Source organism: Eleutherodactylus coqui, chromosome 4 (assembly GCF_035609145.1).
Source record: "Eleutherodactylus coqui strain aEleCoq1 chromosome 4, aEleCoq1.hap1, whole genome shotgun sequence".
NCBI classification, from domain to species: Eukaryota; Metazoa; Chordata; class Amphibia; order Anura; family Eleutherodactylidae; genus Eleutherodactylus; species Eleutherodactylus coqui.
Genome location: NC_089840.1, coordinates 256424076 through 256568254, shown reverse-complemented (window position 1 = coordinate 256568254; position 144179 = coordinate 256424076). Strand labels below are relative to the sequence as shown.

Sequence of the window (144179 nt, the reverse complement as noted above, 5' to 3'; positions counted from 1 at the left end):
ATCCTCAACTACATTCAATTTGCCCACTTTCTACATGTACTATACCACTTGTTTTTACATAGAGTGGTATAGGGCTTAGGATGATGCGGCCCGGTATCACCCTTGGCGCTGGGGAAGATGGCGAGATAGAATACTTTTGTCACAGACGGCTCTACCATCTTCTCCTTCAAGGCCCCAAAGCGTAGTTAAACTAGCCGCTCACAGGTCCCTTAAATAACACCTGTGCAGGGAACCGTTCAATACCTAATTGTCTTCGTAACGCCAGTGCCCCTTTCCAATGTCGAGTATAAATAACAGACCACAGACAAAGCTATAATTTTTTTCAATACCGGAGGCACACAGTTTTTCTTTTTACTTGTAATTAGAGATGAGCGAGCGTACTCGTCCAAGCTTGATGCTCGTTTGAGTATTAGGGTGTTCGAGATTCGAGACGAGTACCACGCGGTGTTGGAGTTACTTTCACTTTCATCTCTGAGACATTTGCGCGCTTTTCTGGCCAATAGAAAGACAGGGAAGGCATTACAACTTCCTCCTGTGACGTTCCAGCCCTATACCACCTCCCTGCAGTGAGTGGATAGGGAGATCAGGTGATACCCGAGTGTTAAAATCTGCCCCGCCCGCGGCTCGCCACAGATGCATGCTGACATAGATCAGGGAAAGTGCTGGTGATGCTGCTGCTGCTATAGGGAGAGTGTTAGGAGTTATTGTAGTCTTCAAGAACCCCAACGGTCCTTCTTAGGGCCGCATCTGACCGTGTGCAGTACTGTTGAGGCTGCTGTGAGCAGTGTTGCACAATTTTTTTTTTTGTATATCGGGCATGCAGACCATTGCGTCCTCAGTCTGCAGTAATTTTACAGAGTATAGGGGCAGTACTGGTGAGGCAGGGACAGTGGGAAAGGTGAAAGAGATATACTGTCTATATAGTCAGTGGGCTTTTTCAAAACAATTGGGGAACAATACAATATTTGGGCTGCCTGTGACCGTCTTCAGTGTACTGCGTGTCTGCTGGGGGTAGTAGTCCTAATTAATACGCACCTACATCTCACTACAGGCGTGCGCAACATTGTTTCCTGGCTCTGCTGTGCCTGTTACATCACCGCCATCATAGCGCCAGAGGGAAACAGTATACATAATATACGCTGCATACAGTGTCTGTCTGGTGTTTCAGCTCACCATTTAAAAAAATTGAAGCAAAATACTTAAAGGGGTTGTCCCGCGCCGAAACGGGGTTTTTTTTTTTTTCAACCCCCCCCCCCCGTTCGGCGCGAGACAACCCCGATGCAGGGAAGTAAAGAAAGTTTACCGGAGCGCTTACCTTAATCCCCGCGCTCCGGTGACTTCAATACTTACCGCTGAAGATGGCCGCCGGGATCCTCTGTCTTCGTGGACCGCAGCTCTTCTGTGCGGTCCACTGCCGATTCCAGCCTCCTGATTGGCTGGAATCGGCACGTGACGGGGCGGAGCTACACGGAGCCGCTCTCTGGCACGAGCGGCTCCATAGAAGACTGCTGAAGACCCGGACTGCGCAAGCGCGGCTAATTTGGCCATCGGAGGCCAAAAATTAGTCGGCACCATGGAGACGAGGACGCTAGCAACGGAGCAGGTAAGTAAAAAACTTTTTATAACTTCTGTATGGCTCATAATTAATGCACAATGTATATTACAAAGTGCATTATTATGGCCATACAGAAGTGTATAGACCCACTTGCTGCCTCGGGACAACCCCTTTAAGGCGTACCACTGCCCTTTGGCCACTTGACTGCTTCTGCACTGTGAATTCCACTAGCTCAGTCATACGCACCTACGTCTCACTACAGGCGTGCGCAAAATTGTTTCCTGGCTCTGCTGTGCGTTCCGTAAGCGAAGTCAGCCTCCAACCACAGGCCAACAAGCGGCACATTTAACCCCTTAGTGACCACCCTATAGTGTTTTTACGTCCTGCAGCTGCAGGACGTGTATGGAGGTAGGTAGCGGCGCTATCTCCCTCCATACAGTGCGGGCGTCAGCTGTTTATTACAGCTAACACCCGCGGGCAATAGCCGCGCTTGGCCGTTCGGCCGATCTCGGCTATTAACCCTTTAAATGCCACTGTCAATTCTGACAGCGGCATTTAAAACCCCCGAACGCTGTTCGGGGGTCCTGCACGGCCCCCCGCGGTGAGATTGGGGGATCCGTGCAGGTGTCATGGCAGCCGGGGGCCTAATGAATGGCCCCAGGGCTGCCTTAGCAGACTGCCTATCAAGCTATCCACACAGGGTGGCTTGATAGACTGCCTGTAAAAAAGCAGTATGACGTAATGCTATAGCATTACCTCATACTGCAGGAGCGATCAAAGCATCGCATGTTAAAGTCCCCCAGGGGGACTTCAAAGTAAAGTTAAAAGAAGATCAATAAAGTTTTTTAAATTGTAAAAAAAAAAAAGTTATAAAAGTTTAAATCACCCCCCTTTTGCCATATCAATTACTAAAAAATCTAAATCATAAAATAAAAATATGTATTTGGTATCGCCGCATCCGTAAAAGTCTGATCTATCAAACTAGTGCATTATTTTTCCTGCACGGTGAACGTTGTCCAAAAAAAAAAAAGAAAGAATGCCAGAAATACACTTTTTTAGTTACCCTGTCTTCCAGAAAAAATGCAATAAAAAGCGATCAAAAAGTTGTATGTATTCCAAATTGATACTATCGGAAACTACAGGACATCCCGCAAAAATTGAGCCCTCGCACAACTACATCGACAGAAAAATAAAAAAGTTATCGCGCGCATAAAATGAACGCAGAAAATAATTGAAAAAAATTAAATATCTTAAAAAAAAATACAAGTACCACAGCAAAAAAAAAACTATATAAGTTTGGTATCGTAGTAATCGTACTGACTAGAGATGAGCGAACACCAAAATGTTCGGGTGTTCGTTATTCGTAACGAACTTCCCGTGATGCTCGAGGGTTCGTTTCGAACAACGAACCCCATTGAAGTCAATGGGCGACCAGAACATTTTTGTATTTCGCCGATGCTCGCTAAGGTTTTCATGTGTGAAAATCTGGGCAATTCAGGAAAGTGATGGGAATGACACAGTGACGGATAGGGCAGGCGAGGGGCTACATGTTGGGCTGCATCCTAAGTTCACAGGTCCCACTATTAAGCCACAATAGCTGCAAGAGTGGGCCCCCCCCCCTCCCAACAACTTTTACTTCTGAAAAGCGCTCATTAGCATGGCATACCTTTGCTAAGCACCACACTACCTCCAACAAAGCACAATCACTGCCTGCATGACACTCCACTGACACTTCTCCTGGGTTACATGCTGACCAACCGCCCCCCCTCCCCCCCACAGCGCACACCAAAGTGTCCCTGGGCAGCCTTCAGCTGCCCTCATGCCACACCACGCTCATGTCTATTTAGAATTGCGTCTGCCATGACGAGGGACCGCAGGCACACACTGCAGAGGTTGGCACGGCTAGGCAGCGACCCTCTTTAAAAGTGGCGGAGCGATAGCCCACAATGCTGTACAGAAGCAATGAGAAATAGAATCCTGTGCCACCGCCATCAGGAGCTGCACACGTGGGCATAGCAATGGGGAACCTATGTGCCACACACTATTCATTCTGTCAAGGTGTCTGCATGCCCCAGTCAGACCGGGCTTTTTAATTCATAGACACAGGCAGGTACAACTCCCTATTGTGAAGTCCCTGTCGACCCACAGCATGGGTGGCTCCCTGGAACCCACCGGTGGTACACAGAAATATCCCATTGCATTGCCCAACACAGCTGAGGTAGTAATGTCGTGCTTAATGCAGGTGGGCTTCGGCCCACACTGCATGCCCCAGTCTGACTGGGGTTCTTTATAAGTGTACAGATGTAGTAAAAACTCCGTGTGCACCTACAGCATGGGTGGGTGCCAGGAAGCCACCGGCGGTACATAGAAATATCCCATTGCATTGCCCAACACAGCTGAGGTAGTAATGTTGTGCTTAACCCTTTCCAATCCAATTTGTATATGGTTTTCCTAGGGGGCTTACTCTTTTTCTGCCGTTATACAACGGCGCTATATGCTGGCTAAAGCCAGTACTACATGAGCTGACACGTAGGATAGGCTCCGACAGCAGAGAGGCTGGCAATATACAGTAAGAGAACCCCGACGGACGTCTACCAACAACGGAGCTGTACAGCCTTAAACCCTAATGTCTTCACAGGTCACACAGTGGACTGGAAAGGGTTAATGCAGGTGGGTTTCGGCCCACACTGCATGCCCCAGTCAGACTGGGTTTCTTTATAAGTGGAAACAGATGCATTTATAATTCCCTGTGGACCCACTGCCTGGGTGGGTGCCAGGAAGCCACCGGCGGTACATAGAAATATCCCATTGCATTGCCCAACACAGCTGAGGTAGTAATGTCGTGCGTAATACAGGTGGGCTTCGGCCCACACTGCATGCCCCAGTCTGACTGGGGTTCTTTAGAAGTGTACAGATGTATTAAAAACTCCGTGTGCACCTACAGCATGGGTGGCTCCCTGGAACCCACCGGCGGTACACAAAAATATCCCATTGCATTGCCCAACACAGCTGAGGTTACGTCAGCTGTAATGCAGGTGGGCTAAAAATTAATTTGATTACACTGTAGGCGAGGGCCCACAAAAATTGCTGTATCAACAGTACTAATGTACATCCCAAAAATTGGCCATGGCCAGCCAAGAGGGCAGGTGAAACCCATTAATCGCTTTGGTTAATGTGGCTTAAGTGGTAACTAGGCCTGGAGGCAGCCCAGTGTAACGAAAAATTGGTTCAAGTTAAAGTTCCAATGCTTTTAAGCGCATTGAAACTTTTAAAAATTGTTCTGAAAAATTATTTGACTGAGCCTTGTGGCCCTAAGAAAAATTGCCCGTTCAGCGTGATTACGTGAGGTTTCAGGAGGAGGAGCAGGAGGAGGAGGAGGAGGAATATTAGACACAGATTGATGAAGCAGAAATGTCCCCGTTTTGGATGGTGAGAGAGAACGTAGCTTCCATCCGCGGGTGCAGCCTACGTATTGCTTACGTATCGCTGCTGTCCGCTGGTGGAGAACAGAAGTCTGGGGAAATCCAGCCTTTGTTCATCTTGATGAGTGTTAGCCTGTCGGCACTGTCGGTTGACAAGCGGCTACGCTTATCTGTGATGATTCCCCCAGCCGCACTAAACACCCTTTCCGACAAGACGCTAGCCGCAGGACAAGCAAGCACCTCCAGGGCATGCAGCGCGAGTTCAGGCCACGTGTCCAGCTTCGACACCCAGTAGTTGTAGGGGGCAGAGGCGTCACCAAGGATGGTCGTGCGATCCGCTACGTACTCCCTCACCATCCTTTTACACTGCTCCCGCCGACTCAGCCGTGACTGGGGAGCGGTGACACAGTCTTGGTGGGGAGCCATAAAGCTGGCCAGGCCCTTAAAGACTGTTGCACTGCCTGGGATGTACATGCTGCTCGATCTACGCACATCCCCTGCTACCTTGCCCTCGGTACTGCGCCTTCTGCCACTAGCGCTGTCGGCTGGGAATTTTACCATCAGCTTGTCCGCAAGGGTCCTGTGGTATAGCAACACTCTCGAACCCCTTTCCTCTTCGGGAATCAGAGTGGGCAGGTTCTCCTTATACCGTGGATCGAGCAGTGTGTACACCCAGTAATCCGTCGTGGCCAGAATGCGTGCAACGCGAGGGTCACGAGAAAGGCATCCTAACATGAAGTCAGCCATGTGTGCCAGGGTACCAGTACGCAACACATGGCTGTCCTCACTAGGAAGATCACTTTCAGGATCCTCCTCCTCCTCCTCCTCCTCCTCAGGCCATACACGCTGAAAGGATGACAGGCAATCAGCCGGTGTACCGTCAGCAGCGGCCCAAGCTGTCTCTTCCCCCTCCTCCTCATCCTCCTCATGCTCCTCCTCCTCCTCCTGTACGCGCTGAGAAATAGACAGGAGGGTGCCCTGACTATCCAGCGGCATACTGTCTTCCCCCGCCCCCGTTTCCGAGCGCAAAGCAGCTGCCTTTATGGTTTGCAGGGAATTTCTCAAGATGCATAGCAGAGGAATGGTGACGCTAATGATTGTAGCATCGCCGCTCACCACCTGGGTAGACTCCTCAAAATTACCAAGGACATGGCAGATGTCTGCCAACCAGGCCCACTCTTCTGAAAGGAATTGAGGAGGCTGACTCCCACTGTGCCGCCCATGTTGGAGTTGGTATTCGACTATAGCTCTCCGTTGTTCATAGAGCCTGGCCAACATGTGGAGCGTAGAGTTCCACCGTGTGGGCACGTCGCACAGCAGTCGGTGCACTGGCAGCTTAAAGTGATGTTGCAGGGTGCGCAGGGTGGCAGCGTCCGTGTGGGACTTGCGGAAATGTGCGCAGAGCCGGCGCGCCTTTACGAGCAGGTCTGACAAGCGTGGGTAGCTTTTCAGAAAGCGCTGAACCACCAAATTAAAGACGTGGGCCAGGCATGGCACGTGCGTGAGGCTGCCGAGCTGCAGAGCCGCCACCAGGTTACGGCCGTTGTCACACACGACCATGCCCGGTTGGAGGCTCAGCGGCGCAAGCCAGCGGTCGGTCTGCTGTGTCAGACCCTGCAGCAGTTCGTGGGCCGTGTGCCTCTTATCGCCTAAGCTGAGTAGTTTCAGCACGGCCTGCTGACGCTTGCCCACCGCTGTGCTGCCACACCGCGCGACACCGACTGCTGGCGACATGCTGCTGCTAACACATCTTGATTGTGAGACAGAGGAGGAGGAGGAGGAGGAGGGTGCTTTAGTGGAGGAAGCATACACCTCCGCAGATACCAGCACCGAGCTGGGGCCCGCAATTCTGGGGGTGGGTAGGACGTGAGCGGTCCCAGGCTCTGACTCTGTCCCAGCCTCCACTAAATTCACCCAATGTGCCGTCAGGGAGATGTAGTGGCCCTGCCCGCCTGTGCTTGTCCACGTGTCCGTAGTTAAGTGGACCGTGGCAGTAACCGCGTTGGTGAGGGCGCGCACAATGTTGCGGGAGACGTGGTCGTGCAGGGCTGGGACGGCACATCGGGAAAAGTAGTGGCGACTGGGAACTGAGTAGCGCGGGGCCGCCGCCTCCATGATACTTTTGAAGGACTCCGTTTCCACAACCCTATACGGCAGCATCTCAAGGCTGATGAATTTTGCGATGCGGACGGTTAACGTTTGAGCGTGCGGGTGCGTGGCGGCGTACTTGCGCTTGCGCTCGAACACTTGCGCAAGCGACGGCTGAACGGTGCGCTGAACTACACTGCTGGATGGGGCCGAGGACAGCGGAGATGAGGGTGTGGGTGCAGGCCATGAGGCGGTAGTGCCTGTGTCCTGAGAGGGGGGTTGCATCTCAGTGGCAGGTTGGGGCACAGGGGGAGAGGCAGGGGTGCAAACCGGAGGCGGTGAACGGCCTTTGTCCCACCTTGCGGGGTGCTTGGCCATCATATGTCTGCGCATGGTGGTGGTGGTGAGGCTGTTGGTGTTGGCTCCCCGGCTGAGCTTTGCGCGACAAAGGTTGCACACCACTGTTCGTCGGTCGTCAGGCGTCTCTGTGAAAAACTGCCAGACCTTAGAGCACCTCGGCCTCCGCAGGGTGGCATGGCGCGAGGGGGCGCTTTGGGAAACACTTGGTGGATTATTCGGTCTGGCCCTGCCTCTACCCCTGGCCACTGCACTGCCTCTTGCAACCTGCCCTGCTGATGCCCTTGACTCCCCCTCTGAAGACCTGTCCTCCTGAGTAAGCGTTGCACACCAGGTGGGGTCAGTCACCTCATCGTCCTGCTGCTCTTCCTCCGAATCCTCTGTGCGCTGCTCCCTGGGACTTACTGCCCTTACTACTACCTCACTGCAAGACAACTGTGTCTGATCGTCATCGTCCTCCTCACCCACAGAAAGTTGTTGAGACAGTTGGCGGAAGTCCCCAGCCTCTTCCCCCGGACCCCGGGAACTTTCGAATGGTTGGGCATCAGTGACGATAAACTCCTCTGGTGGGAGAGGAACCGCTGCTGCCCAATCTAAGCAGGGGCCCGAGAACAGTTCCTGGGAGTGCTCCCGCTCCTGAGCAGGTGTTATTGTAGTGGAGTGAGGAGGCTGGGAGGAAGGAGGAGCAGCAGACAGAGGATTCGGATTGGCAGCAGTGGACGGCGCAGAACTGCGGGTAGACGATAGGTTGCTCGAAGCACTTTCTGCCATCCAGGACAGGACCTGCTCACACTGCTCATTTTCTAATAACCGTCTCCCGCGTGGACCCATTAATTGGGCGATGAATGTGGGGACGCCAGAAACGTGCCTCTCTCCTAATCGCGCAGCAGTCGGCTGCGACACACCTGGATCAGGAGCTTGGCCTGTGCCCACACCCTGACTTGGCCCTCCGCGTCCTCGGCCGCGTCCACGTCCTCTAGGCCTACCCCTACCCCTCAGCATGCTGTATTACCAGTGATTTGATTTCACAGGCAGGAAATAAATTGGCGCAAGACTGCAGGCCAAATATAATTTTTGCCCTTTTTGGAAAACGAAAGGCCCCACTGCCTCTAGTGAATGAATTATCTAAGTTTAATAACTGTGCTGTGTCCCTGCTTATGTGTCACAGAACGTGAGGGTAGCAGAGTTATTATAACTCTGGCAGAGCAGGTATTTTTTTTCCCAATTAAGGAAAGCAAATGGCGAAGCCAGCAGTAAAGCGTAGCTGGGTGCGTATGATTTAGCACTGTTCTTCACGCAGCTCACACGTCTCCACCGCCCGTAAGGACGGACAGAGGCTGGACAAATAGATTTGTTTTCAGTTTTTTCCCACCAAAAGGCAGCACTGCGTATATTCTATGAACATGAGAAGTTTAATAACTGTGCTGTGTCCCTGCTTATGTGTCACAGAACGTGAGGGTAGCAGAGTTATTATAACTCTGGCAGAGCAGGTATTTTTTTTCCCAATTAAGGAAAGCAAATGGCGAAGCCAGCAGTAAAGCGTAGCTGGGTGCGTATGATTTAGCACTGTTCTTCACGCAGCTCACACGTCTCCACCGCCCGTAAGGACGGACAGAGGCTGGACAAATAGATTTGTTTTCAGTTTTTTCCCACCAAAAGGCAGCACTGCGTATATTCTATGAACATGAGAAGTTTAATAACTGTGCTGTGTCCCTGCTTATGTGTCACAGAACGTGAGGGTAGCAGAGTTATTATAACTCTGGCAGAGCAGGTATTTTTTTTCCCAATTAAGGAAAGCAAATGGCGAAGCCAGCAGTAAAGCGTAGCTGGGTGCGTATGATTTAGCACTGTTCTTCACGCAGCTCACACGTGTCCACAGGCGTTAGGACGGACAGAGGCTGGACAAATAGATTTGTTTTCAGTTTTTTCCCACCAAAAGGCAGCACTGCGTATATTCTATGAATAATAACTGTGTTGTGGCCCTGCCTATACAATTCTTTCCCTGCAGTATCAATGGAGGGTGGAATGCTCTGCAGAGGCGATTTTGAGAAGCCCAAAAAAAATGCAGCACAGCTAACAGCAGCCTGGACAGTACTGCACACGGATAAATATGGCCCTAGAAAGGACCGTTGAGGTTCTTGAAGGCTACACTCACTCCTAACACTCTCCCTGCCTATGCAGCACTACTGTCCCTAATGCCAGGTGCAACGGTCTGCAGAGGCGATTTTGAGAAAGAAAAAAATCCCACTGCTAACAGCAGCCAACACACAGCTATCAGTGGCCCTAATAAGGACCTTTGGGGGGTCTTGAAGCCTACACTAACTACCAATTCTTTCCCTACAGCAGCTCCGGTATAAACAGCACTGTCCCTCATCTAACTCACACCGCATCTGAGGCGAACCGCGGGAGGGGCCGACTTTTATATTAGGCGAACACCTGATCTCGCCAGCCACTCACAGCAGGGGGGTGGTATAGGGCTTAAACGTTGCAGGGGGAAGTTGTAATGCCTTCCCTGTCTTTCAATTGGCCAGAAAAGCGCGCTAACGTCTCAGGGAAGGAAGTGAAAGTAACCAGAACACCGCATGGTGTTCGTTACGAATAACGAACATCCCGAACACCCTAATATTCGCACGAATATCAAGCTCGGACGAACGCGTTCGCTCATCTCTAGTACTGACCCATAGAATAAAAATATCAGGTCGTTTGTGTTGCAGTTTGTGCGCCGTAGATGGTGGAATGTTGTTTTTTTTTCCATTTCTCTCCGCTAAGAATTTTTAAAAAGTTTTTCAGTACATTATATGGTACAATACATAGTGCCATTGAAAAATACAACTCGTCCCGCAAAAAACAAGCCCTCATAGAGCGACGTCGATGGATAAATAAAGGAGCTACGATTTTTTTAAAGGGAGTAGGAAAAAACAAAAATGGAAAAAAGCAAAAAAGCCTGGTCACTAAGGGGTTAATTACTGCGTTCTGTTTCTGCTCTACTCGTAATACACCATGCTGAGGGGTAGGGGTAGGCCTGCTGCAACGGGAATGTTACTGTGGCCTGTCTTGACTGCTACTACTACTGAAATGGAACTAATACTGTGCTCCCCCTATACTGCTGCTTCGGAATTGTTACTGGGGCCTGTCTTGACTGCTACTATTACTGAAATGGAACTAAGACTGTGCTCCCCCTATACTGATGCTAATGATATGTTACTGGGGCCTGTCCCTAATGCTACCGCTGAAATGTTACTAATTCTGGGCTCTGCCTATACCGCTGCTAATGCTATGTCACTGGGGTGTGGAAACGGAGGCTTCCCAAAGACATGATGGTGGCAAGGCCATTTGCCACCAACTCGGTTACTGTTAAGGTGCATATAACCACAGACACGTGGAGAGGACACGTAGTGCCTCAAAAACATCCCCCTCCTCCAACAATGAAAACATTCTTGGCAAATACCTTTGCATTGGTCCGTCTGGTGGCAGTCCAAGAATTTCACCTTTACCGACACAACAAGAGAGCCCCCCCACCATGGCCCACTTAATCCTGGCCACATTCCGAAAACCAACTAAATAAAACCGCGCTACTAGGTCCGCAGTCGCCACCACATTCCCACCAACGCGGTTACTGTTAAGGTGCATATTACCAGTCTGACTGGGGCATGCACTGTGGGCCGAAGCACACCTGTATGGTATGTGACGTTAGCTCTGCTGAGCAGGGCACTGCAATGGAATTTATTTATGTACCGCCGGTGGGTTCCAGGGAGCCACCCATGCTGTTGGTCCACAGGGACTTCACAATGGGGATTTGTACCTGCCAGTGTCTATGTATTAAAAACCCCGGTCAGACTGGGGCATGCAGTGTGGGCCGAAGCCCACCTGCATTTCATCGGACGTTACCTCAGCTGTGCTGGGCAATGCAATGGGATATATTTATGTACCCCCGGTGGCTTCCTGGGACCCACCCATGCTGTCAGTCCACACGGAGTTGTAACTGCATGTGTGCACTTCTAAAGAACCCCAGTCTGACTGGGGCATGCAGTGTGGGCCGAAGCCCGCCTGCATTAAACCTGACGTTACCTCCGCTGTGCTGGGCACTGCAATGGAATATATTTATGTACCGCCGGTGGGTTCCAGGGAGCCACCCATGCTGTGGGTCCACAGGGACTTCACAATAGGGAGTTGTACCTGCCTGTGTCTACTTGTAAAAAACCCCAGTGTGACTGGGGCATGCAGTGTGGGCCGAAGCCCACCTGCATTTAATCTGATGATAGCTCTGCTGTCCAGGGCACTGCAATGGGATACATTTATGTACAGCCGGTGGGTTCCAGGGAGCTGTACCTGCCTGTGACTATTTATAAAAAACCCCGGTCTGACTGGGGCATGCAGACACCTTGACAGAATGAACAGTGTGTGGCACATAGGTTCCCCATTGCTATGCCCACGTGTGCAGCTCCTGATGGAGGTGGCACAGGATTGGATTTCTCATTGCTTCTGTACAGCATTGTGGGCTATCGCCCCGCACCTTTTAAAGAGGGTCGCTGCATGGCCGTGCCAACCCTCTGCAGTGTGTGCCTCCGGTTCCTCCTCATGGGAGACACACTTATAAATAGACATGAGGGTGGTGTGGCTATGAGGCCAGCGTATGGCATGAGGGCAGCTGAAGGCTGCGCAGGGACACTTTGGTGTGTGCTGTAGACACTGGGTCGTGCGGGGGGGGGGGTTGGGCATGTTACCCAGGAGAAGTGGCAGCGGAGTGTCATGCAGGCAATGATTGTGCTTTGTTGGAGGTAGTGTGGTGCTTAGCTAAGGTATGCCTTGCTAATGAGGGTTTTTCAGAAGTAAAAATTGTTGGGAGGGAGGGGGCACTCTTGCCGCTATTGTGGCTTAATAGTGGGACCTGGGAACTTGAGTTGCAGCCCAACATGTAGCCCCTCGCCTGCCCTATCCGTTGCTGTGTCGTTCCCATCACTTTCTAGAATTTCCCAGATTTTCACAAATGAAAACCTTAGCGAGCATCGGCGATATACAAAAATGCTCGGGTCGCCCATTGACTTCAATGGGGTTCGTTACTCGAAACGAACCCTCGAGCATCGCGGAAAGTTTGTCTCGAGTAACGAGCACCCGAGCATTTTGGTGCTCGCTCATCTCTACTTGTAATCCAAATGGTGCAGTTCCACTACAGGGTTTCGACAGGCTTAAGCAAAAGTATGCAAACACTTGTTCTTAAATCCTTCCCTCCACAAGTTTGTATCTAGAAGTCACTCTCTCTACTTTGATGCATCTGCAGTCTAAGTTTTCTAACGGACCTTTGTTGGAGTCCTCCCATTGCAAAACTAGGCACATATCTCAGTACAGTTCCTCTCGTAAATAACTCCATACTCCCCAACTCCAGTCAAAAAGTTTCTCTCACATGCACTCATTAGTGAAGCAGACGTATGGAGGAACCATGTGCATGCCTCTGCCAACTCCAGGAAAACAGGATCTGCCCCTCGATCTCTCCCAAAGAAAGGCTTTCTATTGCTGCGGGAGAGCGCCTGGGACACCGCTCAGATAAACTCCAAGACTCCTGTCTCTTCACACAGCTCATTTTCTCCTTCGCATCTTCACTCTCAAACCACCTCCTTTCACGTCTTTCTCCCGACTACCACTCCACTGTCTAACTCCTCCCCCTATCACCTGACTCACTCTATATCACAGGTACACACAGGAAGTTAGGAAGGACAATACACATAACCAGACTAGACTGATACAACACCAGACATTAACCCTTTCGCGACCTGTCTGGGTCAATACACATCACACTACACAATCCACAACTTTTAACAGTGACATGAGATGAACATAAATACACCACAGGAACAAATACCCTCTCACTCTGGACCACTACAATGAGTTCTAATGTAATATCCCTGGATGTCTAGTATATCACACTAGTTGTGGACCCACTGTGTCACTGACTAATTTGACTTTGAGCAGCTCTAAGAGGCTCCTGATCTTCACTCTTAAACCCCTTTTTGAGGGGTCTGGTCTTCACTGCAGGGAAACTCCTGGACACTACCTCAAGAGTAGTCTTAATACAGCGACAGCTGACTCGGGTAGGTCACAAGGTACTGCAGTGTGATACCAAAGGATCAGGCTACAATCGAGTCAAATAACAAACCAAGGTCAAGACAGGGAGATTGCATGCAATACAGAAAATGAGGCAGGAGGTTAGGGAAGAACAACAGGCAAAAGTCGGGACAATCAGAGTTTAGCAAATGTAGATATTTAGGCTGAGGGTCAAAATCAGCATGTAGAGAGAATACAGAACAACTTTGCTTCAAACACTAGGAACCTTTTAGCTCAGGCACCTTCTAGTGTGGAATGGTGTCTTCAATAACCTGGGAAGGGTTGGGATAGGCCGGAGATAGGAAAGCTGGGTGCATATGCTAGCACTTTAAGAGGTAGGTTGAGCACACATGGGCAGTCTACTGGTACGGCCAGTGGCAGAAGGAATGAGGCAATGCAAGCAGCACAGCAGAAGAGAAGCTAGAGGTGAGAGGGACCGGTAACAAGGGAAGTGAGAAGAGGCGCTGTTGGTTGTGACCAGTGGCCATCACACTTAGCCGTTAATACCTATTCTCTCTGGTGGTCTTGGGTAATAAAGGTTATGTGTTAATATTCTGTAGGTCTAGGAAAACTCATCTATGCTTGCTCTTGAGAAGCGACTGCAGTGCATTATCCTCACTAAAATAGCTTTGTTCTATCTTCATATATCAGACATCGAAACTCGCATTCCAGGTTATCAGGGAAAACATTACAATGTTATTTTTATCATCCATTAGTCACAAACTTGAAATTATTCACAAGCTTTTATAAGCAGATGGAAGAACAGGTAAAGCCAACAACGACTTACAGATGTGTGCCGTACCTCCTGTGTACAAGCGCTTTCTGCTTAACCACAGTCATATGGAATTTATTGGTTTGCTATGGTTCTCTGTTGCTACAATTGTTTGTGTATCTTGTTGGCCGGTATACACTTATATCCTAATGAGGCAGTTTCTATAGATCTGTAAGTAATTAATCCCAGTAGAATCGCAACATCAGAAAGCACCGATTATACACAGTCTAACATGACCTGAGCAATCCAGCTTAGTGTACTGGTATTACAGACAAAGGTCCCATTTAAATGAATGGCCTGCAATACCAAGCCTGGCCACTGCAGTGAGAATGGAGCTGTTTGCTTCCTGCATAAATCAACTCAGTGCACGCAGCAGCTGGCCAACAGCTGATCCAGGAGTCTTGGGTGGCATAACTCCACTGATCTACTATTAATGGCATATTCTAAGGATAGGCCATCAATGGTTTACAACCAGACACCCCCTCTGATTCAACTCCTGCTTTCCTATATATAGAGGGTCATATTTACTTATTCTGTCTAATCTATAGACAGTATAAATGTACACTGAGCAGTCTGAAAATGTTCCAAATTTATCACAGTGGTTCATGCTGTATCGTAAATTTGGTGTATCCTTAAAGTAACTCTCCAGTCATGGCAACCCGGGATGGTTGCACCTCTTCTCTGGCTACTCAACACACACTCTAGATTATTAGTGCATTGGTAGTCTAAGACACTACATGCTGCTTTGATTGGCCAACGCTGTTCATATGAGCACCGCGGGTCAATCAGAGCAGCATGTAGTGTCTTAGATTAATGGTACCTCCTAGAGCACAGTGTACATTAGGTAGTCAGAGATGTTGTGCAACTATCTTGGACCAGAAGGTCACTTTAAACGCTAGTGTACATCTCCTATTGGTTGGTGCAGTTTTGATGCACAGTGTCACATTTTAAGCAAAGCCCCTTCCTGCTAAATCAACACCATTTCAGCACTCCGATGCCATGTCATGTGACTCATGATGTCACCAAATCGTCTGTCTCCGGTGATGTCACCTAAACAAGCAACATGGGCTTTGAATGTAGTCTGTTTATGGATTACGTCCCATTTCTGGGCCTACTACAGGCTGCAACAGTCACATGGGAAAAAAAACCATGTGGCTGCTGCAGCCAATGTGAGCAGAGACTACCGGGAGGACTGGCATAGCAGCAGGGGAGCAGCGAGTCAGCAGAGGTGAGTATTTACTTTTTTTTAGTATTTCATTCCATTCCCTTACCCCACTCCTAGAAATATTTTTACTTGTTGGAGAACCCCTTTAAGGCTCATTTAGATGGTCTGATTATATCAGGCCTAAATGTTCAATTCCCCAGTAATTCGCCCATCTGAATATGCAAATGATCAGCTGATGAGTAAACATTGATTATCAGCTGTATGTGCTTGTTATGTTGATCGGTGCTCCTTACAGCAGGCTGATTCTCAGCGCTTGTAAACGTGCACTAAGGCTATGTTCACAGGGCCATAACATAGTTCCCCTTTTTAGAAGACCTGAACTACCTACATTTTTATTGTACGTTCTGTTGTGATCTAAGTTTTGGCTCAATAGAATGGAACAAATCTAAGAGCCATGGCCATAGTCGGCCTTAACTATGATTGATTCAGGGGGTCACACATGGCACAGGCCACCAGCTTGTAGGGGGACACCAGCATACAGTATATAGGCTGGGAGCAATCGCACCCCTGTGGTTTGGCCAGCGAGATGATTTTCTTATGTGTGACAGCGTCTTGTGGAGCTACATGAATTGTCCTTCTGGCTCTGACTCATCCCCTCTGATGTTCTGAGGCACCATTATTAGCCTATCAAAGCCCCAACAACACAACTGCTTAGTTCTGCTGTTGTATTTATGTTGTGAGCCTGGTTCTGGTGCTGTTTTTATGCTGTGAACCTGGCTCTGGTGCTGTATTTATGTTGTGAGCCTGGCTCTGGTGCTGTATTTATGTTGTGAGCCTGGCTCTGGTGGTCTATTTACGTTGTGAGCGTGCGTCTAGAGCAGTATTTATGTTTTGAGCTTCTAGTATTTAGGTTCCAGTATTGTACATATGTTCTGAGAATGGTTTGTTATATATTTATATGATGAACTTGGTACTGGTGCTGTATTTATGTTATGAGTTTGGTTCTGGACCTGAATTTATGTTATGAGTTTGGTTCTGGTCCTGAATTAATGTTAAGAGTTTGGTTCTGATCCTGAATTTATGTTATGAGTTTGGTTCTGGTACTGCATTTATCTTTTGAACTTTCTTCTGGTGCTGTATTTTTGTTGTTAATTTGGTTCTGGTGCTGTATTTATGTTATAAGCTTGGTTCTGTTGCACTTATGTTATGAGCTTGGTTCCGCTATTGTATCTATGTTGTGAATTTGGTTTTGGTGCTGTATTTATGTTAAACTTTTGGTTCTGGTGTGGTATTTATGTACTGAGCTTTGTTCTTGTGCTGTATTTATGCTGTGAATTTGGTTCTAGTGCTGTATTTATGTACTGAGCTTGCTTCTGGTGTGGTATTTATGTACTGAGCTTTGTTCTTGTGCTTTATTTATGTTGTGAATTTGGTTCTAGTGCTGTATTTATGTTATGAGCTTGGTTCTGTTATTGTACCTATGTTGTGAATTTGGTTCTGGTGCTGTATTTATGTTATGAACTTTGTTCTGGTACAGTATTTATTCTCTGAGCTGTTCTGGTGTGGGTATGTTGCTATTTTGCTGCTTTCCGCATAAGCAGCATACAGGTAGACTGTGTTATCCTCATGACGAGGGGGTGGCAAAAGTTCTGTCCAGGGTGCCATTTAATCTAATGCCAGCATAGACTGTGGTCATAATATGGTTGTTAAGATATGATATTATCACTGTGCCAAACTCCACCCCCTGTGTAGTGTGGAAAAGGTGGATCTAGGCATTGGGACAACATATCAGCCTTATGATAGGAATTCTTGGATGAAGAGCAAACAAAACATATCAATATACTTTAACCATAAATTCAATTTACAATGGAAATAACCTTACAGCAAACTTTTCAAGTTTTACAATTATACTCATTCCGCGATTTTCCATTCGGACCTGGCAACACAGCTCTGAGGACAGATGTGGCCGACTTTGCCCTCTATCATAGCGTAAAACTATCAGAAAGATATTTTAAGTTCTAACAGTTTGCTAAATATGTTGCTTAATTGTAATAAAAGCTAATAGCGCCCATATTGTACAACTTAGGCCTTAGAGGTATTCTGAACTGATCACGTTATAGGGGGAATAAATGGTTCCAATCTGTGTCTTAATAAGACATTTCTTGTTTTTTGGCACACCTACCCCATTTCCAGGAATACAGTAAACCCAACGGCTGCAGCTGACGGAACAGCAGGATGCACCGCTCTCCCCTGCTCCACCACTTACTGATAATGCAAAACATTACTATGTGACCTCTTTCCAAAATCGCTATAGATTTTATGAATGGCTGAGCATTGTTCAGTGATAAGATGAAGCAACATCACACACACAACACACGTAGTCCCGAAAAGAAGCACAGTTGACCAAAATAGCTATTGTTCAAAATACATTATTAGGTATTCAGGTATTACACAGTACCTGTTTAAAAAATTGAATGACACCTGAGAGCTGCCCCTGATTGGCCCCTGCACTGAGCCAATCAGAGGCAGCACTCACTCACCCATTCATGAATTCATGAATGGGTGAGTGAGAGCTGCTTCTGATTGGTGAGGGCTGTGACCAATCAGAGGCAGCCCATTCAGCAGGCGGGGATTTAAAATCCCCGCCTGCTGAATACTACTCAGAGCTGTTCAGGAGAACTGCCGGCCGGCCGCGGCTGAACTCCGTCTGCGGGGACAAGGTGAGTATATATATTTTTTTTATTTTTACAAATTTTTGGATGATTTTCAGGGAAGGGCTTATATTTTTAAGCCCTTCCCGAAAATTCATCCTGCGCTCGCCGGCAGCCCATTGCTTTCAATGGAGCCGTCTGTATTGCCGGCTCCATTGAATTCAATGGGCAAACATCATTCTTCTCTGCCACAGCTGTTACAGCTGTGGCAGAGGAGAATGATTTGTGTAGTATATGTTCTCAATGGGGTCGGCGCTGCTGCCACCGGCCCCATTGAGCGCATATAGAGAATACAAGGAATCGCAGATCGCCTATCTTGTCCTATAATTTATCGGACAAGCGCATAAAAAGCGCCCATGTGTCCGATACCATTACAAAGCAATGGTTCTATAAAATCGCAGATCGCATGCGCAAATCGCGCGAAAAATCACCCGTCTGACCAAGGCCTCAATGTGTAGGGTGTTTCAAAAATGTGGAAACACCTATGTAGAATAAAAATGGTTTGGCAGACAACAATCCAATTTTGCATACAAGCTACAATGGAAAGTGGGGAACCTGTTAGGCCGTGTCACCAAATTTACGGCCATTTTGAATCTTGCCATCTTGGATACAACTGTAATTGTAATAATGGGAAAGTAGTGGTGTGATATATCGAACTGGCAGAGAATTTAACCAGAAAAATAGTGGTATCCTTCATTTTAACATAACTTTTTTTATGCTCATATTGACACACTGATTTTTCTTCATCACAATCAATGTGAATGATGGCGTTAGCTCACGCAAAACATGTTGAGATCATCCTCCATCAGGTGTTGCAGCATCTGCATTTTCTAAGGATGCCATGTATGCGTAGACCAAATTTGCTATATGGAGGCACGGTTAACCTCAAATTCCTGAGGACAGAACAGTGGTTGCTGATGCTTCATCAGTAATGTTTTTTGGTCGACCAGATTTTGGTTGATCAGCCAAAGAACCTGTTCCTCGGAATTTGGAAAGAAGTTTGGTAACTGCACTGTGGATAATGAAAGGTCTGGTTGGGGTGTCATTGATTAAAACCTGCCGCAATTACATGTGCTTCGTTCAATTGACATAAGGATGATCTCAACATATTCTGCTTGAGATAACGTCATCATTCACATTCTCTATAATAAAGAAACATCTTAACATGAGACTGAATAAAGGTATGTTAACACAAAGCACACTGTTGTTTTTAGGGTGAAATTCTCTACCAGTTTGATACGTTACACACCTACCTTCCCATTGGAAAAATTAGAGTTGAATCCAAGGTGGGAGAATTCAAAATGGCCGTCATGTTGGTGACATGGCTTTACAGGTTTCCCCTTTCTCTTAAAGCTTTTATACAAAATTGGATTACCAGCTGCCAAACTGTTTTCATTCTTTATGGGTGTTTCTGCACTTTTGAGACACCTAGTATATTAGATTAGTATGGTAAGAAGTGATGGGTCTAACCTGCACCATTGGGTCTTTTCCCATTACTTACTTAGAGAATTAAATGTATAAAATGTATTAATTTTCTTTGTGTGTTCTTCCTAGTATGATGCTCTTACTTTGATTTTCACAAATCCCATTATATTCTGTACAACACTCTGAGCCAATCAAATGTCTCTGTGCCTTTATCCCTCTTCTCCTTTCACAGCATGCATAGAAAGACAGAGCGAGAGAAGCTGCAGCTGCATCCTCATCTACTCCTTCCTTCTTGTGTGCAATTTACTAATGCAGATGAGTTTTATGGGGATTGGTGAGCTTTTGGAATATATGAAATAGCCTGCAGGGTAAAAGAAGATACCACTTACCTCTAGTTGCAGTCAAAATGATTCACCCCCCCCCCCATTACAAATTAGGTTTATTTGCCAAATTTACCAACTTTCATCTGTGTGCAAAAAAACAATCAAACAAGAACAATTTAAATAGCTCAACACAACTAATATAACAAGCAGTTCATCCAAATTCAAGACTAGATGACACTTTTAATGACTAATGTTTGAAAATAATTCACCCCTATCCCGGTAAAACCTGCAGATAAAGGGTGGGGATATTGTGATTGGCCCACAAAAATGTATGAGGAAGAGATACTTTGTCAACTTCGTGACAGTAACCATTATAGAAAGGTGACATTTAATCCATTGGTGAAGTTTAAATTGGAATTAAGTTCAATTGTAAAGGAGGCTTTGGAGAGCGGAGGGATCAATAAAAAGAAAGATGATTCTTTGATTCCAGATAACCCGGCAATTTTTCCTTCTATTTACTGCCAAAAATCCATAAAAATGCATCCAATCCACCAGGATGGCCAATTGTCTCGGGAATAGCCTAGGTGAAGCATGGGGTAAGTTAGCTGACCATGTGTCATGTCCATTAGTGGAGACACTACCTTCCTACTTAAGGGACGCGGCTGATATCCATAATAAGATGGATGGGATTCAACTCCAGCCAGATATGATTCTAGTCATGTGTGATGTTGAGTTGATCCATAGTTCGATTCAACATGAGAAAGGGATTGAGGCTGTGCGGTTCTTTCTGTGTATATCTGGCTTGGACAAGGACCTTTGTGATAAAATTTTGAAAAAAACTGGAGTTTATATTCTTAATTCTTTTAATTTTTTTCTGAGACCCTCTACCTACAACTCCAGGTTACAGCTATGGGGGACCCTTATGCTAATTTATTCCTGGGGCTGTGGGAGGGGCAAACTTTCTTTTCTGGTACAGTTCATTGATAGGGTTAAGATGTAGAGTCGGTTTATTGACACCATTATTATACTTTAACAAAGGTCGAACATTAAATTCGATTATTCAGTGTGGTAGATCTAATATTGATATACGGACATTCAGTTTCAGGTAGACACTTGTGACTTTGTCCAGACAGATCTACACAGAAAGAGCACAACAGTCAATTCAGTCCTTCGGGGACGTTCTTCCCATCCAAAATATACCAATTGGTCAGTTCTTTCGAGCTAGAAGAATTTGCTCTTGGGATGTTCTGTTTGAAAAACAAGTGATGGATCTGAAACAGAGATTTGAGGATTGTGGATATTCTAAAGGCTTGATTTATCAAGGGTAAATCAAGGCAAAAAACATGAAACGTGAGGATTTGTTGGTGTCTAGGAGGAAGAAAAATGGCTATCTGAAGAGGTGAGGCTCATCACACAATATAATTCGATTGTTCCCATCAAGAGAAACCAAGTAATCTTGTAGATATGATGCCTTTCAATAACAGAAATACATGATTTTGTTGCGAGCTTTTGAACCTATAAAGTCTTCCTTAGGCATCCTGAGAGGTTTGAAAGCTCGCCATAACATCATGTATTTTTGTTAGCCATTAAAAGGTATCATATCTACTAGAGATGAGCGAGTGTACTCGCTAAGGCAAACTACTCGAGCGAGTAGTGACTTATGCGAGTACCTGCCCGCTCATCTCAAAAGATTTGGGTGCCGGCGGGAGAGCGTTGAGTTGTGGGAGTGAGCAGGGGGGAGTAGGGGGAAGAGAGGGAGAGAGAGATCCCCCCCCCGTTCCTCCCTGCTCTCCCCGCCACTCCCCACCCCCCGCCGGCACCTGAATCTTTTGAGACGAGCGGGCAGGTACTCGCATAAGGCACTACTTGCTTGAGTAGTTTGCCTTAGTGAGTATGCTCGCTCATCTCTAATATCTACAAGATTACTTGGTTTCCCTTGCTGGGAACAATCCCATTTTGCTCTACTGGCTAACACCGTACCAAACTTTTTTCATTATACAATATAATTCAAGATGGGGTGGGGGTATGACAACAAAAAAAAAGCCCCTGAGGAAATATTGGGACATCCTGTTGATGGATAGGTGTTTGTCCAAACATATATTGTCTGTCTCAATGTTAACATATAAATGAATTGGCCCCTGGCTATTACCCAAGTCCATCACCGGGTAAAGCTTTTGGAAATTTAGGGTCCAAATTGGAATGTAAACCATGAGGAGGTTGTGTAGCCTGTAATAATATTGACATGGTTTCCACCTTTTACGATTCGGGTCATAGGAGAAAATTTAAATATATCCATATGATTAATTGTAGTACTACAGTGTTACATATTTTGCTATATGCCCTTGCGATTTGATTTATGTGGGCATGATTACCTGTTAGATGAGGCGTAGGGTCGGGGAACATGTCCTTGAGATAAGAACAGCGACGAATGAGGAGGATGTTTCCAAACCACAAACAATGTCAATACAGTTAAAGGAACATTATCGTTGTGGTTTTTCACTATTTAGAGTCAAAGGGACTGATAGAATTATGGGTAATTCCAAAAGTGGAGATTAGAAAAGGCTGTTAGCACAAAAAGAGTCATGGTGGATTTATACTCTGAATATGGGTATTGCCCCCTTCTTCCCCCAGGACTTAATATAAATGTATAGTTTACCCCTTACTTATAAGTCTCCAGTGAAAGTTATGGTGGTATGTGGACTTATCATTTTTGTTCCTGTCATTTATTCATACAGTTTTTTGGATAAGATTTTTTAGCATGTTTTTTTCTCCGTTTTTTGTGCCTTTTCATTTCAAGTGTTATATAAAAAAGTTTGGGAGTTTTTCCGTTTTTACTCATTTGGAACAGTCACTTACGGATCTTATGCAGTGTGGCGCTTTTTAGTCCAATTTTAAAGGACCTTAGTGACGGAGCTTTTTTTGTTTTTTTCCATTTTTGTTTTTTCCTCCCCCCCTTTTAAAAAATCGTAACTCCTTTATTTATCCATCGGCGTCGCTATATGAAGGCTTGTCTTTTGCGGGACGAGTTGTATTTTCTAGTGGTACTATTTAATGTATCATATAATGTACTGAAAAACCTTTAAAAAATTTTAAGTGGAGAGAAATTGGAAAAAAAAATGAAATTCCGCCATCTTTCGGTGTGTCTTGTTTCTATGGCGCACAAACTGCAAAAAAAATATGATTACTTTATTCTATGGGTCAGTACGATTACTACGATACCAAACTTATGTAGTTTTTTTTTGCTGTAGTACTTGTATTTTTTTTCATTATTTTCTGCCACCATCTTCTGCGCGCGATAGCTTTTTTATTGTTCCGTCAACATAGTTGTGCGAGGGCTCATTTTTTTTGAGACGTCCTGTCATTTGTGTTGGTACAATTTTGGAATACATACGACTTTTTGATAACTTTTTATTGCATTTTTTCTTAGAGACAGGGTGACCAGAAAAGTGCATTTCTGGCGTTCTTTATTTTTTTTCTGACAACGTTCATTGTGCGTGGTAAAAAATGCCTCACTTTGATAGATCGGACTTTTGCGAATGCAGCGATACCAAATAAGTATTTTCTTTTATGAATTATTATAAATATGGCAAACAGTGTGTGTGTGTGTGTGTGGGGGGGGGGGGGGGTGAAAGCTTTATTACTTTTTTTTTATAATAATAATAAGTAAAACTTTATTGATCTTATTTTTACCATTGTTTTTAGTCCCCAGAGAAGACAACAACTTGTGATGTGTTGATCGCTCCTGCATACTGCGATCGGGCAGGCATTCTATCAAGCCACCCCACAGGGATGGCTTAATAGACATTCTGCCATGACAGCCCTGGGGTCTTTCAGAAGGCCGCCGGCTGCCATGACACCTGCATGGCTCTCTGCGATGCCATTGCGGGGGGCTGTACAGGACGATGTTCAGGGGATTTAAATGCCTCTATCAGAATTGACGCCGGCATTTAAAGGGTTAACAGCTCTGATCAGCCATGCGGCTGATCGGAGCTGTTGCCACTGGGTGTCAGCTGTAAGAAACAGCCGGTGCCCACATTTTGTGAAGGGAGAACGCCGCGCGATCTCTCTTCATACATAGACTGCCGATACAGGCCATCAAAAGATGTATCGGCGGTCAGTAAGGGGTTATTATATGCATTCTATATACTTTGGCGTACTGAATTATATATTTTTATATGGTATTGATAATATGGGATATGTGATACAATGGATGCGATTGGAAAACCATAATATGAAACTTGGGAGGAACTGTTTTAATTTGTGAACGGACTGTGATTGTTCTCAGTAAGGTCTCAGTCACACGGGCGCATCATTGGGGACACGTTACCTTATATAAAAGTGATTTGTACATGCATTCTTGATGTTATGTCCCTAGATGTGAAGTTTGTGGCTAATGTCTAGATGGACTGATGTATACTATGCTTTATGTAGAGAAGGACAACCACTTTGCATGACTGTTTCATCATTTTAATATGTTTTTAATGGATATCTTTGTGAATTTTCAATAAAGATAACATTTTTTGGGATATTTTGGGGCTCTACATCCATATTTATCAGGAGTCTTCTATTGGTATTGTGAAAGGAGCATTGATTTATATATATATAAGCCTGGCTGTAAGGGTTATCCAACAGTAAACAAGTTATCTTTATTTTAAGAGCCATTGAAAAGCTATTGAAAGGGCAAGAAAAAGTTCTGCTCCACAGTTTAATGCAGTCAGTTAAACTTTGCTACATCTGTACAACAGCTGTCAGGACAGTGTCCAAGAGCCCATGACCAAGCCAAGGCCCCTTCCTCAGTTATAGAAAATAAAAGCAATGAAAGAATAAAAGAAATGCAAGTGAAAAGTTCTCCTCAAATGAATTTTATTAACCCCAGTTACATGTGGCTAAAATGGTTGGTAAGGGGTCTATTGGACTATTAGACTATTAAAATGGCCTTAAAGGCACATAATTCCACATCAGTCACTTCCCCTGTTAGTAGATAGAAGAGGAGAAGTACATGAGAAGTGTCTTATGAAATACTTTTTACATTTTGAGAAGGGGGGGGGGGGGGCAAATGGATGGGATGTGTATATCTTGTATGTCCGAACGCTGGAAAAACGTAATGCATTTCTATGTGGTTTTCCTTAAGCGACACTTCTGAATGTTGTTCCTAGAGCTACTAATACGGAAAACCTCAACTGTGGAACTGTACAGTATGCAAAAATTACCCCATCACATTCTATTTTCCATTTCTTTTTTTGAGTCGGGGGTGGGGTTTATACAAAGATGGTACATATATAGAATACTTATGGTATCAAATTGCTGCACTTTCTGTTTTTTTAGGGCTCTCTGGTTTGGAGAAACCACAGTGATGAGTTGACCTCAGATGACTTGAAATCACAGTACTGTCAGCAAAATAGGTGGGCCCTTGAAGAAGAGCCATTCTTCCTAGTATTGAGAGCTCTCGGTTCTAGTTAATAGAGGAAAGTTTCAAGGAGGCACATATGGACATGGATTGTCGAAACCAGACAACCCCTTTAAGAGTAAGGACTGGATGCCATGGAGAGGAGAAATAAAATTTGAAAACGCTTACAAGTTTATCCTATACAGTTAAAGGGGTTGTCCCGCGCCGAAACGTTTTTTGTTTTTTTTTCAATAGCCCCCCCGTTCGGCGCGAGACAAACCCAATGCATGTGTTAAAAAAAAAACCCGTTTAGTACTTACCAGAATCCCCGCGCTGCGGCGACTTCTTCCTTACCTTAGCAAGATGGCCGCCGGGATCTTCACCCACGATGCACCGCGGGTCTTCTCCCATGGTGCACCGTGGGCTCTGTGCGGTCCATTGCCGATTCCAGCCTCCTGATTGGCTGGAATCGGCACACGTGACGGGGCGGATCTACGAGGACCAGCTCTCCGGCACGAGCGGCCCCATTCACCAGGGAGAAGACCAGACTGCGCAAGCGCGTCTAATCGGGCGATTAGACGCTGAAATTAGACGGCACCATGGAGACGAGGACGCTAGCAACGGAGCAGGTAAGTGAATAACTTCTGTATGGCTCATAATTAATGCATGATGTACATTACAAAGTGCATTAATATGGCCATACAGAAGTGTATAGCACCACTTTCTTTCGCGGGACAACCCCTTTAAAAATTACAATGCAACCTGTCACTCTGCCACCAAAATGTATCTTTCTATGTCTATCAGAAGGTTTGTGTTATGGCTGTTGTCCACGGTTGCTGGCTCTTTCTCTCACCTCACTATTCCTGCAGCTATTGGCAGCCTCTTGGTTCCTGTCTTCTTTGTGACAGACTATCCCTCTGGCTGCTGCTCATAGGATGCATGTATGCTTGGCCCCCTTCCAAACAGGCCAGAGCATGGACTTAACTTTCCTGTCCCCAGCCTATCCCTGTCATTCCTAGAATATTTTAGGTACCTCCCCCCATTGGAAGATGCCTGAGCAATAGTAGTTCTATGAAAGTATATCTGTATTCTGCTTGATTCTAGGTTTTATCCCTCTGACCGATCACCCAGCTTTTTGGAACTCTGCCTGTCCTGACCTCAGCTTGTTATACTGAAAACACTCTACCTGAACACCCTCTGCCTGTTTACCATATTAATTGAACTCCACGGGTCCTAGTCTCATTACTCTGACTATGTCTTTGCCTTTTCCTTTTGATTCTATGCTCTGATGCCTTTGACCTGGCTAAGTCAGCGTCAATGCACTGAGACTACTGTTGGGGCAACTACCTGAAGGTTCCCTGCAGTAAAGACCAGATCCCTCCAAAAGGGGTTAAATGGAATCTGTTAGCTACTCCAAGCCCTCTAAGCTCAAAGTAGCTGACCTGCTGAGTCCGGGGATGTAAGTTTCATACTTACCTCCTCATCGTTATCCCAGTGTCAGCACTGAAAGCCGCGACTGCAGTGCATTGAGGAGCGCAGTTAGTCTTCCTATACTAAGCTTAGAATGAGAGAACTGCTTAGTACACTGCTCAATGCATTTAGAAGCAGCGTTCAGCACTGACACTGGGGCAACGGCAGGGAAAGTAAGTGTAACGGTGGTTTCACACCAGCGATATAGCCGCAAGAAAATCGCGGCAAAATTGTGACTTTTTTCCCGCCATTTTTGAGCAGAAGCGCTGCTTTTTGTCACATTGCTGCCAGTTGCCCATTTTCTCGCACATGATTTTGCCGCGATTGTTTAGCGCAAAGGTCAAAAGGACTTTCTAATGTTAAAAACGCATCGCATTGGACGAAAATTGCATGTTCGTGCTTTGCGATGCTATAAAAAGGAGGCTCCATAGGGAAACATGGGTGATAAAAAAAAAAACGCAAAGCGCAGAAAGATAGAAAATCATTCAAAAACATTGTTTTCGTAATTCTGCGTTATTACTCACTTTTTCATTGCGTGAGAATCGCGCAATTTTATTGCCCGTGTGAAACCAACCTAAATCTTACATTCCCGGATCAGCAGGTCAGCTGCTTTAAGCCTATAAGCTTAGCTCATAGGTCTCAAAGTAGCTGAAAGAGTCTCTGTACAGGGTGAACCCCAGGGAACCCCTTAAGAACAGCCCTTAGGAGTAGCTCAAAGCCAAAGCAGCCAGTTACACAGTGGGTTCACTTCCGGCTGTGTTACGGTTTGATAATCTTGAGTCTGTTACCGTGTTTCCCCGAAAATAAGACAGTGTCTTATATTAATTTTTGTTCGAAAAGGTTTAACTTTTTTACATGTATAGCTGCCTGGACACTATTTAAATTGACTTTTTTAATTAACTGTTAGCAGGGCTTAATTTTGGAGTAGGGCTTATATTTCAAGCATCCTCAAAAAGCCTGAAAAATCATTTTGCATCCTCAAAAATTCTGGAAAACCATACTATGTCTTATTTTCAGGGTATGTCTTATTTTTAGGGAAACAGGGTAGTTCCCATGTAAAAAAGTTGCACTGTAAAGAAATTTTTACAGTTTATCAATCATGTTTGTTAATAATAAAGTGTTCTGCGCACAAGAATGCTGAAGACCGCGGTTGGCTCGTTGGCTCAGGGAGGAAGCAGAGGAAATAACCAAGCGTATTGTAGGACTGGCTGCATCTTTCTACCCCTGGATCGTTGCTGGATATCAGGGTCATTTTCCAGTTACACAGATCCTGATAAATTCCCGGATCTTCTCTCTATGATACAATCTGCTATTGTAATTAGATGTGTAATTTGGGATACAAGTTCTATAAATGGCTTCCTGCATTATTTTTTCTCACTAAAAGTAATCCTTGAGAATTGTAACATGAGACAAAGTAAAATAAAAAATACAACTTTGACCTGAAAGGCCAAAAATATTTCCGTGGGTGTATCCTGTGATGATTCTAAACTCCCTTAAGTGAGTGTTAGAATCAGGTCAATAGAAGTATACATGAGCATTAGCAATATTACCACTGGGAGTTTATAGAAAACTCCTCAAAAAGTGCATCATCTAGTCAAATAGATCTGGATACGTTGGGGGCAGAAAGGTAGCAGATGAGGTCTAACACTGATAAATGTAAGGTTCTGCAGACGGGCAGTGAAATACATGTCACCATTACACACCAAATGGGAAACTACTGGGCAAAACTGAGACGGAAAAGGACTTGGGTATTTTAGTTAACTGTAAACCAGTGTCAGGCAGCTGCTGCCAAAGCAAATAGGATCATGGGGTGCATCTGAAGAGATATTGGGGCACAGGAGGAAAACATTGCTCTTCCACTTTACAAAAACACACATGGAATATTGGAGTATTAGGTACTCAAGAAGGACATACCAGAGCTTGTGCGGGTACAAAGGCGGGCAGCTAAAGTAATAAATGGAATGGCCGGACTACAATACCCAGAGAGGTTATCAAGATTGGGGTTATTTAGTTTAAAAAAAAGACAGCTGAGGGGCGACCTAATAACCATGTATAAATATATTGGAGGACAATACAGAGATCTCCCCCATCATCTGTTTATACTCAGATTGTGACTGTAACAAGGGGGCGCCCTCTGCGTCTAGAGGAAGGAGGTTTCTACATAGAAGGGGGTTCTTTACTGTAAGAGCAGTGAGACTCTGGAACTCTCTTCCTGAGGATGTGGTGATGGTGAACGCAATAAAAGAGTAGAAGGGGAGCCTAGATGCCTTTCTTGAGCGTTACAATATTACATGTTATAGTTACTGATTACTTTATAAGGGTCGGTGATCCGGGGATTATTCTGGTTGCCAGATTGGAGTTGGGAAAAATTTATTTTCCCTTAAATGGAGAAAATTGGCTTCTACCTTACAGTTTTTTTTTCTTTCTCTGGATCAACATTGGGGGAGTAATAGGCCAGATTGAATGTACATATGTCTTTTTTCGACCTAACATATTACGTTACTTTGTTAAAGAAGGAAACAAGAGCAATGGTGTGCTAGGACGGAGGGATTAGGCAGGAGGAGACCTTCAGGGCAACACATTTCAGTGCCGAAGCGGCGCCTTCATCTGCCCTTTATTGACAGGCAACATTACAACCAAGCTTAAAACAGACTGAGGAAGTACAGCAGATGACATCACAGGATCATTTGATCATGTCACATGACTACTGTGCCCTTTTAAATATATCACATGATCACATTCATATAATCAAGAGAAGAAAATGTCAATAACAAGATAGGCAGACACTTTCAGTGTCTTGTTATTAAAATTTTGTTTTCTTGATTTTATAAATGAGACCATATGAAGTGTACAGAGGTCAAACCAGCGCTCCTGCGGGCATATGATACAGTAAGTAAATACTCAAATGGACTTACCCGGTACTAAGTGAGGCCCCACGTAGGTCAGCCACCCCACTAGTACCTCCTGGTCCAAGGTGGCCTTAAATATGGGAAATTCTTCCTCCAAATCCTTTAGTTGGAGAGCCGCTCGGATCTTTGGGTCAACCCAGCATGGGGGACCCAAAATGACACCAGCAACAATGGAAAGAAAAAGTAACCCCAGTGCTCACTGGGGAAGAATATTCCTAATTGGAAGTTTCATCAGTACAGCTTCCAGATGTACTGATGAAACTTCCAATTAGGAATATTCTTCCCCAGTGAGCGCTGGGGTTACTTTTTCTTTCCATGTTATAAATGAGACCATGTGATATATTCAAATGACATGATCACATGGCCCTGTGATGTCATCTGCTCTTTTTTCCTGGTCTATTTAAGCTTGGTTGTAATACTTGTCAATAAAGGCCAGATGAAGGAATTGGTTTGGCACTGAAACGCGTTTCCTGCAAGGTGTGCTTCTACCGGCTTCCTCTATCCTAGCACACCATTGCCCTTGTCTCCTCCTTCTATAACCTTGGGATAGGACATCATCGTGTGCGTCTGTCACTAGAGAAGCCTGACAATCAGCTGTCCGTTGGACCAGTGCATATTCTGGCTCATGGAGAACCCCATTCTATGATGTTCATATGCCCTAATACGATATATATATATATACACAGTGATTTTGGTCTTTAAGTGTTGAGCCCCTTTAAATCCTGAAGATTGTTTGCCTGGCTGCTATACTAGACTCAATGGACAACCATGTAAAGGTCGCTTTGCATGGGACAACTATTGTCTGAATAGTTACTGAAAATAGTTGTTAAAGCAAGTTGCAAATGACTGTTATTTGTGTGCTTTTACATAGAGTGATTGTTGTTTACTTGTTCATATTCACAAGAGCACACCTTTCAAAGTTATTGGCTAGTTGTTGAAAGATGATTGTCTGTTTACACCAGATGCTAATTAATCAACCAGCAACTATTTTTAGGTGACCTAAACAAGCAACTAATGACTGGTAAATTAATTCTCGCCCATCACCAGGTTGGTGGCCGTCTTTACATGGAACAATTCTTGCTTACGTTTGCTCTATTGAGCGACTATTAGGACGATAGGTGTCCCATATAAAGTCACCCAAAGATGTAGTCGCTACACGTTTCCTAGATGAGAGTCATTTTCTGCAGAGGTGCTTGACTCTGAAGGGGGTTGTGAACAGGGGAACCCCTCTATGTTATTTGTGCACTGTAATAGGGGAAATTACAGTGGGGAAATCCATTCAAGTGGTGCCAAAAAAGTCTGTCTGCTGCTTTTCTCATTACTCTGCTAAATCTATAGCAAAATTTGCACCAGGTCAAGCAAGCAGGCAAACAGTAGCCATCATTTCTCATCAACAGATGGAAATTTGCCACTGACTAGAGAAGAGCAAACTTTTCAAAAGTTCAGTTCAGCTGGTTCGGTGAATTTTGTCAAAAAGTTTGGTTCCGTTGAAATAAATTCAAACTGACCCAAGTGTTCATAAAACCCCTAAAACAGGAAGAGCAGGAGAGGGAGGAGTAGAAGAAGAAAAGGATGGAAATTTGCCACTGACTAGAGAAGAGCAAACTTTTCAAAAGTTCAGTTCAGCTGGTTCGGTGAATTTTGTCAAAAAGTTTGGTCCAGTCCAAATTAATTGAAACCGACCCAAGCATTCATAAAACCTCCTAAAACAGGAAGAGCAGGAAAGGGAGAAGTAGAAGAAGAAAATGATGGAAATTTGCCACTGACTAGAGAAGAGCAAACTTTTCAAAAGTTCAGTTCAGCCGGTTCGGTGAATTTTGTCAAAGAGTTTGGTTCCATCCAAATTAATTGAAACCGACCCAAGTGTTCATAAAACCCCCTAAAACAGGAAGAGCAGGAGAGGGAGGAGTAGAAGAAGGAACTAGAATAAGAGGAGGACTAGCAAGAGCAAGAGGTTGTTCAATGGATGTGGCTCAATGGTTAGCAATGCTGCCTTACAGTATTCGGGGTGCTTGATTCAAATCTCACCAAGAAGGAGAACAAGAAACATAAAGAAAACATACAAACACCAAACAGGTCTTTTCCTCATTCAGATTTGAACCTATGACTCCATCACTGTAAGACACCAGTACTAACCTCTCTTAGAAAGTGTTCAATATTTGTTTTAGGGGGTTTTATAAAATTAGTTCTGCTTCAGCAGAAATTAATCGCCTGAGGTTTGGGTTCTTGCCAGACTAAATTTTTTAGCAAAGTTCGACCCAAATTTGGGTTCTACAGGTTTGGCTCACTTATCTCTACCATTCACATGTATTTTTTTTCTTGTTTTATGGGAGATGTAGGATAAAAAGTATCCAGACAAATCTAATATTCCTGCTTTTCAAAGCTGAGAACAAAAATATTAACATGTATTAAAGGGGATTCGGAACAAGTCTTCTTATGGAGAGAGTTTAATTCTGTTTTGAAGTCAGCATTAGCGCGTCTCAGAGGTTTAAGGTTTGCATAGGGGATAAACTACAATCATGAATTTGGCGCGTTGCTTAGCAACAGATTTTTTTTTTTACTCCTTCTTGGAAATGTTACAAGTATTCAACTGGAGAAAATAATATTGCTTCAATGGATGGATTTTATAGGATCATGAACAGCTGGGACGTGCTCGTATTATTTAAACTTAAGTAACAGCATCAAATCCAACGCCAGCGTGTTTTATCACAACGTATATAAATGTAATAAAATTCTGGAGAAAAGGCATTCCAGCTATCAAAGGAAATACACTTTTTGTTTTGACTTTATTTTTATAATTTGATTCCGTATATTTTATGGTGAGAGTATTACATTTAATGCGGCTATATCATTTAAAAGTTTATTGTCTTATTTCACTTTAAACGTGTGCATTAAGAGTGCAATTTCCGTTCTTCTATAAAGAAACAGTTACCATATATACGTCTAGATTGTTTCATGCTTTGGAGTCTTTTAAAAAGTTTCAAAAAGTGGGAAAAAAGAAGAAAAAAAGGGCCTTATGTGAAATATATAAAGGCCTTAAAGGGGTTGTCTGGGGTTCTCTTGTCTGGGAGGCCATCAATGTTTGATTGGTGAGGCCACAATAAAGGTATGTTTACTTGGGGCAACTATTGTCTGAATTATCACTGGAAGCAGCGATTTCAGGTGATAATCATCCCGTGTACATGTAGAAGCCAACAGGGCATTGAGTGAGAAATCGCTCACCTGTCGAAGTCACTTGGCTTATATAAGAACTAAAAACCAATTGATTGTCGAGCTGTATAAAGAAGAGCCACTCAATCTTTGAGCAACTGCTATTTACTGTCAATGGAGGCGGGTGGGCTGGAACAATCTTCAGCCACTCTGCCTCCATTCACTTGAATGAATATCACTCCTGTATAAAACACAGGAGCAATAGTCGGCTTAGTCCGTGGGGTGGCTGTCAGATAATGGTGATCACGTGACTAGGGTCACTGCCTCTGGTCACTGCTCCAGGCTCTTGGCTACCTTTGGTAGTCAGGAGCATGGAGATTTTAAATTTCTCAGGCCCTCCATGACTTCTGCGCATGTATTTGCCATTTTGCCGGCGGCGCATGTGCAGAAGCTGGGGAAAGTCCGTGGAGGATAATCCGATCGGAAGACAAATCTGGAGGCCTCTGGTAAAAAGTTTCACCTCTATCAAATTGTGAGGGGAGATGAAACTTAAACTTTTAAAACTTTTTAAAACTTTTATGTGATGACTTTTACCTATTTTTAAATAATGGCGATCACATGACCAGGGACTGCACACAGCGGTCCCCGATGACAGCTCCAGGCTCTCGGCTACCTCCGGAGGCTTTAACTCACTTCATTCTACAGGGCCCTGTAGAATAAAGCCCAGACACCCAGGACGTGAAAACACATATGGGTGGTCACTAAGTGGTTAAAGGGCTCTTTGAGTATTTTGTATTGATGCCTGATTCTTAAGACAGGTTATCAGTGGGGGGGTCTAACTCCTGGCACCTCTGCGAATCTGCTTATTGAAGGGGATGCTGTGTTCCTGTCTTGTTTAACAGGCACAGCTCTGTAGATTTCGTAGGGACTGTGCCTGGTACTGTAATTCTTGGAGTTTAATCCCATTAGCTGCATGTACTGGTCACCAGTAGAACTGAACTGGCTTTTTAGCCTCTGAAATCAAAAAATGATGATTCCATTTATTGACAGAAAGCAAATATCTTAAAAATGTTGACTTCTAGAAGAGAAAAGTATAGTAGAAAGTTGCAGAACTTAGCTTTATAGAAAACTGGAAAACTCCTGTAAGACTAACTGGAGTATTTATCACTCGTGGCGTGCCAGAATTGTGGCAGGAAAAACTTGTAAATGTTAGTGCATGCCTGTTTTACGCAACAATTTGTGACCTTTTTGCCTTTTCACACTGCACTTGTCAATTTTACTGAAAGTGGTGCAGGGCTAATTGAGAGGGTGTGGCCTACGGTAGCCCAACAATTTTACTATCATTTACTGAATTTGGCATAAACCATAGCACCTTTGGCTGTCGAGTGCCCTGAGGCCAAGCATGTGCCTACTGTTACGGTATACTACCCCTGATACGCCAATCCGGTTGCCCTAGATCTCACCCACAACCCCTGTCCCTGCCTTCTTGCCTCCACTCCAGGCTAACCCCAGGCAGCAACTGGGCAGTGGTCCCTACTCTCACTATGGACCGAAAAAGGAACGCTGGCGTACCTGGATGGAAAGGGTAGAATACTGACAGAAAAGGCAGATATAAAAACCTAGCGGATAATAGCAAAGTATAGCAGACAAGATGACAGAGGCAGGAGACCAACAGAGGCAGACTAGCTAGCACACTGAGGGAAACCAATAACTGGCAATGATTGCAAGTCTCTGCCCAACCTTTAAACAGAAGCCTCCGCCCAGAGGAGGAGAGAGGGAGACAGCCAATTCCCAACAGAACACAACAAAAGGGAGCTTGTGCACGGCAGCTGCACTCACAGGTGCGCACGCCACCAGCACCACGCTGGCCAGACACCTACGCCCCCGACAGCCGGACAACAAGCCGGGGGGACACGCCCCAACCGCGGGACCCCGCACACCGCCGCCCCAGGAGGACCAGCAACCGTCGCATGGTAACACCTACTTTATTACTAGATTAGGTGCATATTAATTCAGCACAATTTATGTCAATAAGGGCTCGGTGAGACGAGTGATTTTTTTTTTAGCGCATGAATAGCCGCGCTTAAAAAGTGTCTCTATTAGAACCAATGCTTTCCAATGAAAGTGTTCACATGTATGTTTTTTAGAAGCGCTAAAGAAAATCGCATCTGCAAAAGATAGGGCATGAGAGTGCTAATACACCGGTTCACGTGATTTTTCTACACGCGATGTTTGAGGCTATTCATGCGCTAAAAAAACGCTCGTCTGACCAAGGCCTAAAGGAAACAGCTGTCTTGATAAATTTCCCCTTAAGTCACAGATCAAGGATTTGAAGTGAAATCAGGGATAAAATCGGCATCAAATTGGAGGTGAATCTGCCTCCTATGCAAGTGAATGGGATTTCCACAGCCCCATTCACATGCAGTGAAAAATATTTGCAAGGGTTTTTTCTGCTGCCACCATCCACAAGAATAATAAGGATAATGAGGATATTCATTATTAATGTGGATTCTGCAAGAAAAGTCAATGGAATAGCTGCAGCGAATGGCAATGTGCTAATCCTTCTGCAAATCCGCTCCCATTTACTGCAATGTTAGCCTGGGAATTCTGCTTCGAATCCTCTAGTAAAAATACACATAGGATTCATCATAGGAAAATCCTCAACCTGTGATCTTAAGCCTAAGTGCTGCACATTTATGCAATACATTCCCACAGTAGAGCTATTAAGAGGTAGAGAGCGATATATCAGGAGACTCGGCCAGCGTCTGCAAGTCATCAAGTCCAGTCTATTATATGTTCCAGGGTGTGTGCGCTGACTGTATATCTGCCCTATAATGAACGCATTACACCGCGGCCTCTCTCCACACAACTTTAGCTTTCCTTGATAAAAATGCAATTACATCTTATCATCTGTTGTAGAGGCTACAGATATCATCAAAATCCACTTTTATTTTTCTTAGACAACGATAATGTTGTCGTTTCTTTGATGCAAGACATCAAAAAATGATTCACATAATCTTGTAATGTCAGAAAGAAACAAAAATCTGACTTTGACCGGTTATATTGTCCTGGAACAATCCATCTGCAGTGCAGAAATGAATCATTACTGGTACGGGTAAGTGCACTGTAGCAGGATCAGTTAAAGGGCTGAAGCACAAAGCTGCATTGCGTTTTCTTTGGAGCCCAGGGGCGTAACTAAAGGCTCAGGGGCCCTGATGCAAAAGGTGAGCTGGGTCCCCCCCTCTATCTGTATCTGTACCCGTACCCATACCTAAACCATGCTGCACAGAGGCATAACTTGAAGCTTCTGGGCCCCAATGCAAAACCTGTAACAGGGCCCCCAACTGTAATGCTTTATTCATAGTACTGGGCTCCCTATATGGAGTAGAGAGGCCTTATGGGCCCCCTAAGGCTCCTGGGCCCGGGTGCAACCGCATCCCCTGCACCTACTATAGTTACGCCCCTGTTGGAGCCATAATAGGGTTTCTTCACTCTGTCAAAAAACTGAAGCAGCTAGAACAGTGATGGCGAACCTCTTAGAGACCGAGTGCCCAAACTGCAACCCAAAACCCACTGTGCCAATATGTCAGGGGGCGCGGTTTATCACGACGTATGATTTTACCCCCGTCGTTATAAAAAAAGGACAGGACCGCTTCAAATTAGATAGGGAGAATCGCTCTGTGTTCTTTTTTCTACCTGGATCACTGGAGCACCATTGGTATGGATTTTGACTGGAAATCAAAGCTTGAAGGATACAACATATTTACCTATGACCTGAAGGTTGCAAGTTCAATCCCCGCATGAATCAGGTAGCCGACTCAAGGTTGACTCAGCCTTCCATCCTTCTGAGGTCGGTAAAATGAGAACCTAGCTTGATGGGGGGTAATAAGTAATAATTACCTGAAAGCGCTGCGGAATAAGTTGGCGCTATACAAATACCAAGATTTATTTATTTATTTTTATTTCTAAGAAACAGACCTAATAAAAGGGGAGGAGGTTGTAAGTTGGGAAAGCATCATCTTCACATAGACTCAAGCTTCAGAACATGGTCGTTTTGTGGAAACTGTTTGGGTAGGAAAACAAGACGAGAACAACAGAAAGGACACCATTGTAGGCGTTTACTATAGGCCGCCTGGACAAGCAGAAGATGTTGATGAACTCTTTCTACATCAGATGGCCAAGTTCTCAAAAAAGTACAACAAAGTGATCATGGGAGATTTTACCTATCCAGACATTTGTTGGGAATCTCTCTCAGGCAAAAGTAATGGATCCAACAAATTCTTATCCACTCTTGCTGACAACTTCATCTTCCAAAACGGTAGAAGATAAGGGAATCTGCTATCTTGGATCTAATTCTAACCACTGCACCAATGCACAGAAAAACCGAAACACCAGAGGGCAACTCAATCTGACACAACATTAGCAGTACAGATATATATATACAAAAAGGTTGTTACACGGGAGTATAAGGGTGTACAGGTATATACGACAAGACAGTATTTTAAAATAAACAGGAAGAAAATAAAAGAAAGATGCCAGATGTCGGATGTCCAGCCCAAGGTTCTGATCCGTGCAGAGTCACTGAAGCAATGGGAACAGCCTTACACTGAAATGTATCTCTGAAGATTGACAATCATTCTTTTCGATGTCCACGTTTTAAATGTTTCCCCAGGACACACCTTTTGCTGACCCCTTTGATGTCATTCACGAGGGTTGGGGTGAGGCATGCATCCCATTCGAAAAATCATAATTCCCCTCTTTTTTACATCTCCGCGCATGATCCTCCTATTAGAAATTTGTGCCTGGCATATTTCCAGTCCTGATTTTATGTATTCGGTGATACCAATCATGACATGTAAATTATGCTCAGTTACGTGGATACGCCTTTTAGGGTTGTTCTGGGCCACGTACCCAAATGTGTTTAGGTGCATTTTGTTCAGCTGGCCCATCCGATTCTGAAAATATAATTCATATCAGGCTAAGACTTTCATGCAATGAATAACTCTTATTAAAAGATTTTTCCCTAATCTGAATTTCGGCACCTGCATGTCTGCGAGAAGCCATCTTCTAAGTGAATGATTTTTCTAAAGGCCCATTTAGACACAAGGATTCTCGCTCAAAAGACATCTTTTGAGCGATAATCATTGTGTGCATTTACACGGCAAGATGATCGCTCAAAATTCGCTTAAACAGCGGTTTGAGTGCCAGTTTTGAGCGTTCACTTTTCATAAGTGTCTAAATGAAGGATCACGCTGTATGCAGAAGACAAGCAGGACGGCTATCTTCTGCATACAGCTGTTGTCTTCTTGGAGCTCTCAGCTGGTATACAGCTTAGCGCTCCAAGCGGGGGTATGCAGAACACAGCTGGAGCGCTGTCTTCTGCATACTCCTGCTGGGTTCACAGAGCGCACAGCTGGTATACAGCTGAGAGCTCCGAGCGGGGTATACAGAAGACAGCTGTGACCTTCTCAACATAAAAATTATGTTGAGAAGGTCGAAGTTTTAAATTCCCATTTTGTCTCTGTTTTCTCTCCGAAAGTAGATGCAACATCAACTGATCTTCCCCATGCTATTGGGTGAATAAAAGAATCCAGGCTACCTGGAGCCTGACTTCCATAACGGGAAAGCTCTTTGAACAAATTATTAAACAACATGTATGCAAGTACTTGAATGAGAATGGAGGAATTACCAGAGCCACTCATTACATGTACTGCCTTTCACACCCACCCACTGTCACCTCTGTTTGCAGTGGTGTCATAAACTATGAAACTGTATTGCTACAGAGTGGAACTGGGTTGTCTTCAGTGATGAATACAGATTTTGTTTGGGCACTGACGATAACTGTGTTTGCGTCTGGATACCTAGGGGTGAGAGCGCCTCAATCCTGCCTTTGCTGTGGAGCAGCACATTGCCCCCTGCTGGTGTGATGGTCTAGAGGGCCATTGCATACGACAGTCAGTCACCCCTAATAGCGGTATAAGGGACAATGACAGTGCTGTGTAACATCTGTCTTTCAATGGCAGACAACGAAAGAGTTAGAACTGCTGGTGCTTGTAGGACGATCAGACAATTCTCTCTACTGGTGGTCTGTCAAGGGTGTCTGGAGCCAGGAAGTCTTGTGTGCATGCCCTCACGCATCCACTGGTCCCAATACATCCTAACAGTCTGGTCAGAATGGACTAGGTTGTTGGCAATTTATTGATACAACCATTCAGTTTCTTGCACTTCAATATTGGGTCCCGTCTCAAACTCTGCTAACTCGGCAAAATCTCTTCAATTGTGTCATAGAGGCGTGTCTAGTGGTCAACGAGCTCTACACAAGCAGAAAAGAGGCCACTACACACAAGTAGCCTCTGAGAGCATTTGTAATAGCCAAGGGTAGAACCACTTTTAGAGCTTCAGGTGGCAAGACTTCATCTAATCATTTGCATATCTGCCTGAGATGTAACTCCATGCCGAGTTTGCAGCAAAACAAGAACTTCTTCTAGGTGCTTGATTTTTTTTTTTTTTAGCAAAGATTGTATTTACATGAACTCTCTACTGTACCTCTGTATACTTTTGATTTGCCATTCTGGCTGCCATTGGTACTTTACGATTGCATAGCGTGGTGCCGATGGGTGACAGAAGGAGCCACTCCCCCTGTCATCTGCTTCAGTTGCTACTGATTTTGGCATGTAAGGGGTTGAACTGTCAGGATTTCAGGTTTCTCCTGGCTGTTAGAACAAGAGCCTGGCTGCCAGTAGTCAACCAAGCCACCGCCTTAAAAAGATGTCTGTGCAAGTTTAAAGGGGTTGTCCCGCGAAAGCAAGTGGGGGTATACACTTCTGTATGGCCATATTAATGCACTTTGTAATGTACATTGTGCATTAATTATGAGCCATACAGAAGTTATTCACTTACCTGTTCCGTTGCTAGCGTCCTCGTCTCCATGGTGCTGTCTAATTTTCAGCGTCTAATCGCCCGATTAGACGCGCTTGTGCAGTCCGGTCTTCTTCTTTTCTGAATGGGGCCGTTCATGCCGGAGAGCGGCTCCTTGTAGCTCCGCCCCGTCACGTGCCGATTCCAGCCAATCAGGAGGCTGGAATCGGCAATGGACCGCACAGAAGCCCTGCGGTCCACCGAGGGTGAAGATCCCGGCGGCCATCTTCACCAGGTAAGTAAGAAGTCATCGGAGCGCGGGGATTCTGGTAAGCACTCTCCGGTTTTCTTTTTTAACCCCTGCATCGGGTTGGTCTCGCGTCGAACGGGGGGGCTATTGAAAAAAAAACAACCCGTTTCGGCGCGGGACAACCCCTTTAAGGCCAATTAGTGAGGTCAATAAAAAGACGTATTGCAGTCTGTTATTGGTTAAAAACAGGCATAATTCTGTAATGCAAATCACTACATGCGATCAAGAATATTTCCAGAAATCACTGTGAACACAGTTTTGCGTGCATTCCACAAATTCATGTTAAAGCTGTATAATACAAAGACAAAGCTATATACCAATACAATCCTCAAATGCCAGCGTCTTCTCTGGGCCAAAGCTAATTCAAAACAGACTGAGGCAAAATGGAAAACTGTTCAATGGTCAGATGAATCAAAATGTAAAATTCTTTTTGGAATCCACAAATGTCATGTCCTGTGGAATCAAGAGGAGAGGGACCAGCCAGCTTGTTAACAGCGCACAGTTCAATAGCCTGCATCTCTGATGGTATGGGGTTGCATTGGTGCCCATAGCATGGGCACTTACACATCTTGAGAGGCTCTATCAATACTGAGCAGTATATAGAGGTTTTAGAACAACATATGCTCCCATCAAGATAACTTCTCTTTCAGGGAAGGCTTTGCATATTTCAGCAAGACAATGATAAACCACATACTGCATCCATCACAACAGCATGGCTTCACAGAAGAGGAGTCGGGGGGCTGAACCGGCCGCCGGCAGTCCAGAGCTTTTATCAATAGAAAACATTTGGCGAATTATGAAATGAAAAATACAGCAAAGACAACCCAGAACTGTTGAGCAGCTACAATCCTACATCAGACAAAAACAGGACAACGTTCCTCTCCCAAAACTCCAGCAATTGGTCTCCTCACTTCCCAGAGGTTTACAGACTGTTGTAAAAAGAAGAGGGGATCCTACCCAATGGTAGACACGGCCCTGCCCCAACTTTTTTGAAATGTTTTGCTGACATCAATTGTTAAATGAGTTTTTTTTAATAAAATGGAAAATTGTCTCCCTTTCCCCTTCTGATATGTGTTCTATGTTATATTGTGAATAAAATATGGTTATAGGAGAGTTCCAATTCATGGCATTCTTTTTTTCTTCTCAGTTCCTTGCATTTTACAAAGTGTCCCAAGTTTTTTGGAATTGGCGTTGTACGTTGTAATTTGAATCCGTTAGTAATGACAATTTCTGCATTGTTTTATCGAAACAGGAATACCAGACTTCAAGGAGACATCTGCCAACATGGAACACAAAGATGATCCTAATCAGCAAAACATGAAGGTAAGGCTTAAGAAACATGCTAAATAGTGATGAGCAAACTTTTGAAAAAATTGGTTTGGCCCATTCTCTAGACTTTTGCAAAAAGTTTAGTTCAGTCCAAATTAGTTCAAACTGAACTGGAAGTTCCTCAGAACCAGTTAACCCTTTCCAATCCAATTTGTATCCTGGTTTTCCTAGGGGGCTTACTCTTTTTTGCCATTATAAATTGGCGCTATCTGCTGGCTAAAGCCAGTACTGCATGAGGTGACACGTTGAATAGACTCTGACAGCAGAAAGGCTGGCAATATACAGTAAGAGAACACTGACGGATGTCTTCCAAAATCAGAGGTGTAAAGCCTTAAATCATAATGTCTTTATACGTCAGACAGTGGATTGGAAAGGGTTAAACTTGTGTATATAACTGTCTAAAAGCCATAAAACCTCTGTACATCTCTATGAGTTAGACATTGCTATACGCCAGTGTTCAGGAGTAGTGTTCAGCCAACTGAGCTAGCAGAACCCTGTTTCGGGTAGAACTTTGCTTAAAGCTTGGTGGGTGTTAGTGCCAAACTGAACTTTTAAAGTTTTAAAGTTTGACCTGAAATAGGGCTCTGATTGTGATCCCAGTGATCTTGAGAACATGGTCTGAAGCTTGAATGGAGTGGTGGTCACGCGTGCGCACTTCCGCTCTATTCCTCTCTATAGGACTCCCGGAGGTGGCAGAATAAGTTCTCCATATTTTTTTCACATTTTAGTGGAGTGTTTTGAGTGTTCAGCATTAGTAACCCTGCGTACATTGTTTATGATCGACTTTTTACAGGGCTTTTAATGTCTACTGAAAACAAGTAGCGCCAGTGTCTAGATAATAAATGTAATTGAATTTCCGTAAATGTAAATTTTATTATCAGTTTGCATCACAAGTAAAATATAGATGATGTGAGCATTAATCACATCAGAGCCGTGATATTTACCTTAACATTGCCAAAAGAGAATCATTAGTTTATTTTTTATTAATTAATGCTGTAATGCAGACATTAGTGTGTGCTCTCGAGTCATTTAAAACACGATGGATAATGAAACTACTGTACAATTAACACACAAAATTAATTATCTAAGTGCAAACTCACAAAATCCCAGAGACCTGTCTAATCCCTGGACTCCTTAGAATTCTGTACCCAATCCCCAAATATAATGTCATTCTGTGATAACTACTGGGCTCTACTGTTATGATCATGTGGGCAAACTAGGCACAGGGCCCACAAGATCGTGACCAAGAGAGAACTGGGTATGCACACGGGTTTCAAGCAACTGACCCTGTGCTACAAAGGGGATGACAGTGCCCTACCTAAGCGAGGGCATTGCCCCAATAAGGGCAGCCCAGCGGTCTTTGAATCTGGGCCCTAGCTGATCCTAGGAGCCACGCACCAGAACAGGACACACATTCACATGCCACATGACAGGGACTGAACAACAGGGCACACAGAGCCAGAATATACAGCATACAGCAGCCACAATGCAAACACCAATAGCAGATAGGAAGCTGAATATAAATGCGAGGTGTTAGTTGACATTTTTTACAAAACGTGAAAGCTAGCAGGCCACTTCATGGCTCCTGGTTATACCGCTAGTCCCTACACTAAGCAGGAGTCCAGCAGAACTGGACAGAGTTCACACAGAACGCTGCAGCAGGACACAGAGTGCAGGTCACACAGCAAGCTAACACAAAACTGACAGAATTCAAACGTACAAACAGACATGAACCAGCAAGAAACAGATCACACAGCAAACTTTAACAGACAAGGATTCATGACTGCTCACCCTGAACACCAGACAGAGACTGACCAGGAGCTGGGTTTATATGTGAGCACAGACCCAGGGGATTGGCTAGCAGGAAGTACCACACCTAGCCAGCTCAATCAATTTACCCTGTGAGGGCTGTGCTGCTAGGAAGCTTAGAACTACAGATCCCAGCAGCACATGTAACATCTACTTACTGCATGTAAGTGATATTTAAGGGGACCCATCACTACCATTGGTGGTTGTGATTCTCCTTAGACATTGTAACATATGGTCCTAATATATAAAGCACTTCCTGACCAGGAGCTTTAGTCCTCTTACTTGCCAATCAATCGATCAATACTGTACTCTCAAAAACCACATTCATTTCTTTGTAAGTGTATGGGCAATAGGTGTGAATCTACCCTCTCTGCTGCCTGAGGCAAACTATTGGAAGGTGCCCCCCCCCCACCTCAATCCAGAGGTGCGTCTGCCATGACGCAATTTGGGCCACTCACCTAAGGCAGTGCCTTCGTGCAAAAAATGGAGTTTGGTGTGGTGGCCAGAGCTTACATATAGCAAGTGCCCTGTCAGTGTGAACTGTTTGCAAGCACCCATCCAGGATGAGCTGCATATACAGAGCACTAAGAGTAGCATGCAGGTTGCAATGGCAGCTTGTGGCCTTTTGACGGCTGGCCCTGTATTCCTTCCCAATAGGCTGCTGGTAAAAGTACAATACACTGCAGTACAGAAGTATTGTACAAGCAATCAGAAGATTATATGGTCATGTTCCCTATGGGGATTAAAAGGGTAAAAATAAATTTAACACAGTTTTTATAAAAAAAAAAAAAGCTTTTCCCAGTATAAGCATAAAAAAGCAAACAAACCCCAACATAATTGGTATTAACTAGAGATGAGCGAACGCGTTCGTCCGAGCTTGATATTCGTGCGAATATTAGGGTGTTCGGGATGTTCGTTATTCGTAACGAACACCATGCGGTGTTCTGGTTACTTTCACTTCCTTCCCTGAGACGTTAGCGCGCTTTTCTGGCCAATTGAAAGACAGGGAAGGCATTACAACTTCCCCCTGCAACATTTAAGCCCTATACCACCCCCCTGCTGTGAGTGGCTGGCGAGATCAGGTGTTCGCCTAATATAAAAGTCGGCCCCTCCCGCGGCTCGCCTCAGATGCGGTGTGAGTTAGATGAGGGACAGTGCTGTTTATACCGGAGCTGCTGTAGGGAAAGAATTGGTAGTTAGTGTAGGCTTCAAGACCCCCCAAAGGTCCTTATTAGGGCCACTGATAGCTGTGTGTTGGCTGCTGTTAGCAGTGGCAATTTTTTTTTCCTCAAAATCGCCTCTGCAGACCGTTGCACCTGGCATTAGGGACAGAAGTGCTGCATAGGCAGGGAGAGTGTTAGGAGTGAGTGTAGCCTTCAAGAACCTCAACGGTCCTTTCTAGGGCCATATTTATCCGTGTGCAGTACTGTCCAGGCTGCTGTTAGCTGTGCTGCATTTTTTTTGGGCTTCTCAAAATCGCCTCTGCAGAGCATTCCACCCTCCATTGATACTGCAGGGAAAGAATTGTATAGGCAGGGCCACAACACAGTTATTATTCATAGAATATACGCAGTGCTGCCTGTTGGTGGGAAAAAACTGAAAACAAATCTATTTGTCCAGCCTCTGTCCGTCCTAACGCCTGTGGACACGTGTGAGCTGCGTGAAAAACATTGCTAAATCATACGCAGCCAGCTACGCTTTACTGCTGGCTTCGCCATTTGCTTTCCTTAATTGGGAAAAAAAATACCTGCTCTGCCAGAGTTATAATAACTCTGCTACCCTCACGTTTTGTGACACATAAGCAGGGACACAGCACAGTTATTAAACTTCTCATGTTCATTGAATATACGCAGTGCTGCCTGTTGGTGGGAAAAAACTGAAAACAAATCTATTTGTCCAGCCTCTGTCCGTCCTTACGCCTGTGGAGACGTGTGAGCTGCGTGAAGAACATTGCTAAATCATACGCAGCCAGCTACGCTTTACTGCTGGCTTCGCCATTTGCTTTCCTTAATTGGGAAAAAAATACCTGCTCTGCCAGAGTTATAATAACTCTGCTACCCTCACGTTCTGTGACACATAAGCAGGGACACAGCACAGTTATTAAACTTCTCATGTTCATTGAATATACGCAGTGCTGCCTGTTGGTGGGAAAAAACTGAAAACAAATCTATTTGTCCAGCCTCTGTCCGTCCTTACGCCTGTGGAGACGTGTGAGCTGCGTGAAGAACATTGCTAAATCATACGCACCCAGCTACGCTTTACTGCTGGCTTCGCCATTTGCTTTCCTTAATTGGGAAAAAAATACCTGCTCTGCCAGAGTTATAATAACTCTGCTACCCTCACGTTCTGTGACACATAAGCAGGGACACAGCACAGTTATTAAACTTCTCATGTTCATTGAATATACGCAGTGCTGCCTGTTGGTGGGAAAAAACTGAAAACAAATCTATTTGTCCAGCCTCTGTCCGTCCTTACGGGCTGTGGAGACGTGTGAGCTGCGTGAAAAACATTGCTAAATCATACGCACCCAGCTACGCTTTACTGCTGGCTTCGCCATTTGCTTTCCTTAATTGGGAAAAAAATACCTGCTCTCCAAGAGTTATAATAACTCTGCTACCCTCACGTTCTGTGACACATAAGCAGGGACACAGCACAGTTATTAAACTTAGATAATTCATTCACTAGAGGCAGTGGGGCCTTTCGTTTTCCAAAAAGGGCAAAAATTATATTTGGCCTGCAGTCTTGCGCCAATTTATTTCCTGCCTGTGAAATCAAATCACTGGTAATACAGCATGCTGAGGGGTAGGGGTAGGCCTAGAGGACGTGGACGCGGCCGAGGACGCGGAGGGCCAAGTCAGGGTGTGGGCACAGGCCAAGCTCCTGATCCAGGTGTGTCGCAGCCGACTGCTGCGCGATTAGGAGAGAGGCACGTTTCTGGCGTCCCCACATTCATCGCCCAATTAATGGGTCCACGCGGGAGACGGTTATTAGAAAATGAGCAGTGTGAGCAGGTCCTGTCCTGGATGGCAGAAAGTGCTTCGAGCAACCTATCGTCTACCCGCAGTTCTGCGCCGTCCACTGCTGCCAATCCGAATCCTCTGTCTGCTGCTCCTCCTTCCTCCCAGCCTCCTCACTCCACTACAATAACACCTGCTCAGGAGCGGGAGCACTCCCAGGAACTGTTCTCGGGCCCCTGCTTAGATTGGGCAGCAGCGGTTCCTCTCCCACCAGAGGAGTTTATCGTCACTGATGCCCAACCATTCGAAAGTTCCCGGGGTCCGGGGGAAGAGGCTGGGGACTTCCGCCAACTGTCTCAACAACTTTCTGTGGGTCAGGAGGACGATGACGATCAGACACATTTGTCTTGCAGTGAGGTAGTAGTAAGGGCAGTAAGTCCCAGGGAGCAGCGCACAGAGGATTCGGAGGAAGAGCAGCAGGACGATGAGGTGACTGACCCCACCTGGTGTGCAACGCTTACTCAGGAGGACAGGTCTTCAGAGGGGGAGTCAAGGGCATCAGCAGGGCAGGTTGCAAGAGGCAGTGCGGTGTCCAGGGCCAGGGGTAGAGGCAGGGCCAGACCGAATAATCCACCAAGTGTTTCCCAAAGCGCCCCCTCGCGCCATGCCACCCTGCGGAGGCCGAGGTGCTCTAAGGTCTGGCAGTTTTTCACAGAGACGCCTGACGACCGACGAACAGTGGTGTGCAACCTTTGTCGCGCAAAGCTCAGCCGGGGAGCCAACACCAACAGCCTCACCACCACCACCATGCGCAGACATATGATGGCCAAGCACCCCGCAAGGTGGGACAAAGGCCGTTCACCGCCTCCGGTTTGCACCCCTGCCTCTCCCCCTGTACCCCAACCTGCCACTGAGATGCAACCCCCCTCTCAGGACACAGGCACTACCGCCTCATGGCCTGCACCCACACCCTCATCTCCGCTGTCCTCGGCCCCATCCAGCAGTGTAGTTCAGCGCACCGTTCAGCCGTCGCTTGCGCAAGTGTTCGAGCGCTAGCGCAAGTACGCCGCCACGCACCCGCACGCTCAAACGTTAACCGTCCGCATAGCAAAATTCATCAGCCTTGAGATGCTGCCGTATAGGGTTGTGGAAACTGAGTCCTTCAAAAGTATCATGGAGGCGGCGGCCCCGCGCTACTCAGTTCCCAGTCGCCACTACTTTTCCCGATGTGCCGTCCCAGCCCTGCACGACCACGTCTCCCGCAACATTGTACGCGCCCTCACCAACGCTGTTACTGCCACGGTCCACTTAACTACGGACACGTGGACAAGCACAGGCGGGCAGGGCCACTACATCTCCCTGACGGCACATTGGGTGAATTTAGTGGAGGCTGGGACAGAGTCAGAGCCTGGGACCGCTCACGTCCTACCCACCCCCAGAATTGCAGGCCCCAGCTCGGTGCTGGTATCTGCGGAGGTGTATGCTTCCTCCACTAAAGCACCCTCCTCCTCCTCCTCCTCCTCTGTCTCACAATCAAGATGTGTTAGCAGCAGCATGTCGCCAGCAGTCGGTGTCGCGCGGTGTGGCAGCACAGCGGTGGGCAAGCGTCAGCAGGCCGTGCTGAAACTACTCAGCTTAGGCGATAAGAGGCACACGGCCCACGAACTGCTGCAGGGTCTGACACAGCAGACCGACCGCTGGCTTGCGCCGCTGAGCCTCCAACCGGGCATGGTCGTGTGTGACAACGGGCGTAACCTGGTGGCGGCTCTGCAGCTCGGCAGCCTCACGCACGTGCCATGCCTGGCCCACGTCTTTAATTTGGTGGTTCAGCGCTTTCTGAAAAGCTACCCACGCTTGTCAGACCTGCTCGTAAAGGCGCGCCGGCTCTGCGCACATTTCCGCAAGTCCCACACGGACGCTGCCACCCTGCGCACCCTGCAACATCACTTTAAGCTGCCAGTGCACCGACTGCTGTGCGACGTGCCCACACGGTGGAACTCTACGCTCCACATGTTGGCCAGGCTCTATGAACAACGTAGAGCTATAGTCGAATACCAACTCCAACATGGGCGGCGCAGTGGGAGTCAGCCTCCTCAATTCCTTTCAGAAGAGTGGGCCTGGTTGGCAGACATCTGCCATGTCCTTGGTAATTTTGAGGAGTCTACCCAGGTGGTGAGCGGCGATGCTACAATCATTAGCGTCACCATTCCTCTGCTATGCATCTTGAGAAATTCCCTGCAAACCATAAAGGCAGCTGCTTTGCGCTCGGAAACGGGGGCGGGGGAAGACAGTATGCCGCTGGATAGTCAGGGCACCCTCCTGTCTATTTCTCAGCGCGTACAGGAGGAGGAGGAGGGGCATGAGGAGGATGAGGAGGAGGGGGAAGAGACAGCTTGGGCCGCTGCTGACGGTACACCGGCTGATTGCCTGTCATCCTTTCAGCGTGTATGGCCTGAGGAGGAGGAGGAGGAGGAGGAGGAGGAGGATCCTGATAGTGATCTTCCTAGTGAAGACAGCCATGTGTTGCGTACAGGTACCCTGGCACACATGGCTGACTTCATGTTAGGATGCCTTTCTCGTGACCCTCGCGTTGCACGCATTCTGGCCACGACGGATTACTGGGTGTACACACTGCTCGATCCACGGTATAAGGAGAACCTGCCCACTCTGATTCCCGAAGAGGAAAGGGGTTCGAGAGTGTTGCTATACCACAGGACCCTTGCGGACAAGCTGATGGTAAAATTCCCAGCCGACAGCGCTAGTGGCAGAAGGCGCAGTTCCGAGGGCCATGTTGCAGGGGATGTGCGTAGATCGAGCAGCATGTACATCCCAGGCAGTGCAACAGTCTTTAAGGGCCTGGCCAGCTTTATGGCTCCCCACCAAGACTGTGTCACCGCTCCCCAGTCACGGCTGAGTCGGCGGGAGCACTGCAAAAGGATGGTGAGGGAGTACGTAACGGATCGCACGACCATCCTTGGTGACGCCTCTGCCCCCTACAACTACTGGGTGTCGAAGCTGGACACGTGGCCTGAACTAGCCCTGTATGCCCTTGAGGTGCTTGCTTGTCCTGCGGCTAGCGTCTTGTCGGAAAGGGTGTTTAGTGCGGCTGGGGGAATCATCACAGATAAGCGTAGCCGCTTGTCAACCGACAGTGCCGACAGGCTAACACTCATCAAGATGAACAAAGGCTGGATTTCCCCAGACTTCTGTTCTCCACCAGCGGACAGCAGCGATACGTAAGCAATACGTAGGCTGCACCCGCGGATGGAAGCTACGTTCTCTCTCACCATCCAAAACGGGGACATTTCTGCTTCATCAATCTGTGTCTAATATTCCTCCTCCTCCTCCTGCTCCTCCTCCTGAAACCTGACGTAATCACGCTGAACGGGCAATTTTTCTTAGGGCCACAAGGCTCACTCAAATAATTTTTCAGAACAATTTTTATAAGTTTCAATTAGCTTAAAAGCGTTGGAACTTTAACTTGAACCAATTTTTCGTTACACTGGGCTGCCTCCAGGCCTAGTTACCACTTAAGCCACATTAACCAAAGCGATTCACCTGCCATCTTGGTTGGGCATGGCCAATTTTTACTGAGGTACATTAGTACTGTTGGTACACCAATTTTTGGGGGCCCTCACCTACAGTGTAATCATAGTAATTTCTATGTTCTTCGCCTGCACTCATGGTACAGAAAGGTGTGTGGGGTTGGCCTACACTTTAGCTACATAAATGTCACTTGTGCCTTGGCTATACTAAGGCTACTGAAATGGAACTAAGACTGCGCTCCCGCTATACTGCTGCTTCAGAATTGTTACTGGGGCCTGTCTTGAGTGCTACTATTGCTTACATGGAACGAAGACTGCGCTCCCGCTATACTGCTGCTTCAGAATTGTTACTGGGGCCTGTCTTGAGTGCTACTATTGCTTACATGGAACGAAGACTGCGCTCCCGCTATACTGCTGCTTCAGAATTGTTACTGGGGCCTGTCTTGAGTGCTACTATTGCTTACATGGAACGAAGACTGCGCTCCCGCTATACTGCTGCTTCAGAATTGTTACTGGGGCCTGTCTTGAGTGCTACTATTGCTTACATGGAACGAAGACTGCGCTCCCGCTATACTGCTGCTTCAGAATTGTTACTGGGGCCTGTCTTGAGTGCTACTATTGCTTACATGGAACGAAGACTGCGCTCCCGCTATACTGCTGCTTCAGAATTGTTACTGGGGCCTGTCTTGAGTGCTACTATTGCTTACATGGAACGAAGACTGCGCTCCCGCTATACTGCTGCTTCAGAATTGTTACTGGGGCCTGTCTTGAGTGCTACTATTGCTTACATGGAACGAAGACTGCGCTCCCGCTATACTGCTGCTTCAGAATTGTTACTGGGGCCTGTCTTGAGTGCTACTATTGCTTACATGGAACGGACACGTGGAGAGGACACGTAGTGCCTCAAAAACATCCCCCTCCTCCTCCAACAGGGAAAACATTGTTGGCAAATGCCTTTGCATTGGTTCGTCTGGTGGCAGTCCAAGAATTTCACCTTTACCGACACTACAAGAGAGCCCCCCCACCATCCCCCCGCCACGGCCCACTTAATCCTGGCCACATTCCGAAAACCAACAAAATACAACCGTGGTACTAGGTCCGCAGTCACCACCACATTACCACCAACGCGGTTACTGTTAAGGTGCATATAACCACGGACACGTGGAGAGGACACGTAGTGCCTCAAAAACATCCCCCTCCTCCTCCAACAGGGAAAACATTGATGGCAAATGCCTTTGCATTGGTTCGTCTGGTGGCAGTCCAAGAATTTCACCTTTACCGACACTACAAGAGAGCCCCCCACCATCCCCCCGCCACGGCCCACTTAATCCTGGCCACATTCCGAAAACCAACAAAATACAACCGTGGTACTAGGTCCGCAGTCACCACCACATTACCACCAACGCGGTTACTGTTAAGGTGCATATAACCAGTCTGACTGGGGCATGCAGACACCTTGACAGAATGAATAGTGTGTGGCACATAGGTTCCCCATTGCTATGCCCACGTGTGCAGCTCCTGATGGCGGTGGCACAGGATTGTATTTCTCATTGCTTCTGTACAGCATTGTGGGCGATCGCCCCGCCCCTATTAAAGAGGGTCGCTACCTAGCCGTGCCAACCCTGTGCAGTGTGTGCCTGCGGTCCCTCGTCGTGGCAGACGCACTTCTAAATAGACATGAGGGTGGTGTGGCATAAGGGCAGCTGAAGGCTGCGCAGGGACAGTTTGGTGTGCGCTGTGGGGGGGAGGGGGTGCGGTTGGGCAGCATGTAACTCAGGAGAAGTGTCAGTGGAGTGTCATGCAGGCAGTGATTGTGCTTTGTTGGAGGTAGTGTGGTGCTTAGCAAAGGTATGCCATGCTAATGAGCGCTTTTCAGAAGTAAAAGTTGTTGGGAGGGGGGGGGGGGGGGCCCACTCTTGCCGCTATTGTGGCTTAATAGTGGGACCTGTGAACTTAGGATGCAGCCCAACATGTAGCCCCTCGCCTGCCCTATCCGTCACTGTGTCATTCCCATCACTTTCCTGAATTGCCCAGATTTTCACACATGAAAACCTTAGCGAGCATCGGCGAAATACAAAAATGTTCTGGTCGCCCATTGACTTCAATGGGGTTCGTTGTTCGAAACGAACCCTCGAGCATCACGGGAAGTTCGTTACGAATAACGAACACCCGAACATTTTGGTGTTCGCTCATCTCTAGTATTAACACATCTGTAGAAGTCTGAACTCTTAAAATATCACCTTCTCTACAGTGCACAGTGAATGCCTTGAAAAATGCCCTAAAAAAAGAATAGGAGTGAAAAGTGATCGAAAAGGTATATGTGCACAAAAAAGTACCAAAAAAATTACAGCTCGCTCTGTAAAAAAATGCCTCATCGGGGAAAAAATAAAAAAAGTTATAGGTCTCAGAAAGCGGAGCCAAAGAGCAAAAGGTTCTTTAATTTTTAGAAGTAGTGAATCATTAAAAAACTGCATAAAATTGGTACCATTGTAACTGAATCGACCCACAGAATAAAGTGAACATATCCTATTTTGTGCTCAATAACATTAACGAACAAAAATGCAAACTATTCCGAGCCTCCTGTCTCCGGGACAAGATAAATCTTAGAGTCTCTACCCATTTGTCAAGTGATGAAAGACCAACAGTCTCTACCTGTTCCCAGGCCAAATTAGTATAATGTAACCATATTACACACCAAAATAGCCCACTGAAATCAATGGGCTTGCATAAATATGTAGTAAATAAACAGTAAACTTTTTGTATTCACTGCATATGTACACAAGACGTCAATGGGATTGCTTGCATATTTACGTGCGTAAAGAAAAAAAAACAGAGACACGCAGAAATACACAGGGAATCAACATATTTCTGTCCAGGAATACACTGCGTATTCACGGACCTAAAAAAGCAATACGGCCGCGTGAATGGGCTCTTAGGAGGTAAAGTTTTCTATTTAGAACCTGTGGTCATAAACCTATGGAGGGGGTGGAACGAGGAGGCAAATGTCTCTGACCATGTATTGAGAAATATTGCTCTCATGAGAGAAGTCCATGCCCATAGGGCAGTTCCTGCCTTCCCACAGATGTGTCCAGGTCCTCACTCTACTTGATCCACCCACTTCCTGTCACTTTCCCCACCCATCCCCGCTTTCTCTTAAAGCCACAGGTATTATGCCACAATAAACATAATGGAACAATAGAAGGAAACCATACCCTCCTTACAAAATCACCCTTCGAGTTCTAGAATGTTTGGTTATTAGATGACGCAAATCTCTTTCATACTTCATATTTGAAAAGCTCTGGAATAGAGAACGCAGGCAACATTGAGAATTTGGCTTTTTTTTCCTAAAACAATTTTAGGAATTGTACAAATTTCAAATGATTTTATTTGTTCTCATTTTGCAGATGATTGATGAGGTTAACTCTGAAGACCATGGCAAGCTCCTTCCTTCAGGACACATGATTGCCGAGCCAATTACAACCCGCATGAAGCCATCTATGGTTAATCAGAATTCCATCAGCAATAACAGAACATTGCCATCCCTTCCTGGTAAATTAGAGATTGTAACATCTCCCGATAGAACGGTGCATAGAACAAACTTCCGTCCTGTCAGGAAAAAGAACAGCGTGGATGAGAAGAAAGGATTTTCATCTATTACAATTACAAGCAGAAGATTTATTACATCTTCATGCCACACTCTGAAGGAAATTACTGGTGACCCAGTCTCTTCTCTGTGCAGAAGTAATGACTTATTAATGAAGGCTCCAGTTTCGTCAGTTGAACACAATCAGCGATGTAGATTCTTAGATAATGGAGTTGATCGTAGCCCAAATTTCAAGCCCTTTGGATCCATTAATTCTCAGGAATTACCATGTCAGCCCAATCAGGTTTCGAACATGGACACTAATCACCTGTATTTAAAGGACATTACCAAGAAAATTGATCATACAACATTTATTTCAGGCATCCATGTTAAAAGAGATCAAGCATTTTCAAAAACTATTTATTACAGACATAGGTTATTGTCCTTGTCATTGGATCAATGTCATGCAGCTAACCAAAGAACTTACAAGTCAGAAATATCATTTAGGATAAAGAGTCCTCCAAAATGTAGACTTGACCATAAATATAACTGGAATTCCGTGGAGTCCCCTAGAACAATTATCAGAAATCAGCTTGCAGGTGAACATAAGAAGAATAGCCCAGTTGACCCTGAACAGTCCAATTTGTGGTCCAAAACTCAACATAGAATATTGAAAGACCATCCAAGAAATCAAGAACAACAAGTCAATGGATTCCACCATGACCCTTGCCAGGATGTTTCCAATTATCTCAATATAAAAGGTGGGTAGTGATGAGCCACTTTCGAAAGGTTCAGTTCAGTTGGTTAGTTGAACTTTTGCCAAAACTTTGGTTCAGTTCGAATTAATTCAAACAAAACTGTAAGTTCACCCAAACCTCTAAAACTGATGTATAACACCATATAAGGGCTCAGTCAGACGGGCGTTTTTTCGCGCGATTTGTGGATCGCATGACGGATGCGCATCCGCAAATCGCGTGACCGGTGCGCGCAAGTCGCCCGAAAATCGCCCGAAAATCTGCTCCTAGCCGCGTTTCATTAGAAACGGGCCGGAGCTGTCCAGCGCAGTGCATTCAATGGAGACGGCAATACAGCCGTCTCCATTGAAAGCAATGCGCTGCGGGCGAGCCCGGGATGAATTGTCGGTAAGGGCTTAAATATATAAGCCCTTACCTGCAATGCATCCTAAAATGTGTAAAAATAAAAAAAAATTGTCTACTCACCGTCTGCCGGCAGCTGGAGCTCCGAGCGGCCGTCCTGCAGTGGGTGTGAAGGGGGTGTGAGTCAGACCTGCCCCCTGATTGGCTCAGCGCTGAGCCAATCAGAGGCATGCCTCACTCACACCCATTCATGAATTCATGAATGGATGTGAGTCAGACCTGCCCCTGATTGGCTCAGCGCTGAGAGGCAGCAGTCACTCACCCATTCATGAATTCATGAATGGGTGTGTGAGTGAAACCGGCCTCTGATTGGTCAGGCTGTGACCAATCAGAGGCAGATCATTCAGCAGGCGGGGATTTTAAAGCCCCGCCGGCTGAATAGTGCCGAGAAGCAGTTCAGGAGAACTGACAGCGGCCGCTGCTGGACTCTGGCTGCAGCGGAAAGGTGAGTATACAATTTTTTTTTATTTTAACACATTTTAGGATGAATTGCAGGGAAGGGTTTATATATTTAACCCCTTCCCGACAATTCACCCCGCGCACGCCGGCAGCCCATTGCTTTCAATGGAGCGGCTGTATTGCCGCTCCATTGAATTCAATGGGCAAACATCGTTCTTCTCTGCCACAGCTGTTACAGCTGTGGCAGAGAAGAACGATTTCTCTTCTATATGTTCTTAATGGGGTCGGCGCTGCTGCCGCCGGCCCCATTGAGCGCATATATAGAAGAGAACAGGAATCGCAGATCGCAGATAGGTGCGATCTGCGATTTTTTTGTTCTCTAATTTATCGGACGAGCGCATAAAAAGCGCTCATGTGTCCGATACCATTGCAAAGCAATGGTTTTAAAAAATCGCCGGACGCATGCGCAAATCGCGGCTAAAAACGCCCGTCTGACTAAGGCCTAAGAGCTGTAAAAGCCTTGTATAACACTCTGATAGCTTTTATTGCTCTTATACACCAGTGTTCTGGATTAATGTTGAGCAAACTAAACCAGTAGAATCCTGTTTTGAGTAGAACTTTGCTAAAAGCTTGGTTTGGATTCGTGATGAACCGAAATTTTAGCAACATTCGACCAGAAACAGGGTTATACTGGTTCAGTTCGCTCAACACTAAAGATGAGCATCAGCCACTGGGTGTTATTACAGGGTGTCACAGAGTGGATATCATGGTGGTATAGCATATTGAAAGTTGAGCATAATTAAGGTGCCTATCCAACAAATCCAGTAATTTTAGACCTAATCATCTATGATGTGCGGGGTGAGTGTAGTCAATATAATAGTCGATATAGCTTTCTCGCTGAAACAGCAAATATCGATTACCAACGTTCTTATGGGATGCACTGACCATCCACTCATATTACATTTGTGACAAGGCATGGATGCATAGGACATGAACAATGTCTATAGGTGGATGAGAATAAAACATTCCTTAGCCAACACACATCATGGGAATGGTTATAGAAGCAGAGGAGGAATGTGTTGATCTTGTTTTAAAGCAGTGAGACTTTCCACTCATGCCATTAAGCTGGTGCCCGCACAGAGCTGAAAAATATCAAGAAGTGAATGAGAATGGAACATACTGTAGCAAAACAGATCGTGAAAATGGGTACAGCAGCATAAGATGACTGTGCTGTTCCTGTGGGAGGCAGTGACCTATCCACTCATGCCATTGCGTCAATGAGGATAGTATATGATGTGACATAAACCAACCAGTAGAACAGAATAGAACATTCTGTAGCCAAACAGATTGTAGGAATTCTCATAGGAGCAGAAGAGGAGTATGCTGATCCTGTGGGAGACTCTCACACGCATACTCAAGTCATTATATTAGTGACAGGACACAGGTGTAAGGGAGCAGAGGAGATTGCTCGCTCTTCTGCTTGAAGATGTGACTGGCTGTGGTTCCTGCAAGCACTTGTCGGGGGTTAGTCTGCTCAAACAGACTGGTCAGTGATGTTGTCCGTTTCCAAATTGACCTAGGTACGAGCGCTCTGGAGACAAAGCATTGACCAATACACACAGTATATGGTTGAAGCAATGAACTCTGTTTATTTTCTGTATGTCTTGGTTCTTATAGACAGTCGCCCTCGCAGGATGCGACTTGTGGTTAAACAGGGAAAAACCTGTGATTCCACATATGACTTAGACTTGTGATTCCACATATGACTTAGACAAGCACATTCTTTTTAGGAACCGATAACTCTCTGTGGTTAAGCCATTTCTTGATAAACTAAAGGACATCTGCTCTGGTGACCTTCCTGATTCCACTCAGGTCAGGCGTAGAGCTCAAGACAGGAAACCACAGGCTTGTTCCTCAAAATAGTCATCAGTTCTTTTACACATAAAATATTGCAGTATTCATCCTTATTTTTTTCAAATGGATTGCTAAGCAACATATATTAACCCTTTTAGCCCCTATCACACTCCATTTAAAAGGACATAACCCCACCTCCTTCTATAAGGTAGCATGATACCAGCCCAAGGACTACACAGGGAGAAGTACCAGCTAACTGTATGATACATGCAAGAGAAACCATGGCCCGAAAGTCCTGTTAGGGAGGGCCTATATCCCCTAGTGTTGCGACTAGCCTATTACCAGTGACACCAAACAATGAGAGGGGCCACGTATAAAAGGCACCAGATAAACACCATCTTAGACCAATGTAGCATAATTTGTTGATGTGTTAGAGGTCTGTATGTCATCAGCCACATCCTTTGCTGAGGATGCAGTGAAAGTTATGAACCTAGTAAATTTATCAGGCCCAGAAGGAGTCCAAAGGAAGATGATCTCTGGTGCCAAAGAATCCAGAACCTATTGCCAAAAAGAGCTGGAGAGACCAAAAGTACAACACAACTGTGTTGATTTTGAGGAGCAGTGGCCTATTCCCTCATATCATTGGGCCACTGAGGACTAGTATATGATGTGACATAAATAACATCAACCAGTAAATCAGAATAGAACATTCTGTAGCCCCATGATGGGACTCCTCACAGCAGTAGATGGGGAGTATGTTGATGTTGCAGGAGACATTGACCTGCACACTCAATGTCGAAAATAGATGACTATTACATGGATAATGTCCAAAAATCAATGAGAATAAAATGTTCTTTGGCCAAAGAGATCATGGAAATAGTTACAGCAGAAGAAGAAGAGTGTGTTGAGCTTGTTCAGAGGCATTGACCTGTCCACTTACCTCATTATATCGGCAAGGACAGTGGCAATGACATGATATCATTGAGGGAAGGAAGATGTTTTTTAAAAGACCATTTTAATGAGTGCAGATATGTAAATTGATCTATACGATTTTGGGAGCAAACAAAATGCAATTATATAAAACGAGGATGAATTATGAATACCGCTAGCTAACAATTCCCTGTTTATATCCTCTTTGCCTGTGGCTCAAACATTTGCTACATTTATCCACATCATCTGATTTCATAAAAAAGAAATAAGTCCACCCAACATTTCAAGGGAAATTACTAAATGCCGTTTTTCTCCTGTGTGAGGTCTCAGATGCCTCACTTTTCTTAAACACTATTCTTTTTTATAGCCTCGCTAAGATTAACTATAAACTTTTATATCCGTAGCCTTCGATTTCCCGCAAACACTGAAAAAGGATCCTCTGCCTGTTAGTGAGATTTATGCAGAGAGAGGTTCTCCTCTACAGAGCTTCGGTCATCTCGGAGCGGAGAGGTCAAGCGTTACAACCTTCAACTTCATATTTGGAAAACAAATTTCCAACCAGGGAAAGAAGAAGCTGAATTTGCAGAAGGAAAACATTCCACGGAAAGGTAATCCACAAGATGACATTCTGCTATTACCATACAGTCAGAATACACAGAGGTCCTGCGATTCTTGGGTTATGACTAAAGGGACCATTAAAGGGGGAAACTAAATTAAAAATAACTTACTTAATCCCTTAAAGGAGATGTCCCGCGCCGAAACGGGTTTTTTTTTTTTTAAACCCCCCCCCCCCGTTCGGCGCGAGACAACCCCGATGCAGGGGTTAAAAAAACCACCCGCACAGCGCTTACCTGAATCCCGGCGGTCCGGCGTCTTCATACTCACCTGCTGAAGATGGCCGCCGGGATCCTCTGTCTTCATGGACCGCAGGGCTTCTGTGCGGTCCATTGCCGATTCCAGCCTCCTGATTGGCTGGAATCGGCACGTGACGGGGCGGAGCTACACGGAGCCCCATAGAGAAGAGGAGAAGACCCGGACTGCGCAAGCGCGGCTAATTTGGCCATCGGAGGGCGAAAATTAGTCGGCACCATGGAGACGAGGACGCTAGCAACGGAGCAGGTAAGTATAAAACTTTTTATAACTTCTGTATGGCTCATAATTAATGCACAATGTACATTACAAAGTGCATTATTATGGCCATACAGAAGTGTATAGACCCACTTGCTGCCTCGGGACATCTCCTTTAAGGATGTGGCTTAAAAAAAAAAAAAAAAAGGCTTTTATTCCCCACTTTCAAAAAATTATAACTTTTTTATTTTTTCATCAACTTTAAATTAACTCTTTCTTTCTGTCGGATAAGTTTTTTTTTCATGGTACTATTTAATGTAACATACAATACTGAAAAACCTTTATTAATAATAATAAACTTTATTTGTATAGCGCCAACATATTCCGCAGCGCTTACATAGACAGAGGGGATACAGAAAGACAAAAGTACAAACATTACAGAACCACGGTTACATAGTAATCAGTTGATGGAAACAATAGGGGTGAGGGTCCTGCTCCAACGGGCTTACATACTACGAATAGTGGGGTGATACAGAAGGTAAAGGGGCTGAAGATGTGCGCGGTATGGAGAGGTGGAGAGTGAGGGATGCTATACACATAGACATGGTCAGACATTTAGCTGTGTGACGGCAGAATCGGTATGACTGCTGGGGCAGTTGATTGCTGCTAGCAGGGATTGCAGTCAGTAGGTCAGGGAGCATGTTATCAGGCGGAGTACAGAGGGGTTTGTTTAGGGAATGCGGTATGCCTCCCTGAAGAGGTGCATTTTTAGAGCACGCCTGAAGTTCTGCGAGTCCTGGATTGCCCGGGTAGCCTTTGTTAGTGCGTTCCAGAGGACCGGTGCTGCTCTGGAGAAGTCTTGGAGGCGGGAATGAGAAGTTCGAATTAAAGGGGCGCTCAGTCTGGTTTCGTTAGCAGAGTGGACAGCCCGGGCTGGGTGATGGATTGAGATGAGGGAGGCAATGTAGGGGGGCGCTGCGCTATGGAGGGCTTTGTGGATGAAGGTAGTGAGTTTAAATTGAATTCTGTATTTAACTTTTAAGGAAACCTGTCACTATTTTTACACCTATTAAAAACCCTCTATACTGTTTAATAAGTGGTAAAATGGGCATTTACTTGGTTTTGGGTGGTTTTCTAACCATTCAGATCTTAGTATACCTGTAAAATCAATAATTTAAATGTTGCTGTGTCACATGCAATTGATGCGTGATCCGGTCCAGTGGGCGTGCCAAACTGTCTGTGGTCATCTGTCCTCCCTCCCCAAACACCGTGACACTCCATGCATGACATCGCCGCTGCGCTCTAAATCTTGCACAAGTGTCGCATGCAGCATGATCAGCGCATGCGCAGTTGATTTCATGATCACAGACAGGTTAACTGCATGCCCTAAAACTATACATCATTCTTCTTAGCTTTTCTGTCTGTAATATGCCACCCATGGGTCAGACTGCTTGTGCAATGTGATGGGTTCCTTTTAAGTGTGATTATGTTGTATATTTAAAGGATGAGGGTAGCCCAATTCTACATAGGGCTGTGGAGTCAGAGTCCCATTTTGGTAGAGTCAGAGTCAGTAGAAATGCACTGACTTTGGCTTATAAAATAATAAATATATATATATATATATATATATATATATATATATATATATGGTATAATTAATGCAATGCATATTTTCTTTCATAGGAATTTAGGAAAATTTTGAAATTTCCTATAAATATATCTTCTATTCATCTAAGCCCCTATTACCAAATCATTGATAATTGGGATGTAGAAAAAGCAATAGAAAATCAGTCATTGCCTTTCCTCTCCATTAGTGCTCCTTTCCACTGGCGAGGTAATCGCATGTTTTCAGTGCGATGCGAGAGTGCGAGCTTTCGCAGGAAAGTCCCACACACGTTGTTCTATGAGAACCTTTCCACTAGCGATGTTTAAGGGCAAGCTGCGATGCGAGGATTAAAAATCGCAGCAGGAGGATTGTTTCAGCGTTTTGCGTTTTTCTCTCACACATACAGTGCAATGGCAAAACAGATTCTCGTATCGCAGCGCAAAAACTTGCGATTTTGCAGCGATGCGATGCGATTTTAACATTGCGATTTTCTCGCAGCGATTATCGCTATCGCCAGTGGAAAGGAGCCCTTAGGCAGGCTGCACACGGCTGTGACGGGCTCCGCCGCGGAATTCCGTGTGGGAGCCCGTCACGGCGCCCCCCAGAAACCCCCAAACTTACCTGCGGATCCGGCATCCTCGCTCTCACATGACGCTGTCGGCCGTGTAATATGACGCGCCGGCCGCAGGCGGAGAGGCGATTTCACGCTATCTTCCGCTGTGCTACAGCGGAAGATAGTGTGAACAGACTGCTTCCATTGACTGCAATGGAAGCCATCCGCGTGTACACCCGCAGCAAATAGAGCATGCCGCGGGCGGGTGAGGACGGGAGATTTCACGGCGCGGAATTCCGCGGTGGCATTCCGCACCGTGAGCATTGTGTTATTAGGGCAATGTAGTCAGTTACTCGAAAAAACTGAAGCTCGCTCAAGCATCAGCCTTAAACGAGCGTGCTCGCTCATCTCTAGTTCCTTCACATTTGCAATGTTTTGTAGCCTGCAATATTGGCAAGAAAAAAAATTGCTGATTGCTGAATATTGCCATGATTTGTGAGATTTTGTAGCCCATGTTTACCTATCGACCCTTCCTTTGTCTTGCAACACGGTTTTCTTGTGGTGCGATACAACTTTTAACTTAGGAAATGCTACTGCTTTCCCTAAAATAAGCCCTATCGCATCGGTGTTCTGTGCGTTCCCTGTGTTTTTTTGTGGTAGTATCACAATTTTCTGTTGCTACAAAGTCGGGCAACTTTGTAGTGCTCTTTTGCCAGGATTTTCAAGGGGTAGAGGGGTTGAAATATAAGCCATACCCTGAAAATAAGCCCTAGCTGCATGAAAAAAAAATGCATCACCTAAGAGGCGCTGTTTGACTCTGTTGCACATCACTTGTTTGAAATCCTCCGGCAAAGCTTCCCGGTCAGGAGTTTGAAAAACCCCACCTGTAGGAAGCACTGCCTCTGGTTGGTTCTCGCCTCTTAGGTGTTGTATTGTTTTTTTTTGTTTCTTTTAATGCAGCTAGGGCTTATTTTTGGCATGGGGCGTATATTTCATGCCCACTCTCCCCAAAAATTCCCGGCAAAAGAGCATTGAAAAGTCACGCGATTTTTTAATGACACAAAATCGCAATATTGCTGAGAGAAAACGCAGCGATATCTCTGTCTCCCGTATGAAAGAGGCCTTGGACTAAGTATCCTTTGCTGCTTCTTCAAGGCTTTTAGTTGAGATGAATCTGTGCTGCACTATCTGCACATGCTCAGTAGTGAAGCTCCTCCTCTACAGACCAGAGCGATAAGGCACTGGGCATGGGCATGCCAGCACTCATCTGAGAACTGCTAGAGAGAACTGGAAGACACTATTAAGGCAAGTAAAAGCATATCTAAACTTTCAATAAACTTTGCCTAAATCAGCAGTCCAATGTACGTCCCCTCCAAGGCTATGGAGTCTGAGTCTGGGAAAATGATAAAATCCGCGCATGCCTCCCACGCAGGAAACCCGCAGATCTAGAAGCCCATAGGGATATATTAGCATCCGCAGGGCAATTTAATGTATTCATATGTGATTTTTTTTCCTGGCATGTGGGTCGCACGCGTCATATCCGTGGCACACCCGCAGCTGTCATTGTGGCTGTGCTGCGGATCAGCGGGAACACAGGAGATTTTTTAAAAAGTGAGCACAGCGCATGGTAGTGCTGGTTGCATACTGTATGGCAGGGGCGTAACTAAAGGCTCAGGGGCCCTGATGCAAAAGGTGAGCTGGGGCCACCCCTCTATCTGTATCTGTACCCGTACCCATACCTAAACCATGCTGCACAGAGACATAACTTGAAGCTTCTGGGCCCCAATGCAAAACCTGTAACAGGGCCCCCAACTATAATGCTTTATTCATAGTACTGGGCTCCCTATATGGAGAAGTGAGGCCTTATGGCCCCCCTAAGGCTCCTGGGCCCGGGTGCAACCGCATCCCCTGCACCTACTATAGTTACACCCCTGCTGTATGGTGACTTCATTTAGATATTGTCTGGCAGTTTTATTTAGACATTGGCGGTATTGTGTGTAAATTTGGCTGTATTTGGGTATAGGCATTCGAGTGATAAGTATCTATCTGTGCGCTAAACATCACAGAGCGATATGAAATGTGCTGATATTTAATATACCCACAATGCAAACAAATATCTTCATCAAAATGCCGAAAGGTCAAGTTTGCCAATGACTTTTTGAGTGTGATTTCCAGTAGAGGAGTAGAACTTATGTAATATAGTGCTTTACGAGAGATACAGTAAGTGCTTGAAATAGTACAACTTGCTGGCTGGCTGGAAAATCTGCTGGTTAGGTCTGTGTCTCGTTGTAGGCCCATGCTTGATCATAGTACAACCCTCGCATATAAAACAAGACAAATGATCTACTTTCTAGATATATTAAACAAATACATATAAAATGTATCATTTTGCAATTGTGTTTTCTATGCAGTGACATACCATACATAGAAGGGAGAACCCCGTAGCAAAGATCAAAACAGGACCTTCATTCGGGTGCTGGATTTCGGCACCCAGGACAGACCGCTCTGGTGTTTGTCTTCCTCTCCACTCAATTTCCATGACCCTTAAGACATTCCCTAACTCACTTGTTCTTTCAGCAATTCAGTTCCTTTGAGGAGGGGAGTCTTGTACTGGTTCCAGCCACCCCATAGAAAAGAAGGGGGAACCAAACATCGCTGGGCCCCCTCTCTCCCCGGATCCCATAGCAGCAACATAGTCTCTATTGTGCATAGCTGTTTCATTTTTCGAAAATTTCAAGAAAAATGTGATATGATGACAAAAAGACCTTCTTTGAAACTATTCTCCTATTTACATCAATAAAATATTGCAATAGCCCCCGCTATAATGATTCAAGACATTCCTCATACCATGTATAAGTCTCCCAATCTGCCCCTCCTTTTCCTAACTTACTGTCCATTGGAAAGCATTATTGGAACATATGCTATATAGAGTTGAGCGAACATACTCTGCTGAGCTTGATGCTCGTTCGAGTATTAGCGTACTCGATGGTGCTCGTTACTCGAACGAGCATCACGCCGTGTTCGAGCCTGCCCCAGTTTTTGGCTCCTTCCCACTGTGATGAGGCCGTTTTGGCCCCTCCCTGCCGTGAGGCAGTGCGCGTCATTGGCAAATTTTTTTGTCTGGCAGGCATGGGGGAGAGAGAGAGAGAAACAAACCTAGGGGAAAAAAAAAGCTCGGCACCCAGCGCCCCGCATACACAAATGCTTGAGTCTCCCATTATAGTCAATGGGGTTCGTTACTCTAGTAGAGCTCTCGAATTTTACGAAAAGCTCGACTCGAATAACGCGGACTCGAGCATTTGGGTGCTCGCGCATCTCTAATGCTATACAATATTACATACACTTTTGCTATAACCACTGGCACTTCGGTCAGTGTGATTGAGAGCTGCAGCCCGAAAAATACAGATCCAATAATACCATGGGCCTGTGTCGGGAGATTACAGATTACTCCCACTGCAATATATCCAAAGTGGACATACCGTAATAGTACATCAATGTGCGTGAATGCACTCCTACTAGCACCAGCAGGGGCGGTTACTACTAGCATTGAGCAATTATTGGAACATTCAAAAACAATATTAAAAAACTAATCATTAAGACAGCCAATTCGGATTTTAATTAAAGTCAATGGCAGTAAAAATGGTATGCACTAATTTAGCCTCCAGAAGGTCTCTAAAGCGTGGTGATGGCTCCTCCTTTTCAAAGAATGTGGCTCAGTGGTTAGCACAATTGCCTTGCAGTGCTGGAATCCAAGGTTGAAATCCCATCTAGGGCAACATCTCCATGAACTTCGAAAACCACCATCTAGATGTTGACCTTCATCAGATTTGAACCTTGGACTCCAGCAAGGCAACAGAAGTTCATCAACTACACTTATTCTTTCACCAGAGAAGGAGAAGAAGACTAAAGACAAAGAGAACATAATCCTTCATCTAGATGTTCCCTTCATTATATTTGACACCAGCACTGCAAGGCAACTAGGCTAACCACTGAGCCACCACACTTCTTCCTTTTCCAGAGAAAGAGCAGATGGATTTGGCTCCAATTTGCCTGACTATGCAGCACATGTTTATCAGAATGACCCCTTTCGGCTACGAGTTGTTTCCATCCACATGATTCCCTTCCACTGGATATTTTTCATTGATCACACCATTCTCAGTATACTCCCCACACCGCTGCACGAGAAAACCCAACAAGGTTGGCAGTGAAATCCTGGCTAGTCTATCACTGATGACCAGGCCTTGTTGGAAGTTGCTCAGATCACTGGATTTTTCCATACAAATTTTTGATTTCACATTGATTCATGGAAAACTCGTCACATGATTTCATGCTGCCCTCCGGGGTCACGGTCTGATTTCCATACAGGGAAGCTCCAATCGTGAAACAACTGGAGACACTTATAAAGTGGCCTTTCAGTGTACATGCTGATTGCTTCTATGTAGAGATGAGCGAGTATACTCGCTAAGGCACATTACTCGAGCGAGTAGTGCCTTAGCTGAGTATCTCCCCGCTCGTCTCTAAAGATTCAGGGGCCGGCCGGTGCGGGCGACAGGTGAATTGCGTTGGGGAGCGGGGGGGAGAGAGGGAGAAAGAGATCTCCCCTCCGTTCCTCCCCGCTCTCCCCCGCCGCTCCCCGCCCCCCTCCGGCCCCTGAATCTTTAGAGACGAGCGGGGAGATACTCGGCTAAGGCACTACTCGCTCGAGTAATGTGCCTTAGTGAGTATACTCGCTCATCGCTACTCCTATGCATAAACATGGAATTAAAACCTTGCATTCTCTTCACAAACTCGAAAAATATCAACAACTTTTTTATTGCAAGTAAAATAAATTCTACATTATTAATTGCATTTACAAATTGTTCGGATTCAACCCCTTTCAGTACAAAGGGAATTCTTCCTGGATAAATCATTGTCTTCTTGGACACTTGTGTTCCCGGAATAAATACTCTTTTCAAAAGAGAACAAATTGCAATTTGTTCATTGATCGCACTGTGGCCGTACAATAGATCAGTGACAGCATTTACATCTCTGCAAGGACTAATTGTATGAATGAAGTAATAGTCAGGGTCCCGCTAGACACACTGGGATTAACATTTCTTTGTATCAAAGTTTAGGACCATTTACAGTAGAATGTCTTCCGCAATTGGTTCTCACAATGCAAAATGTACAAAATATTTTGTTTCTGCAGAATCTTTCCCATTTATTGCATCTTGTTATTCCCAAACCGATAATATCATGTTTCTAAGGCTCGTTAAGGGGATCTAAAATAGCCCTGTGCACCATGAAGAGTCCGCGTATCCTATTACTGATAGACCTTCCTGCAACCTCTGAAATGGTTTTCATTGGATGTTGGATTGCACCATTCATTTTGTTATGTTTTGTGCAACATTTTATTATTATGTTATCTTATGGTTGTTTATAAGGCTGATGGCCAGGGCCATACTTGAAAAAGACGCAAGTCGAAACGTTGTATTACCATCTGTGAAGGAAATAAAAGGAAAAACCATCTTCAAACCACCGTGTATGCTGCCACCGCTTTATATTTCACGATGGCCAGGGCCGACTCCAGGTTTACATGGGTTCTAGGGTGACAGAGCCACGATGGGCCCCCTTAGTAATTTAAAGGCCCCTTGAATCATTTATAGGCTTCACTCTGGGGCCTGAGTCATTTATAAGCCATGTCATGAGGGCATGGCCTGGCTATGATGGAGTGAGGCTCATAATTTAACTCTTTCCAATCCATTGTCTGACGTCTGAAGACATTCTGATTGAAGGCTGTACAGCTCCGGTGTCAAAAGACGTCCGGCAAGGTATTCTTACTGTATATTACTGGCTGCTCTGTTGTCGGGGGCCTCTCTAGCATGTCCCATACCGAAGTACTGGCTCTAGCCAGCAGATGGCGCCATTGTATCATGACAGAAAGAGAAAGGCCCCTAGGAAACCCCGATTCCAAAATTGGATTGCAAAGGGTTAAAAGCTCCTACTCTGGGAGTGGCTCTCAGCCCACTTAAATTCTGCTCAAGGCACTTTTACAGCCCCAAAAATAAAATACATAGAAATATATGAATGGGTTCTTAACTGCTTACATTGGTATGCAGATCCAGAAAGAGGAGACAGTGCTTCTATGTCCCTCTGACCGAGTGACTGGAACCCATAATCTGATTCTCAAAAGACAAGGCCCAACAGTAATGAAAGTTTAGCCGCGGAACAAGCAAACTGGTCTAGGAGCCTAAGTGAGATAGACAGGGTTCCTTCCCCGTGCCAACCTGTCCATTGACCATAGAAAGAGACTCGTGATGGCAGTGACTCTGTAACTAAGAAATCCTGTAGCCTGTTTGCTAAATTGAACTAGTTTTGCTACACCAGCCTTCCACCAGGTTACAGCTATACCCGGACTCGGTCCATCACCCAGTCTACAATCACTAGTAAGGGCGCAATTACACAGACAGGAAGACATTTGATGCCAGGTAACAAACTTACAAATCCTTCAGAATACAGTATATGCAAGCTGTAAGACATTAAATAAAGATGCTGCAAATGTACTGTATGCAATACCAATAAAACTATACCACACAGCCAACGGCCAAGAATACGTTGGCAGTCAAGTAATCTCATTTCCAAGCCATATGTATTTTTATGGAAGTAATAAAAAATTCCCTTTTTTCTGCTATAACAACTTCCACTTGTCTGGAGGACTGGATTTTGGAACATGACAATTGTATTCTCAGCTACTCCTATTTGCTCCTCTTGCCAAACTTTATCCAAGGAATCAACCACCTGACCAAATTGCGTTACCTAGTTTTTGGTGCCAGCTGAGTACTTCAATCCTAACTGAAGTCAGAGGAAAGGGGGTATGGTATAAGTGAAATGGTGACAACCAGTTGGTTCATGCTATCACATGAATTAGCTGTTTTACACACATGGCTTAATTAAAACTATCACTGGTAACCACTCTCTGAGTACATATACTAGATACAAGTGCAAAAGTGGACACAAAAAGTTGTAGCTACACCAACAAGTTAACTGGGTTGTTCAAAGTAGAGAACTCGTGTTCATATACTGTACCCCATCAGCAAATACTGAGTTGATTGAGGAGGGTTTACTGTTCATTTCTTGGCCATATGAGATAGCAGAAATAAAGAGCATTTTTGAAGAATATCTACTATCCGGTGCAAAGAACCCACTGATTTTAATTTGCAGTGTGTAATGCTTAACTTAACCTGTGGAGGTGCTGCAGGGAAATTGAACCCCATACTGCCAGGTTTCTCTAGAGATTACAAATGCCAACTGAGGCTACCAGAAGGCAGACACTTTTTGATCAGCTTATTGTCAAGGGACATTTCTAATACGTAGGGATTATCCAAAGTGGAGAATCCCTTTAAGGCCTCTTCCATTCTGGTAGCAGGAAACACTACACAAAATTACAACATTTCAGGATGTAATTACATAATATAGTGTAGCAAGTTCTCCAAAGATTAGGGCCATCATTTTTAATGGCTGTCTAGCTTTGAGATGGAATTATAACCTACTTTCATTGTAGCTAGTTTAAGATCAAGAATAGTTTGGTTCTGCAAATTAAGGATCATAAACTTTGGAAGAATGCAGGACAACTCTGTCTTAATTGTATTCTAGTTGTTCTAGAAAGTTTCCAGACCCTTTCACCTTTTTCACATTTTGTAATGTTGCGGCCATGTGTAAATTTACAAAGAAATTTCAAATTTTCCCCATCATTCTGTACGCAATACCCCATAATGACAAAGTGACAACAGAATGTTAGAAATCTTTGTAAATGTTTTCAAAATGAAGAACTAACATTTTGCATTGACATAAGTAACATAATAACATAGTATGTTAAGCCGACAGGAGACATTGTCCATCTAGTTCAACCTGCTTCCACCCCTCCCCCCTTGTTCTTCCAGAGGAAGGCAAAAAAAATGACAATGAGGCAGAAACCAATTTATCCCATGTGGGGAAAATATTCCTTCCCGACTCCATAACGGCAGTCAGAATAATCCCTGGATCAACGTTTTGAAAGTTCCTACCTGACTCCAAGACCCGGATCAACAACCCCGCTGGTTATTTAATGTCTATATCTTGTAATATCATAGCTCTCTAGAAAGATGTCTAGTCCCCTTTTAAACTCCTCTATGGATTTTGCCATCCCCACATCCTCAGGCAGAGAGTTCCACAGTCTCACTGCTCTTACATAAAGAACCCCCTTCTGTGTTGGTGATGGAACCTTCTTTCCTCTAACCGTAGAGGATGCCCTCTTGTTACCGTCGCAGTCCTGGGAATAAACAGATCATGGGAGAGATCCTTGTATTGTCCCCTCATGTACTTATACATAGTTATTTGGTTGCCCCGTAATCGTTTTTTTTCCAGGGTGAATAATCCCAATTTGGATATCCTCTCTGGGTATTCCAGTCCTCTCATTCCGTTTATTAACTTGGTTGCCCTTCTTTGAACCCCCTCAAGCACTGCAACATCTTTCCTGAGCAGCGATGTCCAGAACTGTACACAGTATTCCATGTGGGGCCTAACAAGTGCCTTATATAGTGGAAGAATAATGTTCTCGTCCCTCGCCCCTATAGCTCTTTTTTTCTATACGTGTATACCTCTAGACGTTTCTCCCATCTGCACACAGGTTCTTTAGAGCTCAGCCAGAGTGACTATTGAGTTCTTGATCACCTCTCTTACCAAGGCCTCAGCTCTAGGAAGAGTCCGGGTTGTTCCAAGATTTCTTCCATTGAAGAATAATGGAGGCCGCTGGGCTCTTGGGAACTTTCAGTGTAGCAGAATCAGCTGAATTTACCAGAAGTGACTCCAATCAAGGTGTAGAAACATCTGAAAGATGATCAAGAGAAATGGGTGGCCCCCAAAGTTAAATTTCAAGTGTTATACCAAAGGGTCTGAATACTTATGTCAGTGCACAATGTTAGTTTTTAATTAAAAAAAAATTACAAAGATTTCCAACATTCTATTTGGGGTATAGAGTGCAGAAAGATGCCGAAAACCTTTTTTTTCAGTTGCACAAGGCCACAATATAGCAAAATTAAAAAAAAAGCGAAAGGGTCTGAAGGCTTTCTGGATGCCCTCGATATGTGCCATAGTAGTCAACTAGTGATGTTTAAAAGTTTTTGACATCTGGACTCAATTTTCTAACTTGTAAAATTTTATAAAGGCTTCATGATGATTAGGTTTTGCTTTTAGGGTTCCCTAATGTGCTCACCTTTACCCAAGTTGTAATCCCTAGAGCTTCATTGGCTGCTAAAATGATGCCTACATGCTTCATCAATTTAAAGAGTCTAGTCCTGATTAACTCAAGCATTGAGAATAAGTTCAGCTGTCTCTACAGACTATTTAGGTGAGCACTGATAATCGATAGATGTGTGCTTTCAGCATGAACATGATGTAGGCTACAAAAAGACCTAAATAGAGGAAAAGACCTAAAATATCTCATAGACTAAATAGACTTGCATGTAGGTGAATTAGACCATTACATGATTAAATAAAAGCCATAGCCGAAAAACTCCTTGTACAGTACTTAAAGGGGTTGTACCAAGATATACTTTTATTACCTATCCATAGGATAAGTGATAAAAGATTGATTGGTGGGGGTCTAACTGCTGTGACTCTGACTGATCCCAAAAACAGGAACTCCATGCCCCCCTTCTCTCGTCATGGTGGGGATTCTTGTTGTGATGTCAGGATGAATGCAACTACATCCATGTTGGTGTAGAAACATTCTTTCCTCTGGATGTAAAAAGTGCCTCCTTGTTATAGTCACAGTCCTTAGTATTCCAGCATCCTATAGGGAGACCCTGGACACCTGACATACGTGGGGAGCTGGAAGGGTATAATGCTGACTTGTCACGGTGGCACTTACCAGATTCCACATCCCGGAGGGACACATGCAGCCAAGGCCAGAGTAGCACTGCAGTCCACCTAGGACACCCCTAGGATAGGGAATGTCCACCAAACTAGATAACAGGGTATTAGTTGTCACGTGTGACGCCACCGTTCCTACACACGTCGGTATGACCCTTGGCAGATAAGAACCCTGTGTGGAATTTATTTTGTTCCCCTCATCAAAAGAAAAAAAGCAATCTATACTGCACTGGTAGGCAGTCTGCCTTAATTTGCTACTGCACACAACAGCAAGCTGGCAGCATACCCTCACCAGAACAGCTTGATGAATAAATACTGAACCATAACCAAGCTTAGTACATAAATATAGCACCAGAACCAAGCTCGTAACATTAAAGTCAGCACCAGGACTAAGCACATTACACTGATAAAAAAGTATAGTCCCCTAATACAAGCACCGAGTCATGACTGACTCCAAAGCTGATGTCACATCGTGACGTTTTTCCTGGCAGACTGGTGGTTTGCCATTACCTTGCTTTGTCATCTTTTACCCCCCAACAAGCTGGATACTCATTTTACTGACCTCAGAAGGATGAGCCAATCTTGAACCCGCTACCTGAACCAAGCAGGGATTGAACCTGAAGGTTAAACCCGCTCACGATCTTAAGGTTGAACCCGCAACCTTCAGGTCGTGAGCGAGAGCTTACGACTGCATTTCTGCTGCCTTAATACTCTGCGCCACACGAGGCCTATTATTACACTGATACAGCACCAGAACCAATATCAGTACATAAATACAGCACCCAAACCAATCTCATAACATAAATACAGAACCAGAACCAAACTCAGTACATAAACCCAATACCATAACCAAGCTCAGTACATAAATACAGCACCAGAACCAGGCTCAGTACATAAATACAGCATGAACTAACCTCAGGACCAAGATAAAATACTAGAAGAAAGCTCATAACATAAGTACAGCCCCAGAACCAAGTTTGTAACAAAAACACAATAGCAGAATTAAGTGATTGTGTTTGCAGGGCAACTGAGAGACGAGGAGATTAATCTAGAAGGAGGATGATTCAAGTATCTCCACAAGACGCTGCCACACGGAGGGAGAAGATCATCTGCACAGGGGGACTAACATCAGCCTGGTGCCCCCCTCCCCCCCCACAAGCTGGTGGCCAGCACCCTGTGTGACCGCACGAGTTGCACATTGCTAAGGCCGGCCATGCCCATATGGAGAATAGCTGAAATAAGCGTACAAAAAAGAAATTAGTTTTGGCACTATTAGTCATCAGCTTTCACTTCCATTTAGTTTTACTTGAGGGCTTTACTGTTTTATATGAAGACATCTGTAGCAGATTTGTTAGTGGTGCGGCTAACAGATATTCCCGTTCTCCACCGTATGCTGACAGATAGTACGGGACAGTATAACTTTACACGTTTACTTTGAAAACTAAAAAAAAAAAAATTGGCTGAAGAACAAATATACACAAGATTTTTGTGATGAACTTGTTTCTGGCTTTTTGAAGTTCAGTAGAGTCCTATTATATTGTCAGAGTTGCTTTAAGATATTTCTTATCAAATACTCTCCTATAGAAGTTCTGTACATCGCTAAACCATGATGACTGACCTAAAAAATATTATTGATGGTGAACAGACTGGTAAATACCCTGTTTCCCTGAAAATAAGACATACCCTGAAAATAAGACATAGCATGATTTTCCAGAATTTTTGAGGATGCAAAATGATTTTTCAGGCTTTTTGAGGATGCTTGAAATATAAGCCCTACTCCAAAATTAAGCCCTGCTAACAGTTAATTTAAAAAGTCAATTTGAATAGTGTCCAGGCAGCTATACATGTAAAAAAGTTCAACCTTTTTGAACAAAAATTAATATAAGACACTGTCTTATTTTTGGGGAAACGCGGTAGTTGCACTCATCTGATTGACCGAGTCATATCAATTGGTCCTATGAAAGGTTTCACAATGGAATGGAAGAAATTATGCTCAATGTGAGTTTAGAGTAGTACTGTTAAAAATAAAATCGTCCTCATTCCCGGCGATCCAGCTCTGTAGCCCCGTGGTCCTCCCAGTGTTTATTTAGGAACAGCTATCACCTGACCGCTGCAGCCAATTAGAGGCCATAGTGGTCATGTGTCGTTCTCTCGGCATCACCAATCAGATTCTGAGAACCATGATGCCAGGAGAACTGCACATAACTGCTGATTGGCTACAGTAGTCAGGTGATAGCTGCTCCTAAACAAACACTGGGAGGGCCGTGGGGCCCCAGCGCTGGGTTTTGGGGGGTGAAGACGGGTAAGTACCGTTACTTTTGTTCTTCTACCACATTTACAACTATAGTAAAGCAATCAACCCTCACCTGGACAAACCCTTTAAATTAAAGTTAAAGGGAACCGATCACCACTGAACAGCACCATAAACTCAGTAATGATGTTGTTCTGTGGGGTGACAGGGAGCTGGGTGATGTATTTTTATACTCCCCCTTCCCGCCTGTTCTAGCAATGTCCGTCGGTGAAGTCCACGCATGGTCTGACTCTCTTCAGATCGCTGTGTGCATATGTCACGGGTGGTGGTACGACCACAGATTCAGGATGGCTAGTAGTGATGATGTACTGATCTGCAGGATATGTGAGTGGGGTCTCCTGTATTGGATGTTGATGTGATTTCTGCCGGAGTCACTAGTCTGCTCACACAGACAATTCTAGCCAAATGCCGCCAGTCATGATCATTAAGCATCCGTTTGCTGCTGTGGGTGGTAATGCCTTCTATGGCGTATTCCCAGTACACATGGGACACTGTGGTTCAAGGAATGTTAAATGCCCACACAATTTCAGAAATGGAATGTGCCATCCGACTAGTACCCACTATCATACCTCATTCCAACTCCGATAATTCACGTCACCTTGCCATGAGCACGTTGGCCAGTGTTCAACCTCATTCACAAGAGAACACCTTATAGCTTATACAGGTGTGGACCTTCCCACGCTATTGCCTGAGATAGCACCACTTTATTATTAAATTACATACTGCTATCCCAGGACTTTTGGCACGTCAGTCTAAGTAACCTCAATATTTACAAAGATTTAATTTCTCTTCTTCAGACTTATATCTGATTAATGAAGCTAAAATTACATATTTGGGACATTCCCTTTAAGAACCCTTGATGTCCGTAATGTCTACCATAATAGTAGTGTTATTAGGGCGATAGGATGCATTATGCATACTACACATGATCACAATTCTAAAGGAACTGAAAACAATCATTAGGCCAAGAAGAGGAAACAGAAATTACCATGGCCAATTTAGTGCTTGAGAATGTAAAGCATCACTTCCTAGACCAGGCGAAAAATATAAGAGAGATATCAACCCCTCAGTGACCACCTTTTTAACGTAATGGTGTTTAAACGTGCACATACATTTTTTAAGGTGATGGCTTGGCTGACTACTGACAGCCAGGCTCCTGCTCTAACTGTCAGGAGAGGAGAAACCTCAGATCTTGGCACTTTAACGCCTTACATGCTACAAGCAATAGCAACTGCAGCATGTAAGCAGATGACAAGGGGAGGAGTCTCCTCCTGTCACCAATCGACAACCCAAAATGCAATCAAAGCTAGTAAAGAGTTCGCATGGCAGCCGGAAGCCTGACAAAGACCTCCATGTCTGCCATGTAACTTCACCCACATTTACACAAGTCGATTATTGCTTAAAATTTGCTTAAACGATGTATTTTGAGTGATAATTGTTGCATGTAAATGCTACCATCATTTGCTTTTCGGTAGAACGATGATTTTATGTTGAGTTTAAAATCCACTGTTTGGCCGGGCAGCTGATAGCAGAGATTGTATGTTATGATTCTCTATGGGAGCGCTGATTACATTGTATTCAGCTTGCAGCCTCATGGCAGAGCAAAGAAGCTGTATGCACAGAACAGATCACCTGCTGTTATTTGCATACAGCGAAGGGAGCCTCATTTACATGCAAATGAAGCTATTAAGCTACTAATAGGCATTAGTGCCCATTAGCAACTTATGCAATATGATCTCTCAAGCTGTCATTCTACCTATCTTTTGAACAAATTTTGAGCGATTATCTTTGCGTGTAAATGGGGCTTTAGTCTATTACAGTCCGCCTCTGGCAGCGTCTAATAGGCTACTATCATAGGCTTAGTAGAATGCACTCCATAAGTAATGCACTGTACTATCCTAGCAATCGAATGATCACATACTTCAGGGACTAAAAAAATTGCAACAAAAAAATCAAGTATAGTTTAATTTAAAGAAAAAACTATGTTTTTCCCCACAATAAAAAATGTTTTAAATGGATAAAATAAAAAATAAGCAAAAAAAGCGCATAATAGGTATTGCCACGTTTGTAACGACCCAAACAACGAAAATATTTTGGTCTATATCTTAGAGTGCCGAAAAAATAATCTCAAACAGTAACGTAATAATAAGTAGTCGAAAAGTCAGATGCACCTCTATATCATGTTACTTCCTGCAAAAAACAAAACCTGATATAACTCAGTTGCCAGAAAACATGTTATGGGTCTTTGGGCTTATTCAGACGACAGTATATCGGCTGGGTCTTCACGCCCAGGCGATATACGCTGTAATTCTCTGCAGGGGGAGGAGGTGGACGAGGCCGGGAGCAGTGCTCTGAGCTCACACCCCCTTTCTGCCCTCTCTCCGCCCTCACCACTGTTTGCAATGGGAGGGTGGGGCAGGGGCCGAGCTAAATAAAACCTCTGCCCCGCCCCCTCCCATTGCAAATAGTGGAGAGGGGCGGAGAGAGTGCAGAGAGGGGGCAGGAGCTCAGAGCACTGCTCCCCGCCCAGGCCGCCTCCTCCCCTGCAGAGAGGGACGGCGTATATCAGCCGGATGTGAAAACACGGCCGATATACGCACGTCGGAATAAGCCCTTAGAATGCAGAGATGCAGATTCAATTGTTTTTTTTGTTGTTTTTTTTAAACATGCTTTTATTGTGCTAAAGTACTAAAAAATAAAAATCCATGTAAACTTGGCATTACAGCAATCGTGCTGATCCAAATAAAAAAGGCATTGTCTTATTTTTACCGAATAATGAAAACCGTAAGAACAGAACCCAAAAACAATGGCAGAATTTCTGTACGTTTTTCCCATCTGCCACCCCCCAAAAATGAATAAAAGTTATGCAATACATTATATGTACCCCAGAGTGGTGCCATTAAAATATACAATTCGTCCCGCCCCCCAAAAAAACAGGTGTGTAGCTGTGTCAATGAGTTATAGCTCTTGCTATCTGACAATTAAAATCACTTGGTCTTTAAGGCACACAATACGCCGGTCGCTAAGGGGTTAAAAATAGCATTAAAACTGCAGCAAAAATGATGACGTAGAACTATATATATATATATAAATGAACAACGCTTTATGTAAAACATGTAATTTTCTTTCCATGCTGTGGAATGAGTGTGCAGGCCTCCAATTTTGCCTTAATTCTTATTATTAACATCTGTCTCCCGTTATTTAATGAAAACTTCTTGCAGAGATGAACTTCAGGGTGTATAATAAAGCGCTATGTGTTATGATTTCTAAATTCCATGTTTTTACAGTTGCTTTACTCGAAATCATCGAAATCAATGGAATTTACAATGGTGGAGGAGGATTGTATCGGTAGTTCGGAGGCTGTCATAAGCTTCTCTAACTAAAGCTGGCCATACATTTTATAGAAGATGTATATCATCCAAATCCAATGATTTTAACAGGACTGGCCTACCATCTAATGAGTATGGAGGCCTCCTGACTTTCTCGGGTTGGCAGATGTTGGGGGCAATATTGAGCCAGTAGGATTTCTACTAGCCTGATTCGTTTGCTCTCAGGAAGACAGAACACAAAAAATGGAAACAAAAAAAGCCTATGGAAAGACCCTACCTACTGGCGGAGTGTTCAGGAAGAGATTAGTAGAGACAGTGGTCAGTCATATGAACGATCAGCGGACAGCTTTCTAATGTGTATGACCAGCCTTAGTCTATAGGTGGCTTCTGCAAGTAGTCAACTGTTACTCATGACTCTTGAAGGCTTGGCCAAGCATGCATGTTCATTTTCATAGGTTGAGGAAAAATCCTCCGTCTTCTCATAGCAGCATCTTATCTCCTACGGCAAGAAAGGATTGGGTATGCTGAAATCCAACATGCCTAATCCTTCTTTTCCTTAACATCAGCCATTGGGGGTGAGTTTAGAGAACCCTGAACACATTGAATAATTGGCCAAACCAGCTAAAATTGGTGGGTTTGGCCAATTTTTATCTACTGTGTGTTATGGCCGCCAGCGTCTCTTACCTCCCCTTGTCATTGACCATGACCGACGCTGTGCTCTCTGTGTCACTTATCGCATATGCTGCAACTGCTACCCCTGTATGCCAGCAATCACCTCTGCCTAAAGGTTGCACGGCCATGCCCGGTTTGCTTCTTCAAGGGCCAGCATGTGCACCCAGCTTTCGAGTCCCCAGGTAATACAGATGAACTCCAGTCTATACAGATGGACTCCAGTCTATTTAAGGCATCCTCTCCCACTGGAGCAAGCCCAAGTAATTAGTCTAGTGCTGTGGTAAGGTGCAAAAGAGCGTTTCTGTCTGATCTTCTGATATTTGACTCATGCTTGCCCTACTTGGCTTTTCCGGTTTCTCCTATCTTGATTTTGACTTGTTTCTTGAGCATGATTGTTCTTTCTGTTGCCTTCCCTGACTTTCGGACTGCTTACCGACTACACAAGAAATCTGCCTGTCCTCATCTTGGCTCTGATCCTCAACTAAAACACTGTCTACACCATGTTACTCCAGAATACCACTAGTCTTGACCTTGGCTCTGTACTTCGACATGTCTTTGTCTACACCCTCCGATACCACATCTATTAACTCAGACTATTTCTAAGGTAACAGTGAAGACGAGATCCTAATTGGTAGGGTTAAAAGGTAAAAACCAGGGATCCTTGGGTGCAGCCCTCAGATCCAACCCTAAGTCAAATCAGTATAGAGACAGAGTGGATCTGCTTCCACTTCGCGATAAAGCGCATGTTCAGCTAAAGAGAATAATGGCATTCAGAAGTACAATTAAAGGAGCTATCTCATTAAGGCAACTCCTTCAATAAAGTCAGCAATCCTGGTGATCAGCTAATTTCTTAAGGTTTGGCTCTTGGAACCAGAGGGGATCCTCTGTTATTCCCAAGCAAAGGTTCAACTAATGTCCATCCAACTGCTACAGTATCATACTGGATAGTATTAAGCAAACTGAACCCTGTTTTGGGTCGAACGTCGCTAAAAAATTCTGTTAGGTGAGAACATGAACCTCAGGCAGTTCATTTAGTCTGAACCAGAAGAACCCTAAAACTAATATTGAGACCTGAGACAATGATGGTGATGGAGGTGGTTCAGCGATCACGGCTTTTAGTGTTCAATACTAGTTTTAAAGGTTTTTATGAACTTCTGCTTCGAACTAATTCGGACAGAACCAAACTTTTTGATGAAATTCGACAAACCAGCTGAACTGAACTTTTGAAAAATTCGCTCATCTTCAATGCTTGACTTTAGCAACTAAGGGTGGTTCGGCAGAGACTGAAAACACCAACTTTGAGTCTAGAAGAACTTGGTCCACCCCTGAATGGCTGAACTTGTAACAAATAGCCTGGATCCGGCAGACCCCTCTTTCTTCCAACTTGCTTACTTTTGACTCTCTGCTTCCTCTTTCTGACACCCATGTCTCCTAACAGAGCATATAGACAGAGATTATCTTTATGCGACAGCCCCTATAATACACTTGATATATTGTGAATGTCATATGATGGGAGCACGTAATAGTTCCTCCATTATTTACAGCGTGAATTGATGAGATGTTCAGGAGAATTTTATGTCTTATTAATTTATCCTGAGAAGCAGCTGCAGCAAAGAACACTCTGTACTCGGTGGACTTAATTTTATACTAATTAGTACCCTGTAGTCACGATCCATAGGGATAAAATAATACCATTGTATTAAAATATTTACATTTTCTATTTGCAGGTTACAAGTGGAGTAAGTCGTGTGGAAATATTGGAAGGAACGATAAAGAGAACATGCCGCTGCCAGAACTAGCGGCAAACAAGCCGGGCAGCAAAGCGTGTCACGAAAAAATGAGTTTACAGGTAGATAAAGTTTAGATATTTTTTATTAAACGACTTCTAAATCATTTTTTGCTCCCCCAAACAGTCACTGGTTGGCGATGACTGCTACCTTATGACAGTTATAATAGGCCCAGAGGTTATTGATATCGTGTTTTTAATGTACGTTTAGCGTATACTTTAATGTTACATGAAAACATGTACACATATATACACAATTTTAAGCATGTTTGGACTTTTTTTTAGTACATATATTAAACGTTTAGCTAAGTTTTCATACGTTTTTCTCCATTTTTGCATAAAAAGTGTACGTTTTGATACAAAGTCTTCTTCCTAAATAAAGTTTGGCAGCTGAACACTTTTTTAAGGCATTTAATAACAAAAAAAGTACAATAAAAAGATATTCCCATCTCAGAAAGTCATCCTCTATTCCCAGGATCATTGGCGGCTCGACCGCTGGGACCCCTCACGATCCAAGGGAATCACCTTTGGGGCGTTGTGAAATTTTGACAGTGACTGAGAATGTGCTCCACCGCACCATTCACTTCATTGGCATTGCCAGAGATGGCCAAGTGCTTGAGCTCCGCTATCTCCAGCAGTTCCAATTGAAGTGAATGATGTGGTAGCATGCATGTGTCGGGGGGGGGGGGGGGGATATTTCTAGATCGGTGAGGGTACCAGCAGTCGAACCACCACAATCAGCAGGTTATACCCTATCCTGTAAAAATGGGAATAATCCTTTAAACATATGAAAACCTACAGCCTAACATTTACGTAACTTTTCTATTAACTGTAATGTAGAAAAAGACTTCTATGTTAAAGGGGTTGTCCGCGTTAAGGAACCCCCTGTCAATGGGCCCCCATGTATTAAAATAACAAATCAGCAGTTTCTCACCTCTCCCATTCACCTTCTGCTGCCCATTCCGGTCTCTGCTGTCTGTTTACAGGCAGCTGTGATGCTTTATAGACCTACTCTAGCAGCCAATGACAGCGCTCAGCCATGATCGCTGAGCGCTGTCATTGGCTGCTGCAGAATGTTTGTAGACAAGCTCAGTTTGCAAAGTGATATCACAGGGAGACCAGAGCCAGCGGCAGAGAATGAATGGGGGAGTGGGGTAGAGGAGAGTAACTGCTGATTTTTAATCTTAATGCATGGAAGACACATGGTTGACTCGGACAACCAGTTTAAGCATACTTTTTAATAGGACGGAAAAGTGTGTTAAGTGAGGTCACCTGTAATGCACTTTTGAAGTATGTTTGATCAATTATAGTCTATGGGTGTGTTATGCAGTGTGTTTTCATACTAATTTTTTGTATTAAAATGTATACATTTAATGGATGGCTAAAATGTGATGTGAACAGCCCCATAGACACCCAGGTATCAAATATAATTATTAGTATATAGACAATGGGGCATCTTTACACAGACTGGCATTTCATATGTTGGGCTAAGTAAAGTTTGTGCCTGCATAAGTGCAGCAAATGTCCCAAGAGGTGCAAACCTCTCAATACACTTGGTGCATCTGGCGGTACCTCCAGGCACCAGACTGAAATCTACGCCGTCTATGAACTGGTGTAGGTTTCAGCTATAATTTATATCAGCTTCTGGTGTAAATTTTAGTAAATCTGATGGGCCCACAAGGCCATGCTGCCTTTTTGCCTCGCCCTTCCCACTTTCCCACTGGTGTAAAAAGGCAAAAAGACGCAAATGATGGCATGCGTGTGAATTGGGATTTTGTATGCTTGGAGCTACAAGACTTCATAGATAAGCCCCAGAATATTCACAGCCCGTAGCAAGATCAAAAACATCCTCCAATGCAAATAGACCAGAAAAGGTGTAGCTATACCCCTAAATATTTGAATACCCATTCACAGGACTTCACCCTGTTCCACTCAGGAAGGCCTATTAAAACTCTCAAGAAAGACACTTCGGGCATATTTGTATAAGCTTCTACTCGTTTAGGGTCTGGGATGGTGTGTTCTTGGGTTGGGGTATCAGGGGCATGTCAGTGAACCACACTGCTTTTGCAAGGGGCTAGGGTAGTGAATTGAAGTTCTGCCCCCAATGAAGGAAAGTCTAGCTACAACCCAGTAAACCAGACAAGCAGACTAGGTGTTCAATGCACAAGTAGTAACCCCTTACCAAAAAAGAAATAATAATCGGTGTGTAGTTTTCATTGGGATGGGACAATGGGAATATTTTGTGAACTATTAACATTTTCTTAAGGAGTTTTGTATATAAATCCAGTACCCATGTTATGAAATGGAGACATCATACAGGTTACATATGTGTCGAAATGTGGTGAAAAACAGCTTGCATCCTACATCCAACATTTACATAATACAAGGCCCATCTTTTTGTATTTTTTTTTCCCTAGGAAGCTCTAGAACATCACAGGCCGGACTTCATTTGTAACTCACAAGAGCGCGTTCATAAACTGGAGCTTATGGCACATCAGCGAAAAATACAGAAGAAAGATCCAAAGTCGCCTTTTCAAAAACATCCACCAAAATCGATAAACCAAAAAAGGAAAGTGTTCACGGTTCCTCTTCCCCTGAGTGGTAAGTCTGACACACGTTAGTATGGAGAGTATAATTAGTTATTAGAGATGAGCGAGCGTACTCGGATAAGCACTACTCGCTCGAGTAATTGGCTTTATCCGAGTATCGCTGTGCTCGGGGCTAAAGATTCGGGTGCCGCTGCGGCTGACAGGTGAGTCGCAGCGGGGAGCAGGGGAGAGCGGGCGGGAGAGAAAGATCTTACCTCCGTTCCTCCCCGCTCTCCCCTGCAGCTCCCCGCTCCGTGCCGGCACCCGAATCTTTAGCCCCGAGCACAGCGATACTCGGATAAAGCCAATTACTCGAGCGAGTAGTGCTTATCCGAGTACGCTCGCTCATCTCTATTAGTTATGTAATGAAGAGCACCTGTAATACAATATTATATTTATTTCATAGGTCAAACTTTTTTCCATCTGTCCCCTACTTCTTGCTAATATTTGAAATGTGTGGTTGCAAGAAGTAGTGGACAGATGGAAGAGCATATGACTGCGGGATCAGACTACATAGGGTTGATTTGGAGTCTGTTACTGTGGTGACGCATAAGCCTGTGTATGAGCTGCAAACGCACACCAGTAGGATATTATTAAGGCCATGTTCAATATTGCATTCCTCGGGATGTTGAAAACATAGAAACGAGGACTAGGGAGAGACGGAATACAGCCAGTGAGAGTGGGAGGGATAGAGCTGACAGCTGTCACTGCCCAGTTCTACAGTCCTGGTTTCTATGTTATCCACGCTCCGAGCATGCTCAGAATGCAGTGGGGCAATTCATACAAAAAATTGGTTGTGAATGTGAACACAGACTTTTAAGAGCCCTTGTAAGGTCCACAAGTCAGCTGGACTGGCTGTAAAGCTGTGCAGTTATGGCCATGATGACTCTAACGATGTCTAACTTTGCCCTCCACTCCCCCCTGTTCCAGCAAATAGGCTTCTCTAAAGGCCCATTTACACACAAAGACAGTCTTTCAAATGACTGAAAGATTGACAGTTTTAGCAATCGCTTTGGATAAAGTGTTGATGGACACTAATGTCCATTAACACTTTATCAGCTTCATTTTTGTGTAAAAGGGCCTCTGGGAACAGTTTACAGTGCATGTGATCTGAGCTCTGCACACAGCTCCATTGTTCTTGCACGGGCTGTCGGCAGAATACAATGTAATCTCCCGACTCCCGCTGAGAACACAGCATGTAGTCTGTTGAGAGATACTTTATCTCTCTGCAGCTGAACGATGGATTTTAGGCTCATCTTAAAATCATCATGTTTACATGCAGCGAATATTGCTAATCTGCGGTTCTTTGAACGAATTTTAAGCGATAATCGTTGCGTGTAAATGGGCCTTTAGTTTCAGTGTGAATGTGTCTCGATCATCCATTAACAATGGGTGATGTTGGTCTTGATTGACAATGAGCAGTGGGGACCGCCCACTCAACACATTCACACCAAAACTAATAAGATCCTCTACGGGGGAACAAGAGGGAGTACAGGGGAAAAAAAGAGCCAATTTTAGAGTTAATAGGGCCACAGTTGAACAGCTATGAAACTGGCCCCAGTGGCATGAGGACATGACAGGTCTCCTATAATGTTCTTTTCTAAAGGACCACTCCTATTGGATTTCAAGAACCAGTAAGAACAGTGCTGGTAACATGCATCATCATTGTCAATAGATGTTGCTGTACTAGTTACAGTATATCATCTAAGAAAAATATTAAGTCACAGCAATACAATAGTATTGCAGTGTATTATATAAGCCATCGCAGGTTCAAGTCCCATAGCAGGACTCACAAAAGTTAAATAAAGGTTGTTAAATAAATAAAATGTCCAAAGTGAAAAAAAAGTGAGTCACTAAATTCTAGAGGTCTAAAGTAAAAAAAAGAAACAGATAGCTAGATAGATAATTACTTTAGCATATAGAATGGAAATGTATTAGGCCTCATTAAACAAGTATATAATATACATTTCCTCGGCATATTCAGCTGACTACAGATACAGATGTTCTCCGGTGCTGACTCGGCATCACCCGATTTCTCAGTGGGTTTTGTTTCAGGAATCTCAAACAGAGGATAAAAGAATTAGGCAAAACTCTGACTGTGCTGGGAGAGCCAGCGATACATGGAAGGTGCACCGTGCTATGCAGAAAGCTCATCGCCCGGCTGTGGGTCTCCTGATCTAAACTAACAACATCATAAGCTTGATCTAAAGTATCAATAATTACCAAAAATTGGTTGCTGATGGCTTTTTGATGATATTGATATTTACTGGCGGCACACCGGCCAAGACAGAACATTAGGTGTTAGCAGAGAACATATTTAATCCCGAGTTCTTCCCTTTGAGAAGCTCTCCCGGTGCGGAGCTTTCTCTCTCTGTGCCGTGACTTACGATATCCTTAATGCTTTCCAAAGAGGCTGCCAACATTTCCATTGTCACAGCGAAGATAAAGGACCGTCATATAACCTTCCACTAAAACATCTGCTCCTTGTTTACATATCAGCAAGGCCAAAAAACAATTTCCAGGCATCTATCAGATGTGCACAGTGTGAGGGCGACAAGCACGCCATGTCATCAGCGTTACCAGGCACTGAAGGAAAATCACAATGCTTCTTGCCTTATTGGAATTATCTACAGATTTACATCCAGGGACGCAAATCAGGAGAAATTAAATATCCCTGGTCGTATAAGTCTGCCGAAGCATTATAAGTACCCGTATTATGATTTATGGCTTGCAAGAAAAATGGGACAGGATGGGGCTCAGTGGTTGGTACTGTTGTCTCGCAGCATTGGTGTGGGTTCAAAAATGTCCAAGAGCAACATCTGCATCTTCTCGTGTTTCTGTGGGTTTCCTCCCACACTCCAAAAACATCCAAATTAGCCCTAATGTGTTGGAAATTAATTTATGAGCCCCACTGGAGACAGGTACTGTTATGCACACTATCCTTAGTAAAAGCAATTGGATACCTGTGCAAGAAGCACAATAGTATTTATTTCCATGTGTTGATTTTTAGTGGGGCTTCCTTTAGCCCTAATGACATTGGATACTCTCCATAGTATACTTTCCACTAAAGTGTGATACATTTCAGCTGGCATTTCCCTCCATCCATCTTGCAAATGTCTGGTGAGTTCTCTCAACAAGATGGAGGCTGTTCATGTTTCTTGACCCAACATTCTATTTTGTCCCAAAGATGTTAATTAGGGTTCAAGCTAGAACTTTATGCAGTCCAGACTAATCGTGGACCATCCATATTGTAAAACTGTGTTGGATTTGTGACATGGCGCGTTGTTTTGTTAGAAGTATTGCTGACCATTTCCAGAGGATTGCCACATTATCAACAGGGTACAACTCTGTGTTCAATGTTCTTGTCACTACAAGCAATGGACCAAGACCATGCCACGTAAATCATCTTCAAACCATAACAGAACCTCCGCCGTACTTAACTGCTGGCACAACACACTCAGGCAGATCTTCCACACCCAAGTATGTCCATCTGATCAGGAGAGCGAGTAGCATGATTCGTCACTCCATAAAACATTCCTCCATTGGTCAGTTATCCAATGACGACGCTCCTTGCACCATTGTAGATGGGCTGATGCATTTTTCTTCGAGAGAACTCACCAGATGTTTGCAGGCTGAATGAAGGGAAACTACCAGCTGAAGTGTATCAGACATTAGTAGAAAGTATGCCATGGAGAGTATGTGATGTCATTAGGTCCAAAGGAGCCCCACGAAGTACTAACATATGGAAATAAATACTACTTTTGATTCTTGCTCTTGTGTAACTTTTGGTAGGATAGTGCATAATAACAATCTCCATACAGCAGTGCAGAATTTTTTGATGCTATATAAGCTTTTGTAAGAGACCAAACTAAATAAATAACTGAAGATTAAGTCGTTACTATAATTCTTGAGTTTCAACTGAAGCAGCAAGTATGGCGGTCCCGTAGGTCCTTGCATGAATGGAGCGGATGTTGTGCATGGAGAGTGTTAAGCGCTTGTACAATACTTGACAATTTCTATTGAAATCAAGGGAACAGAGATGCGCATGTGCGACCTTTGCTCCATTCATGCAGACACGTCCGGGACTTGTGGGAGTCCCAGTGATCAGATCCCCACCAATCACAAAGTTATCCTCTATCCTGTGGATGCAGGGATAACTTTATAACTTGGCATAACTCCTTTGGGCCAGTTTCAGAGGAGCCTACTGTACACGTCCATAATACAGATCAGTCTAAGGGACATGTGACTGATGATGTCATCAGTCAGTCTAAGGGACATGTTACTGATGATGTCATCAGTATGTGCCTCCATATTTACTGTCACTAGTTTTATTTCCTAATGAGCAATTACTGATCCGTATTTTCGCCATAGTAAAGAATACAAATACGGAAACAGTAGATCATGCTGTGTTTTCAAGAAACATTCATGGAAAATATGGTTATGTGAATAGCTAATGACTTGCATTACCTCTGTAGTACGGCTCACAAAACACAGACCAAATACAGAGTTAAACTATGCTTGACTAAATGTAGCAGGGATATATACATCTCTAAAACTGAAGCTCTAGTACTGTCCAAATCTATCAAGTCGCCAAGGTGGAACTTATTGATCTCCAGACACATCATAATTAAAGGGTATTGTGTACAAGCAAAGACTGCTGATCAGTTAGGATATCGGGGCAGCAATAGTCCAGCAGTCGGCTATCCACAATGTAAGACTATAAGATCTGAACAGTCTGCTAGTCTGAAATAATGGATAACAATCAAAGATCCCATTCAAACTGATTCTACTTTTGGCCATCACCACAGATATCCTAAAGTCAGGTATATCAACCTATACGCTGCATTAGGGACCCCATCTAGTAGTGCATTGGACCTCCTTTCACCTTTAGAAATACAGCAATTTGTCATGGCATAGATTCAGGGATGCCTCTACCATGAGGCAACTTGAGACTGCTGCCTCAGGCAGCATTCTGCAGGACCTCAGAGCGGCGGCGGTGGGTTGCCAGCTGCAAGTCAGCCGGGCAGCAACCTGTCACACATTGAACTCAATCACTGTTTTTGTAATTAGTCTGTGATGCCTGACTTCTCACTCCAGTGTCCACAGTCGCAGCTGCCGAAAGGGAGATGCGGACAGAGTGAGTTCAATGCTTGTTGGGTTGCCGCCAAAGGTCTACTATGGAGGACATTATTACTACTGAGGCCACTATGGGTGACAATATTACTTCTGAAGCCACTATGTGGGCTAATATTGCTACTGGGACTACTATAGTGGTCACTATTACTACTATAGGGTTCCAATTACTACTGGGACCACTATTGGTGTCACTAATAATACTAGGAGAACTATAAGGGTCTCTATTACTACTTAGGCACCTAACAGGGTCCCTTTTATTACTGGGGCCACTAACGGGTCACTGTTATTGTTCGGGCCATTAAGGGGGACATTATTGGGGGCACTATTACTCTAACTTTAGGCAAGTCTCAATAGTTCAAATATGTGTTAGGTATCTTGTGCATTAGCGCTTTTAATGCCTGTAAAATGGATGGGTTTTTTTAGTCGAGGGGGATAATTTCACATGCTTCACCTCGGACAGTTTTAGTTAGCTAGTGATAGGACTTTCAAACAGAATTGTTCAAATTACATTACCTTTGTCAACTAGTTACTAATCACACTTAATCATATCCCCGCATGGTTGAGGTAGCCGGCTCAAGGTTGACTCAGCCTTCCATCCTTCCGAGGTCGGTAAAATGAGTACCCAGCTTGCTGGGGCATAATAAATAAATTACCTGAAACCGCTGCAGAATAGGTTGGTGCTGTACAAATAACAAATCCCCCTTCCCATAGATATTAGATAGATATGAGATAGCTAGATATAGATAGATACATATGAGATAGCTAGATATAGATAGATAGATAGATAGATAGATAGATAGATAGATAGATAGATAGATAGATAGATAGATAGATAGATAGAAGGATAGGAGATAGATAGATAGATAGATAGATAGATAGATAGATAGATAGATAGATAGATAGATAGATAGATAGATAGATAGATATGAGATAGCTAGATATAGATAGATAGATAGATAGATAGATAGATAGATAGATAAAAGGATAGGAGATAGATATGAGATAGATAGATATGACATAGATAGATAGATATGACATAGATAGATAGATAGATAGATAGATAGATAGATAGATAGATAGATAGATATGAGATAGGATATAAAAAGATAGATAGATAAATAGGATAGATATGAGATAGGATATAAAAAGATAGATAGATAGATATGAGATAGGATATAAAAATATATATAGATAGATAGATTGATAGATAAGAGATAGATAGATACGAGATAGATAGATAAGAGATAGATAGATATGAGATGATAGATAGATAGATAGATATGAGATGATAGACAGATAGATAAATAGATAGATAGATATGAGGTAACATAGTAACATAGTATGTAAGGCTGAATGAAGACAATGTCCATCTAGTCCAGCCTGTCTATCCTTCTGTGTTGATCCAGAGGAAGGCAAAAAACCCCAAGGGCAGAAACCAATTTAGCCCTTTTGGGGAAAAAATTCCTTCCTAAATCCCTTATGGCAATCAGACTGTTCCCTGGATCAACCCCTAATAGTTCCTACCTTCCTATATATCCGGATTGACAATTAACCTAAGACTTGTATCCTATAATGTCCTTCCTCTCCAGAAAGACATCAAGTCCCCTTTTAAACTTCTCTATGGATTTTGCCATCACCACTTCCTCCGGCAGAGAGTTCCACAATCTAACTGCTCTTACAGTAAAGAATCCCCTTCTATGTTGGTGATGAAACCTACTTTCCTCTAATCGTAGCGGATGTCCTCTTGTTACCGTCGCGGTCCTGGGTGTAAACAGATCTTGGGAGAGATCCTTGTATTGTCCCCTCATGTACTTATACATGGTTATTTGATCACCTCTTAGCCGTCTTTTTTCCAGGGTGAATAATCCCAATTTGGATAGCCTCTCTGGGTATTCCAGTCCCGTCATTCCATGTATTAGTTTAGTTGCCCTTCTTTGAATCCCCTCAAGCACTGTGACATCTTTCCTGAGCAGCGATGTCCAGAACTGTACGCAGTATTCCATGTGAGGCCTGACAAGTGCCTTATATAATGGAAGGATAATGTTCTCATCCTTCGCCCCTATACCTCTTTTAATGCACCCCAAGACTTTATTTGCCTTTGCAGCAGCTGACTGGCATTGGTTACTCCAGTTCAGTCTACAATCCACTAGTACCCCAGATCCTTTTCCATATCACTTTTCCCTAGCAGTACCCCATTTAGTGTATATTGGTGACATCCGTTCCTCCTGCCCATGTGCATAGTCTTACATTTTTCAACATTGAATTTCATTTGCCATTTTTCTGCCCAAGCCCCGAGCTTATCCAGGTCCGTTTGTAGCCGCACATTGTCCTCCGAATGCATTAATTATATTGTATAATTTTGTGTCATCTGCAAATATTGATATTTTGCTGAGCAGCCCCTCTATCAGGTCGTTGATAAATATGTTGAACAGAAGGGGGCCCAATACTGAACCCTGTGGCACCCCGCTAGCGACTGTGGTCCAATCAGAGTACAAACCATTTATTACCACCCTCTGCTTTCTATCTCTGAGCCAATTTTTTACCCATTTACACACGTTTTCGCCCAGTCCGAGCTGCCTCATTTTGTATATTAGCCTATTATGTGGCACGGTGTCAAAGGCCTTAGAGAAGTCCAGATATACGAGAACAATAGACTCTCCCAGGTCCAGCTTAGAGCTTACTTCATCATAGAAACTGATCAGATTTGTCTGACATGAGCGACCCTTCATGAATCCATGCTGGTGAGGAGTCATTCCCTTGTTCTCCTTGAGGTACTCATCGATGGCGTCTCTCAGAATCCCCTCGAAAATTTTTCCCGTTACTGAAGTGAGACTTACTGGCCTGTAGTTACCAGGCTCACTTTTGCTCCCTTTTTTGTAAATTGGAACCACGTTGGCAATGCGCCAATCCAATGGTACTACACCGGTCTTGATAGTGTCTAGAAATATTAGATATAGCGGCCTAGCTATCTCGTCACTTAGTTCCCTTAGTATCCTTGGGTGTAATCCATCTGGGCCCGGCGATTTATCAATTTTAGTCTTCTTTAGTCGCTTCCGCACCTCCTCCTGCGTTAGGTATGAGATATTTTGTGATGGGTTCATTTTATTCCCCTGCATCTCGTGTGGCATTTCCTTTTAGTTTGTGAATACACTTGAGAAGAAACTGTTTAGTAGATTTGCTTTCCCTTCGTCATCATCAATGATCTCTCCTGCATTATTTTTTAACGGGCCATCGCTCTCCCTGCAAATCCTTTTGCTGTTAATATAGTTGAAAAATAGCTTCGGGTTGTTTTTGCTCTGTTTGGCGATCAGTCTTTCTGCTTCCTCCTTGGCAGTTTTGATCGTATCTTTGCATATTTTGTTTTTTTCCCTGTATGATTTAGCGCTTCTTCGCTGCCTTCTTGCTTTAGTAGTTTGAACGCTTTCTTTTTTTCGTTTATTGCCCCTCTTACCGTCTTGTCGAGCCACATTGGTTTCCTTTTAGTTGAGATTCTTTTATTTTTAAAGGGAATGAACTGCTCACATGAAGTGATTAGGATCCTTTTGAACTTTTCCCATTTGTCCTCTGTACCGTCATTTTTGAGGATGTTGTCCCAATTAATGTTACCAATAGTAGTTCTGAGCTGATCAAATTTTGCTTTACTAAAGTTTAGTTTCTTTGTCGTTCCTTGATAAGGCTTCTTATTTAATGACAGCTGGAAGTTGATTATATTGTGGTCACTGTTCCCCAAGTGTCCCTCAACCTGCACCCCCTTTATACGTTCCGGTTTGTTAGTTAGTACTAGGTCCAGAATGGCCCTCCCTCTTGTTAGTTTCTGTACCAGTTGGTTCAGGTAATTGTCTTTAATTACTCTCAAGAACTTATCACCCCTGTGTGATTTGCAGGTTTCGTTTTCCCATGTTATATCTGGATAATTAAAGTCCCCCATGATAATTACTTCGTTGCGGTTTGACACCTCTTCTATCTGCCTTAGTAGTAAGTTTTCAGTTTCTTCTGTTGCTTTTGGTGGTATATAGAAGACCCCTATCAGGATTTTGTTATTTTTTCCTCCCTGTATTTCTACCCACAGAGATTCCACCTGTTCTTCTCCTATCCCTATATCTTCCCGTAGCCTCGGCTTCAAGTTTGAATTGACGTACAGACATACCCCTCCCCCTTTCTGGTTCCTTCGGTCCCTTCTGAAGAGATTGTACCCCTGAAAATTCACCGCCCAGTCGCACTTATCATCAAGCCATGTTTCCGTAATTCCGACTATATCATAATTTTCATCAGTCATTCTCGCTTCAAGCTCACCCACTTTACCAATCAGACTTCTTGCATTCGTGGTCATACAATTTATATCGTTTTTTTTGTTTTTTAAATTTGTTTTGTTGCTATTCGTACTAATGGCTGATCTATCACTTCTAACTGTACTAACCCCACCCCCTGCTCGACCCCCATTCCCTTTGCTTGGACCCGGGTCGCTAGTTACACTGGCTACCCCACTATTTCTCTTTTTGCCCTCCCCCCCAGTCCCTAGTTTAAACACTCCTCCAGCCTTCTAGCCATCTTATCCCCCAGCACAGCTGCACCCTCCCCATTAAGATGCAGCCCGTCCCTACGGTAGAGCCTGTAGCCGACAGCAAAGTCAGCCCAGTTCTCCAGGAACTCCTTCTTACACCAACTCCGGAGCCACTTGTTTACCTCCCTAAGATCCTGCTGCCTTTCTAGTGTGGCTTTAGGTACAGGTACTATTTCCGAGAAAACTACCCTGGAGGTCCGTGCCCTGAGCTTGGACCCTAGGTCCCTGAAATCATTTTTGAGGGCCCTCCATTGACCTCTAACTTGTTCATTGGTGCCAACGTGCACCATGACCGCTGGATCCTCACCAGCCCCTCCCAGTAATCTGTCAATCCAATCCGCGATGTGTCGAACTCGAGCGCCAGGAAGACAACACACTGTTCGACGATCCCGGTCTTTATGGCAGATTGCCCTCTCTGTCCCCCTAATAATTGAGTCCCCCACCACTAGAACCTGTCTAGCCTGCCCTGCACTCCCGTCCCCGTCTCACTGGAGCAGTCATCCCCCTGGCGTTCAGAGGGCCTGTCGTGCTGCAGCGGTGCTGGCTCTGTATTGGCATCGCCCTCATCTGCCAACGTTGCAGACATGTTGGGTTGTGCCAGTTCAGGACCAGCCTCCCTGGATCTATTCCCTCTACGCCTCCTTCTATCTGACACCCAGCTTCTTGCCTGCTCCCCCTGCTCTTCCGTAGCACCATCCGCCCCAACCTCTACCCCAGCGAGTGTCTGCTCAGTGAGCACCAAACTCCTTTCCATGATGTCAATGGCTCTCAGTGCTGTCAGTTGCTGATTTAGATCCAGAATTTGGGCTTCTAAATGTGCAACGTGCACGCATCCTGCGCAACAGTATGCACCCTCGATCGGCTGATCAAGGAACGCATACATTGCACACGTAGCACACTGGATGGCATTGCCAGGCATGGAGCTTATCCTAATGGGGATTTACAATTTACTTGTGGAAGTAGTGAAGATAGACTTGTTCACACTCCGCTCACACGCTGCCGCAACCGCTCACACGCTGCCGCAACCGCTCACACGCTGCCGCCTCCGCTCACACGCTGCCGCAACCGCTCACACGCTGCCGCCTCCGCTCACACGCTGCCGCCTCCGCTCACACGCTGCCGCCTCCGCTCAAACGCTGCCGCCTCCGCTCAAACGCTACCGCCTCTGCTCAAACGCTGCCGCAACCGCTCACACGCTGCTGCAACCGCTCAACCGCTCACACGCTGCTCAACCGCTCAACAAAATTCCCCCCCCCCTCACAAACACTTAGACCCACAGACACACACACACACAGAAGACACAACTAGGGCACACTAGATACACATAAGACACACACTTAGCTCACAAACACACACAGAAGATACTTATCGGCTCCTCCACTCCTCCGCTCCTCCTGGTGACGTCACCCACTCTCCCGGCGGCCGCTCACTCTGCCCTCCTGCCTCAGCTGCTCTGCTGCTCCGTTCCGGTCCCCTCCGCTGCTGCAGGCGCTGGACTCCTGGTGGCCTCTTGGCGCCGGCTACTTCTCTGCTCCGCTCACCTTACTGCCCCCGCACCTGCTTCGGCGCCGGTATCGACTCCTGCGCTGCTGCGCTGTCCCCTTCAGTCCCCCGCTTATGCCTCTGTCTCGGCGCGCTGCTCCTGGCGTCTTACGTCACTTCCGGTCAGGCAGATTGCGCTGGTAGATAGATATGAGATATATAGATAGATAGATTGATAGATATGAGATAGATAGATATGAGATAGATAGATAGATAGATAGATATGAGAGCGATAGATATGAGATAGATAGATAGATAGATAGATAGATAGATAGATAGATAGATAGATAGATAGATAGATAGATAGATAGATAGATATGAGATAGATAGATATGAGATGGATAGATATGAGATAGATAGATAGATATGAGAGAGATAGATAGATAGATATGAGATAGATAGATAGATAGATAGATAGATAGATAGATAGATAGATAGATAGATAGATATGAGAGAGAGATAGATAGATATGATATAGATTTGATAAATACATAAACTGTAAACATCCTCATTTCCTACATATTGGACTACATCACACTCAGTACACACTTAGCATTATTTTATCTCTGACTATTTTATGATATGATCTACTTTATTGGGCTGGGACTCTTCCTCTGGCTTTTGGAACTTGGCAGAAACTTTTATATTTCTAGACATTTGCCTGCTTTTGCTTCCTAAGCAGTTTTCTGTCCAATATTATTATTATTTTACCAGACTGATTTTAAAATTAAACAGCCGCAATTTATAAAGTAATTAAAATATACCTGAGAGGCTGCAATCACTTTACCCTAATGTTCTAGTTTTGGCGTAGATATGTTTCTAGCAGAAGCCGCCTAATGAATTTCTTTGTCTTTCTTTTTGTGTATTTTTATTTATGTGTTTTGTTGTTTTATATGTAGAGTATTATTTCTAGAACACTCAGGCTCACAGTTTCCTCCCCACAGATGTAGCAGAGTTGAATTTGTCATTTAAAGATATTCCTATATTGTAGTCATATTGCAGTTTTTGCTGAAGTTTTCACAAACATTGTGGTAAAAAAACACAATATGACTGCAACGTGTAAATATACATAACTGTTTCTTTTGTACGCTGTGATATCGCAGTAAGGTAAACTTATTCGTCTTTTTAGTCCCCTTATCTCCAATAAAATGAAATAAAAATGAACAAAAACTTTTATGTACCCCAAAATGCTACCTATAAAAGCTATAGCTCACTCCAGAAAAAACCTAAGCCCTCACACAACCCCATCGACAGAAAAATAATAAAGTCGTGGTTCTCAAAATATAAACACGTGGCAGCAGCACCCATACACATTAAATATCTGAATAAAGATGCAAAACTCTATACTAACCACATAAAAATTAGAGATGAGCGAGCACCCAAATGCTCGGGTCCGCGTTATTCGAGTCGAGCTTTTCGTAAAATTCGAGAGCTCTACTCGAGTAACGAACTCCATTGACTACAATGGGAGACTTGAGCATTTTTGTATGTGGGACGCCGGGTCCCGAGATTTTCTTTTTTCCTAGGTTCTCTCTCGTTCTCGTTCTCTCTCTCTCTCTCTCTCTCGCTAGCCAGCCAGCCAGCCAAAACATTTGCCAATGACGCGCGTTGCGGCGGGGAGGGGCCAAAACAGGCACGTCGCAGCAGGGAGGAGCCAAAAACTGGGGTGGGGTCGAACACGGCTGGATGCTCGTTCGAGTAACGAGCACTATCGAGTACGCTAATACTTGAACGAGCATCAAGCTCAGCAAAGTATGTTCGCTCAACTCTAATAAAAATGCAAAGTTCTTAGCACATATTTTGATCAAAACATGTGGGCACATCCGCCACGTCTAGGTAACCATGTTTACGGATGGGTCCTAACACTAGAAGACACCTATCTTTTGGGCCTGGCCTTCAAAATCATTCAGGGTAGTGGGATAGCAGGCTACATGGTCTAATTTAAATGGCTTGGGAAAGATGGGTTTCCTACCTTTAGCAGACATGTCTCTCTAGGCCTAAGCCAGGGAAAGTAGGATACCGAGTTATAAAGTCTAATTAAAAAAGACTTGGGGAAGATGGGTGGAAGAATTGCTCAACGATAGTGCAGCAAAGAACACAAGGTCTGCACATCCAACATATAAATGAAATGGTGCATGTAAAACATGGCTGTGACAATACAGTGCAAGCAGGAACACGTGACAGCAGCACCCAGACACAATATCTTCATAAAGATGCTGAACTTTTGTATATACTAACCACATAAATTAGTGTTAGGACCCATACATAAGCATGGTCACATGGACACGACAGATGGGCCTCCATTTTTTGATTAAAATATGTGCTAAGAACCTTTAATTTTTATTTGGTTAGTTTATAAAAGAGGGGGAATGGCACACAATTTAGAATATAAAAAAATCAGAATTACAGTTTTTTCCATTTCCTCTTAAGAAAGAGTTTAAAGATAATTTTTAAAAAGTTATGGCTTTCAGAATGCAACGATGAAAACAACAATAGAAATTAGCTTTGTTCTTAAAGAGGATGTATGAAGAGCACAGCAACTGCTCATATACTCTCTTATGGCATACTAGCGTACCCAGACAGACATACATTCCTTTTTATATAAATAGATGACATCAGGAAGTGAGAGAATTAGATTCCGTACGTAAAATTTGGACGCTAGTTCTTTTGCGCTTAGAATTGAATAATCGAGTTGGGACCTATTACCTTTTCCTATTTATGACATAATCAATGCTTGTGCCAAATTTCAAGTTTCTATGACATTGGGAAGTGAGAAAATTACATTCCATACGTAAAATTTGGACGCTAATTATTTGGCGCTTAGAATTAAATAATTGAGTTGGGACCCATTAACTTTTCCTATTTATGACATAATCAATGCTCATGCCAAATTTCAAGTTTCTATGACATTGGGAAGTGAGAAAATTAGATTCCGTACGTAAAATTTGGACGCTAAATTTTTTGCGCTTAGAATTGAATAATCGAGTTGGGACCTATTAGCTTTTCCTATTTATGACATAATCAATGCTCGTGCCAAATTTCATGTTCCTATGACATTAGGAAGTGAGAAAATTAGATTCCGTACTTAGAATTTGGACGCTAATTCTTTTGTGCTTAGAATTGAATAATCGAGTTGGGACCCATTATATTTTCCTATTTATGACATAATCAATGCTCGTTCCAAATTTCAAGTTTCTATGACATTGGAAAGGGAGAAAATTAGATTCCGTACGTAAAATTTGGATGCTAATTCTTTTGCGCTTAGAATCGAATAATCGAGTTGGGACCCATTATCTTTTCCTAATTATGACATAATCAATGCTCGTGCTAAATTTCAAGTTTCTATGACATTGGGAAGTGAGAGAATTAGATTCCATACGTAAAATTTGGACGCTAATTCTTTGGCGCTTAGAATTGAATAATCAGGTTTGGACTCATTACATTTTCCTATTTATGACATAATCATGGCTCGTGCCAAATTTCAAGTTTCTATGACATTGGGAAGCGAGAAAATTAGATTCCGTACGTAAAATTTGGACGCTAATTCTTTGGCGCTTAGAATTGAATAATCGAGTCGGGACCCATTAACGTTTCCTATCTATGACATAATCAGTGCTCGTGCCAAATTTCATGTTTTTACGACATCGCGAAGTGAGAGAATTAGTGGCAGTGATGGAAATCAAACGATCTACGTGGGCGGGGGGCGTAACTGTCGACGACGCTCGCACGCGCGCCATTTATCATAGCATAATTGTACTATGCCTATAATCTTCCCAGGAGTGTACTCAACAACTTCCCAAAGTTTCATGGCGATCGGATGAATGGTGTAGTAGCGCATAAAGGACAAACAGACACGCACGCACGCACGCATACAGACATACATTCAATTTTATATATATAGATGAACGTATTAAATGTCATAGACGAATAGAGGAGGGTCCCACACATGAAACTCTTCCATGACCCAAAACGGGAAGCTGCTCAGTAAGAGCGGCTTACATTCTGGTGGACTTTGTGCTGTCCTGATATTATAGGATAACCATTTATGTAATACTAAGTGCGGCTTCTCCTGGCAAAATCAGCATGGGGTGCCAAGAACCTGTCCTTTAAAGGGGACATGTCACTGGAAAAAGTCAGTGGGGCTGGCTGCATGGCTTCCCCATTGAGAGTAAGAGCTAGTGGTAACCCACTTGACACATTGACAGCACTGAGAGCTGGACCCTTTGGGTAAAGGGATATGATTATGGGGAAAAATGGCCATAGAACCAGTGGAGTCATGACTGCAGAATCATGCAACTATCCCTGCTGACATTATCCTGTGACAGGTCCTCTTTAATGTTTAAAAGAGCTGAGTTCTTAAAGGAATTTTCGAAGTTATTCAAAAATGTAGCAGAGGGTATGGAATAGTTAAAAAACACCAATCTAAGATATACTGACCATTCAATTTTCCACCAGTGCAGTGCCATTCCTGTCCTAAGTGCTGGTCTTGGTTTACAAACTGCAGTGGTGACATATCAATATACACGTGACCACTGCAGCCAATCAACGTGCACCGCTGAGGTCAATGATTGGCTGCAGCAGTTACTGTGGTAGGTTGTAATCAAAGACTGGCAGTGAGGATGGGAGGGAAGTTGGACCAGCAGTGAGGGATTGAAGCTGTGACTATACCTTAGTTTGTTGTTTTTAACCATTGTATGCCCTCTGTCACATTTTTTAATAACTTGAAGATCCCATTAAGAAGCTACTAGTCATAAAGTCCAGGTGTAAAGTGTAACCCCAGGCATTTTCTAACATACTTATCTTAGTGATAGCGAATGTTGATCTTCTTTGTAAGGAGCAACTCCACCAAAATTAAAAATTGGAAGATGTTCATTATATTGTAGTTTGTGAGAGGGGAGAATGAAGTAAAAGAACCATGAGCTCACTGGTGAAGCTGCTAGATGTTTTGTCAGCGCTACAGGTATATTCTTGTGTCCCAAATAAGGGTTAGTACGAGCTGCTTGGAAAATCACAGGTCACACACACTGCATTTGTGTAAATGATTCCATTTATTTGTTAACCAGCCAAAGAATTTATAGTCCTTTAAGACAAATACATTGAGAGCGAGACTACAGGTCACCTGACAACTTGTTATGCCTATTTATTATTATTAAACTTAGCATGTGTAGTAATGTTGGTCTTTGGGTCTCTTGCTCATGCGCTATTTGCCAACTCTCTGAGGCCCTAATTGGTAATCAATTAATTAGTTAAAATTTACATACTTAAATATATGTATAGAAGATCAAATAAAATAAAACGGATGATAAAAAGTTCTATTTGCTAAGCAGAGAACATTTTTAAAACAAAGTCCATATTTAGTCAGTTTTCACACTCCCCCCCCCCCCCCCCCCATACACACACAATCCACCTCTAAGTGGGATGCTAGCTTTGCTGTGGGGTCCCCAAATCATCTTACACTGATAGTCCCAGTAATGTAGCTGTTGGCGCTGCACTTGGGCAAGGTGCAGTATTTGTAGGTCTCAATAGGAGTGGTAGTGGAGAAGCAGGCTGTAGTTAGGGCTGGCAGCACAGGTTAATAAAAAAAGGTCCAGGCTGTAGGTCAGGGTAAGTAGCAGAAAAAAGCAGAGTCCAAAATACAGAGCAGAGGTCAGGGAGCACAGAAGTCAGAATAGTCAATACACAAGCAAGGGTCAGGACCAGAAATACTCACAAACCGAGGCTTTGTCACAATGGCTAATGAGGCCAAATGCTTAGGCATCCATCCTAGGGTTTGGATACCTATTATTATAGCAAGTACAGGAATAGGATTGGAGAAGAACAGGTTTAGGGAGCTACAAACTGGAGTGGGGTTTGGCTATAATTTATGCCAGCTTCTGGCATAAATTATAGTAAATCTGACAGGATACACACAGCCACACCCCTAACGGTAGGCCTCGCCTAATTGTTTAAAAAGTTTGTGTAGCCAGCCCAAACCATGAAAAATTGTGACTTTTTGACACAAGAATTATAGCATAAGATAGGCATTGGGGTAATAGGCTGAACTGGATGGACATATGTCTTACATATGTTACTATGAGGGGTAATACATATGCGCCATTATCCCTACAGTATTTTGGCTGAAATGCAAAAAAACTGCATCAGAACAGCACTGAGGGAACAAGGCCTAATAAGTACAACAAGAACAACCAATAATATATAATATAACATAGTATGTTAGGTTGAAAAAAGACATGTGTCCATCTAATTCAGCCTATTCCCCCAACCCCCACCCCCCTAACCAAATGTTGATCCAGAGGAAGCCAAAAAAAAACACCAATGAGGTAGAAGCCATTTCTTTTCATTTAAGGGAAATAAATTCTTTCCTGACTCCAAATCTGGCAATCAAAACAATCCCGGGATCACCGACCCTTCAGAAGTAATCAGTTACTATACCATGTAATATTGTAATGCTCGAGAAAGGTGTCCAGGCCCCTCCTAAATAGATATTTCTAAATCATATAATATACACATTATTGTAGAAATGTTACTTTTTTTTCATTCTTCTATTGTTTGAGTCCAGCCTGGAAACAAATCATCTAAGTGTTACAACAAATATTTACAAACGGCAACAGTGACATTTATCTATGTGTCTTACAAGGCGATGCCCATACTTGTGCTAACTGTGCCACAGGGGTTGCTTCATCTCCTATGCCAAGAAGCACTGGCATACATCATTAAGAGCAGATGTCTGGCACATGGCGTCAGACCCCTCAGAGCTGAGAAGTGGCACAGGCTGTGTTATCTAGTTATGATGGGAACGGATCCATTGATATTTCTGCATCAAACATCTGCTCTCCAGGGAGGTTAGTGACCTTCTGGATTCCAGCTCTTATCTGCTAGTGGTTGTCTGTTTCTGCCCTATAGATGGGAATGAACAGATATAAGGGGCTATTCACAAGGGGTAATATAGTCAGGCTCTGTGCATAGGGGATCCTCCCTGAGTCCACCAGAACCCTGTAGAGACAACGGAGCCATGATCTGCAGAGAGGGAGATCAATTGCTGGTACTGCTTTTACAAGACCCACGTGCTACGGCTTGTGTAATCGGAAACCAGTTAAGAAAATACCGGGACAGAGATGCTTGAACTCTTCAGCCACAAACCGTAAGTGAGATCCCCTCCAACTCGGATCACAAGTGTGCACACTAGTACAGACTCACAACAGGGAAATGCTGCAGCGATTTCTAGTTAAAGGTACAATGCTCCCCGGTTATGAACATAGACTTAATGCAATACATCACCGTGCGTCTTGGGGTATAGACACTGTTTAGTTAGGCCGGCCTCACACGAGCGCATTTGCAGGTCCAAACTCTGCGCCTGCAATGTGCAACAAATATAACCCATTGCCCTTTTCACAGTAACAGACTAAAATATAGATGCTTTATTAGGGATATATTAAAAGACATAAATGGGCTAACACACAAACAAAAAAATATAAACCAGTAAAGTCCGTAACTTTTTGGTATATTACTGGCCTCCACTCAAAAACCAGATATGTGTGTGGGGCCAGATAACAGATCAGTGCTACAAGCAAGTAGTAGGAAGAGCTTAGTCACTTCCTAAACTGGTAAAGATCATACAGCATCAAGATTTGGAGGTATGATGCTCCTCTAACTTGGTATTGAAGTGCTGTAATGATCTACTAAAGTGATTGCTGTAATATACCAAAAAGTTACGGACTTTACTGGTTTATATTTTTTTGTTTGTGTGTTAGCCCATTTATGTCTTTTAATATATCCCTAATAAAGCATCTATATTTTAGTCTGTTACTGTGAAAAGGGCTTAGCTTTAGTTCTATAGACTTTTTCCGTCCCTGTGATTAAAATATAACCCATTGACTTCAATAAGTTCCTTCCCTTGTGGTTTTACCGCACATTTTGAGCGCGGGGGAAAAAGTGACATGCTCTATTTTGAAGTCCCCCGTCTACACGAAATAACGCATAAAACTACGCAATTTTGCGAGTTAAACGAGTCAGCTGACCCACCTACTAGGTTGGCTGCCCTGCCTACTCAAAGATGGCACTGTTGGGACCGCGCCAATGTGAGCGCTCCCGGAAGTGCAATAAAGTACAGTAAAATGCACCAATCCGGGCACAATAGAATGCAAATGTGCGCCCTGCCTAGCACGTATAGGCCTTGCAATAGCGAGCATATATGTGCTTACGCCTGTGTGCGGCCGCCCTTATAGTGTGTTCATTATAGTGCGGTAACAACCTGGTTCAAATAGGGCTCTGTACCTCTTCGCTAACTTTTGCAAATGTCCTTCATATTGTTTGCATTTTTGGCTTTTAGTAAGAACGGACGCAGAACTGATTTAGTGCGCACAACATTAAGTAACCATAGAGTGAAACTCAGATTGTTTGTTGCCAGTTTCTATTGCTGCTACTAATACTCATACCGGTATATCCATCATCTCTGTATTCCTAAAAGGTCCTTCCAGGGCTTTTATTTTCATTTATTAGATAAATAGTCCACCTAGTATATATAAGTGAGCTAGTGTTACCTTGGTTAGTTACTGCCTGAAACTCCTGGTTTCTTTTATCTTAGATGGTCATGTGATCTCAGTTCTAACCAGCTCACATCTACTTGGGGTTATGGATTCATTTTCTAGTCAATTCCTCAGTGTGATGCTATTACATGGATCTACCACCAGGGGGGCACAGACACTTCTGTCAGTTACTAATGATCACACGGCTCCTGTCACACAGCTACGATAGAGGAGATCACAGCTCATCCTTCTGAGTGTATACTCATGGACTGTAGCTTATATAGGTGAATATAGAAGGTAATGATAATTCAACTGCCCCACCCCACCCCCAGCAGGAAAAAGAAGAGAAAATATAATGGAAAGATTTGCATTTCTTTCATTTTTGGACCCACTCCTGGTTTTGTTTTACAACATACTGATGAAAAATATGCCCGTGTGAAGGACCCCTTAAGGGTATATTTACATGCAGAAGAAATGCTGCAAAATCCACAGCAGAAAGGTCAAAAGAACACTAGTTGCGCATGAAACGTTTTTTTTTTACCGGGCTATTCAAACTCAGCGCCATAGTGTGAGAGTTTGAAAAAGACCGCGGGAAGATGGGTCCTGCATGTCATATCAACTACGTGTGGTAAAGATAGGGCACGTCCTACCGAACGAGAATAATGGTAGTGTAAATTGAAACCAATGGTTTCGCTTTGTGCCGTTATGTGACCCTGATGTTCACGGCCGTATAACGGGACTAAATCACGACCATCTGAAGAAGCCCAAAATCTGCACCATTGGTGCAGATTTTGACTTGAAATCAGCTGCGGATGCAGGGTGGATTTCAGCCTGTGCAGAACTCCTCTCGCCTCGCAAAAACTGTCGTTACCCATAATGCACAGTTGGAACTGCAACTGAATACTGCTGCCGGTGATGTGATGCGGAAGTGGCATCGCATGAGCGGTGCATTACATGATCAGCTGCAGTTCCCAGTGTGCACTGCGCTATGGGTACCTGCAGTATTTGGGAGGTAAGAAGAGCGCTGCACGGGTTAACATCAATGCATTCACTGGCTGCCTGTCAGGCCAGCATCACACGAGTATATGCATATTTGCATGCACATGAGTGTGACATCTTTAAGGAATGAACAATGCTTTCTTGCGTGCAAATTGGTGTTTTTTACTGTACTTTTTCTGTGCACAAGGCATGTTTAATTGCATATCACAAAAAATGCATAGATTGAAATGGCTAATTAGTCAAATGAGTTACAGATGTGTTATTTTTCTTGCGCAATTATGCAGTATTTTACGGAACTCCTAGCGTATTTTGCATATCCCCATTGACTTTTATGGGGACTCTTAGTGTCCCTGACCTTACCCAAAGAGTCCAATTCAAATTATTGTCAATGACATACATGGCCATCCGCAACCTGCCCCCCCCTCCCACCCCACCCTACATCTCAGACCTGGTCTCCTGATACCTCCCCACATGTAACCTCCTCCTCTACTCTCCCCCGTCTACTCCTCACCTAATCGCCTTCAGGATTTCTCCCGTGCCTCTCCTATACTCTGGAAATCACTACCCCAACACAACTCCACCACCTCCAAAGGGAATCTTAACCCTTTCCAATCCAATTTGTATCCTGGTTTTCCTAGGGGGCTTACTCTTTTTCTGCTGTTATACAATGGCGCTATCTGCTGGCTAAAGCCAGTACTGCATGAGGTGACACGCTGGATAGGCTCCAACAGCAGAGAGGCTGGCAATATACAGTAAGAGAACCCCGACGGACGTCTTCCAACATCGGAGCTCTACAGCCTTAAATCATAATGTCTTCAGACGTCAGACAGTGGATTGGAAAGGGTTAAAACCTACCTCTTCATATTACCTTCAGTAACCTCGCTGCCACCGCAAGACGAGCGCCTCCTACTCTCACCCACCGTCACCTTCCCCTATACATTGTGAGCCCTTGTATGTAACGGTATACATGAATAGCTATATGTAACGCGGTTCTGCATGTAGTACTATATGTACCGCAGTTCTGCATGTAGTACTACCCGTGTTTCCCCGAAAATAAGGCACCCCCTGAAAATAAGACACCCTCTGAAATTTGCAGAAGTCCTAAATATAAGGCACCCCCCGATAGTAAGGCATAGTAAAGTGTGCAGGCAAGTCAAGAGGCCTGTCCCCTGCTGCCATCCCCGTTGTCTCCTACCTCCAGATGTATAGGTAGATCTGCAGACAGTCTGCTGTTATCCTGTCCCTGCTGTGCTGTACGAGTGTGCTATTGTGAGCTCCCCTTGCTGGCTAGAAAAGTCCATACTGTACGTTCTGTTCCTGCTGTACATGTCTGCTGTGATGAGCTCCCCCTGGTGGCCGGAAGCTGCAATACCATCCCTGCTTACAAGTGGTACAGGAACTTCTGTCTGCAGACAGGTACATTACTTTACAGCCCTTATTTTTTTATGGCTCTGTGTGTGAGTCAGGCAACCGGTGTGTGATTCTTAAGGCTGGGTTCTCACAGTGCGTATTTCCAGCGGAAATCTCGCAGTTTGGCCACAGCGATAAACAGCGAGATTTCCGCCGGGAAAGCGCTGCTTCAAAACCCACGGCACTCAGCCGCTTGTTTTGAAGCGACCTGGCTGCACGCTTTTCCGTTTCTGTTGCCGGTGAATCCGCACCATAACACCGGCTTCTCCCAACTTTGCCGTGACAGATTTGCTGTCCCATGTGGACGAGATTTCTGATAAATTTCATCCACAAAGCTGGCCAACTGAGGGATTAGCGGCCACAGACGGATTTGCCGCGGCGAAATAAGACACCCCCTGAAAATAAGACGTAGCGCATATTTGGGAGCAAAAATTAATATAAGACGCGTCTTATTTTCGGGGAAACGGTATATGTAGTGCAGTGTAGTTTATTCGCAGTTCATTTGTATAGCGCCTTGGAATAAATGGTGCTTTAAAATAAATAATAAATCTCGCTGATCTGTCGTCTTTTGTACATAGTGGGTATATACTGTAGACTGAAGGACAGTACGGTCGCTCCTGCAGACCGGGCCAGTGCCTCTAATAAATGGCATCCTTCCCTACGCTGCATGCAGCCAGCATTCATTATCAGCTGACTTTAGACATAAAGCATACAGAGAATTTCTTGCTTTAGTCCCATGGACTCCGCAGTGATTAGATCTATATTCCTTAATATATGGTCAGCTGAGGACAGCCACTGGAAAACACTGCATTCAGGAGATCCATCAAATCTCTGGGTAAAGATCCAGGCTGTTCTTTAATGCAGGACGCTTGCGGGAAATCAATTCTGCAGGACTGCATTGGAAGTGGGATGCAATATGCATTATTCATGTGTCCTGCATTAAAGGCAAAGTGTGGACATTAGATATAAATTATCAGGAATAGACAGGAAGACCCAGTAACAAATGAGGCTGGCTGCTATAGCAGAGCATGAGGCGGCAGACCAAGGGGCTGATCGTTATGGAAGGGTGGAATTAGGAAAGAGTAAGACTAGACAAGGTTTTATAAAAGTACAGAAACAACACAGCAAACCTCTGCTTGGATGGATGGATGTGAGAAAGATACACAGATAGATATGAGATGGATAGATAGATATGAGATAGATAGATAGATAGATAGATAGATAGATAGATAGATAGATAGATAGATAGATAGATAGATAGATAGATATGATATAGATAGATATGAGATGGATAGATAGATATGAGATAGATGATAGATATGAGATAAATCTGATATAGATAGATATGAGATAGATACATAGATGGGGGATAGATAAATATGAGATGGATACATATGAGATAGATAGATATGATATGATATAGATAGAGAGATATGAGATAGATAAATAGATAGATGATAGATAGATAAATGGATAGATAGATACATAGATAGGGGATAGATAAATATGAGATGGATAGATATTCGATAGATAGATATTAGATAGATAGATAGATAGATAGATAGATAGATAGATTTGATATAGATAGATGATAGATAGATAGATAGATAGATAGATATGAGATAGATAGATGATAGATAGATTTGATATAGATAGTAGAGATGAGCGAGCACCAAAATGCTCGGGTGCTCGTTACTCGGGACGAACTTTTCGCGATGCTCGAGGGTTCGTTTCGAGTAACGAACCCCATTGAAGTCAATGGGCGACCCGAGCATTTTTGTATTTCGCCGATGCTCGCTAAGGTTTCCTTGTGTGAAAATCTGGGCAATTCAAGAAAGTGATGGGAACGACACAGCAACGGATAGGGCAGGCGAGGGGCTACATGTTGGGCTGCATCTCAAGTTCACAGGTCCCACTATTAAGCCACAATAGCGGCAAGAGTGGCCCCCCCCCCCCCCCCCGTCCCAAAAACTTTTACTTCTGAAAAGCCCTCATTAGCATGGCATACCTTAGCTAAGCACCACACTACCTCCAACAAAGCACAATCACTGCCTGCATGACACTCCACTGCCACTTCTCCTGGCTTACATGCTGCCCAACCGCCCCCCCTCCCCCCCCACAGCACACACCAAACTGTCCCTGCGCAGCCTTCAGCTGCCCTCATGCCACACCACCCTCATGTCTATTTAGAAGTGCGTCTGCCATGACGAGGAACCGCAGGCACACACTGCAGAGGGTTGGCATGGCTAGGCAGCGACCCTCTTTAAAAGGGGCGGGGCGATAGCCCACAATGCTGTACAGAAGCAATGAGAAATAGAATCCTGTGCCACCGCCATCAGGAGCTGCACACGTGGGCATAGCAATGGGGAACCTATGTGCCACACACTATTCATTCTGTCAAGGTGTCTGCATGCGCCAGTCAGACCGGGCTTTTTAATTCATAGACACAGGCAGGTACAACTCCCTATTGTGAAGTCCCTGTCGACCGACAGCATGGGTGGCTCCCTGGAACCCACCGGCGATACACAAAAATATCCCATTGCATTGCCCAACACAGCTGAGGTAGTAATGTCGTGCTTAATGCAGGTGGGCTTCGGCCCACACTGCATGCCCCAGTCTGACTGGGGTTCTTTACAAGTGGACACATGTAGGTTAAACTCCGTGTGCACCTACAGCATGGGTGGCTCCCTGGAACCCACCGGCGGTACATAAAAATATCCCATTGCATTGCCCAACACAGTGGATGTAACGTCAGCTGTAATGCAGGTGGGCTAAAAATTCATTTGATTACACTGTAGGCGAGGGCCCACAAAAATTGCTGTATCAACAGTACTAATGTACATCCAAAAAATTGGCCATGGCCAACCAAGAGGGCAGGTGAAACCCATTAATCGCTTTGGTTAATGTGGCTTAAGTGGTAACTAGGCCTGGAGGCAGCCCAGTTTAACTAAAAATTGGTTCAAGTTAAAGTTTCAACGCTTTTAAGAGCATTGAAACATATAAAAATTGTTTGGAAAAATTATATGAGTGAGCCTTGTGGCCCTAAGAAAAATTGCCCGTTCGGCGTGATTACGTGAGGTTTCAGGAGGAGGAGCAGGAGGAGGAGGAGGAATATTATACACAGATTGATGAAGCAGAAATGTCCCCGTTTTGGATGGTGAGAGAGAACAATGCTTCCATCCGCGGGTGCAGCCTACGTATTGCTTAGGTATCGCTGCTGTCCGCTGGTGGAGAAGAGAAGTCTGGGGAAATCCAGGCTTTGTTCATCTTGATGAGTGTAAGCCTGTCGGCACTGTCGGTTGACAGGTGGGTACGCTTATCCGTGATGATTCCCCCAGCCACACTAAACACACTCTCTGACAAGACGCTAGCCGCAGGACAAGCAACCACCTCCAGGGCATACAGTGCGAGTTCAGGCCACGTGTCCAGCTTCGACACCCAGTAGTTGTAGGGAGCAGAGGCGTCACGGAGGACGGTCGTGCGATCGGCTACGTACTCCCTCACCATCCTTTTACAGTGCTCCCGCCGACTCAGCCTTGACTGGGGAGCGGTGACACAGTCTTGCTGGGGAGCCATAAAGCTGGCAAAGGCCTTGGAGAATGTTCCCCTGCCTGCGCTGTACATGCTGCCTGATCTCTGCGCCTCCCCTGCTATCTGGCCCTCGGAACTGCGCCTTCTGCCACTAGCGCTGTCGGATGGGAAGTTTACCATCAGTTTGTCCACCAGCGCCCTGTGGTATAGCATCATTCTCGAACCCCTTTCCTCTTCGGGAATGAGAGTGCAAAGGCTCTCCTTATAGCGTGGGTCGAGCAGTGTGTACACCCAGTAATCCGTAGTGGCCAGAATGCGTGTAACGCGAGGGTCACGAGAAAGGCATCCTAACATGAAGTCAGCCATGTGTGCCAGGGTACCTGTATGCAACACATGGCTGTCTTCACTAGGAAGATCACTTTCAGGATCCTCCTCCTCCTCCTCTTCCTCCTCCTCAGGCCATACACGCTGAAAGGATGACAGGCAAGCAGCATGGGTACCGTCAGCAGTGGGCCAAGCTGTCTCTTCCCCCTCCTCCTCATCCTCCTCATGCTCCTCCTCCTCCTCCTCCTGAACGCGCTGAGATATAGACAGGAGGGTGCTCTGACTATCCAGCGACATACTGTCTTCCCCCGGCTCTGTTTCCAAGCGCAAAGCGTCTGCCTTTATGCTTTGCAGGGAACTTCTCAAGATGCATAGCAGAGGAATGGTGACGCTAATGATTGCAGCATCGCCGCTCACCCCCTGGGTAGACTCTTCAAATTTTCCAAGGACCTGGCAGATGGCTGCCAACCAGGGCCACTCTTCTGTAAATAATTGAGGAGGCTGACTCCCACTGCGCCGCGCAAGTTGGAGTTGGTATTCCACTATAGCTCTACGCTGCTCATAGAGTCTGGCCAACATGTGGAGCGTAGAGTTCCACCGTGTGGGCACGTCGCACAGCAGTCGGTGCACTGGCAGATTAAACCGATGTTGCAGGGTCCGCAGGGTGGCAGCGTGCGTGTGGGATTTGCGGAAATGTGCCCAGAGCTGGCGCACCTTTCCAAGCAGGTATGACAAGTGGGGGTAGCTTTTCAGAAAGCGCTGAACCACCAAATTAAAGACATGGGCCAGGCATGGCACGTGCGTGAGGCTGCCGAGCTGCAGAGCCGCCACCAGCTTACGGCCGTTGTCACACACGACCATGCCCGGTTGGAGGCTCAGCGGCGCAAGCCAGTGGTCGGTCTGCTCTGTCAGACCCTGCAGCAGTTCGTGGGCCGTGTGCCTCTTCTCTCCTAAGCTGAGTAGTTTCAGCACGGCCTGCTGACGCTTGCCCACCGCTGTGCTGCCACGCCGCGTGACACCGACTGCTGGCGACGTGCTGCTGACACATCTTGATTGCGAGACAGAGGTTGCTTTGGAGGAGGAGGAGGAGGAAGGTGCTTTAGTGGAGGAAGCATACACCGCCGCAGATACCACCACCGAGCTGTGGCCCGCAATTCTGGGGGTGGGTAGGACGTGAGCGGTCCCAGGCTCTGACTCTGTCCCAGCCTCCACTAAATTCACCCAATGTGCCGTCAGGGAGATATAGTGGCCCTGCCCGCCTGTGCTTGTCCACGTGTCCGTTGTTAAGTGGACCTTGGCAGTAACCGCGTTGGTGAGGGCGCGTACAATGTTGCGGGAGACGTGGTCGTGCAGGCCTGGGACGGCACATCGGGAAAAGTAGTGGCGACTGGGAACCGAGTAGCGCGGGGCAGCCGCCGCCATCATGCTTTTGAAAGCCTCCGTTTCCACAAGCCTATACGGCAGCATCTCTAGGCTGATCAATTTTGCAATGTGCACGGTTAACGCTTGAGCGTGCGGGTGCGTGGCGTCGTACTTGCGCTTGCGCTCAAACTGTGGCACTAGCGACGTCTGGACGCTACGCTGAGAGACATTGCTGGATGGGGCCGAGGACAGCGGAGGTGATGGTGTGGGTGCAGGCCAGGAGACGGTAGTGCCTGTGTCCTCAGACGGGGGTTGGATCTCAGTGGCAGGTTGGGGCACAGGGGGAGAGGCAGTGGTGCAAACCGGAGGCGGTGAACGGGCATCGTCCCACCTTGTGGGGTGCTTGGCCATCATATGCCTGCGCATGCTGTTGGTGGTGCCTCCCCAGCTGATCTTGGCGCGACAAAGGTTGCACACCACAGTTCGTCGGTCGTCAGGCGTCTCTGTGAAAAACTGCCACACCGTAGAGCACCTTGACCTGTGCAGGGTGGCATGGCGCGAGGGGGCGCTTTGGGAAACAGTTGGTGGATTATTCGGTCTGGCCCTGCCTCTACCCCTGGACACCGCACTGGCTCGGCCTGTGCCCACACCCTCACTTGGCCCTCCGCGTCCTCGTCCGCATCCACGTCCTCTAGGCCTACCCCTACCCTTCAGCATGCTGTATTAGCAGTGATTTGATTTCACAGGCAGGAAAGAAATTGGCGCAAGGCTGCACTCAACCGTAGCTGGTTGCGTCTGATTTTTTTACGTTCTCCACGCAGCACACACGTACCCAGAGCCCTTATGACTGACAGAGGCAGGGCAAATATACTTTCTTCCCTTTTGTTTAAAAGGATAGGCCCACTGCGTCTATTCACTGAATAATAAGTTTAATAACTGACACTGTGTTGCGGCCCTGCAAAAGTGTCACAGAACTTTACTGTTGCAGAGTTATTAACTGTGGCAGAGCAGGTATTTCCCAGGCAGGAAAGAAATTGGCGCAAGGCTGCACTCAACCGTAGCTGGTTGCGTCTGATTTTTTTACGTTCTCCACGCAGCACACACGTACCCAGAGCCCTTAGGACTGACAGAGGCAGGGCAAATATACTTTCTTCCCTTTTGTTAAAAAAGAAAAGGCCCACTGCATCTATTCAATGACTAATATAACTGTGTTGCGGCCCTGCAAAAGTGTCACAGAACTTTACTGTTGCAGAGTGATGGTGATGGTGTGGGTGCAGGCCAGGAGACGGTAGTGCCTGTGTCCTCAGACGGGGGTTGGATCTCAGTGGCAGGTTGGGGCACAGGGGGAGAGGCAGTGGTGCAAACCGGAGGCGGTGAACGGGCATCGTCCCACCTTGTGGGGTGCTTGGCCATCATATGCCTGCGCATGCTGTTGGTGGTGCCTCCCCAGCTGATCTTGGCGCGACAAAGGTTGCACACCACAGTTCGTCGGTCGTCAGGCGTCTCTGTGAAAAACTGCCACACCGTAGAGCACCTTGACCTGTGCAGGGTGGCATGGCGCGAGGGGGCGCTTTGGGAAACAGTTGGTGGATTATTCGGTCTGGCCCTGCCTCTACCCCTGGACACCGCACTGGCTCGGCCTGTGCCCACACCCTCACTTGGCCCTCCGCGTCCTCGTCCGCATCCACGTCCTCTAGGCCTACCCCTACCCTTCAGCATGCTGTATTAGCAGTGATTTGATTTCACAGGCAGGAAAGAAATTGGCGCAAGGCTGCACTCAACCGTAGCTGGTTGCGTCTGATTTTTTTACGTTCTCCACGCAGCACACACGTACCCAGAGCCCTTATGACTGACAGAGGCAGGGCAAATATACTTTCTTCCCTTTTGTTTAAAAGGATAGGCCCACTGCGTCTATTCACTGAATAATAAGTTTAATAACTGACACTGTGTTGCGGCCCTGCAAAAGTGTCACAGAACTTTACTGTTGCAGAGTTATTAACTGTGGCAGAGCAGGTATTTCCCAGGCAGGAAAGAAATTGGCGCAAGGCTGCACTCAACCGTAGCTGGTTGCGTCTGATTTTTTTACGTTCTCCACGCAGCACACACGTACCCAGAGCCCTTAGGACTGACAGAGGCAGGGCAAATATACTTTCTTCCCTTTTGTTTAAAAGGATAGGCCCACTGCGTCTATTCACTGACTAATATAACTGTGTTGCGGCCCTGCCTACACAATTCTGTGCCTGTAGTATCAATGGAGGGTGCAATGCTCTGCACCGCTGATTTTGAGAAAGAAAAAAAAACACAGCTAACAGCAGCCTGCACAGTACTCCACACAGTTAAATGTGGCCCTAGAAAGGACCGTTGAGGTTCTTGAAGGCTACACTCACTCCTAACACTCTCCCTGCCTAAGCACCACTTCTGTCCCTAATACCGGGTGCAATGCTCTGCACTGCCGATTTTGAGAAAAAAAAAAATTAGCAACACAGCTAACAGCAGCCTGCACACACGTAGATGTGGCCCTAAGAAGGACCGTTGGGGTTCTTGAAGCCTACACTCACTACAAACACTCTCCCTACAGCAACTCCAATAGAACAGCACTTTCCCTCAGCTAACTCACAAGACATCTGAGGCGAGCCGCGGGAGGGGCCGACTTTTATACTCGGGTGACATCTGATCGCCCCAGCCACTCACAGCAGGGGGGTGGTATAGGGCTTGAACGTCACAGGGGGAAGTTGTAATGCCTTCCCTGTCTTTCAATTGGCCAGAAAAGCGCGCTAACGTCTCAGAGAGGACACTGAAAGTAACCGGAACACCGCATGGTACTCGTTACGAGTAACGAGCATCCCGAACACCGTAATATTCGCACGAATATCAAGCTCGGACGAGTACGTTCGCTCATCTCTAATAGATAGATATGAGATGGATGATAGATATGAGATAAATCTGATATAGATAGATATGAGATAGATACATAGATAGGGGATAGATAAATATGAGATGGATAGATATGAGATAGATAGATATGATATAGATAGAGAGATATGAGATAGATAGATAGATATGAGATAGATACATAGATAGGGGACAGATAAATATCAGATGGATAGATATTAGATAGATAGATAGATATTACATGATCTAAATAGAGATAGATATGATATAGATAGATAGATAGATAGATATTAGATGGATGGATGGATAGATAGATATTAGATTGATAGATAGATATGAGATAGATAGACAGATAGATAGATATGAGATGGATAGATAAATATGAGATAGATAGATATGAGATAGATAGATAGATATGAGGTAGATAAATATGAGGTAGATAGATGATAGATATGAGATAGATAAATGGATAGATAGATAAATAGATAGGGGATAGATAAATATGAGATGGATAGATATGAGATAGATAGATAGATAGATATGATATAGATAGATAGATAGATAGATAGATAGATAGATAGATATGAGATAGATACAGATAGATAGATATGATATAGATAGAAAGATAGATATTAGATGGATGGATAGATCGATAGATATTAGATGGATATATAGATATTAGATGGATAGATAGATATGAGATAGATAGATGGATAGATATGAGATAGATAGATGGATAGATAGATAGATAGATATGAGATAGATAAATGGATGTGTAACTGGCAGGGATGCATCGTAGGGCCCATTTGGTTGTTCAAGTGTAACCCATACTCAATTGTATTGCCGGAGCAGCGCTGAGAAGAAGGATTAAATATCGTCATCCCAGCGCAGTTGTATTTAGCGTCAAAAAAAGCGTTTGGCACAATATATCTGTTGGCATACATCTACACTATTTGTGTAATTCATTGTAGTCCTTTGACTACTGGACTATGCAAATTCCATAGGTGCGCTATGATAACAATGTACGTAGCATGCCATGCCAGTCCAGATGACAATAAATACATTAGTAGACAATGTAATTACATCACTGCATTACGCTGCCTGCACGTTTTTTGAGCAATGCGAGACTGAGTGAAAATGCAGAATTCTGAAACCAATGATTTTCAATGGTTTCATTGCCATTGCGATGTTATCACTCATGAGGCGTGAAAAAAATCACGGCATGCTCTGTCTTTCAGCGTTTTGTGATTTTTAAAAAAATCTCCCATGTTTCCCTATGGTGCCTCCTTTTTATCGCATCACAATGCACGAAAATTGTAATTTTCGTGCAATGCATTTTTAACATTAGAAACTTCTATTATCTATCGCAAGAAAATCGCGTAAGAAAACCGCAAGTAGCAGCAATGTTTTTGCAAGGAAAAGCATCGCGGATGCTCAGACATCTCATGAGCAAAATTGTGATTTTGCCGCGATTTTCTTGCAGCGATATCGTGATCGCCCGTGTGGAGGAGCCCTTAGAGGGACACTGCACTTGTTGAGATGAGCATAAATCTATTTTTTTTTACCAGTTACTGTACTGTTTGCGGGCGTTATTATGTCTGATGGGGCACTCAGGCATTATTATTTATGAAGAGGCATTTATAAGGTGACCAGATTTGACCAGGGTCAAAGCGGGACAAAGGGGTGTGTTCGGGGCGGGGCTTATCCTGCAGTATGATTTTACCTCTGTCATTATTAAATGTACAGGGTCGGTTCAAAAAAGACAAGGAGCAATTTTGCAGCATTTCTGTATCCAAAAGAGACGCATAATCCGAACCATTGATGCGGATTTTGACTGGAAAACAGTCGCATATCCGCAGCTGATTTCATACCATGGGTGCTCCAATGATAAGGATATTGACTGTTTTTGGATGCAGAAATGCCGCATAATTAGCCACAGTAATTTCCGTTGCAGACATTCCGCAGCATTTTCGCCTTGTGTATACATACTCTGAGTCAGCTAGAGGTATGCTGCCATGTGCAGAATGGACTCAGTAGTAATAGTGTTCCCTGTATTGGCCTCAGTAGTAATAGTGTTCCCTATATAGGCCCCAGTAGTAATAGGGACCCCTATATCGGCCCCACTAGTAATAGTAACCTCTATATCAGCTCGGGTAGTAATATTGTCCCCTATATCGGTCCCATAGTAATAGTAACCCCTATATTAGCCCCAGTAGTAACAGTGACCTCAACAGTAACCCCAGTAGTAATAGCGACCCCTATATTAGCCACAGTAGTAATAGTGACCCCCACAGTGGCCCCAGCAGTAATAGTGACCCCTATATTAGCCCCAGTAGTAATAGTAACCTCTATATTAACCACAGTAGTAATAGTGATCCCCACAGTGGCCTCGGTAGTAATAGTGACCCCTATATTAGCTCCAGTAGTAATAGTAGTAATAGTGACCTCAACAGTGGACTCAGTAGTAATAGTGACCCCAGCTAGTAATTACCTTCATGGTGACCCCGCTTCCCGAAAGTGAGACAAAAGCGGGATAGATATTCCTAAAGCGGGAAAAATGGCTATCCCGCCTGAGTCCCTGGGGAAAGTGGGACACAGGGTCTCACTTTATTGGGATGTCTGGTCAACTTAGACACTTATGGACATGATTATGTTTAAAGGGGCACCTGGGGTATTACTACATTTTTATGGGTACTTAGTGTCACAGTTGTAAACATAGATAGATGGATAGATAGATGATAGATATGACATAGATAGATGATAGATAGATAGATAGATAGATAGATAGATAGATAGATAGATAGATAGATAGATAGATAGATAGATAGATAGATATGAGATAGATAGATAGATAGATAGATATGACATAGATAGATGATAGATAGATAGATAGATATGAGATAGATAGATAGATAGATGATAGATAGATAGATAGATGATAGATATGACAGATAGATAGATAGATAGATAGATAGATAGATAGATAGATAGATAGATGATAGATAGATAGATGATAGATATGACATAGATAGATAGATAGATAGATGATAGATATGACATAGATAGATAGATAGATAGATAGATAGATAGATAGATAGATAGATAGATAGATAAAAGCTGTGTTCAATATAAGTATCAGACTGACAGGTAAAAAAAACTATTATTTGCAATCAGTCCTACACATCAACAAACTATATACCGAATATCGATCCATAAGAGAAGAGTCAGACATTCCCAACAGATTAGGAAGATCCTCTGGTGGGTCAAGGCCCTGGCACAATATTTGGTTCCAAGGGTCCAGCAGAACATAACCCCATTTGTTGCCAACTTTGGATCTTATCGTAATCACATTAACAATGCATGTGCACGTCTTCTCTCCTATTTGTAGATGGTGGATGGGCTCATGAAATATTTTCCTCTGGCGGGCCCAAGAAACCTCAAATTTGCTAAGAATTCAGTATAGATAATGGTATATATACAGTACAGTATTTCCCCCATGGACTTCCATGACAACATCCGGTCCGATCTGACGCTTTATAGAAGGTCCACACCAATCCTTATTCCACACACTTTAAGAAAGCCTAGAAGTAAAAGTTGACTGTCTGCAGACATTCATCTGCGCTCTCGTCTGTAATTTATTGGAGTCCAGCTATAGGCAAAGCTCTAACACACGTTGTAAATAAATGGGAAGTGGAGCAGTCATGCATTATATCATCCACCTCCAGCAAATGGGTCTGCTGGATGGTTTTGTTCTTGTTAATTCACCCAAAAAGGTTTTGATGTGCTGCATTATCAAATTATAAGAGCTGCCGGCTGTAAATGAAACAGATATCCAAAAATAGTTACACGTTGTTACAGTGAAAACCAGCTGGATTTTCCACTGGGGGCTGGGTTTTACATAATAGGAACAAGCAACACAATGTGAGCAAACACTATTGTCAACATGATGCAGTCCACCCGGGAGGCAGTTGTCTGTTTCCATCAACCCTACTTACCTGAGCTCAGAGCCATCAACACTGAGAGGGTTTTTTTTCCTATATTTGTTACATTTACTAAATGTCAAATGGAAACTGCTAAAGAAAATATGATACAGTATAAAATTCCTTCAGTCTAGGGGGTTATGTGGATATTGACACATTTTTGGATGCAACATATGGAAACAATGAGAGTGCATTGCCTGGTTTTTAAGCGATTTACAGGATCATGCAGATGAATGGTGATGCATACTATTGGCAGTCACCGGAACTACACTGCATAGAGTTAAAGCCTACTGTACCTAAAGTTTCAGATGACGTCTCATAATACTTTGTTGTGTGTACATGAGAAATAAGACTTAGCTTGTATCCTGTTTGTATCCCCTCTGTAGGCTATATAGCTAATTCTCAGTCTTCCTTGAGCTGCTGGGTGTACACTAGGTGCTATGATGTCTCCTATACACTGCACATAGAGAAGAGGAGATCCTGCTCCTCTATCTCTATTTATCATATACAGAGAAGCAGCAGCATGGAGGACATTATACAGCAGTACTGAGCAGTGTAGATGTGAATCCACACTGAGGTGAGATAAAACACTATATGCTGGAGCAACATGAAGGATATTATACAGCAGTGCTGAGTAGTGTTGATGTGATTTTAGTAGCTTTGAGACAGTTAGGGCTTATTCACGTGGGAGTAAATATGCTCTGTATTACGTGCATATTTATAACGCATGTATTTGTTACTCGCATAATACAGAGCACTGAATCGTTTTACATTGGAAATTCGGACCTGCATTTTTTAAGAGCATATTTATAGATGGTTGGTATTATGGACAGAAATTGGCCATTAGAGTCAACTGACCCATGTAAATACGCTGTGAATACATGTGATACATGTGTATTCACTGCTTATTTATGCAGGAAAACAATGGGGCCTAATGCATGCTCATGCGTGCAAAAAAAAAATCACAACATAAAAAAGAATACACAATTTTTTAGTCTATGAATATGCTGTGTATTCACGGATTAAAATTTGTGTACGCTTGTGTGAGCGAGCTCTTACAGAGATTTTCTTGGACTTAAAGGAGATGTCTCGAGGAAGCAGCGAATTTTTTTTTTGCCCAGTCCCCCTAATTAAGCATACATAACTAAGCCCCCCTGTAAATGACTTTTCTAGCTGGTTTGTACTTACCGTTCCAGTGTTTCAGCAACTTATAAAAGTTTCCCCAAGATGGCCGCCGGCTCTTTTCCCTTCGCTTGCTGCAGCCCGACGTGCGCGCTCCCGAGACGCTGCCAGCTGTGTCTCCATGGCAACCAGACGCCCCGCAGCCGCCGACCGGACCCACCGCAGCCGCCGACTAGTCACCCACCACCAGGCAGCAGGTAACCGGCGCTAGCCCCCGGCTCCCCAGCGCTACGCTCCCGGCTCCCCAGCGCTACGCTCCCGGCTCCCCAGCGCTACGCTCCCGGCTCCCCAGCGCTACGCTCCCGGCTCCCCAGTGCTAGGCCCCGGAGCCCAGCGCTAGGCCCCGGAGCCCAGCGCTAGGCCCCGGAGCCCAGGTGAAGGCCCCGGAGCCCAGCGCTAGGCCCCGGAGCCCAGCGCTAGGTTCCGGAGCCCAGGTGAAGGCCCTGGAGCCCAGCGCTAGGTTCCGGAGCCTAGCGCTATGTTCCGGAGCCCAGCGATAGGTTCCGGAGCCTAGCGCTAGGTTCCGGAGCCCAGCGCTAGGTTCCGGAGCCTAGCGCTAGGTTCCGGAGCCCAGCGCTGGGCTCCGGGGCCTACCGCTGTGGCCCGGGACCTTCACCTGTTAATGAAGATCACCCCCCGACCCATCACTTACCTGGGCGGCTTCTCGGGGCTGCTGGGCTGGGCTGGGCTTCTCTGCTGGGCTGGGCTTCTCCGCTGGGCAGCTCCAGTTTCTGCACCTTCCTCTAACAGAGGAAGGTACAGAATGGCCGCTCCAGCGCGCTCCCGAGCAGTGACAGCTCGTCTGCGCATGCGCAGAAGAGCTGTAGCGGGGAGCACACTGAAGCGGCTCGTGCTGGAAGGAGAAGACCGGACTGCGCAAGCGCGTCTAAAAAAGCAAGCTGCCAGCGAATTTAGACGGAACCATGGAGACGAGGACGCTAGCAACGGAGCAGGTAAGTGAATAACTTCTGTATGGCTCATATTTAATGCAGGATGTATATTACAAAGTGCATTAATATGGCCATACGGAAGTGTATAACCCCACTTGGTTTCGCGAGACCACCCCTTTAATGAAAAAAATTCAGTGGCTCATAAATGTATAAGATAAAGAAAAAACACATGCTCACCTGTTCCAGTGGTATCCCAGCCAGCGCTGGAGCCCCAGTGTCTATCACTTGGAACCCAAAAGTAGCTGACTCAGCCAATCACAGTGTCAGGGATTATACCCGGGACCTGCTGTACTTCAGTCAGGAGCTCTCCCTGCTGAGCTATCCAATCTTCTGGACAGTGCCTTTGCTGTACCTTAGCCTTGTTCCCAGCTACTGTTATCCAGTGTCCTGTTTTAGCTCCATCCTGTTCCTTATTGGACATGCTTTAAAATCCTGGCCTTGCCCCTCCTTCCATTGTGTGATTATTGATCTCCCACCTTATAGTCAAGCTGTACCACCTGCCTGAACCAAACTGGTATTACCAATTACCGACCTCTGGCTTTTCCTGTGACTATGCTATGTGCCTGCTCCTTTGAACTGCAACAGATATTACCCATTACTGACCTCTGGCTTTCCTCTGACTACGCTATCTTTCCACTCTGGTTACAACAGAAAGGCTCCAAACTCATAACTGGCTGAGCATGTGACATCCTGCAGGGTTCCTCTGGGTTTGAACAGTGGGCACCAGGGCTCTAGTGCTAGACAGGATGTCTCTGGAGCAGGTGAGTATGTGTTCTTTTTTTATTTTATACATTTCTGAGCCACAAAAAATCTCTTAAGTCCCCCAAAACCCTTTTAAACACTTTATTAGCTGCAGCTGCTTCTCTCTCACTCAGCACTTCCTCCTTCTCCTTTCCTTCCATAGACGTATATGGGCAGCATGTAATCTGATTTGTCAGTCTTTTTAGCAGTTTTTCAGAGTGAGTGAACAATTGAGAAAAAAAGGAAGAGAGTCCAATACAGATGATTTTTTTTAGATTGAAACTTAACACAATGTGATATTACGATGTGACGTGGTTTATTTATACTTTGAATTTTTTAAATAATGAGTTTTGTTGCATTAAAGGGGTTGTCCCGCGCCGAAACGTTTTTTTTTTTTTCAATAGCCCCCCCGTTCGGCGCGAGACAAACCCGATGCAGGGGTTTAAAAAAAAAAACGGATAGTACTTACCCGAATCCCCGCGCTCCGGTGACTTCTTACTTACCTTGCGAAGATGGCCACCGGGATCTTCACCCACGGTGGACCACAGGTCTTCTCCCATGGTGCACCGTGGGCTCTGTGCATTCCATTGCCGATTCCAGCCTCCTGATTGGCTGGAATCGGCACACGTGACGGGGCGGAGCTACGAGGAGCAGCTCTCCGGCACGAGCGGCCCCATTCAGAAGGGAGAAGACCGGACTGCGCAAGCGCGTCTAATCGGGAGATTAGACGCTGAAATTAGACGGCACCATGGAGACGGGGACGCTAGCAACGGAGCAGGTAAGTGAATAACTTCTGTTTGGCTCATATTTAATGCCAAATTTTTATGCAAAGATGGCTGAAACTGAGTAACCATTTAAATGCTAAAACTATGGCTATGTGCAGCCACCACTAGAGGGTGCTTAATGCATATATTTTTATTCCTGAGTTCAATGTACAGATATATACAGTTTGCAGTTTGCTCCTTCTAGTAGTGTCTGCAGACAGCTAGAATGCATTAAATTACCTCTATGTCTGTGCAGTATAGCTCTGCTGTCTGCCTGTGGTTTGTTAGGCTGGGTTCACACGGGGTGGATTTGCCGTAGAAATTCCGCCCGTAATTTCGCCGCGGCAAATCCGCCTGTGGCCGCTAATCCCGGGATTAGCCAGCCATGTGGACGAGATTTCTCAGAAATCTCGTCCACACGGGACGGCAAATCTGCCGCGGCAAAGCCAGCTGAAGCCGAATTTGCCGGCCACAGCATGTTCATTTTTTTTCTTCTTCCGCAGCTCTCCTCCTGGGAGCGCCGGCCACAGCGGAAGAGCGAGCGGCCAAGCCACTTCAAAACCCGCGGCTAAGTGCCACGGGTTTTGAAGCAGCGCTTCTCCCGGTGGAAATCTTGCGGTTTTTCGCTGCTCCCAAACCACGAGATTTCCGCCGGGAATCTGGAGTGTGAGAACCCAGGCTTAACCCTTTCCAATCCAATTTGTATCCTGGTTTTCCTAGGGGGGGCTTACTCTTTTTCTGCCATTATACAATGGTGCTATCTGCTGGCTAAAGCCAGTACTGCATGAGGTGACACATTGGATAGGCTCAGACAGCAGAGAGGCTGGCAATATACAGTAAGAGAACCCCGAGGGACGTCATCCAACATCGGAGCTGTACAGCCTTAAATGATGATGTCTTCAGAGGTCAGACAGTAGATTGGAAAGGGTTAAAGTGACCCTCTGTCCATGGACAAAATTCTATCCAGGGACTGGAAGGGGTTGATATATATATTACCTGCCATTGATCTTCTGCAGTAATGCCCCATTTTCACTCATCTAAGATAGCCACAATCTTCTGACTACCTAATCCACACTGCGTATTGGTAGTGTGTTAGACTACTGATGTACTACACCTGCTCTCTGATTGCCCAGCACTACTCACATGATCAGTGCTGGACAATTAGAGAGCAGTCTCAAGTGCCTTGGACTACTGATGCACTGTGTGCATGAGGTAGTTGGAAGATTGTCGTGGCCAATTTGGATGAGTGAAAATGGGGCTCTGAACTGGCAGCACTATGGGACATTGGCATTGAAAACCAAAAATAGGTAATATAAACCCCATTGGTTGTGCTCCATTCAAACTCCTCATTGTAATCATGTGGTGGGGAGGAATAGGAGACTTGGAACCCCCAGTTCAGTGATCAGTGGGGGTCTCCGCATTGGCACCCCAGGGATCATACATTTATCCCCTATCCTACAGATAAGTGATAAATGTCTTTTCTGGGAAAACCCCTTTAAATTTTTTGCCATAGACAAGCTAAGCTATTATTATTGTCTGTGGAGGAGGAGATTGAAGGTGCTCTACACAGGACAATTACCGTTTAAATAGTCATTCGATAGATAGAATGTAAGCCGCAGTAGTTCAGTGTAAATACATCCGGGTGTCAATTGAGAATTGATTCACTAGTTGCTTCATTTTGGCTTACCTAAAAACCTGGCTGATTAATTATTGTCTGGTGTAAACACGTAATCCTTGTCTTTCAATGACTAGCCAGTTAATTTGCAGGGAGGTTTGTGTTTGTTCAATATGCACCTCCCACCAAATGCTGATTGGCTCCCACCTTTTTTTTGAACATTTTTGTCCTCCGACTTAAGGCTTATTGGTTCCCAAAAGCACATAAATTTGTGTCAATGATCCTTCACTGAAAAGTTCTTGCTGGTCTTCGAAAGATCACTCGCTGAAACGGTGTCTGGCTGGTTTGGGCCTGCCGAGAGATACCAAAGACCACCCTCATGTATTTATGTGCTTTCAGTGGACTGGATAACTACTGAGTGCGTGAAATTTCAAATACATGCCTACCAAAGAACCTCACAGCCCCTAACGAGTCTACTAACTACATTTCGGCTCATCTATATGCTCCTAATAGTCCCTTAAGCAATTGTGAAATTGAACAAGTGAACAAAAATCACTCTGTATAAAAGCACACAAACAGTCATTTGTAGCGACTATTTCAAGCAACTCTTCAGACGATAGTTGTCTCATGTAAATTCACCTTTTAGGGGTTTTGTCATTAAAAAAAAAAAATCAATACTTACCTATTCTTCCCCATGCAGATTCCTTACCGCATCTTCTCCTCGCCAGTCTTCTCCAGTCCCCCAGGTCCCCTCACCTCCAGCCGGCCTGATCTTCTTCTTCTTGTTATGGAGTGTTCTTTCTCTGCATTCTTCTTCCAGAAGGTCAGTGTTGGTTACATCACTAGGGATGTAACATTCACTGCCTAGGAAGGACTGCCGACCTATTACAGAGACTGTGTATACGCAGTCTCGGCAATAGCTCGGCACTCCCTGCTAGGCTGTGAAGAAGACTGCCGAGAATGGATGCTTTGTCAACAGAAGAAGAGGATCCGTCCGGGTTGCGTTGATCCGGCCGGCTTGCGAGCTTCGCTCTTCTCGAGTAACTGCCTTCTCGTCCGCGCAGGCTTGGGGGGGGGGGGGGCGGCGGGTTGAGAGCAGAGGGGATCTCTCTCTGTCTCCCCCCCGCCGCACCCTGCTCTCCACCGCTGCACCCCGCCCCCCCGAGCCTGCTCAGCCGAGAAGGCAGTTACTCGAGAAGAGCAACGCTCGCTCGAGTAACTGACCTTACCGAGCGTGCTCGCTCATCTCTAGTAAATATAGATTTTTTTTTTTATGACAGAACGCCCTTTAAGGTAGTTGGCCACTTTTTTGTTAGCTCTGTGGGCTGTAGAGTGAGCAGTGTAGCTCTACTTATTTTCAAGGAGGGCAAGGGCAAAACAGTTTCAGTGAGAAGACCTCATTTTGAATTATTCGATTGCCCCACTCCTATATCTCCAAGTAAATCACACGAATGAAAACTTTTCTAAGACGTGAGAGCATAATGAGTGCAGTGCACAACCCTAAAACATCCTAATTTATTCTACATTTAAATAATTTATACACAGAATTGCAATTCAGAACACAAGATGTCATCTTATCAAGTAATAATTCTTAAGTAATCAGCCCTTAAATCTTTAAGTAATTCATCTGCCTGTAAATAGAATCACTTATCATAATTACTCTCTTCTATTACATTGTAATCCTAAAAAATGAAAATCAGGTTCCACCTGTAGAGAGGGAGAGACACATAACTCAAGTGATTAAGTGGCATGCATGTCATTATCATAAGGTTTTATGAAGTCTGTGATGCTCATATATAATACAACACTCTGTTACAATGCATTGCAATAATACTGTAACTAAATAGTATACAGCATCGGATTATTAGCTAATGGTTATTCATAATATGCCCACTTGAGGGATGCCATGACTCAAGCTATGCATCATTAAAAGGGTCCATGCAGGATGGCAGATACTGATACCCCATGAGCACTGGCATGTACGGTTACAAAGTTAGGCTAGGTTCACACTGCTGTTATTGGTTTTCATTGTTCGGCTCTGTTCTCAGAGCTGAACAACGGAAGACGCTGGAGTGCCAGATCTGGTATATGCCAACTTGAATGGCACTGATCAGACCCCATTGACTATGGTTTGGGCTTATATTCCCAGTTATTGTTACAAGGCCTGTTAAAAAGTCAGGCATTGTCTTGTAGGAATGTTGCCTTCTAATAGGTGGCACTATAGAAGTGTTGTTCCATCCTTCCATTTGCATAAATTTCCCAGAGGAGCATCCATGGCCTTATAAGTCTCCTCATACCTACTAAGTGCTCTCCATAAGGAGAAACTTTACCTCTTCTGATCGATGTCATAGGCTTCTCACCCAACCAGCCAGCAACCTACTGTACACCGATGAGGGGCAAAAACTCTGAAACAGTTTGTCTATACATGGTTCTCTTTTCCTTCTGCAGAAGATATTGGCTTTGGCTTCTATTCCCAGTCATTGTTACAAGGCCCGTTAAAGGGTCTGACTTTGACTTGCAGGAATGCTGCCTTCTAATAGGTGCTGCTGTAGAGGTATTGTTCCATCTTCCCATATGCATAAACCTCCCAGAGGAGCATGTATGGCCTTATAAGTCTTCTCACACCTACTAGGTGTTCTCCCTGAGGAGAAATTTTACCCCTACTGACACCCTTTCAGCTTCTGGCATGTGGGAAGAATTTTTCCAGGGTGAAATAGCATTATTTCATCTGGGATCTGATGCCAGATCTTTGCTGGATGCTCAGAAGAAAGCCTCCAACTCAGAAGAATTAAACCTAGCCTAACTCTGTTAAAGAGGACCTGTTAGGCCTCGGTCACACGGGCGGATTTTCCCGCTATTTGCGCATGCGATCTGCGCATATTTAGAACCATTGCTTTGCAGTGGTATCAGACACATGGCCGCTTTTTATGCGGATGTCCGATAAATTATAGGACACGAGAAATCGCAGATCGCGCCTATCTGCGATTCCTTGTGTTCTCTATATGCGCTCAATGGGGCCGGCGGCAGCAGCACCGACCCCATTGAGAACATACTGCAAAAATCATTCTCCTCTGCCACAGCTGTAACAGCTATTGAATGACAGCTGAGAGCTGCCCCTGATTGGTCCCTGCGCTGAGCCAATCAGAGGCAGCACCCACTCACCTATTCATGAATTCATGAATGGGTGAGTGAGAGCTGCCTCTGATTGGTGAGGGCTGTGACCAATCAGAGGCAGCCCATTCAGCAGGCGGGGATTTTAAATCCCCGCCTGCTGAATCCTACTCAGAGCAGTTCAGGAGAACTGCCGGCCGGCCGCGGCTGAACTCCGGCTGCAGGGACAAGGTAAGAATATTTTTTATTTTTATTTTTTTACACATTTTTGGATGATTTTCAGGGAAGGGCTTATATTTTTAAGCCCTTCCCGAAAATTCATCCTGCGCTCGCCGGCAGCCCATTGCTTTCAATGGAGCCGGCTGTATTGCCGGCTTCATTGAATTCAATGGGCGAACATCATTCTTCTCTGCCACAGCTGTTACTGCTGTGGCACAGGATAATGATCATTGTAGTATATGTTCTCAATGGGGTCGGCGCTGCTGCCACCGGCCCCATTGAGCGCATATAGACAACACAAGGAATCTCAGATAGGCGCGATCTGCGATTCCTCGTGTCTGCCCGTTTCACCGAAAACGCTGCTAGCTGCAGATTTTTCGGCGAATCGTCGGCCCCGGTCACGCGATTTGCGGATGCGCATCTGACATGCGATCTGCAAATTTCGGCAAAAAACGCCCATCTGACCGAGGCCTTATAGTGTAAAGTCAGTGGGGCAGGCTTAATAGCTCTGTAGCCGTGGCCCCACTGACTTTATCTCTGTTTTTTTTCTCTTCGCCTCCCTTTGCCCAGATAGTCTCTGCATAGGTCCAGCTCTTGGTACTGTGAATCTATAAATTGGGCGGTCCCCACTGCTCATTGTCAGGGAGTGAGATCGGACTGTTAAGCCTAACCTCACCCACTGACTGTGAATGGTGTGGACCGACCACTTGACAAATTGACAAGGCCAGGAGCTGGATCTAAAAAGAGCCTGTCTGGGTGAACAGGAGGTAAGTATAAAGAAAAAACAGCCACACAGTAAGCAGGGCCACAGCTGCAGATCTATGCAACCTGTCCCGCTGACTTTACACCCTGACAGCTCCTTTTTGAATTTCTTCTTCACTCAATTATAGCCATTTTATGCATTGATCCCCAACCTGTGGCTCTCAATGTGTTGCAAAATTTCAATTCCCAGCATGCTCTGACAGTTATAGGCTGTCAGGGCATGCTGGGAATTGTAATATTGCAATGCTGGAGACAGACATGTACACTGAAATCACAGGACCTAACAGGAAAGAATAGGCAACATCAGGGGCGTAACTATAGAGGGTGCAGGGGATGCGGTCGCACCCGGGCCCAAGAGCTTTAGGGGGCCCATAAGGCCTCTCTTCTCCATATAGGGAGCCCAATACTATTAATAAAACATTATAATTAGGGGCCCCGCTACACATTTTGCATTAGGGCCCGGGAGCTTTAAGTTACGCCTCTGGGCCACATCAAATGTACAACGATTTTACTAAAGGTCTTTGTTAAATGGGAATGTTGCACTTTCCCAGTACAAACACCTATACTGTAGTGTAAGAAGCAGTAGAAACCCGAGATCGGATAAATCATATATCTCTATTCATCAATCTTTATAATGCAGAACATAGAGATGAGTCAGGAGCCAAAAAAACGGTCACTAATTATATAGCACACCACGCTGGGCAGGTTAAGATCTGCTACATCTGTTTCATGGGACTCCCCAACAATAACTTCTACAACAGTGTATATGGAAAGGACTTGTCCAAAGTGGACAAGCCCTTTAAATTAAAGGAGTTTTCCCAGGGCTTAAAATTGCCTCACAACCACCCTGTCCTTCCTGGTTGCTGCTGACCATGACATGTGACTACTACAACCAATCACTGGCTATAGAAGGTCACTGCTGTGGTCAGGGATTGGCTGTAGCAATCACATGTCCTGATTAGCAGCACCATGAAAAAAAGAGTGACTGAAGCAGTTTTAAGTAATGGAAAACCCATTTATAGACTGGTTCTCTTCCTTTAATACATAGGGAGACATTTATTACTGGAGTCAGAATTCTGGTGTAAATTGCACCTTTTTTTGGGCTGAAATCAATTTAGATAGATGTAGAACAGTAGATTTACTATTGATTTGCACAAAAAAAAGAATAGATGTTCCACTTCTCACTCCAATTTTCAAAATGTTCTAGAAAATGGTGCAGGGTTTGGTAAAGGGAGGTTTTTGGAGAAATTTATGAAATGCGACTTTTTAAAAAGTCACAAAATTAGCCGCAATCTCACTTCAGCAGTGGAGTGGTGTACAACATGACTACATATTTAAAGGAGATGTCCCGAGGCAGCAAGTGGGTCTATACACTTCTGTATGGCCATAATAATGCACTTTGTAATATACATTGTGCATTAATTATGAGCCATACAGAAGTTATAAAAAGTTTTATACTTACCTGCTCCGTTGCTGGCGTCCTCGTCTCCATGGTGCCGACTAATTTTCGCCCTCCGATGGCCAAATTAGCCGCGCTTGCGCAGTCCGGGTCTTCTCCTCTTCTCTATGGGGCTCCGTGTAGCTCCGTGTAGCTCCGCCCCGTCACGTGCCGATTCCAGCCAATCAGGAGGCTGGAATCGGCAATGGACCGCACAGAAGCCCTGCGGTCCATGAAGATAGAGGATCCCGGCGGCCATCTTCAGCAGGTGAGTATGAAGACGCCGGACCGCCGGGATTCAGGTAAGCACTGTGCGGGTGGTTTTTTTAACCCCTGCATCGGGGTTGTCTCGCGCCGAACGGGGGGGGGGTTTAAAAAAAAAAAAACCCGTTTCGGCGCGGGACATCTCCTTTAAGAATGCAACAAATGTATCAACATTATGCCATATTTGATAAATTTATCACATCTTTAGGGCAGCTTCAGCCGACCGTATGTCGGCCGGGTTTTCACCCCTGGCCGATATACGGTGTCCCTCTCTGCAGTAAGAGGAGGTTGGAAGAGCCGGGAGCAGTGTACTGAGCCCCCTCTCCGCCCCTCCCCATTTTTTGCAATTGGAGGGGCAAGCGCGGAGCTAAGTCCCGGGACTTAGCCCCTTCCCTCCCATTGCAAATAGTGCCAAGGGGCGGGGAGGGAGCTCAGTGCACTGCTCCCGTCTCTTCCAACCTCCTCTTACTGCAGAGAGGGACACCGTATATCGGCCAGGGGTGAAAACCCAGCTGATATACGGTCGTCTGAATAAGCCCTTAAACTGGAAAAGAGAAGAAAAGCTGCCAGAAAATGTCAAAAATTCCCCTGTTGATAAACTCCCCCCATAGTGTATAATGACTAACTTGGTCTCTTTTTTACCCATTTTTATTTTAGATAACTTATTCAAACCAAAGGAAAGAACAATTTCAGAAAAGGAGATGCAGCAAAGATCCAAAAGGTATGCAGCGCCCCAGACCTAGGAGAAGTTAAGCAGCAAGGGGAAATTAAAATAGTAGTCATGGTGGTTCTGATACTTCTCCTGAAGAGGTGGTAAATGTAGTCTGGGACTGGTACTACTGCAGTTGAAAATATATTGGCAGTTCTTTTTGTGCGCTGCCCGCAGGGTCGGGGAGGGTAAGATGTTGTTTGTCGTGATGCCAGCTCGTGTACGAATAGGGACCTGTTCTGAGCAAAATAATACATATAAAAGATTGAAGAACTTAACATAAATGGGGGTAGTAGTCCTTGGCTATGGGGCATGTGGTGCAGTACCTCAGTGCAGATGGTGTAGATGGTGATAAGTCACTCTAGGAAGCATGCTTAGATGGTGAAAACAAATTAACGCTTTTTTTTGGAAGGGAGAGAGAGAGTTCTGTATGTTGCAGCAGTTACACAACTTTAATTACTTTTACTTAAGGCAGGCATGACAATTGAGACATTAAAACACTTTCTTAGATTTGAGAATTTAGGGTTTGCTCTTCCTTATTCCCTGTCCGTGTGAAGCATTCACTATAGCTTTAGTTATCTGGCTTGGACTGGAAAGGGTTAACCTATTTCTTGCTTGCTTCTTTGCTCTAACACCTTGTTTCTGCTTCTTTTCACTGATCTTTTCTCTTCTTCTCCCTCTAGCTCTCTCCTCTGCTGACTCTCCAGAATAACTTGGCTTGATACTCACAGTTTAGATATTCTCCTTCCCACCGCACTGGCTTCTGAGTAAAGATGGTCTCCTTTTTCCTCCCCGGTATCTATCTCAGGTTTCCCTGGACTAGACTCTCTCCAAGCCTGGACTAGATTGACTAACCCCGCCCACTCTGTACCTTTCATACCTTCTCACTTAACCAATCCTAAGCTAGGGGAAAGCTAACTATCTAATCCCTGCACTAGCTAGGGGTGATTGATAGGTGTGAGAGCAGGTTAAGGTGCATTCTGCAAAGTCATGAAGGGTTAGATTGAATGGACACAAGTTTAACTCATTATTGACCATTTCATAAAATCATAGAATGGTAGAGTTGGAAGGGACCTCCAGCGTCATCGGGTCCAACCCCTTGCTTATTGCAGGATTCACTAAATCATCCCAGACAGATATTTGTCCAGCCTTTGTTTGAAAACTTCCATTGAAGGAGAACTCACCACCTTCCGTAGTAAACTGTTCCACTCGTTGATCACCCTCACTGTCAGAAAGTTTTTTCTAATATCTAATTTGTGTCTCCTCCCTCTTTCAGTTTCATCCCATTGCTTCTAGTTTTTTCTTGTGCAAATGAGAATAGGGCTGATCCCTCTGCACTGTGACAGCCCTGCAATTATTTGTAGACAGCTATTAAAGGGGTTGTCCCGAGGCAGCAAGTGGGGTTATACACTTCTGTATGGCCATATTAATGCACTTTGTAATGTACATTGTGCATTAATTATGAGCCATACAGAAGTTATAAAAAGTTTTTTACTTACCTGCTCCGTTGCTGGCGTCCTCGTCTCCATGGTGCCGACTAATTTTCGCCCTCCGATGGCCAAATTAGCCGCGCTTGCGCAGTCCGGGTCTTCTGCAGTCTTCTATGGAGCCGCTCGTGCCAGAGAGCGGCTCCTCGTAGCTCCGCCCCGTCACGTGCCGATTCCAGCCAATCAGGAGGCTGGAATCGGCAGTGGACCGCACAGAAGAGCTGCGGTCCACGAAGACAGAGGATCCCGGCGGCCATCTTCAGCAGGTGAGTATGAAGACGCCGGACCGCCGGGATTCAGGTAAGCGCTGTGCGGGTGGTTTTTTTAACCCCTGCATCGGGGTTGTCTCGCGCCGAACGGGGGGGGGGTTTAAAAAAAAAAAAACCCGTTTCGGCGCGGGACATCTCCTTTAAGTCTCCTTTCAGCCTTCTTTTCTGCAAGCTTAACATTCTTTAACCGTTCCTTATAGAACATGATTCGCAGACCACTCACCATCTTGGTAACTCTTCTCTGAACTTGCTCCAGTTTGTCTGTCTTTTTTAAAATGGAGTGCCCAGAACTAGACACAGTATTCCAGATGAGGTATGGCTAAGGAAGAGTAGAGGGGGATAATGACCTCACGTGATCTAGACTCTGTGCTTCTCTTAATACATCCCAGAATTGCGTTTGCATTTTTGGCTGCTGCATCACATTGTTGACTCATGTTCAGTTTATGATCTATTAGTATACTCAATAAAGATGAGCGAACACCAAAATGTTCGGGTTCGCGTTATTCGAAACGAACTTCCCGCAATGTTCGGGTGTTCGTTTCGAATAACGAACCCCATTGAAGTCAATGGGCGACCAGAACATTTTTGTATTTCGCCGATGCTCGCTAAGGTTTTCATGTGTGAAAATCTTGGCAATTCAAGAAAATGATGGGAACGACACAGCAAGTTCTCCTCTGAATTCATGAATGGGTGTGAGTGAGGGCTGGCCTCTGATTGGTCAGGCTGTGACCATTCAGAGGCATCTTATTCAGCAGGCGGGGATTTTAAATCCCCGGCTGCTGAATACTACTCACAGCTGTTCAGAGCAGTTCAGGAGAACTGCAGCCTGCCGCGCTGAACTCCGTCTGCCGGCACCACGTGAGTATATATATATTTTTTATTTTTACACATTTCTGGATGAATTGCAGGAAAGGGCTTATATATTTAACCCCTTTCCGACAATTCATCCCGCGATCGCCGGCAGCCCATTGCATTCAGTGGAGTCGGCTGTATTGCCGGTTCCATTGAATTCAATGGGCAAACATCGTTCTTCTCTGTCACAGCTGTTACAGCTGTGGCAGAGAAGAAGGATTTGTCTTCTATATGTTCTCAATGGGGTTGGCGCTGCTGCCGCCGGCCCCATTGAGCGCATATAGAAAAGATTTCTCAGGGAAGAAAGTTAAAGTAACCCGAACATCCGAACATCGTGTGGTGTTCGTTACGAATAACGAACATCCCGAACACCCTAATATTCGCCCGAGCATCAAGCTCGGACGAGTACGTTCGCTCATCTCTAATACTCAAGTCTTTTTCCCATGTGTTGCTGCTTAGCCCAATTCACCCCATTCTGTATGTGTTTTTTGCATTTTTCTTTCCCAGATGTAGGACTTTGCATTTCTGCATTTAAAGGCATACACACATAATTAACATAAAGTGGCTGTAACAGTGCTGTGGGACCTCAACTCTGGGTACTGCAGGTATACAATATCCTGAGGTATCATCCTACAGTCACATAAGAATTATTTGCTCATTGGGCAACATTTATTAATATGCTCTTTTTAGGCTAGAAGGAAATGCTGAGCTCAGGAATATATAGATTTATATTATTTGACTCAGTATTTTCATCTAAAAAATTGTATAACTGTTGACAGGATTCATAGCGAAAGCCTGTGAGTCCTGCTTACCTAATCCACACACAGAGAAAGCCTGTGAGTCCTGCTTTTCTGCATCCACAAATAGAGAAAGCCTGTGGGTCCTACTTCCTCCACCCACTGACTAATTGGCAGATTTTCCTGTATGAGTATGTATGCAGAGACAGCTGTGAAAGCAAGATTTACAGGCTTTCTCAATATGTGTGGGTGAGGTAAGCAAGACTAACAAGCTTTCTCATTGTTTTGGGGTGAGATAACTTACAGGCGTCTATGAGTGAGACGAAAAAGTAGGACTTGAAGGCTTTTGCCCAAGGAAAGCAGGGCTCACAAGTTTTCTCTGTGTATCGGAGGATGAAGCAGGACTCATAGGCAATCCTCTCTTCAGAGGAGCCAGCATGTCCATGCACTATAAGGAAGCTCCATTGATCTAAATAGGAATGGCGTAATGCTTTATTTCTCCTGTGGTGATGCTGCAGGGGAATGCAATACTTACTAGTGATTTCCCAGCAGCAGGACCCTCTTTGATCAACTTCTTGTCAGTGGAATCTTATAACTAGTAATAAGCAAACTTTTCAAAAGTTCAGTTTGACCAGTTCACCGAATTTGGGCAGAAAGTTCAGTTCGGTTGAAATTAGTTTGAACAGAACCACCACTTCACCAGTTCTACCAAAACTGATGTATAACACTGTCTAAGAGCCCTGTAAAATAGAAGAAGAATGAGGAGGAAGAAGTAGGAAGAATGAGGATGAGGAGCAAGAAGAAGAAAGAAAATGAATACTAGGAAGAAGTAGAGGAAGGAAGAAAAAAAAAAGAAAGAGAAAGAAACAATGAATAAATGAACTGCCCGAGGTTCCAATTCGCGCCAAACCGAACTGCTAGCAAAGTTCTACCCGAAAAATGGTTTGACTGTTTTGGTTCGTTCAACACTACTTCTGACAAAGAGACTGTCCTTAGTGGACAACCCCTCAAGCCTGTTTGCCATCGACTTCCCATAAGCTTTAGAGTCCTCTCCAATGTGAATGTTCCCCTACCCTGACCTTACAGTCCTTAGCAATAGCAGATTTATGTCTCAGAAGCCTTTGAGCCCAAATTTCCTAACACCTTCAGCAGGCAGTATTTTCTCCACGTCTACCCATAGGCAGAAACCTTCTGTACCTGTCAGTACATCCAGTCCTGATCCACCATCATTGTTCCCAATGTACAGGAGCTCTACAAACATGAATTTGCAATGCTGAATTTAGAATTGTTGTAGACATTTGGTTATTACATCTGTGCAAACTAGAACTTTTCAATTGCAACCCAATAAAGATAAAAATATGTCTCTTTATCCCATAGCTTCAGCAGAAGATTGAGAGGGGTTATGTTGACCCGCGAGAAGAATTGGTTGATTTTCTTTTTATATATTGCAGGAAGAGCAGCAATTTTTCAAATGAACAGACACATTTTACCTGAAGTGACTTCTCCGTTATGTTATAGCCATGTCAAGCTAATAAGTCTGGGATAGGCTTGGGGGATCTTTCTGCTGATCATTTGTCTTCTCTCTGATATTTTTATGACCAGCCAAACACTGTTGTTTAAATCTTGTGCTAACCAGGGCGTACAAAGATGTTAAAGAGCTTCCTGTCTGTGATTCCGGCACGCTATATCACATCCTATCATATTTATTGACAGGGATGATTTAATGATTTATGACTAGAGATGAGCGAACGTACTCGTCCGAGCTTGATACTCGTTCGAGTATTAGCGTGTTTGAGATGCTCGTTACTCGAGACGAGTACCACGCGATGTTCGGGTTACTTTCAATTTCATCTCTGAGACGTTAGCGCGCTTTTCTGGCCAATAGAAAGACAGGGAAGGCATTACAACTTCCCCCTGCGACGTTCAAGCCCTATACCACCCCCCTGCAGTGAGTGGCTGGCGAGATCAGGTGTCACCCGAGTATAAAAATCGGCCCCTCCCGCGGCTCGCCACAGATGCGTTCTGACAGAGATCAGGGAAAGTGCTGTCTTGCTGGAGTTGCTATAGGGAGAGTGTTAGGAGCATTTTAGGCTTCAAGAACCCCAACGGTCCTTCTTAGGGCCACATCTAACCGTGTGCAGTAGTGTGGAGGCTGCTTTTTGCAGTGTTGCACATTTTTTTTTTTGTATATCGGCCGTGCAGAGCATTGCGCCCTGCAGTAATTATACATAGTCCAGGGCCAGTAGTGGTGGTGAGGCAGGGACAGAAGACATATTTATTGAATATAGGCAGTGGGCCTTTCCAAAAACATTTGGGGAAAAAAATCTATTTGGGCTGCCTGTGACCGTCCTCAGTGTACTGGGTCTGTGCTGGGGGTAGTTGTCCTAATTCATACGCAGCCAGCTAAGTGTTACAGCAGGCTTGCGCAAAATTATTTCCTGGCTCTGTGTTGGCTGTTACATCACCGCTGTATTCCAGTCCACAGTGCAACAGTTTGCAGTTATTTTACATACTCCAGGGCCAGTAGTGGTGACGCAGAGAGAGAAGACATATACAGTGTATATAGGCGGTGGGCCTTTCCAAAAACATTTGGGAAAAAAAATCTATTTGGGCTGCCTGTGACCGTCCTCAGTGTACTGGGTCTGTGCTGGGGGTAGTTGTCCTAATTCATACGCAGCCAGCTAAGTGTTACAGCAGGCTTGCGCAAAATTATTTCCTGGCTCTGCTGTGCGTTCCGTAAGCGAAGTCAGCCTCCAACCACAGGCCAATAAGTGGCACATTTAATTACAGCGTTCTGTTTCTGCACTACTGGTAATACAGCATGCTGAGGGGTAGGGGTAGGCCTAGAGGACGAGGATGCAGGCGAGGACGCGGAGGCCCAAGTCAGGGTGTGGGCACAGGCCGAGCCAGTGCGGTGGCCAGGGGTAGAGGCAGGGCCAGACCGAATAATCCACCAACTGTTTCCCAAAGCGCCCCCTCGCGCCATGCCACCCTGCAGAGGTCAAGGTGCCCTACGGTGTGGCAGTTTTTCACAGAGACGCCTGACGACCGACGAACAGTGGTGTGCAACCTTTGTCGCGCCAAGATCAGCTGGGGAGCCACCACCACCAGCATGCGCAGGCATATGATGGCCAAGCACCCCACAAGGTGGGACGAAGGCCGTTCACCGCCTCCGGTTTGCACCACTGCCTCTCCCCCTGTGCCCCAACCTGCCACTGAGATACAACCCCCCTCTGAGGACACAGGCACTACCGTCTCCTGGCCTGCACCCACACGCTCACCTCCGCTGTCCTCGGCCCCATCCAGCAATGTCTCTCAGCGCAGCGTCCAGACGTCGCTAGCGCCACTGTTTGAGCGCAAGCGCAAGTATGCCGCCACGCACCTGCACGCTCAAGCGTTAAACGTGCACATTGCCAAATTGATCAGCCTGGAGATGCTGCCGTATAGGCTTGTGGAAACGGAGGCTTTCAAAAGCATGATAGCGGCGGCGGCCCCTCGCTACTCGGTTCCCAGTTGCCACTACTTTTCCCGATGTGCCGTCCCAGCCCTGCACGACCACGTCTCCCGCAACATTGTACGCGCCCTCACCAACGCGGTTACTGCCAAGGTCCACTTAACAACGGACACGTGGACAAGCACAGCCGGGCAGGGCCACTATATCTCCCTGACGGCACATTGGGTGAATTTAGTGGAGGCTGGGACCGAGTCAGAGCCTGGGACCGCTCACGTCCTACCCACCCCCAGAATTGCGGGCCCCAGCTCGGTGCTGGTATCTGCGGCGGTGTATGCTTCCTCCACTAAACCACCCTCCTCCTCCTCCTCCTCCAACGCAACCTCTGTCTCGCAATCAAGATGTGTCAGCAGCAGCACGTCTCCAGCAGTCGGTGTCGCGCGGCGTGGCAGCACAGCGGTGGGCAAGCGTCAGCAGGCCGTGCTGAAACTACTCAGCTTAGGAGAGAAGAGGCACACGGCCCACGAACTGCTGCAGGGTCTGACAGAGCAGACCGACCGCTGGCTTTCGCCGCTGAGCCTCCAACCGGGCATGGTCGTGTGTGACAACGGCCGTAACCTGGTGGCGGCTCTGCAGCTCGGCAGCCTCACGCACGTGCCATGCCTGGCCCATGTCTTTAATTTGGTGGTTCAGCGCTTTCTGAAAAGCTACCCACACTTGTCATAACTGCTCGGAAAGGTGCGCCGGGTCAGCGCATATTTCCGCAACTCCAAGACGGATGCTGCCACCCTGCGGACCCTGCAACATCGGTTTAATCTGCCAGTGCACCGACTGCTGTGCGAAGTGCCCACATGTTGGTCAGGCTCTATGAGCAGCGTAGAGCTATAGTGGAATACCAACTCCAACATAGGCGGCGTAGTGGGAGTCAGCCTCCTCAATTCTTTACAGAAGAGTGGGCCTGGTTGGCAGACATCTGCCAGGTCCTTGGAAACTTTGAGGAGTCTACCCAGATGGTGAGCGGGGATGCTGCAATCATTAGCGTCACCATTCCTCTGCTATGCCTCTTGAGAAGTTCCCTGCAAAGCATAAAGGCAGACGCTTTGCACTCGGAAACGGAGGCGGGGGAAGACAGTATGTCGCTGGATAGTCAGAGCACCCTCATGTCTATATCTCAGCGCGTTGAGGAGGAGGGGGAGGAGCATGAGGAGTGGGGGGAAGAGACAGCTTGGCCCACTGCTGAGGGTACACATGCTGCTTGCCTGTCATCCTTTCAGCGTGTATGGCCAGAGGAGGAGGAGGAGGAGGAGGAGGAGGAGGAGGAGGAGGAGGATCCTGAAAGTGATCTTCCTAGTGAGGACAGCCATGTGTTGCGTACAGGTACCCTGGCACACATGGCTGACTTCATGCTAGGATGCCTTTCTCGTGACCCTAGCGTTACACGCATTCTGGCCACTACGGATTACTGGGTGTACACACTGCTCGACCCACGGTATAAGGAGAACCTTTCCACTCTCATTCCCGAAGAGGAAAGGGGTTCGAGAATGATGCTATACCACAGGGCTCTGGTGGACAAACTGATGGTAAACTTCCCATTCGACAGCGCTAGTGGCAGAAGGCGCAGTTCCGAGGGCCAGGTAGCAGGGGAGGCGCAGAGCTCAGGCAGCATGTACAGCGCAGGCAGGGGAACATTCTCCAAGGCCTTTGCCAGCTTTATGGCTCCCCAGCAAGACTGTGTCACCGCTCCCCAGTCAAGGCTGAGTTGGCGGGAGCACTGTAAAAGGATGGTGAGGGAGTACGTAGCCGATCGCACGATTGTCCTCGGTGACGCCTTTGCCCCCTACAACTACTGGGTGTCGAAGCTGGACACGTGGCCTGAACTCGCGCTGTATGCCCTGGAGGTGCTTGCTTGTCCAGTGGCTAGCGTCTTGTCAGAGAGGGTGTTTAGTTCGGCTGGGGGAATCATCACAGATAAGCGTACCCGCCTGTCAACCGACAGTGCCGACAGGCTAACACTCATCAAGATGAACAAAGCCTGGATTTCCCCAGACTTCTCTTCTTCACCAGCGGACAGCAGCGATACCTAAGCAATACGTAGGCTGCACCTGCGGATGGAAGCATCGTTCTCTATCACCATCAAAAACGTGGACCTTTTAGCTTCATCAATCTGTGTATTCTATTCATCCTCCTCCTCCTGCTCCTCCTCCTGAAACCTCACGTAATCACGCCGAACAGGCAATTTTTCTAAGGCCCACAAGGCTCAGTCATATAATTTTTCTAAACAATTTTTATACGTTTCAATGCTCATTAAAGCGTTGAAACTGTAACTTGAACCAATTTTTATTTTAACTGGGCTGCCTCCAGGCCTAGTTACCAATTAAGCCACATTAACCAAAGCGATTAATGGGTTTCACCTGCCCTCTTGGTTGGGCATGGGCAATTTTTCTGAGGTACATTAGTACTGTTGGTACAACAATTTTTTGGGGCCCTCGCCTACAGTGTAATCCAATAAATTTTTTGCCCACCTGCATTACAGCTGACGTAACATCAGCTGTGCTGGGCAACGCAATGGGATATATTTATGTACCGCCGGTGGGTTCCAGGGAGCCACCCATGCTGTCGGTCCACACGGAGTTATAACTACATGTGTCCACTTCTAAAGAACCCCAGTCTGACTGGGGCATGCAGTATGGGCCGAAGCCCACTTGCATTAAACATGACATTACCTCAGCTGTGATGGGCAATGCTATGGGATATATTTATGTGCCGCCGGTGGCTTCCTGGCACCCACCCATGCTGTCGGTCCACTGGGACTTCACAATAGGGAGTTGTACCTGCCTGTGTCTATGAATTAAAAAGCCCGGTCAGGTTGGGGCATGCAGTGTGGGCCGAAGCCCACCTGCATTTAATCTGACGTTAGCTCTGCTGTCCAGGGCACTGCAATGGGATACATTTATGTACAGCCGGTGGGTTCTAGGGAGCCACCCATGCTGTGGGTGCACACGGAATTCCCATTGCGGAGTTGGGGATTCCCAGTTGTACCTGCCTGTGACTATTTATAAAAAAACGCGGTCTGACTGGGGCATGCAGACACCTTCACAGAATGAATAGTGTGTGGCACATATGTTCCCCATTGCTATGCCCACATGTGCAGCTCCTGATGGCGGTGGCACAGGATTATATTTCTCATTGCTTCTGTACAGCATTGTGGGCTATCGCCCCGCCCCTTTTAAAGAGGTTCGCTGCCTAGCCGTGCCAACCCTCTGCAGTGTGTGCCTGCAGTTCCTCCTCATGGCAGACGCACTTATAAATAGACATGAGTGTGGCGTGGCATGAGGGCAGCTGAAGGCTGCGCAGGGACAATTTGGTGTGTGCTGTGGACACTGGGTCGTGCAAGGGGGGGGTGGGGGGTTGGGCAGCATGTAACCCAGGAGAAGTGGCAGCGGAGTGTCATGCAGGCAGTGATTGTGCTTTGTTGGAGGTAGTGTGGTGCTTAGCTAAGGTATGCATTGCTAGTGAGGGCTTTTTAGAAGTAAAAATTGTTGGGAGGGGGGGGGGCCCACTCCTGCCGCTATTGTGGCTTAATAGTGGGACCTGGGAACTTGAGATGCAGCCCAACATGTAGCCCCTCGCCTGCCCTATCCGTTGCTGTGTCGTTCCCATCACTTTCTTGAATTGCCCAGATTTTCACAAATGGAAACCTTAGCGAGCATCGCGATATACAAAAATGCTCGGGTCGCCCATTGACTTCAATGGGGTTAGTTATTCGAAACAAACCCTCGAGCATCGCGAAATTTTCGTCCCGAGTAACGAGCACCCGAGCATTTTGGTGCTCGCTCATCTCTATTCATGACCAAGGTTTGGAAGGCAAAAAAATATGAGCTTCAGATATATCATGGGGTGTTATGGTTCAGCTTTGGAGCGAAGAGCGTACCTATAGGGGGTTTAGGAGTAGTAATAATGCCTGGACCCAAAGACCCCTCTACCACATAAGAAGGCACCAGTTTGGCACATTAGGTGAGAGGTCCTGTAGATGGACCATAGCATCACGGGATAGGTCAACCAAAGCAAAGTTAGGTAGGCAAATACCCGAAGGCACCTGGAGGTTCTGGGCCAGGGTTCTGTTGCCCCACCATTGTGGAATGTGATTTTTGGATGGGGTCATAGTACTTGAACTTCAGTCGATTTAGAGTGCAAGCATACTTCTGAGACCACCATATTCTAAATTAAACAAACGTTACTTGTAGCTTGTACTGTTCTATGGAACAGGTTTTCAGTTCTTTAAAGCGACTCTCCGGTTTGGGGACACAATTCTGACCTGAAATAAGAGGGGGGTGGGGTATATTACCTACAGTTGTTCTCCTCTGCTACTTCTCTGATACATTGGTTCTGTGCCCTATCAGCCATCTATGATGACTGCAGCAAATTTCTACCTACTTAATGAACACTGTGCACTGTTCTCTGATTGGCCAGTGTGGATCATGTCAATATTTCTGACCAGAGGCGTAACTTGAAGGTTCTGGGCTCCAATGCAAAACTTGCAACAGGGCCCCAATGTATAATGCTTTATTTATAGTATTGGGCTCCCCATATGGAGAAGAGGCCTTATATGCCCACTAAGGCTCCTGAGCCCAGGTGCAAACGCATCCCCTGCATCCCCTATAGTTTCGCCCCCGTTTCTGGCCAATCAGAGTACAGGTACATTGCAATGGTAGTCTAACATTACCAATTCTCTGTGGAGGCTTAGGTAGTCTGAAGATTGTGATGGCCATCTTTGATGGCAGAAAACTGGATCTGGTACCAGTGGATCACAGGGCTGTCAAAGAAGAACAACTGCAGGTAATATACCTGCTCCGTCTCTGATCCTAGGACAGAATTGTGTCACACAACCAGAGGGTCACTTTAAAGGAGATGTCCCGCGCCGAAACGGCCAGCTCTTCTGTGCGGTCCACTGCCGATTCCAGCCTCCTGATTGGCTGGAATCGGCACGTGACGGGGCGGAGCTACACGGAGCCGCTCTCTGGCACGAGCGGCTCCATAGAAGACTGCTGAAGACCCGGACTGCGCAAGCGCGGCTAATTTGGCCATCGGAGGCCAAAAATTAGTCGGCACCATGGAGACGAGGACGCTAGCAACGGAGCAGGTAAGTATAAAACTTTTTATAACTTCTGTATGGCTCATAATTAATGCACAATGTACATTACAAAGTGCATTATTATGGCCATACAGAAGTGTATAGACCCACTTGCTGCCTCGGGACAACCCCTTTAATGTTCACAAGTTTTATAGTCCAACAGAAAAAACAGCGGCAGCAGAATGTGGCACTACTGCATCGGCAGGAGAGTTATCGTTTCAAGTCTTACACAGCGCTTTTTCTAAACGCTGCACCCTCTATAATTTATTGTATCTTTACTCCAAACAATGGCATCGAGGCCCAGAAGGTGCAAGTTACACCTCTGGCTGCAGTCTCATTTTCCATGTTCCAAACTGAATTTCTAATACAACTATTTCTCATTTTATAGGTTATTGTGTTAGAAATCAATAACAAATTTGACATTTGCTTAGTTATAATTGGGCTATTTCAGAAGTGACATAAGTGGATATTTCAGAAGGTTGGTCCCCACTGTCGTCTTAAAGGGTTTCTCCATTGAAATTAATAGGATTTACATCAAACTTTGTGTGTATAAATGGACTTAAGATGCACAGAACCACATGGCCAATTATAAATTACAGTATTACATTTAACCCCATACTGCTACAGCCATTTTTCATGTTATTTTTTTTCATTTAGTCATCTTCACTTCGAAAAAAAGTCATAACTTTTTATACTTTTCCATCAATGTAGCAGTATGAGGGCTTGTTTTCTGTGGGACAAGTTGTGTTTTTCAATGGAACCTTTTAATGTACCATATAATCTATTGGAAAACCTAATAACTGGGAAATAGGAAAAAAAACAAACTATTTCACCAATTTATTTTTTTTTGGGGGGGGGGAGGTTACGCGGCATTCACAGTGTGGTACAGATCATTATTCTGTGGTTTAGTACAATGACTGTTATACTTTAAAAGGCCAGCCTTTTATTATATTCTGACGCCCCCCTCATCCTTAAAAAGCTACTCCAATTCTTATCACTTATTCTCTAGTATTGTAATTGTTGTATTGGATTAGTGTACATATATATATGTCCCCTGTAGTAATAAATAGCCATAATGCCCCCTATAGTAATAAATAGCCATACTGCTCCCTTTAGTAACAGCCATAATGTCCCCTGTAGTAGCCAAGCTGTCCACTGTAGTATCCATTATGTGACTTTTAGTAATAGCTATAATGTCCCCTTTAGTATTAGCCAAACTGTCCCCTTTTGCAGCCATACGGTGCCCCCATAGTAAAATAGTAAAGTCACTCACCTTCCCTATGGTCCTCCCTTCTGTCTTCCACCTGGCCTCTTCTGGCCGGCATTCTGCAGAGCGATGTAGGCGATGCAATGACTTCATCACGCCGCCTATGTCACAGAAAAGGCGCTAGGCGGCAGAGCAGATAGCCCAGCATGGCTTCCGGTGCTGCCACCGTTAATTGTATCTGTGTCTTAAGGACACAGATATAATTAACTTCAAGTTCTGCTTTAGTGGTCAGCATGGGCGGCCCGCTGAGCTCAAGCAGGTGGAAGGGGTGCAGTAGGGAAGGGGTGCTACCTGAGGCAGAGTGTTCAACTCGCTTCATAGTCGCAACACCTCTGCATGTGCTTTTGGGCACATTAGTTGGAGCACCATACTTTACATACTTTGTGCCACTTTTACTATGTGTTTTTAGATACTGACTCATCCAAAAAAGCATGGCATCATGGAAAGAGTGTGTTGTCTAAATTGCACCAAACTTTCGGCACAATTTTTGGAGTAAACTAAGCCAACTAATATGTTGTATAAATTCAGAATAGACAATCTTATAATTTGACAGATTTGTTTCCCACTATGATGGAAATGGTGTATTTTCAGACTGGCTGTCTTTCAGTAGTTTGCACTGTCGTAACTTTTAAGCAGCTCTAGTAAAGGTGCCCCATTATGCTAAGGCCATACAGTACGTACAATCCATGTGGGTCTCATTATATGTGATATGTAATCTTTCTGACTGACCTAACCTGGTAGCGTATAATTGAATAATTCATGACTTTATCTCTAGCATATGGCAGCTTTACCCGAGATCTCATATCATAACATTGCGTCACTGTAACATGTTGCAGAATATATAACAGCTTGCCTGAAGTAAAGAAGAAAAAAGAAGAGGAAGAGAAAAGAATGATAACACATAGCAATAGAATCCGGGCCCAGGTGTTCAAAAAGGTAAAAGCCGCGTCCCGTTAACAACAATCGGGTGATGGGGGGTGATTCTTGGGTTTAGGACCTGACAATTTCTTTGGTTTTCTTCTAGAAAGTTCTGGATCAAGTCCTTCATCGAAGCTTGGACTGAACCGTCTCCAAGAAATGTTACTAAATGTTTGGATTGCACCTAAATACACTTCTATCACGCATCGATAGGATAGCTGACAAAAGTAAGATCAGTGGGGTTCTCACCACTGAGACCCCCACTAATACTGACAATGGGGGTCCTGTTTCGCCTGTCCTCCTCACTGCAGGTTGAGTGCACTCCCCCATAGTACTTGGCTATTTCCAACAGCCCCATTGAAATGAATGGAGTGACGGCCGCACATGTCGTCTCCACAGGTGGGAGAAGTGACCCCATAGTGACAAGAGGGAGACACGGGACCCTTATTCTTGGAAATGGTTGGGGTCTCAGCAGTGTGGCGACTTCCACCAATCAGACTTTTATCCATCTTGGTAAGATCCCTTTAAAGGGGCAGTTACTGCTTTCTTTTTTCCGAATCACTGCCACCCTTGTCCATAGGCTGTTTCTGGTATTGCAGCTCATTCTTATTGAAGTCGATAGGAATTAGCTGCAGTACCAGACTTGCTCACAGACAAGAGTGGCGCTGTTTGTAGAAAAAAAAACAACTTTTTTCTAATCCCAGAAATTCTTATATGCAGCTCTGCAAGGATTTAACATTCTCAAGGCTTTTGTTGTCTGCTTAAATTACAGTCAGTCATTTTTGCAGACTATTTCTATACTTTACATATCTTGAAAGTGAATGTCAATTCTGTGCGGATTAATTTCTGAATATATACGTACGGTTGTCGGCGCTACTGTACATTTTCCTGATACAGAGCTCCAAATGCCATTCATAGATATAAGGGGCTCATGTAATTTGAATGGTATTTTATACGCAACGTGCAAAGCTTGCCAGAATAAGATGTGATAAATTGATTAGGAGGCGCACAAGACTGAATACATTTGGTGCATCTCTGGTTGTTCCATATACCAGAAAATCAAACAACCTGCAATTTACTATTTGCCCATTCCTGGTCTGTATTGCAGTAAATACAGTATGTCAGACTGTGGTTGGTCATGGCACTGTTCACTGAGCCCTGGCTACTTTTAGAAAAGTGGGAAAGACAGCCAAAAGAGGGCAAAAGAAAAGTCTTTCACGAGAACGTGCAACTTTTTAATAATGGAATTCTGGCTCATGACCCTTATTAACCCCCCTCCTCTTCCCTCGTAGAGTTAAATCATAAGATATTAGCTGGCAGCAGCATCTTTTAGATAGAGCTTAAAGTTAAACTAAACTTTTTACAAACTTTTGAGATTGTCATAATGACATGTTACAAGTTTTAAACGGTGGAGGTCTGGGGGCTGTGACCCCACCGCTCATTAAGACAAACAGGGAGAAGCACTCATCTCAGTGCTGTGCCCGTTCGCCTAGCATTGTAGGGACTCCATAGACTTTCTATAGAGCCCATGCACTGCTCTGAGCAGTGATGGAAATAGCTGAATGGGCACAGTGCTCAGGTGAGCGCTTCTCCCTGTTCGCTTTAGTGATCACTTGGGGTCTCAGCAGCCTGACCACCACTGATGAAAACTTCTGACATGTCACTACTAGAGATGAGGGAGCATACTTGTTAAGGCAAAATACTCGACCGAGTATTGCCATTTTCGAGTAGATGCCCGCTCGTGAGAAAAGATTTGGGGGCTGGTGGGGGTGAGCGGTGAGTTGCGGGAGTCAGCATTGAGCATGGGGGAGCGGGGGGGGGAGAGAGATCTCCCCCCCCCCCTGTTCCTCCCTGCTCTCCCCGCCCCCCAAATCATTTGGCATGAGCGGGCATGTACTCGAAAATGGCAATACTCGCTCGAGTATTTTGCCTTAACGAGTACGCTCGCTCTTCTCTAGTCACTACCCTTTAAGAGTTTAATGGATATTGTTTTATTATTTAGTTCAATGCAAACAGTGTGCAAATGTTATCTTGACACAATGTATCAAATGCACAGTTTTGGCAAACTTTAAATTGATATTTAATACAGCAGAGGTCATTGAAAAAAGTCAAGTTAAAGTTTGTTGCAACTATGGATTTAACGCAGTAACGCCACATTCACATGAACGTATATGCGCAGCATTTTGCGCAATACGCAGAGAATAGAACCCATTGATTTCAAGGTATTGGTTCACATAAGCATATTTTGCATTCGCTTTTTGCTCACACAAAAAACACTGCATGCTCTATTTTGTTAAATAAAAATAAAAAAAAAGTTCAAAAACAAATTAAAAATGTAAATAACTAGAACCCAAAAAGTAGGTCATGGGACCCTCAGTGACGAAGGAGTTTACTCTCAGACTTTCGAAAACTTAAGATGTGATATTTGGAATGTAAAATATGTTTTTTATAGAATTAGAGTTAAATCTCATAATGTAGAATCCAGCGATTAATTGTCTTATATACAGTATAATAAAGGAAACAATGCTTCATTTTTAAAGCATATATCTATTGTTGCGCAAAAAAAAAAATCACCATTCCTCTTCAGGCAGCTGTAGATATGTGATAAATGTAGACCGGATAAACACTGTGCATCACAAAACAAAAAACAGCAATTGAAAACGCGTTTCGGGGACGAGCCCCTTCG

General features: G+C 45.0%; 1 protein-coding gene across 1 annotated transcript; it reads left to right on the top strand.

Annotated features, from left to right (window-relative positions):
* The first annotated feature begins 53125 nt into the window (after positions 1–53125).
* On the top strand, positions 53126–143167 carry C4H10orf90 (chromosome 4 C10orf90 homolog). Its single transcript, XM_066601693.1, has 7 exons — positions 53126–53984; positions 57968–58171; positions 78718–78839; positions 81194–81377; positions 127330–127393; positions 141412–141511; positions 141600–143167. The coding sequence occupies exons 1-7, from the start codon at positions 53126–53128 to the stop codon at positions 141636–141638; spliced, it is 1572 nt and encodes a 523-aa protein (XP_066457790.1). The 3' UTR covers positions 141639–143167.
* The last annotated feature ends 1012 nt before the right edge of the window (positions 143168–144179 follow it).

What these genes read in the sequence shown, in the direction of transcription:
- C4H10orf90 (XM_066601693.1), top strand. Translation starts at nt 53,126, where the DNA reads ATGAAGCCATCTATGGTTAATCAGAATTCCATCAGCAATAACAGAACA. An exon ending in CAATTATCTCAATATAAAAG is followed by an intron (nt 53,985 to 57,967) that starts GTGGGTAGTGAT and finishes TTATATCCGTAG; the next exon opens with CCTTCGATTTCCCGCAAACA. An exon ending in GGAAAACATTCCACGGAAAG is followed by an intron (nt 58,172 to 78,717) that starts GTAATCCACAAG and finishes TTCTATTTGCAG; the next exon opens with GTTACAAGTGGAGTAAGTCG.